The 144,179-nt window shown below is 38.6% G+C and overlaps 8 protein-coding genes and 1 non-coding gene across 11 annotated transcripts; 4 read left to right on the forward strand and 5 right to left on the reverse strand.

The window, feature by feature from the left end:
- kctd7 (potassium channel tetramerization domain containing 7) lies at positions 1-8,298 on the reverse strand. Its single transcript, XM_062433770.1, has 4 exons — positions 8,065-8,298; positions 5,816-5,985; positions 1,429-1,607; positions 1-377 (listed from the first exon to the last, which is right to left on the reverse strand). The coding sequence occupies exons 1-4, from the start codon at positions 8,257-8,259 to the stop codon at positions 1-3; spliced, it is 921 nt and encodes a 306-aa protein (XP_062289754.1). The 5' UTR covers positions 8,260-8,298.
- A 5,253-nt stretch (positions 8,299-13,551) lies between these two features.
- On the forward strand, positions 13,552-18,815 carry LOC133993536 (myosin regulatory light chain 2B, cardiac muscle isoform-like). The gene is made up of 6 exons (XM_062432527.1): positions 13,552-13,602; positions 14,969-15,044; positions 15,941-16,045; positions 17,437-17,515; positions 17,884-17,932; positions 18,708-18,815. The coding sequence occupies exons 1-6, from the start codon at positions 13,567-13,569 to the stop codon at positions 18,813-18,815; spliced, it is 453 nt and encodes a 150-aa protein (XP_062288511.1). The 5' UTR covers positions 13,552-13,566.
- Positions 18,816-21,018: 2,203 nt separating this feature from the next.
- Positions 21,019-33,068, forward strand: si:dkey-183i3.6 (LAT2 domain-containing protein). The gene is made up of 12 exons (XM_062433476.1): positions 21,019-21,030; positions 25,667-25,768; positions 26,884-26,926; positions 27,493-27,536; positions 27,702-27,735; positions 29,310-29,344; positions 29,503-29,535; positions 29,668-29,698; positions 31,487-31,539; positions 31,695-31,742; positions 31,956-32,000; positions 32,507-33,068. The coding sequence occupies exons 2-12, from the start codon at positions 25,669-25,671 to the stop codon at positions 32,551-32,553; spliced, it is 513 nt and encodes a 170-aa protein (XP_062289460.1). The 5' UTR covers positions 21,019-21,030; positions 25,667-25,668; the 3' UTR covers positions 32,554-33,068.
- Positions 33,069-33,807: 739 nt separating this feature from the next.
- pgk1 (phosphoglycerate kinase 1) lies at positions 33,808-46,868 on the reverse strand. Its single transcript, XM_062432927.1, has 11 exons — positions 46,723-46,868; positions 43,593-43,643; positions 43,299-43,454; positions 42,614-42,758; positions 39,490-39,593; positions 39,241-39,360; positions 37,506-37,620; positions 35,849-36,028; positions 35,500-35,677; positions 34,775-34,873; positions 33,808-34,673 (listed from the first exon to the last, which is right to left on the reverse strand). The coding sequence occupies exons 1-11, from the start codon at positions 46,785-46,787 to the stop codon at positions 34,633-34,635; spliced, it is 1,254 nt and encodes a 417-aa protein (XP_062288911.1). The 5' UTR covers positions 46,788-46,868; the 3' UTR covers positions 33,808-34,632.
- A 2,211-nt stretch (positions 46,869-49,079) lies between these two features.
- LOC133993506 (cytochrome c oxidase subunit 7B, mitochondrial) lies at positions 49,080-51,521 on the reverse strand. Its single transcript, XM_062432488.1, has 3 exons — positions 51,367-51,521; positions 50,107-50,222; positions 49,080-49,302 (listed from the first exon to the last, which is right to left on the reverse strand). The coding sequence occupies exons 1-3, from the start codon at positions 51,512-51,514 to the stop codon at positions 49,219-49,221; spliced, it is 348 nt and encodes a 115-aa protein (XP_062288472.1). The 5' UTR covers positions 51,515-51,521; the 3' UTR covers positions 49,080-49,218.
- A 184-nt stretch (positions 51,522-51,705) lies between these two features.
- trnal-caa (transfer RNA leucine (anticodon CAA)) lies at positions 51,706-51,816 on the forward strand. The gene is made up of 2 exons: positions 51,706-51,743; positions 51,771-51,816. It is a non-coding gene; the product is annotated as a tRNA-Leu (tRNA).
- A 720-nt stretch (positions 51,817-52,536) lies between these two features.
- pgrmc1 (progesterone receptor membrane component 1) lies at positions 52,537-58,814 on the reverse strand. The gene is made up of 3 exons (XM_062432487.1): positions 58,483-58,814; positions 55,188-55,343; positions 52,537-54,978 (listed from the first exon to the last, which is right to left on the reverse strand). The coding sequence occupies exons 1-3, from the start codon at positions 58,775-58,777 to the stop codon at positions 54,884-54,886; spliced, it is 546 nt and encodes a 181-aa protein (XP_062288471.1). The 5' UTR covers positions 58,778-58,814; the 3' UTR covers positions 52,537-54,883.
- A 1,432-nt stretch (positions 58,815-60,246) lies between these two features.
- Positions 60,247-75,843, forward strand: rab24 (RAB24, member RAS oncogene family). Its single transcript, XM_062432486.1, has 9 exons — positions 60,247-60,621; positions 62,385-62,609; positions 64,788-64,856; positions 66,648-66,726; positions 68,043-68,110; positions 68,645-68,744; positions 70,078-70,128; positions 71,590-71,649; positions 72,255-75,843. The coding sequence occupies exons 2-9, from the start codon at positions 62,493-62,495 to the stop codon at positions 72,320-72,322; spliced, it is 612 nt and encodes a 203-aa protein (XP_062288470.1). The 5' UTR covers positions 60,247-60,621; positions 62,385-62,492; the 3' UTR covers positions 72,323-75,843.
- A 1,170-nt stretch (positions 75,844-77,013) lies between these two features.
- On the reverse strand, positions 77,014-107,084 carry nsd1b (nuclear receptor binding SET domain protein 1b). Of its 3 annotated transcripts, none has more exons than XM_062432790.1 (25): positions 106,940-107,084; positions 105,063-105,979; positions 100,836-100,977; positions 99,849-100,021; positions 96,532-99,613; positions 94,720-94,832; positions 94,305-94,560; positions 92,425-92,525; positions 92,009-92,051; positions 90,757-91,019; positions 90,517-90,654; positions 89,950-90,073; positions 89,375-89,575; positions 89,103-89,282; positions 88,110-88,266; positions 87,756-87,961; positions 87,538-87,650; positions 86,266-86,412; positions 84,541-84,663; positions 84,300-84,416; positions 83,234-83,375; positions 82,678-82,784; positions 82,138-82,339; positions 80,004-80,500; positions 77,014-79,952 (listed from the first exon to the last, which is right to left on the reverse strand). In XM_062432790.1, exons 2-25 carry the CDS (start codon positions 105,960-105,962, stop codon positions 79,713-79,715), a joined length of 7,767 nt encoding a protein of 2,588 aa, XP_062288774.1. In that variant the 5' UTR covers positions 105,963-105,979; positions 106,940-107,084; the 3' UTR covers positions 77,014-79,712. The 3 variants fall into 3 exon arrangements, with proteins under 3 accessions (XP_062288774.1, XP_062288773.1, XP_062288772.1); XM_062432789.1 differs by having other exon boundaries at positions 77,014-79,961; XM_062432788.1 differs by having other exon boundaries at positions 77,014-80,500.
- Between the last annotated feature and the right edge of the window lie 37,095 nt (positions 107,085-144,179).

Genomic DNA, 144,179 nt, shown 5'->3' on the forward strand with positions numbered 1-144,179 from the left:
TCACCACCATGTGATCTTGAACTCATAGATGGGCCTCTTGCAGTAGTAATGGTTGATAAGGTGCTTGTCACAGACACCGATGCACTGCTGCTCGGCAGTGATGCCGCGCTCGGCCAGGTCACTGACAATGCAGTGTAGAAGATCATAAACGTCTGCCACCGCCTCCCAAGGTCCAAAAGAAACGTCCACCTCGCAGTGATGCTCAAAGAGCTTGGCCTCGCTGTCCGAGCGCTCGAAGCGCAGAGAGTTAAAAAGAGGACGCTCGTATGGCGTGATGGGCATCTCCTCCTTGTAGACGCAGATCTTTAGCTTGGCAAAGCGTGCCTTTTTCTGCATCGCCCTCAGTTTGGCAATCTCCACAATACGCTCCAGATTGTCTGAAATGAAAATAGGATGATTTATTAATGCCATTTAATAAAAAAGACTTAAAGTATTTGACTTGTTTATTTTGTTGTAAGTACATCAAACCTTAATTTAATGGTGAAATCTGTACGAAAAAAGATGCCAAATCTTATTGTTTTTCTTGCAACTTGAGATAAAACAGCATAAATGTGTAAAACAAAGTCTTTACGATGCTCTTTACTTACATAAACTGCACACAGTTCATCTGTTAACATCCTTTTATCTTTTGTATTTCATTTTGAATTAAAATTTAAATTTATATCACAAATATAAATATGAGGGCCACTGATATAGTTCATGGGGAAAAACAACAAACTTCAGAACTTGATTCACATACTGCTACAAAATGTTCTTGTCATCCTGTATTACCACACTGTGTTTCTGTAATTTTGTTATCTGGTCTATTCTGTTCATACAAGTAAGGATCTCTCCTCTGTTGCTCTTCCTGAGGTTCCTTACATTGATTTCACTCTAAAAAGGTTATTTTCGAGGAGTTATTCCTTATTTGAGTCAAGGGTCTAAGAATAGATGACGCTGCACAGATTGTAAAGCCCTCTGAGGCATATTTGTGATGCTGAAGCTATTAAATATTAAATAAAACCGACAACTCTTGACCAAACAAAACATAAGTCTGTTTCCTAAAGATGAAGCTGTAGACTTTAATTAGACTTTATTAGGCTAATGAGGCTTTAATTATTTGGTTCAGAGGGCTTTGTGAAATCTAAAAAGGTCATGCACTGGTATAAAAATCTCAAATATGATGAGATGATGATTATATGTACTTTTTTCAGATTTAAATTTACAACATGGTCTTGTAGCAACACTATATTCAGTAATAATGCCTGTAAATTATTGCCTTCAACAATCTTAAAATGTATGTTTGTACTGAGCTGATCTCAATAGTGCAGGTTGAGTGATGTGGAGAAGCCTTAATGCCCCTCTCAGATTCAGAGTTTTGATTATTTCCCACATGGACATACATATTAAAGCTCATGTCAGCATGTGAGGGAGACAGACTGCGGTTACCTCTGTAGTAGGGCAGCAAATCGAGGAAAGCTTGTCGGACTTTCTCTCCCGTGAGTGGCTGCGTGTCCTCCAGGCTGTCCAGCAGGGGGCCGATGGAGTAATACTGAGCCTCTCTGTGCACTGCTCTCACACGGTCCCTGTGAGGAAGTTCACCTTCTCGCAGGAAGTTCAGGATGTCCCTTTGAAATGGAAACAGAATAACTAGAACATGTCCACACAAGGATTCTGACTTTAAAGAAGACGCTGCTCTGATGTGTGACAGCCGGCAGTATGTAAAGGTTGAATGACACAAAACAGCTGAAGGCAGAATAATTTAAATCTGGAACGTACACTTATTCTTTTATAGCACTAAATCATTAGGATAATTAGGTGTATTTTAACTTTTTTCAACACTTGAAACATTTTTTTCACAGTTTTACACAGTTAAAAGGTGCATGAGAAGCTTAATGGAGATAGGCAGTGTCAGTCAGTACTGTGGTCACTGCAGCTATGTTTGCTGGCAGGTGTTCATTAATTTCTAGTATTCAGACTCCATCATCTCTGGTATGATGGGGAAATGAAACAGGTGAGCCAGTAATGTTATCAACACAGAATAAAAAAGGAATTCTAACTTCATTCTGATGTGTCACTCACTAATGGATTTCACACACATACACATGATTATGACTAACTGAGCTGCTTTGTCTTTAAACTGTCATACATTTTCCTGAAAACTGCAACATCCCGTGCAGATAAACATGTCAGTGTTTATTTATAGAGCACACAATTAGAAACAAATGTTGAACAAAGTGCTTTAAAGAGAATATGAATTACAATCTGATAAAAACACAAACATAATAAAAGTGTAAAATAAAGTGACACAATTTAGATAGAATATTAAAGACATGACGGCACTGCACATAGAACAAATGAATAACAGGAAATAAATAAATAAAAACAGTCATATCTTCATGATGGGTCATATTGCAGGTTTTAAATAAACTAGAGGAAGAGGAACATCTAGCAGCGAGTGCCAAATTGTTTCCCAGTTTAGGACCGGTGGTGGAAAATGTCTGATCACCCCTGTATTTAAACTGGGAAAGTGGAATAAAGTATGTAAGCCTGAACAATTAATACAAGTTAAAAATCCTTTCCTACAATCAGTCTTTACTGGTGACAATAATGAGATGTTTCTGTGTGAAACACTGCCTGAAGTGAGAGACAGAAGGTTTGTAACCCTGATATTTGATCTCATTATGAAAGTTAGACAGTTTAAACATGAAGTGCAGCGACTTTACACATCAAAGAGTACTTTACTGCATGTGTGAAGAAAGTTGTTTGAAACCTTTTGCGGCTCCAGAGGGAACTTTCTAAAGTCTGTTTTAAAAGACGTCACTGAGTCAGCGTGAAGACTGAAGACGAATTTAAAACTCTGAGGGTGTAAAGTGTTAAAAGTAGTGAAGCGATCAGACGTTTGTTGCTGCTCCTCAGCTCTGCTTCAGGCGAGCGGCTCGAGGCTACAAAACACCCCCTGAGTCTCTGAACCAAAATGTCGGTGGTTGAGTTGAATTGTGGGTAATGTAGGCTAGAGCTGTAATGATATAAATATATATACTGTATATAATTAAAATATATACATTTGAATGTTGTGTTAATGTTCATATTACTGTTATTGTGACTTTCAACATATTTGAACATATTTGCTACTTTGATAACATTGTTCTTGAAACCTTCGTGTCAATAAAGCCCTTTGTACTATATTAAATGTATTGGTCAATTAATCATTTAATTGAACGCCAGAATATTAATCACCAACTATTCTAAAAATGGATTACTCATTTTGAGGGGAATATAAAGATATATAAAGAAGATTCTCTGGTTTCAGTTTCTTAAATGTGAATATTTTCTTTATATAAATTGAATCTTTCATCTGTGTCAGGACAAAAAAAAGACATTTGAGGTCACACTTTGGGTTTTGGGAAACAGTGATTGACCTTTTTGCCATTTTATGGCCAAAACAATAAATGGATTAATGAAATAAATAATAAACAGATTAATCGATAATGACATTAGTTGCAGCCCTAATGTAGGTCTCAGGTTTTGACATGGAAGAACAATCTCTGATTCTGCAGCATTGAGTTCTCTTTTAAAGTCTGAACCCCTTTATATGTATTTATTATGCACAGTGAGGGAATTTAAATTGCATTTCTGTAATAAACGTTCATTTTTTAAAGTTATAACAAATCATTTTAAAGCCGTTTTGTGGAGGAAACAGTACTGAAGTATTTTTTTGTCTACGTTTATTCTCAACACTGTGTGTACTTTATCAAAAGCTTCTGACAACAGGGCAAAAGATCCTTAAATGTATAAATATACTTGGACAATAAAGTTGATTTTGATTATCTGCAGCAGAAACTAGACGGCTGGTGAACACAGAGGATGAAACTAATGCAGAAAACACTCCAGGACAGAAACTCTGCTGACAGCAGCAGCTTTGGGGAAGATTTATTTTCCAGCGAGACAATAGAACCAAAAACAGAGCCGCCGTTCACATTAAAGTCCCAAATGAAAAGGAGTGTGTGTCCACCTGCAGCCGGCGAGCAGCCTCCAGAGGTCTTTATTACATTACATTAGGGCTGAAAGATTAATAGACATTTTAATGAAATGGCAACCAGGTCTGGTGCAATTTTCAAATCGGAGGAGGCTCAAAATGTGTTTTAAAACATCATTTTAAATTAAATATCGTGCTGCAGAGACATCCTGACCTACACATCATATTCTACAGACAAACATAAAGATCCACACAAAATCAAAACATGATTATTTCAATATGTTTTTAAATGAAATTGTGAATATCATATCGCAATATCAGTCAAAATAATTACACTAAGATATTGTTTCATAATCATTCTACCAAACTTTATATAGTTACATACACTGTCTTCGCTCTCTGATTCTTAAATGTTTTATTCACACATACACACCTCTTACATTAGTCGTACACGTCGACTCTGCTTGTATAACATTCATATTTAAAGATATTTGCTTTTGCTTTTTTAGCAGCACGACTCCAGAGACACTAATGTTGGTTGGTCAGTTCACTTTGGTCCAGACTGAAATATTTCAACTACTAAAGCTTTCTGTAGATTCTCATTATGAGCAGTAAACTGTAACATGAAGAATTAATGTTTAGTTATTTATGTAGTTAATTTCAGTACTTATACTTGTACTTATAATGATGCTTAACTGAGTTTGTGGTTTTGAGTGAAATGTCTCTATGACTATTGGATGGTTTTCCATAAAAGTTTGACATTCATATTATTGGATCAATTTTAATCACCTTATTGATCAGTTGATCATGTAGTGACAATTTGTTCAATACTTCCCATCAGCCTCAGCTGCACTTTAGTTTGGATTAGCAAACATTTAACGTTACTAACATTTGCTGAAGTGGGATGGAGAACAAGATAAACAGTATACTTTCTAAACATCAGCATGTTAACATTGCCATTGTTAACTGTAAACTCTTAGTCTTATTAGATAGTAGAAGATATACTTTATCTCTTTTCTGAGGGGAAATTTGTGTCAGGCTCAATTACATTTTTTAAGAGGTAATTTAACTTTTATTGTGGAAAACCACATCCAAAACACAGTCAAAGCAGAGTATTCTTACATTTCTCAAGGGGTCTTTGAAGGTCTCAGTAAACTTCTGTTAAACTGTAACGAGGTTCATGATATCAGCAGCTGAGATCGGTAACGGAAAAACCCACACAGGTCATTATTTAGCTGCACCTTTTCAGTCATTTTCCGCTGGTTTTATTCGCTACCCCAAAATGCAGAACAACACCGCCATTTAACTGGGAGCAAGCGTGTAATTATCATCAAGACATGAGGACCAGATCTACAGGTAGATACGTCTACTGATTTCCTCTCATCACAGACGTAATTGTTACATGTGTGTATATCAACAATTAAGTAACAAGTAAGAAGAAATTGCAGCACGGAAATGTCAATGAAGGCATTACGAGAAGGATATAATAAAGATGTCAGCAAATACGTCAAAAAGTGTTTTATAAAAGCAACCACTTCAGATTGCAGAGTGAATATATTACAGATAATATTCTGTAAATGGAGAGTGACTATGATTTTCCTCCTCTTTCTTTCTCTCTGTTGTCGTTTTCTATCACAGTCTGGTAGCAGCAGGGTAGAAGCTGTTATTGAACGTAACAGTGCTGCTATGCAGGCTGCTGTACCTCCTGCCTGAAGGCACCTTCTTTTGTATCTACAATGAAACAACTGGATTTTCATGATAATCCACATTTTGCTGAGGCTCGCTGATCTAAAGATAGCTCACACACACACACACACACACACACACACACACACACACACACACAACGCCACTCACCCAAAATGCGCTCCGTCACGATCGATGAAGAAGCGTCCCTCTGCGTCGCGGGGGATGTAGTGACGCCCACTGAACATGGCGGCCAACATGGTGTCCTCGTACCGCCGCAGCGTAGACAGGCGTGTGGTGAAGTACGTGCCGCCCACGTTCAGAGAGATGACCTCTGGAAACTTTGAAATGAGAATGGAAATAAAGACACCATAAAACCAAACTGCTGAACTGATGATAAACAAGTTAATCGATCTAACATTTACCAAGTTAGTCAAGCTTTAAAATACATTACAAATACTGAATAAATCTACTGAACATGTTTAAGAAATATTGCTCAGAGCTTTTCTGTTTATTGTTCAGTGCGATTAATAAGTGAGAATCTCTATCACAAGTATCATTTCATTAATTGTTACTAAAGGAAAGGTGACAGTTAATTGTGATTTTTTTTAATATAGGGTGATTTGACCTGGCTTTATAACTAGTAGAGGAATCAAAATATATATTCAGACTGACTTGAATCCATCTTGAAATCTTTTTGTTGACTGTTTTTAACTTTAATCTCCTTTGACAATCACTAACTAACTAACTAACTAACTAACTAACTAACATCCTTGTATATTAAATAGTATTATTGGAAGTTGTGTCCCTACCGGGTTTATCTCTTAATGCTGTTGGATACTAGAGAGGTGCAGTTGACCTATATTTGTATGTATGTGTATGGTACTGCTGTTACAGTATATGTTTGTGTATTTTCTCAGGACTGAAACATTAAAAAACTGAGTACAAGTCAATTGGATTACTTTATTTCATCATAAATTACATAACTTAAAGGAGATGATATGATGCTTTTTTGAATCGTCTGTTATTCATATACTGTTATGATGTCAGATATCTTGGTGAAACATGGTCAAAGTTCAAAAACTTGAGGGAAAATGTTGTAAAAATGCCCCCTGAAAGTCAAAAGCCAGGACTTCATTTGCATAGACATCTGTTCTTATTCTTTGTGATGATTGCTTGTACATGCCAACAAACAGCAGTCCATTACGCAGCCTTTGTTGCTAAGCTTGTATTTCAGTTTTCATTTCGAGTAAAGACCATTAGCCAAAGCAGCCTGGCTGAACTGTGGGGCTGCATAAAGAGCCAGTATAAGATAAATAAGCTATTTTGTGAACTGTAAACCATTGCAAAGATATTCCAGTAGAGCCCCAGAATGTAAATATAGACCTGGGAAATGGGACTGATATGTCCCTTTTAAAGGAAATTAAATATATAAACACTAGGATGCACTGTCATATCCATTTGCCAAGAGTTATAGTAGTAGGTAATAATATTTCTAAACTCTCACAGTTATGCAGGGTTATTATTGAACAGCATCCTGAACAGAGTCCTGATTTATTTGTACATGTAAATGGTGTATTTTAACACAGTAGGTCACTAGAACAACCTGATTTTTAAAATCTAATACCTCTTTGGATGACTCAAACAGCAGAGGATGGGCTTGTGAGGGGAATCTACGTGTCCCTCTGTGTCTCAGTGCGGCCACGTCTTCACTATCAGACCGCAGAAATAAGAGGATTATTCTGCTAGAGCCATGTTTAGATCCATCAGCAGGGGTGGGCAGTCATGGCATATGACATGTGACACCACTGCTGGCCAATGAGGACGGGTCTCAGCTGCTCATGGCTGGCTTAAACCAATCACTGACTCATATATTAATAGCCATATAGAGCAGACATAGTGTAATAATGTAGTAGTAATAGTTTTAGGGGAAAACTGACTATTACAGTGTCTCATATTTACTGGATGTGTATTTTCACTTTCTCTACTAATTAAGTTATGCACCAACACAACACCAAAGCAAACACAGTGTAATGTTTTGGTAGTAATAAGTTGGATTGTATTATTTTTAAGAAGCTTGACTGTCTTACATTTACAGGAGGTTTTGACTATTTTTGACTCAACACTAAGGCAGCTATAGTGTAATAATGTGGCATTGTATTAGTTTTAAGAGATACTTGTTTCATATTTACAGGATATTTTGACTATTTTGTTTTTTACTCTTATGCATCACCACACCAAAGCAAACTCCTTATATGAGTAAACCTACTTGCCTATAAACACTTTTCTGGTGTTTTTAATGAGCAGCACAAACATACTTTCATGTGGATAATTAACCTCTAATGCTTTCTACGTTTGCGGACAAGCTGTTTTGCTCATTAATGACTGTGTTTTGTGCAGCCTGGACAGCAGCGGCCTACCTCCTGCTCCTGAGTGCCCAGCTCGGAGCGGAGCGGCTTGCTCAGGGTGAGGCTCGGAGTCGGGGAGGCTGGCTTACGGTAATCGTCCTCCGCAGAGTCCGAGCTGGACATAGCATCCCCCGGTTTGTCGGTGTCCCCCGCGGCCGAGAACACCACCATCACCCTGGGTAATGGCAGCGTCCGTCGCTCCTGCATGAACCTCCTCACCCGTGTCGTGGCTGCAGGCAGCGGGCTGAAGGAGCCGCTGGAGCCGCTCGAGCCATTCTGCTGCATGCGCGCGGCGGGCCAGCTCTGGCACGAGTCAGGTGGTGGGTGAAAGCACGAGCCACAGCGCGAAACTGCTAACATCAACAACAAACGACAAGAGATAAAAACAAACGCGGGGGGAACAAGAAGAGAGGGTGTGGCGCGAGGAGGAGGAGGAGCAGAGGAGGAGCACACTCTGCCTTTAACCCCAGAGGGACAGAGAGGGAGTAAAGAAAATCCTCCTTCAATCATAAACTATTGAAGAAAGATGTGCACGCTGAATATTTAATCAGGGTGTACAAACCAGGACCGGGTCCGTGCTGTTTTTGGTTGTACGTGCTGTGACGTCATCACGCCAAGCGTCCTCGAGAAGGATGACGGAATAAAATAAAAAAGTAAAATTAAATAAAAATTAAAAATAATGACGGAATAAAATCCTCTCTGAGAGTTTATGGATGCAACTAACATTATCTTCTAAAACTTTTTGAAATGTGTGTACCCATTGTTTTTAGGTTAAATAAACTAGTTAGTAGCCTGTATGTTCACGTGTATTTTTAAACAATATAACTTACACTGTAGGCATAGCCTACTAGTTAGCTTTAAAATAATTGAATAAAAAAAGAGATAAATACACTGGAGCTTAGTTGTCCCACAGACTAAAAAGTATGTCATGAGTTCGTCTAAAATTTAAAGAATCAATCCTACAACTGATGTTGAAGAAACCAATTATTAGGTGAATGATTAGATTCAAGGTTCAAGAGGTTTATTGTCACATGCATAGTAAAAACACGGAGTTTATTCAGACAATGCAATGGAATTCTTACTTTGCTGCTCTCCTTACACACAACAGTAACACATACTGTACACTCAACAAACACGTGACAACAACATGCACACAACAATAATATATTAGAATTTTAAATTTTAAAAAAAGACTAAGAAGAATAAAATTAACCTATACAAAAATAACAAATAATTAAATAGGCAGGAGAAGTGCCAAAAATCTGAGTTAATTTGTAAAGTGACTTTGTGCTTTTGTCCAAACAGATTGCATCAGTGGGGATGCATTGTTGGGGTTGTATTGTTCAGGAGCCTGATAGCCTGTGGTTAGAAACAGTTTGTGAGTCTTGTAATCCTGGATTTGACGCTCCTGTAGTGTCTCCCTGATGGCAGGAGTGTGAAAAGATTGTGTTGTGGGTGTGTGTTCTCCTTGATAATGCAATGAGCCCTCCTGATGACCCTGGTGGCATAACTTTCCTGTAGTGATGTGAAGGCTGTTCCAGAGATGGACTGGGCAGTCGTTATCACCCGATGGAGAGCAGGATCATTTTAGCAGGTTAACATTATGTTAGTCTGGATTAGTTAAACTAGGCTTGGTTCTTTCTGCAGTTGGGTAAATAGTAATTTACAATAATAAAACACTTTCTATGATTTTATATGTTCAGCTTTCCCTCTGCAAGTCATTGTAAAACAAGTTCAGGGCTGCAGCTAACATTATTTTCTGGTGTTGTTGTGCTGTCTATGATTAGTGTATAAAACATGATGAGTTGTTATACATGTATCTATCTAACAATTAATTATAAACTAATTAAAGTCAGCTTCTTCTCCACCATTAAAATGCTGCTCAGACATGAATGAAATCAAAGAAGGAAGAATAATTAATATAATTCACTTTAGTGAAAGTATTTAAAATTGAATTAAAAAAACATTCCATTACAAGTAAAAGTCCTGCATAAACCCTAGTAAGTAAATGCACAATTATTTGCAGCAAAATGTAGTAAAAAGTATTGCAGTAAAATCAATCAATCAATCAATCAATCAATCAATCAATCAATCAATCAATCAATCAATCAATCAATCAATCAATCTTTATTTATATAGCACCAAATCACAACAAAAGTCATCTCAAGGCACTTTTCACATAGAGCAAGTCTAAACCGTACTCTTTAATTTGATTTAAAGAGACCCAACATTTCTCTATGAGCATCACTTGGCGACAGCGGCAAGGGAAAACTCTTTAACGGGAAGAAATCTCAGGCAGAACTGTGCGACCATCTGCCTTGACTGGATGGGGTTGAATGAGAGACAGAGAAAGGGTGAAGAGGGAGAAATGAGAAATAAAGAGGATAGGGAGAAAGGGAGACGAGGGAGAGAGGAGAGAGGGCCACAGTGACAAACAATAAATCAACATTGAAACTGTTAACAGCTGCAGTAATAGGCTCCAAACATCCACAGATTCCAGGACACCATCCAGGGCATCCACAGGTTCCAGGACACCGTCCAGGACACCTGCAAATATTGGATGGCACCTCTGATATTATAATATTGGACCATTTGAACGTTATACACATCACGCATTGTACACATATTGAAAAGAAACCATGTGAGAAGTTTAGGGGGGGGAAAAAACAATTTGGTGGAGCTGTTAACAACTCATAAACATCTGAAATGTGACCCCGACTGCACACTGCTTTTTGTAAGATGTGATATTTCCCTCTGAAATGTAGAAAATAAGTAGTTTCAAATGGAAATACTCAAGTAAAGTACAAGTATCTCAAAACTGTACTTAAGTACAGCACTCAGGTAGATGTACTTAGTTAATTGCCACCACTGTTATTATTATTGATTATTACATTATAGAGTAAAATGTCTTTTTTTGTTTTAATGGTCCAATACCCAAAAATATTCAGTTTACTATCATATATGACTGAAAAAAGCATTAAATCATCACATTTGAGAAGATAAACCCAGGAGATATTTTTGCATATGATCAAAATAGCCAATTAATCTACCAAAATAGTTGCCACTTCATTTTCTGTTGATCAACTTATCGATTAATTAACAAATTATCATAATATATTAATTATATTAATTTAATTAATTATTAAATGACTTCAGGAGGCACACAAATCAAAATAAGAGAAAGACGTAAAGAAATAGAGTAAATACTATAAATATATCTAAATATTTTAAAGCTTAAGGTTGAAAAAGTGCAATTTAAAATCTTTAGTGAGTTGTATCCAGCAACTTAAACCTTAAAAAAAAGGTGTCAGTGTGAAGTTGCCCCGTTATACTTATTTATTTGTCTGTTAATTATAATAGCCTTGTTTGTTTGTTTGGATTTGTTTGTTATTAACAGGAACTCAAAACACACTGTGAAATTGAAAAAAAGCTATGACTGTATTGTCATGGTGATGTAATCGACGTCGCCATGGTAGCGATTTGTCAATCCCAATGTAGTCACGCCCTAATGCATACCTTATTTTTCCGAGAAGGAACTAACTGGAGACAAAATGGCGGACATAGAGGCAAACATCTTGACCTCTGCTTCTGCAATTGACAGGAAGTAATGTTGTTTAATAAGTTGTCATGAATTGATTTAAAACATTACATGACACATTTATAAGAATTGGCAAAATTTGCAAAGACTTGAAAGAGTGAATTAACTTTATATTGGATGTTTTAAATCCGACTGCTAGTTCACGGGGAAAAACACACAAAGAAGACCAACCTCTGCTCCAAAGTTGAAGTCATTTCCTGTCAACTGTAGACAAAAAAACAACAGGAAGAATGTCACATGACTTTCTGTCAACCTGCGGAGGCAGAGGTAAAGATGTCTGCATCTACGTCTGTCATTTTGTCTGAAGTTTGGGCCTCTTGAGTTTATTGTCAAATTTAAATTAAACAGGGCCCTAATTTACAAAGAGGACATCGTGCTCTATTGAAATACATTTTCTTCTACAGTTTGTTGGTCTCGCTCAGCCATAATGGGCTGACCATGTCTTATAAATGTACAACTATGCACATACACAACACACAAGGACACTTGAACATAGTGTACATAAGTTACACTATAAATGGATATTAAAACATACACCTGTTTTGGATGTCACATCCGTCATCCAGAACATGCGTCTCTCCGAAGTTTCAAGGTCACAGTCACAAGTTAGAAGTACAACTGTGCCTCAGAAGTAGACAGTGGCCTGTTTTTTTTTCTTTCCAACAGTCTCTTCTCCAGTTACTCAAACACACAAAAGCTTTTTCACAATAGAAAGTCAATTTTTCCTCAGCTTTTTTTGTCCTGAGCTGTTCTCTTTCACACTGAACTTTAGTTGAACTGAATTATAAACAAAAACACTAATAGCATTATCACAATACTAATCATTTATTTTCCTTCAAAGGTCACTTAATGTTGAAAGCCTCTTCTAGTCTTCAAGGGTGTTACTTCATTATGGAGGTAATGTGGGTGCTTTGTGAGCTATGATTAGCCCGAATGAAGCTTCAGTTATGAGCATTTGTCCGTCTGCCCCGTGATGACAGCTCACCCCCCATTCACAACAATGGGTAACAATAGAAATTTTATGGACGATAAAAGGAGGGGGGAGAAGGGTCCAGGCTCTATATGGAAGAAATACCTGAGATTTTGATCCACCCACAATTGTCTAAACATAGCCCAGGTGGTTGATGTGGCCAGGTCTATATAACTGCAAAGCACGACTTGGAGGTGTTCGCTCAGGAGATTCTGAACGTGAGACGTGTTGAAAGACTCCTCCACCATGGTAAGGCTTCTCTCTTTTGTTCTTCACATCCTTCTTTGATGCCTGCTCTCTGCACATCATCTGCTCAGGTCTCTTCTCTTGAGTCAGTGGGTTGAGGGAGACAGAATATCTATTTCATGTCTGAAAACAAGGATGGAAGTGCAAATTTATGATATCTTTGAGAAATTATGTTCATATGTATTTGTCTTAGCAAAATATGAACTCTAATAACTGACAGACTTCAATTTTGTTTAGATTATAAGAAAGATTTACAAAAACTGATTTTTCAAAATAACTATAAGCATGTGGCAGGAAAAGTATGGTTAAGGTAAGGCAACAAAAAGCTTGGTAAAGGGTCTTGGTTTTTGTCATGCTTAAATAAATGCAAACTTGTATTCTGAAAACCCTGAGGGAATATGTTCTTATGTTTTGTCCATTTCCATGTATTTCCTTAAAGTTACAGTCTGTCAAGTTCTTCCGATCACTGTAGGGATCAAAAGGAAAAAATACTAAATTTACAGTGTGTGCATATGACCCTTACATGTCACTGTCTTCTGAATTAAGTCAAATTGTAGATAAAAGAGAAATAAAGCAACATACTCAGTCATTTAAAGCAACAATGCTCCCGTTAATAAACAAAAAATGTCTCAAATTCTCCCAACAGGCACCAAAGAAAGCAAAGAAGAAGACCGCCGAGGCGAGCTCCAATGTCTTCAGCATGTTTGAGCAGTCACAGATCCAGGAGTTCAAGGAGGTGGGATGAATTGAAATTTTGTCTGAGCCAGCAGGCCATGATTGTTAAAACTTTTGTTTTGTTTTTACAACATCTATTAAATTATATTATAGACTCCTTTAGTAAGATATTGTGTGATCCAAGTTGCGAGTGATCGGTGGTTGCGTGAAGGTGTGTAGGTGAATGCTGGCATGTGTTGTAAAGCACTCTAAGTGGTCGGTAGACTAGAAAAGCGCTATAAATACAGTCCATTTACTTCCTTATCTGTCATTCATGTCTATGATGTGATGCACAAACATGTTTCCTGAAACCTGCTGAATTGAGATACTGCAGTTGTCATCATGTTAATTAATTGTCTGAATTTCTTTGTTTTACATTTATAAAAAACATAACAAACCTACTGGCTCACTCTAAAAAATGTTTTAATGGTAAAAAAGGATATATAATAGTTATTTCCTGAGGTGGAAAGTAACTAAGTAAATGTAATCAATTACTAAGAATAAGAATGTTTCTGAAGTATTTTGACTTGACTTTATTATCTCCAATTTAAACTATTTTATCTACCACAGTAATGTACGTTTAAAATGGTATTGTACTTTTTACTTCTTCTATTCAAAGAAGAAGCTCTTTGGAAATGATCACATTGTTTTTTTTTATGAGAGTGAGATAAGATATCATATATCTCATCTCTCACTCTCAAATATCAGTCTCATGACAATGCCTTAAATATGGATTTGCACAGTCAGAATGTGGTTAGCTTATCTTAGCATAAAATACACGCTACTAACGCCTCTAAAGCTTATAACACAATATTGCACCCCGTTAGTTTAATATATACAAAATTAGAAACATAAAAACAAAGGTTTTAGTGGGCGTTGTGCATTGTAACTGTTTATTTCCATCCGCCCAACACGTCAGTACAATGTTTCCAGCCATAGCGTGGGCTGCCAGATACAGTTACAGTGCTCAGGTTTACGATGAACCATCACTGTCGGCAAGAAATACCAATAGCAAGCAACTCCCTCTAAAATTAAAAAAACAGTTTTAGTTCCTTTTTTTAACATTTCTGTTTGTGTATGGAGACACAAACTATAGGTGTCTTCGGACAAAGCCAGTTTAGCTGTTTCTCACTGCTCTCAATCTTGATGCTCAACAAGACAAACCATGTCCTGAGTTATGATGCATTCTTACTTATTAAACAAGTTCAAATATAAATAAAAAATGAAACTTTTCTTCATCACAGCCAGTTAGGGCATTTAATGACTTAATATAAATCATTAAAAAAACACAACTTTTTGCTGATAATATCACTTCACTTTAGTTACTGTTAATAAAAAAATTGGATTGTAAAATGTGATAAATTGTAACGCATACTCTTTCACTCCAGGCTTTCACCATCATGGACCAGAACAGAGATGGTTTCATTGACAAGGGGGACCTGAGAGACACATTCGCTGCTCTGGGTGAGCTGCTTTTCCTGTAGCTTAGGTTACAATTCAAGATAAAGGAGGCTGGGTCTATGGGGTTGCAGGGAGGGGCACCGCCAACACACACACACACACACACACACACACACACACACACACACACACACACACACACACACACACACACACACACACACACATACTCACACACACACACACACACACACACACACACACACACACACACACACACACACACACACACACACACACACACACACACACACAGACAGACAGACAGAGAGACAGACACACTTTCATTTACTAACTGTAACCAGCTACTACACAGCTAACCTCAACCTTTAAGGTGTTTGCTTGATGTTTCAGTGGAAATGTTTGTAAGATGGTCGAACAACATTTAAAAAAAAATATTCCCCCACATCTTTCCGACTTCACAATAGAGGGTCTGTTTCGTCCTGTGACGGCTTGTTTCCATGTTGAAAAAGCAGAAAATAGACATAATATGCAGATTTCTGAATCTATTTTGGATGAACTCAGTATCTACAGCACTGAAATTCAGCTAAATGAAAACTGAATTCGCTACAGCTCTGATTCACACTTTCTCCTGTTCATACTGGCTATTAAAAGATGTCTTCAAATACGCTTTCAATGTAATCAAACCAAACCAAAATCCACATTGAAGGTAGATCTGATGACTCGATTACTACTTTAAGGGAATAGACATCATGGATTGTTGTACATTAGGCTCCAAACATATGCTAATGCTCATTCACTGACAAAAACACTAAAACACTCCACGAGGTTCAAACAGTGAAACAGAGCTTTTCTCAGTTAACTACTGTATGATTGTCAGCATAGAAACAAAGTTTTTGATCTGACTGTAGTGACCACTTTGTCTGCTTTGTCTGCAGGTCGTCTCAATGTTGGCAATGATGAGCTGGATGAGATGACGAAGGAGGCTCCCGGCCCCATCAACTTCACCATCTTCCTAGCTATGTTTGGCGAGAAGCTTAAAGGTTAGTCTGAATATCTGTGAATTACAGCTGCATCTTTGAATGGTATCAAGGACCATGCTGGCATAGTTGGGAGCCTTGATAATTATACGCCAATTGCACTAGCCAGTCTGGTATCCATGAAATTATTTAATTAAGTCGTTTATATCAATATATTACTACAACTGACAACCAGGTTGGCTTCGAGGATAAGCATGGTACTGATTTGAGTAGAAGGCAAAATTCCTCTGTTCCAATCAACTTTATGGATGTTTTTGATTGAATTAATCACCAAAAGTTGTTTATTAAATTGAGTCATAGGAGCATGCCTGACTGCATGATAAGAATCCAGACATACTGGTATGCTAAACAGAGTATGCAGGTCAAATAGGACAATAGAGTCTCTGCTCCCTTTGGCAGTGGTAATGGAGTACGACAGCGGCGGCTACTTTCACCAGCCCTCTTTAAAGTGTACATGAATGATTTATCTGACAGCTAAGAGGCTGTAAACTGGCTTTATGATTGGTAACACCCTAATAAACCATCTTATGTATGCCAACAGTTGGCTATTCTTTCTCCTAGCAGTGCTGGGTTTCAACAGCTGCTGAATTATGGGGTCAAACATGATGTGCAATACAATGCTAAAAAGAGTGCTGTCATGTAGAACAAATGGGGTTATTCCAGATTCTCCAGATTTTTATCTATCAGGAAGAAGTGCAATGTGTTTGTAATATAGCAAAATATCTGGAGCACTTCATTACAAATCAAATGTCTGATGACCATGAAGGCAATGCCGAATAATATATGATAAAGCTAATATCTTCGCAAAATAATTTTTACCTTCAGACCATGTTAAGTCATATTGCACTCCTCTCTATACTGCCCCTTGTGGGCCAAGTTTAAAAAGGCAAACATGGTTTAAAGTTGGCTGTAATGACGGTATACAAATATTACTTTAATCTATGTGGTGTAGTGCAAGTAACCTACTTTGTAACACTTTCCAGGCTCTATTGAGATATCTGATACAAATGTATTTGTCGACTGAAAGCTTCTCAGATCGCCATTATCATGCTGCTGGCAAATCCTCATTTTTTGTGTTGTACAGTACCACTCAACCCTGTGGAAAAACTGACATAACTGTCTTTTATAAAAAATTAAAATGTTTAACACCATACAAAGTGTATAGATTCTTCTGACCTTTGTAGACTGGTTTCATCTTGCTATGCCAGGCCGAATAATCTGAGCTAATTGTATTAATCAGTTAAAATATTCTGTATTCTTGTTTTTAATGATGCTCAATATCAAGAGGATGATATGTCACCCTCGTTTTTATTCACCACTACATATTTTCTCTTATTTACCACAATGAGGTTTTACTGTGGTAGTAATCTGTTCTTGTTTCTATTTGTGTTTAGGTACTGACCCTGAGGAAACAATTCTCAACGCATTCAAGATCTTTGACCCCGAAGGAACAGGAGCCCTGAAAGGAGACGAGTACGCATTTTGAAATATCTTTCTAATAGCTGCTCTGTAAGGCTGTACTTAAACACAGTGCTGAGATAAATGATAACATAGTAACATGCCCAAAACAACAATGTTAACATGTTTATATTATGAGTTTGTCCTCCTAAGAAAACAACACAATAGATCATAATGTCTCTGCAATGCACTGTTCAGATGATGTCTATATATAAATTGTCAAATTTCCTCAATCAGAAGTGGGGGGTTGGGTGGATGGTTTAAATTTAAAAAAACGTTATCACTGATCAATAAGAATTTACTCAAATCTTACGGGGCAAAGTTTGGTCAAGATTTACGCAGTTTTTAAAAAAAAAGACAAATTATATATTTTCCCTTCACAGAATCAAATACCACCTTATGTCTCAGGCAGACAAGTTCACCGAGGAAGAGGTAATGCATGTCCATCCATCACTTCTGTTATTTTGTCCAACAGAAAGATGCAGTGATCCTTGCATGGTGAAGAGGTTACTATACATAAAGATTGATACATAGCACACTCACCTTGAGATTGTCAGGTGTGCAATCATTGTAGAGCACATTAGACAATTAACTTTGTAAGAAACAGACCAAAGAGCCTGCATGGTGTGCTGTGTTGTGTTAAACCATAGATTAAATATGAAGTTGGTTTTTCAGAGCCTTAGAGCTCTCCATGCAAGTGCTGTGTTTTGATGAATTGGAGATATTCCAAATAATAAAGCAGTGCTGGTACAGTGTGGGTGGTTTTCCACATGACAGCATGGTTTGATAAAGAAAGTTGTTGATGATATGTTGGTGTGGTGCCACAGTAAGAGCCTGCTGCCTGCAGCTCTTCATCTAACATTTTACTGTGGTTGGTTTTTCTGCTTCATTTCACTCCTGCAATATATACAAGTGATCTGCTGTCCAAATAGCAACAAATGCATCCATTTCATGCTGTTTAGACCTTCTTTTTTTAAATTGAAGAATGGCACCACTAATGGAGTTCAACCAACTCAAAACACTTAAGCAGCAACATCAGAAAATGTTTCTGTCTGCAGCTTTGATGCTGCTGAGAGCAATCAATAAACTCTAAAATTAGGCTGTAGTTTCCACCCTGTCTTGCATCAACTACATGGTTCCTAGAAAGCTTAGGGTATTTGACGATCAATCTGAGTTTTGACTCTCATCCTTACTTCCCTTATTTTAGGTAAACCAGATGTTCACAAACTTTCCTCTGGACGTTGCTGGAAACCTGGATTACAAGAACCTGTGCTATGTCATTACCCACGGAGAGGAGAAGGAACAGGAGGAGTGAAACCACCAAATGCAACCCTCAAATCACCTGTCAATCACATGTCACGTCTTCTGAAATTCAACCGAACATCATCACACACCATCACCAACACATCCATCTTCATTCACCCACAGTTTTAATAAAACTTTCATAAAAGTCCGTTGTTCACTGGTACTGTCTCACATGGTTTGTAAGGCATTTCAAGGACCAGTGTGTAGGATAGTGGCATCTAGCACTGAGGTTGCAGATTGCAACCACATGAATACCCCTCCACCTTCAAACATGTAGGAGAATCTATGGGGACCTCAAAACTCACGAAAATGTGAAAGGCCCTCTCTAAAGCCAGTGTTTGGTTTCGCTGTTCTGGGCTAGTGTAGAAACATGGTGGTGCAACATGCCAGGCTCCATGGAAGAGGACCCGCTCCCTATGTAGATATAAAGGGCTCACTCTAATGTAACCAAAATACAACAATTCGTATTTTCAAGTGATTATACACTAATTAAAACATACTTATGAATATTATATTCCATTTCTGCCAAGGCTGTTCCACTAAATGCCACTAAGATCTACACACTGCATCCTCTGGTTGAATTAGAAGGGTTTTAGTCATCACACTAGACGTGGGTTTCAATCCTGAACCTGGGTTTTTGTAGTGTAACCTGTGACCCCACAAAATAACCTTACTAGAAGCAAATGACATGCTAAATGAAAATATCTTAGTGTTACTATTGTAGGTAATAATTTAGCTTGCTAACATTTACAGTTTTTGTTAGCAGATAAACACAAAGTTTAAACTATTCCTCACACTTTCACTGTTGTGTTTTTGGTTTATGAAGGACAGTAAAAAATAAGCATGACCCTCCAAACTCTTTATAGATTAAGGCTACAGCTAATTATTTTTTTCTTCATTGACTAAACATTTTTGAATATTTTGTCAATCCATCGATTAGTTGTCCATAAAATGTCAGAAAATGGTGAAAAATGTCAATCACTATTTCCCAAAGCCCAATCATCATTAAAAGTGTTGGTCCTGACCAACAGTCCACAATATTCAGTTTACTGTTATAGAGGACTTAAAGAAATGAGAAAATACTTAAATTGAGAGGATTTGGGCATTTTACTCTACTACAAAAGATTAACTGATTATCAAAATAGTTGGCAATTAATTTAATATTTGATCAATGAGTTCATTTGCTAGTGGATGCCGCTCTTTATGTAGAGTATCATCTTATCACCCTTGGAGAGCACCAAAGTTCGAAAGACCTGCTGGGCCTTAAGCAAGACCTTCAATTCCACAAGAGCAGGCAAATCAGAGATGCACATAAATCTCCAATAAAGCAAACCAAAGCGTGTACAGCTCTGAAAACTGTTTATGAAACAGCCAGCAGAACTAAAGTTGCAAAAACTACTCCGGCTGTGAGGAAACTCCAACAACTGGTGAAAGATCTTCTGTAACTGCTGCTGTAACTTCCCTCTGTTGTCCCCCTGATTGTCCCAAATGTTCTAGCTTTAATCCAGTTTTGTACTTCAATGTACACCTGTGAAGAAATTTTCTGTAATAACTGCTGTAATTTGCAGGTATTTTCTTAGAGAAAACAGGAGGTACAGCAGTCGCACCAGGATATGTTTACAAATGCCACATGCAGGGATCACTCACACCTTTTATGATCATGTCTAGTACATGTTTCAGTCTATAACAAACTTATTAGCAACTAATAACTAAAGATGTTAAACTTAAAGTAAAAAGACAGCAACATGGATGCACTTAACAACACTTAATGGCATTTATATAAGCTTATGGCACCAATTAACACGTATTGCTGTCTATATAAAAGGATTCAGACTGTGGACTTTTTAAAAATGTGAACTAAATTAATCATTTCAAAAATCTGGGTGAGTTAAGAGGAAACAGTGATACAGGAAACATTTAAAATGACAACAATACAGTTCTGTAGTATTTCATTTACAACAACAAACAACAAGAAATGAAAGCGTCACTTTAGGGGCATTTGTTAGAGAGCATTGTAAAAGAAATGACATCTGTATCTTAAAATGTCAAGCAGAACAGTGATGTGTCCACATCAAACCACATGCACACTGTAGATGTGTGCCTCCGAGGGTCTTTTCTGTCTCGGGTGTGACGGATGTGGTGAGGTGTTGAAAGAGGAAGCACAGCGCATACATGCTGCTGTTGTCTGAGACATGAGAAGAATGAAGGCACCCGGACCACTGAAGGTAATAACATGTCAGATAAGAAACCTTCTGTTTTGTGAGTTAAAGCGTATAGTCAGTGCTTTTAAAATATATATTAATAGTATTATTGTAAATGTGTATGTTAAATGTGTGTGTTTGTGTTAGACATGAAGTAGATCTGTTGGTTCTATTTTCAGCAGCAGCACTTCTGGTGGATGCAGGTGGAAAGATTTTTTTTTTTTTTTTAACAGACACTCACATCTTAAGAGGCCATATGAGATAATAGATTCATAGAGTTCTTTATTAATGTCAATGGAAAATTGTATAGTTGCAGCACATGGATCGTAAAGCATAAGCATAGATGAGTAACTATAGATAACTATAAGCTTATAAACTATATGCTATTTGTTTTACAATAACATTTATTCAGAATAGTGTGCAAATAGAGGAATACGGGCTCTATAGCACTCCAAGTATTATTCCTTTACATTACAGTCCACAAATTACAATGTAAATATTTTGTAAATATGATGTATCAATAAAATACTTAGTGGTAGATAAGGGAAGAAATATAGAGTGTACATTTTATAGATTATTTATTACATATTAAATTATAACAATGTACAAAATAGTTATAGTGTTGGCTCAGGCACACTTGTTTAAGACAACAAAGCTTTGAAGACGACAAAGAGAAAAATTACACTGTAACTGTAACTTACATACTTACAGTTATACATACAGAAGGACGGGAAAAATGAGAAGTATAGAAAAAAGATTTTAGAGTCAAAGGTTTATTTGTCACATACTTGTTCAATACGTGTAATGAAATGCAAGGTAGCATACTCTTGTGTGCGTTAAAGAATAATAATTAGATAAACAGCAAAAATGAGAATTAGAAAAAAATATATAAAGGATAAAAACAATCATCAAAATAAGTATTTCATTTCATGCATGGTTATTTTGTAGGTTAACCATGACTGTAAACTGTTGCTTTTTGTTGAATCAGCATTTTGTTGACACTGGAGATGAAGAGAGGCTAAACCGCCTACAACAGTACGTCCACCGTGATACTGCTCTCTACAAATAGCCTATTATGCAAAGTACATACAAAGGATTACAGAAAACCATTAAAGTAACGTAATATAATGCAGGTATATAAATTAATTTATGTATATATATATTTTATTTACATTAGGCTAATGTAGGCCTGTTTCTGTATAAGTATGGCCCATGCAGCTGTATTACGTAGAAGAAAAAGAGCAAAATATGACAAATAAATATCCAAAAATACTCAGTTTGGTCAGATTCTCAATCTTAAAGAACCTGGACACTGATCAGGGAAAAAAGAAACATGATCAGGAGATCATTTTGACAGAGTCTGTTCAGTGATCCATTAATGTTTGTGCAACAGGAGCAGTCCAGTGTCATAGACTTACATTCATATACAATACTGTATTTGCCATAACTGCGATATTCCCTTAATCTTAACTATACTGTATTTGCAATGTCCAGATACTGTAGAGAGGGAAATTTTAAATACCCTCGCACTGGGCGTAAAAAAAACCTTTATTGTCCAAAATTATTATTATCTGGGGATAAGAGATTTACATATAGTAGCTATAAATAAGGACGTTTGTAGCTAAGATGTGAGAGACAGTAGACACAGACATAGAAAGCAAAAGCCAACAATGAAAAAACACAAAGACTGAAAATAAAGTGGCGTCATGGGACTAAAATAAAGTGGCTTCATCGGACTAAAATAAAGTGGCATCATGAGACTAAAATAAAAGCCAAATGCTAAAAGAAACACATCACCCCGCCACAGAGCCATGTCTCTCTGTAGCAGAAGTGATATCAAAGGCTCGTGAGGCTACAGATTTACACGAGTACACTAAAAACTGAGCGTCAGAAAATTGGCTGCTGTCTCACCGAGAGTTGCTGACTGTAGAAAGATTTACTTTCCAGTGAGAGCATGACTTCAGACATAAAGCCAAAACCACACAGAGAGCTTCAGAACATTAATATTAATGACCTGTGGTGGCCAATTAGAGCCCAGACCTCAGTCTAATCCAGAATCTGGGGTGGGAACATGACAAATAGAAAAAAAGAACATTTGTGCACACAAATTAATAAATCATGCTTTTGAATTGATGATTAATGTGCATGAATGAATAACACAGCATTTAACTCCATTGTTCACATTTGAACATTTGTTAAAATACATTTTAACTGACAATTTTTCACTGTTTATGTGGCACTTCATAATAATATTCATATAATATATATATGTGCACATGATGATTTTGGACGCAGATGGAGGGGTTCTGACTTCATGCTTTCTTTAAAAATGATGTCAAAATGTTGATAACATAATTTAATGCTATTGTCTGTCAATTCACCTGCAAATAATTAAATTAAGAGGACAAATTAAGTAATTCAAGAGCACAAATTTGTCATTTGTACTCACAGTTTATTAATCCAAGAGTGCAATTTGCATGCAAAAATTAGTCGTGGTTCATATAACTTGACAAAATGAAAAGCTTTATGACGACGAATGTAGACAAAACGCGATGTTCAAACATCTGATCTTTCCACATACAACAATTTCAATTAGTAAGTCAGTACTTATTCAATCAGTTACTGTGTTTTTATATTTGCAGTTATTTTGTGGTAAGTTATTTTAATTTAGATTTTTCTTCTGTTAATCAGTCTCATAACTCCTGACGACGGTGGCTTTGATATCCCAAACTTTAAATAGACATCTGAGATAAACTGTACTGTGTAAATGTTTGAGGCACTAAAAGTAAAGAAAGAATGCTTTTAACAAATAATGCCATGAATGTTTTTTAGTTTATCAATTAACTTCATACCAAGTTCAGTAAACAGAAACGTCACTGAAATCAATATTTGATGTGATCAGCTTTGCCTTTAAAACAGCAGCAGTTCTCCTCGTTACACCTGCACACAGTTTTTAAGGTACTGGGCAGGTCGGTTCATCTTGGAGAACTAACCACAGCTGCTTCTGTCTCTTCATATAATCCCAGACTGACTCCATGATACTGAGATCAGGGTTCTGTGGGGGCCAAACCATCTGCTGCAGAACTCCTCTTTCTTCATGTTGATGATGATAGTCCCTTTTAACTCTGGCTGGATGTTTGGGCTTGGTTTCACAATACAGAATACATTTGGGGCATCCCTGATATCACATAATGGATAATAATCTAAACATATAAAGCAGTGGTAGGCAAATAGCAACCCGTGAGCCAAATCCTGCCCTCCAGATACATTTGGTCCCCCGATGAAAACTGAAGTTTTTATTTTAATAAATTGCATCGAAACTGATATTTCTTCACAAATCTACAGTAAGTAACAAAATGTAGACAGGGTTCGTGTAAATCCCATCATGTAAAGTACGCTACTTCTATTAAGTGCTGACAGGAGGAAGGCATTAAAACTGTGGTGCTATTTTAACAGTGCAGTACTGAAATTACATCTAATAAACCAGAAATTACATCTTAGTATGTCAATCTTTATTTATATAGCGCCAAATCACAACAAAAGCTATCTCAAGGCACACTCGTGTATGAATTGGAATACTGTTTGAATACCACAACTTTAGGGTTAGGGTAAGACATCCATAACAGATTTACTCTTCATACTTACTACATACTCATACTTTTCATGCACACAGACTGGTGACAGTTGAACAGAAATTGGTGAAAAAACAAGAGCAAAACATACGTACGTCTCTAGTCTCAAAGTGCAAAACAGAACACATTAGTGTATGAGTCATTTATAGCCAAATGACCATTAAAATAAGCCATTATTCTTTTAGGTGTCACTTATCAATGTAAAAATCAATGTAACAAAACATGTACGCATGTGTTTCTTCTGTGCCGCTAAATGGCCGCCTAATGAAATATCCTTGAAAAACTATGGTTGAGCCTAATTGTTGACCCCTGATCTTAAAGTGCCTGTAACTTTTGCACAGTACATCTCAGGTCATCTGTTGCACTAAGTGGTTTTCTGTTATAGGGCTAATTTCCTGTGTATTCTGCGTGAATTAAGCCTTTTTAAAAATGTGCTAAAGACAACACTGAAGGTGGCCTGTGGGTGAGAAAGTTGTTTTGGATGTGTCACTGTGGATTTCAGAAACACAGTTGTTACGTGTGTGATAACCTGGAGGTACAGTTTAGGCTTTGTCAAACTCTGTTAAAACTTGCTTAAGACTCAATCGTGAGAAAAGCTCTGCCTGACATACTGTAAATTATCGACCAGGCCAGCAGATGTGGAATAAAAGTTGATTCATTTTCTGAGCTCTCTGTTTTTACTGTATTCTTGCTTCTGGGAGTGTGATGAGTCGGTGCGTCGTAAGTGCCAGTAGGTAAACCCCATATTCAAAATGCGAGTCCAAATGAGTTTCAGTTTTGTACTGGCCAACCACATCCTGTGGTTCACTCCGTCTTGTTACCAGTAACACAGCAGATACCATGAGTATTGACCAGTAATCCCTGAATTAATATAATCTAAACAACCCCTCTTATTACTGATTAACACTTGAAGTAAAATAGGGAACTGTTGAGCTGTCTGTCAGTAATGTGATACGTGCAACATCTGTGTCAGTCTACTTTCAGGTCAAACCATAGTGGGTCATTTATATCTTCTGTGTCTCTTTCAGGTATGATAGGAAACTCGGGGCTGGCTGCAGCACTGACTGTTGCATCAGTGATGTCACTCACATTTCTGTCTCTTCTGTGTCTGCGATGCAGAAAGAAAGCTAGTAAGTATTCCTCAGAGGGTTGACTGGTGTGATCTTTGTATGCTGTGGTTGTGGTGGTAGATAAGGTCAACTGAATCTGACTCAAATACATATTGCAGCCGCATTTTGAGTGTTTAACAGCAAACAGTTTTATCAGTTTAGGCTCCAATTTCAAAGGGTTGGCACAATGTTTTCGATGCAGGGACGTGGTGGAAGATTCGCAATCAGAACCGTGGTTTATCATTAAAGGGAAAATCAAATGTAATGAATAATTAAGAACATTTACAGTTTTTACAACAAATGAAAAAAGGGCGAAACAAGAAGGTATTGTAATTAAAACAGCGATGCTTACTGTTGTATACTAAATTTGAACGACAAGTAGTGAGCACCACAACGATGCATTCACTTACTCTTTGCCTGTATTGAAGTGTATGCAAACGGTGATACGTTCACTTACCAATGTACATACTGAAATGCAATGCATTCTCTTGAATTACTTCACATAGTAAGCCTCACTTACTGTTTTACATACTGTAAAGGATTGGAACTGTGATCTTTTCACTTACTACTAAAGTCGATTTGAATGATGGTACTTTCACTTACTGTTTTACGTACTAAGCCCCACCATGATGTATTCACTAACTGTGGTACACACTACAGTGCATTTTAATGATGATACATTCATTAACTCCTATACATATTATAGTGGATTTGAACTGTGATGCGTTCACTTACTATAATACGTACTAAAGCACATTTGAAGGACAATACGTTCACTTAGTGTTTCCCATAATTATGTAAATTTAAGCAATGATGCCTTCACTTACTATTATACAAACTACATAACCTGTGACTTCAAGCATTTTAACTTAACTGAGCAAATGAATCAGTAAAGCGATCTGAATTAACATCTCTTGTAAAAAGTCATACACAGTACTGTGCTGAACAGCTACACATACTTTCTGGTTTTCTAGTTTTAGTTCTTTCAACTTGTATTAATACCACAGTCTTGTAAATATAGTAAGCAAACAAAGAAGTACATTTTTTTTATGAGCAGACCAATTCAAACTGTTTCAAAATATTACTGCAGGTTAAAAGTCACACATTACAAATTGACTGCTTTGTATTTCTTGCAGAGATCATACACCCAGAGACTCAAATATACAATCAACAGATATTGTGAGTATAAAGTATTTCTTATCAACACCCACAAGCCATGTGGCAGCTCTGACCATCCTCATGTCACAAAATGATTGTTAATGTATGCATACAGCTAGGGTGAGTGTGGTAGATCTGGTAGATTTGATCAATTAGGTCCAATAAAATTTGGAAGATCCCAAAGAGCCATATCAAATCTACAAAAATGTAACCCATGTTGTATTAAAATTAATACAACATTATTTAAACTTAGTTTTTATTCCAAAGGGGCATCTTCAGTTCACTTCAATCTGAGTTGTTGGTACACTGAGATCCAGGTTGAAATATTTGTAGAGAGAAAACAAGTCCAACTTTTTCAACATTGCATCAATTTCCCATAATTGTAGAGAATCTATAGATAAAAGCTTTTGTAGTTATTATGATTAGGTTATTAACAGTAAGAACATTAATATTTTGCTGCTTTGAAAAAGCAAAACAAATTCCTTATATACATGTACTAAAGTCTGATTCTCATTCTAATAATGAAATACATTAAAATGTATAAAAACGTTATAAATTAAACTAACATTAAAGTGTTATCTTGACAGCCAACGTGGGGGAAGTAGATTTGCTGTGACGCAATCAAAACCAGGTAAATCAACTACAGATGTTATTCACCAAAGCATCAGCTGCTGTATTTGATGAAGTGAGATTTTTTTAAATTGTCTGTCCACCTGCATTTCTGTTTATTGATCACCTTTAATTAGTATATTTGTAATTTAAACAAAACATATTTTTGCTGTGTTTTCTTTTTCAGTCACCGGAGCCAATCAGAGGCCTTCAACCAGAATGTATGTACAATATATTATCATGCAAATGTCATTACTATTTCATCTCATCACTGCAGTATCAATACTGACATTTCCTCTGCATATTTATCACATTTATATTGTAATTTCCGTGTACTGTGTGTGTTTGAAGGAGCAGCCAGCTTGTTTTGGGCTTTTTTTGCCATCATATCCAATCACATGAGAAGATTACCATCAGTGTAATCTCTATGCGTCCAGTACAGAGATCCAGCTTTGAAGATCTCTTTGGAGTCATCCTTTAAGACTGCTGCTAGGTTGAAGCTACACGTATCTGTCAAAAAAAAAAAAAAATGTCAGCTTTATATTGAGTGGAGCTGCAAACTGTATATTCAAATTCATTTATTCATTTCAATGAGATGACCGTAATACAGCATCAGGATCATCATAGACATCCTGACTGTAGAGTTCTTCTACCAGGCTCCACCTAGGTACCGCAACCACGTTTCAGACTGTCCTGTTGTGTAAAGCTTTGGGCACGAGTTGGAGGTCACTTGATTTTCAGATTTAAAATAATTAAGACATATTTCTCTTTTTCTCTAATACTGTGCCAATCTGTGGCATTCTGTGTGGAGTTTTCATGTTCTCACCTCGTCGGTTATTTCCGGGTTCATCGACTTCCTCCCACACACCAAAACCATGCAGGTTAGGTTAAGTGGTGACTCTAAGCCCGTAGATGTGAATTTGAGTCTAGATGCATGTGACAAAGAGGGCATACAAGTCAAGTTAAAGTGCTAATTGAGTGAGAAATGTGTATGCTACTGTTGAGTGTAGGAAAAAATCCCAAACCTGGAGAGATGTGGAGTCTAGGCTCAAACAGACAGACCAGAGACCACATTGGTAGTAAAAGCCTTGGTCGAGGTCTACCCAGGTGTCGCCACATGAACTTAACGACCCTCCTGCAGCAAGTGGCCAGTTGAATCACTGCAGGCAGAAAGTTAGCCCTGTGATTGATCGGCAGCCTGTCCAGGGTGTACCCCACCTCTCGCCCATTACCAGCTGAAACTGTCTCCATCTCCCCGTGACACTGTGTAGAGGACAAGCAGAAAAGAAAAAATGGATGTCAATCTGCATTTGTGTGTGTTGTGTGTTGCAATATCCAGTGAGAAGAGCAAGGGACAGAGTGAAGTGTGTGCATTAATCTATTGCATTAGCCGGAGAAGCTAAAGGTCCTTAATGGATAAATTAAAGCAGAAATATAGCCTGTCATTAGTCTCCGGTTGGGTTCAGCTGTCAAAGTCTAAAGTACAAGTCGGGCTCAGTTGGAGATCTTCTAATGGTCAGTATGAACAGGAAGAATGATTACAAGGAAAAAAGGGTTTTCATTTTCACTAGGGCACAAAATGTGAACACGTCCTTTAATCTTCTCATCTCACTCCCTCAAGAAAGCAAACAATCTTGTACAATTATTCCAACACAGTCCAGCTTTCAGTCTGAGTGCTTAATTGACCTTTAATTACCAGAAGATATCAGCTGTTTCTCTGATTCAGAATATGACACACACACAAAAAAAATCCTTAAACATTTGACTACAGAAAACTCATTTATCTGTTTTTAAGTGAACCTCTACGGGAATCTGACGAATGTTCTCCAGGTAAGCTCTTCATATTTTGAAAGATTTTCAGTTTAATTCAAAGCATTGAATCTTGTTTTAATGTCAAATATTTAAATACTTGATTAGTGACTCATTCAATCAGTTTAAGGTGATGAACCATCAAAATAATTTAATATTTAACCATCATATTCTTACAGATGATGACTCAGGCTATGAAAACATCACAGATGGTAAATTTACATACATAATACACAGTGAACACACCGATTAAACATCTTTTTCCAAATATTTTAAAAACATATTTATCATTGTGTAATTGCATTAATACTGTGAGTGACTTGTTACATTTTGTGTTGCTGCAGCTCAAACAGGAAATTCAGAACCTGCATACGTGTAAGTGTTTATGCTCTTCTCATACACATTCACATTGAAGCTAAGAGTGACAAACATGTGTGTGCTTCCTTTAATGGTCAATTGTGTTGTTTTTTACTTCATGCAAATAGCTCATTCATGCATTTAGAAGCGGAGATACTCCACTTAATACTTGTTTTAGTCCATGTAGGAGGGTTCAGCAAAAGCAGGACACATTTTGGTGAAGCACCAGCGCACTATTATAACAGATATTCAATTATATCAATTATTTTTTAAATTAAATGATACAAACCTTTTTAACATAGTGATGTCAAGTTTTAAAGGGAATTGATTATTATTCAAAAGTTATAGACTCTCAAATCCAACAAAGAACCCTTTTTTCCATCATTCAGTTTTATTCAGGTTAAGTGGGACAGCTTGTGTGCTGAAGTGGGACTCATGTCTCAGATTTGTTTTGTGTTAATTGAGCTCCCCTGAATAATTTTTCTCTTCTTGCTGTTTTACATTTCTTTCTCTCCATGCTCTTTTCCTGACCAAATGTGTGTGGGATTTTTCTTTTGTAAAGATGACCTATAATTATAATTATATGCTAATATGGATTCAACTTGAGCTCAACAATATGTTGTAGAAGGCAAAATAAATAGACAAAATACTCTAGTTGTATAAATGTTGCTGGTTTAAAAAAGTCTCTTGGATGATCAGATCACAGCGCTAAATATAATACAAATGTGAACAACCAACAAGTCACACTGTGATCTGATCACTCAAACCACTTGCTGAGCTGGTCTGGCATACAGTACATTTGACCACATATCTTCTGTAGTGTAAACGCTGATGTGTCCTGATGAGTCCCCAACAAGGATGTAACAAGAAAACCCTAGCCCAGTGCTTAAATATCTCACTTTCGCTGAAACCACCCAACACGTTTTAAAATATTTTCTCCTTAAATCACCAGAATTTGTCACAACTGACATATAAAACTTGAGCCTTTAAAAAAAAAAAAAAAAAGAGACAGGGAGAGAAAAAAAAAGTATATATGAAACAAATCTAATACTGTAAAGTGAAGGCTGCAAGAATGTTTGCAAGCAGAAACTCTGGAGGAAGTTTTGAATTTCATTCATGGTAGCTTAAAATAGTTTTGCCTTTCCTGTGCTGATGGAAATTAGTGATGTGAAAATTGACATTTTATTGAATTTATCATAACAAAAGGTCAACGTGGAGGAAGTTTTGAGTTTTGTATTAAATACCATAAAGGTCTGGTTCTCTCTGCTCACCACTGAGTGAGAGTACACACTTAAAATCACTGGGTTCAATTTTTTTTACACAGTTTGGGTCAATATAGCACCAAATATAACATTGTATTAACTTTACCCAGCAGCCATTTGTTAGTTTGGCCCAGTGTCAAACACAACAAGCTTGAGCTAAAAAAAACTGCCACAAATGTTTTGTTTCTTATACAAAATGATATGCATATGAAATTCAAAATACACACAAGCTATTAGCAGTCAGTGACAAATGCTGATATGCAAGTTAAAAAAGAGTACAGCAGATTTTAACAAGCTTTAAAATAAAACAACATCAAAGTATATAACCCCAACCCCACAAAAAACCCCAAATAGAACTGGGTCAAAAGAAACCCTTCAGAGGCTTTCTGGGTAACATTAACTCAGTGTTGTGTTGGTGCTATGTCGACTATGTCAATTTAGTGATTTTTAGTGTCTTTTTAGTATAAAATTATTTACATACAGAATAAAATCCAAAATGTCATTTTTAAAGACTGTAATGTCATATTTGTGTATTGTTTTGCAGAGCTCCAATCGCAGTCTCACTGTATGAAAATGATGACATTAAAAATATGAAAGGTGAGCATTACCTTGTCTGTTTAAACTTAAATGGTTGCATAAGATGAGTGAAAAAACTTTAGACAGAATTCAAAACATGTTTATCGCCAATCTATCCGATTTGAATGCTGTGTTACAAGTTTTAACATTCATCACACACACTTTTGTCCTTGTAGGTGCAGATCCAGCTGTCTACGGGAACATCCTAGACACGCCTGAGGAAGGTATTAATTGTCTAGTCAAGTGACCATTATTACTGTTTTTGTTCTGTATGACTGATGTCACCTGCTGCAAAAATTTAATTGGATGTCAGAGATGAGATATTTCTAGTACTGTTAGTGGATCATATGACAAGTCTCACTCGTAGGAATGTGAATGAGGATTGATCCTCATCACAGAACACCTCAACTCATTCAAACTGTTGTTTCACCAAACAGATGATGACTACGAGAACTCTGCATTCCTGGCACAACAAGAAGATGGTACGTGCAAAATTATTATTAGTTTGCTAATTATATGTCTAATAGCTTAAATATATACTATGGCATTATTTAGGTTTTAACAGTGTTTATACCAAAATATTCCACTCAAGCAGAATAGAGTTTGTAGCTTATCTGAGTAAAAGTGAACAAGCTGACTAAACCCAAGTGACAAGCAACAGCAATTCTTATTTCCATATGATTATACCCTAATTAAACATACTATTGTATTACATTTCTGCCAAGTCTGTTTTGCTATATGCCACTAAATTATACACTGGTCCTTTAAGTTGTCACTAGTTGTTAAAATGATGAGAGATAACTCATGTTACAGCACCCAGAGCTGCACGGCAAAATACAAACTTAATTTCTCCATTGCTGCTATGACTCATGTAGTAACAGTTGTGTTATCTGATCTGTGGAGTGGTGGGCGGTGGTACTGAGGGGGACAATTGTGCTGCTCAGGAAGTGAATAAAAAATATTAACCATCCGTCCACTCTTTGAACAGATGACCCAGATTATGTGAATGGACCAGAAAACACCAGTGGACAATAAACAGCTTGCACTCTGCTCTGTCTGTTGTGCAAAACTGGAAGTAAAACATATTTTTATTCCTGCCATGTGTGATGTGCAAATTATGTGGACAGCTGTGTTATCAATACTGAAGGACCTTGATTGTGCGTCATCTGTGAAAACTGAGGCTGCCATCTAGTGGTGAAAGATCTACTCCGACGTACAATATACACTTCATAGGAAATATAAAATATACATAAATATACATAGATATCATGTTGTATCTTCTTTTGTATTGTTGAATCTTTGCTTTTGGGGTCAGAGCAGAAAATGTTGCATTTGTTGTGAGCTCTGAGAAATCAATCCAATGACTCCCTCCACATTATGACTGACCAAATATGCCTTAATAAAAGTAAAGGCATTGTTCTGCAGCTGGGTTCTTATTTTGCTTTTCTGCTATTAGAGAGTCATTCAGAAAAACTAGTTATTGTTTATCTAACCAACAGTTTTTTGTAAGTGCCACTAAATGCTCCCACAGAAGCATTTTTTGTTCATGAAGAGCCGACAGCCTAAAAATCTGTTATACAAACATGTTACAGCAGCGGTGGAAGGAGTAATTAAATTATTTAGTAAAAATATATAAAATACATTACACTGCATATATACAGTTCTTCATGTCCTGCATTCAAAATGTTACTTGAGTAAAAGTACATAAATAAAAATTTACTTATTTTGTAGAATGACCCATTTCAGCCTGTTGTATTATTGTATATTCTTTATAACTGGATTATTTTTGATGTATTAATATTGAAGCAGCAGTTGAGGGGAAGGTGATTTTTAACTGATAATAAATCAACAGAGCAGCTTATTTAATAAGCTGTTCAAATGTTTTGTATGTAAAATCTTGATCTAATAATGAATTGGTAGCTAGCTAATAGAGCTGCAGCAATTAACAGGTCCTTTAATTAGTATTATTACAATCTGTCTGCTTATCATAAACTGACAAATAAGTGTTTTGTATAGGCAATGCATAGTTGTGCAAAAAACTTGGTTACCAGGGAAACATGAATAAGTGTGACACTGTAAGAGCGAGGGTATGCACAGGTGTGAAAGCGAGCAATGTGAGTAAGGTGACAAGTCACACCTAAATATGTAAACAAGAGGATGCACTCGTAGATCTTTACCCTGTCTCTAAGTGTGCATCAAAGTTAGAGAAGATTATGATGGAATGGTCTTTGTTATATTACAATTTATATTTATGATATTATATTATTGTGAAAAAGACAGTCACAGAAATGTTTTACACAGACTGTTTTATTAGCCTGAACAGATCAGCTGAGATCATCTCATCTCAGTCTGAAGCTGCTCAGAAACCAACGTCCAGAGAAGACAGATGACCAGAGCCGAGGTTAGTGTGAACAGAGCCGACAGAAAAATATAACATCTACAGTAGGTACGCACACACCACATAAACCGTTTTCATATATATATATATATATATATATATATATACTGTATGTGTACACGCTCGAGAGTGGTGGTGCTGTGATGTTTCCAGGGTGGAAAAAGTGATGCAGCGATACACGCACACACACATACGAGCCAGTGCTTAAGTATCTCATGGGTGAACGGCTGACAGCTCAACACAGCAGAAATCCTGACTTGTCTGAGGGACACCGGCCCAGAGAAGTGAAGCCATCTGCTGTTTTTAACCCAAATTCAGGTGACAGCAGTGAGACGGAGCGTCTGCCATGTTTCAGCCGTCCATTCAGCAGGTCAACAGGAAGAAAACTTCCACCATACATAACAAGCCATTTCATCTGTTTTCATCCATCTATCAAGAGGTCATGATTCTGTTATTTCCAGCAGTTTGACTTGAATTAATCAGCGTGTTGAAATAAGGCAGAAGGATCTACTTGTTACAGGCAGTGTCGATTTATCTCCCATGAATCACAACTGGGATTATTTCACAAAGACTGAGCTGGTAAAGCGGGTGTGGTTTTTTTTTTTTTGCAGGGTTTTAAGGAGTAAACAGAAGTCTGGCTTAGTCGCTACACACCTCTCATACATACACGTAAATGCACACACACTCTCACACACACAGTGGGGCTGATGGGAAGTTTAGACGTTGCTCAGGGCATCCACACCAGGCAGGACTTTACCTGTGGACACAAAGAGAGAGCAGGCACACAGTCAGGCATCAAGCTAAGCACCATGTTGATGTTTTTTATATTTGTTCCTCGTCATGTTTTCCGTCACTCACCCTCCAGCAGCTCCAAGCTGGCACCGCCTCCTGTGCTGACGTGGCTGACCTTGTCTTCTGTGTTCCACTTGGCGCAGCAGGTGGCAGTGTCACCCCCACCTGGACAGACGCAGACATACAACATGCATGCATGATTAAAGAGGTTTATCACAAAAATCTTAAAAAGACTATGGCAGATATGTGACACCCTTGAGTTTTATTTAATTCTGACAATGCAAAAAGACAGAATGTTCAACTCTGCCTTGAGCTGAAAATGAGCAAACATAATCTGATCACGAGAGAATCACTGAGAAATGGTTTGAAAAGCTGAATGAGTTGTTTTTGAATTAGGTTTTTCCAATAGTTATGTTAATTTTCACTCAGATTTCTGTGGATGCTTAATGATATAACTCAATAATCAATAGATAACTCAATTTCAATATCATATGCATTTTTACTATGTCGAGCAACATTTACAGAGTTTTTAAGTTACTGCTAATGGAAATCCAACATTTTCTTCTCCTGCTGCCACACATTAAACTGCAGGTAACAGAGTCCTGCTGATTCTGTTTTTGCAGCATGATGGTGAAAAAAAGCTGATTATTGACTTCTTAATTGAAGCAGAGTGAGGCTGCACTGTAGGATGAAACAGAAGCTTTTCATCTGTCTTTTCTCTGAATTTATCATTTCCAAGTGAACTTCCAAAGTGGACAAGCATAATTCAGCTTCCCTTTTGTCTTTCTTACCGATGATTGTGATGCAGCCTGTTTTGGTCACCTCGACCACTTTGTCCATCAGGTTCTTTGTCCCCTTGGCAAAGTTGTCCCACTCAAACACACCGACTGGGCCGTTCCACACAATCTGCTTGGCCCTGCCCACTGCATTGGCAAAGTGCTTTGAGCTCTCTGGTCCACAGTCCAAACCCTTCAGAGGAGACATTTATCAGAAAACATGAACAAAAATAGAAATAACTGTGAAAAGAAAACTTCCTATTTTGAATTTATACAATCAAGATATATGAAATTCAAAGTATGTCAATAACCATAATCATGGTGCATCTTTAAATATTTGAGCCAATGAAATTTCTTATCTCACCATCCAGCCGGCGGGGATGCCAGCAGCGACGGTTGCAACGCCGGTAGTAGCTTTCTCGTCAAACTTGTCAGCAGTGACGAAGTCGACAGGCAGTGTGATCTTGACCTTGTTCTTCTCGGCCTTGGCCATCAGGTCCTTGACGATGCCGGCGCCCTCTTCGTCGTACAGGGAGTTACCGATCTGAGAAGAGGAGAGGGGGAAAGGAAACGAGGAGACAAATAAATTTCACGAATGTCAAGCAGTCTAGCTGGTGTTTGATGTTTCAGACGACATGAAAGACAATTGGCAGTCAGCCTGATAATGAAGGTATATTATAAAACTCTTGAAACTTTTAAACCCTTCATGAGTGCAGCTTCATATTTTCTCATATTTATATTTAAATTGTACTTTACGGATATTGACATTAGAGTTGGAAGTTGATTAATCAATTTTAATAACTGGTGTTTTTCACCATTGTATGACGTTTTGTTGACTAAGTGATTAATCGTGAAAATAATCATCAGATTTTAATTATAATTTGTGGCGCTCACAATACTGAAAATGGCATTAAAATAAATCAACAGTAATGTGTTTATCTAGAAGCAATTTCCAGAAACTGAAGATGTTTTTATAAACTAATATCTTTGGGACTATTTCCTACTAAAGAAATTGTGAATTATCCAGATTGATGTGGTTCCACCTTTATAGAGAGAGAAGTTTTTTTTTTTTTTTATGTAATCTTTCAGTGCTGTGAGCAGCACAAACTTAACTCCATTCATCTACGTAGGTAGTAAGTATGGATATTTCAAAATCTAGGCAAATAAAACTTGGCTTGATACCACTTAAAGGAAAATATGTTCAATGTGGGTGAAATGAACTGAGCCTTTTGTTTTTTTCAGAGGTCAAACTCAGGTAATGAACTTCATTCCCAATCTCTGCTGTGACACAAACAAAGCAGTTTCACAAGCGTATTTGAACACCACCGATGTTCAACATTGAGTCCAACAGCTCGATTAAGAGAGCACGCTGACGTCTGGTCATACAGGTGTCATTCAAGATATCGTTTCATTTCGTCACAGAACAAGAAGAAAAAAAATCTAAGAGGAATCATTGCACTGTCAAAAACAATACCAAAAACACTCCAAGCTGCTATAATAAATGTTTTAATGATTACATGTAATGATCCTACAGGATGATGGTGATGAATCTACAGAGAATTATCATCCAACCCCTTAGATCCCCTTCAGCTCATTGCACTTCAACCCTGTTTTCTTTAAAATTCTCACTATTTTTATAGTGTCATTTTCAGTTGCAGCAGGCCCAATTCAAAATTTCACTACTCGCCACCATCATCCCAACAACTGGTCCGCCTTAAAGGTTAGTCCAACTTAGATCAAGTAGTGAAATTAAGCTAAATCGTCATCGCTAACTTTGGGGCTAACTGTTCGGGGGCTAACAAAAAAAGATGGTTAAAAATCAAGTCAGGGTTTTTTGGCCACTAGAGGGCGTGACTACACATTAAGAGGACACGGAGCAACATAATGATTAGTATTAAAAAGAGATCACATTAAAACTATGGATCGATCGTGAGTGTGCGTGTGTGTGTATGTATGTTTGAGATACTAGGGGATTCATTTCATGCTGGCTTAAACGATCTGCTCTGTGTCATTTTGCTCACCTCCATGTTGTTGAGGACTTTGAGGAAGGTGAAGGCCATGCCGCCGCCAATGATCATCTCATTGACCCTATCCAACATGTTGTTGATCAGCTGGATCTTATCTTTGACCTTTGCTCTGAAACAGACAGGCAGAACACATCAGAACAGATAAGATGCACAAAGATGGAAAGATGAGAAAAAAGTGAATAATAAGCAAGAGTTACACTGATATGCATCTATATATTAGTAATTGATTTATACTATCAATATCATTTCTGACTCAGGCTTAAATTTTTTATTAAAAGCAGATATTTACATCTCTAAATGCTGTTCCTAATTCTTGTAGTTTTATTTTATTATGACATGGTCATTGTGTGTTTGCCTGAGGTTATTTGGCATCTTCACAGCTCTGTTTATCATATAAAAACAAAGCTGTGGCCAGATTCTGTTGAAAGTCATTCAACCTATCATGACGTATTTCTATATTATACCAGTATTTGTAATAAGGGACATTTTTTTAGGGTTTTTATACACCATGCCCACATAAAATACCTCCAGCCAACAGTTTACTCAGTGTTTAAGGTATTTATTCAACTAAAGGTAACCATAGCAACAATATTTCTATTTTAATGCAGCCTGACTATATTTTACTGCTGACTGGAAAGAAACTGTGCAGGGCAGTATGGTTGAAATCAGTGTAATAAAGCAGCTGCTGTCCTCTGCAGCCTCTCACTGGCTGATCATTACACACTAATGGTCAATGTCCTCTATTTGTGAACTGGAAGAACTGGAAGGTGATTGGCTGCACTGCTTGACGCTGAGCGGGAGTGACAGTTGCACAATGCAGCCAGGCTAAAATGGACTCTGAGACGAGGCCGACTCCCACATGCGGCTCGGTTACACCATCACAGCAGCTTCACCCATTGTTTCGTGTTTTCATTCACACGTGGTGCCAGAACTTGGACCAAAAAGGGAAAAGATGACCTAATAAAGATAAAACCACCTGCAGCACCACAGAGACATTGTGAACTTGTTAACTGCTGAAAAAATACTCATCTCCAAAGTTACATTCAGTTGCTTTCAATGTAGTGATTATTATCTCTGAGCTCTTTATTGATTACAGATGTATTAATGATTGTGAGTTTCAATTTATTTAAGTTTCTGAAATGTGTAATATTAGATAAAACAGGATGGTTTTAGATACATTTCTTCAATGAATTCAGTAATTTTAGGGCAAACACACTGATTACCGAAGCCCTGCTTGATCTTACATCTGTGTATACATAATCTTTTCATTTTTACATTAAACAAATCTGTCCTTTATTGTCCACTAAACACAGATCTGGGGCACTGAAATGCACATACTGTAGGAAAACAAGTTAAAAATGAACAAAACGTTGAGGTGATCTGTGTATGACCTCTCATCTCTGCCTGCTCGCTCTCCTTTATCAATAAGTGCTGAGCAGTGATAATGTTTTGAAGGAAGCAGTGTACCGTGACACCAGGGATTATATAATGAGCTTATACTCGCTATTCCTGGATGGTCACCTGGGTATTTTAAAAAGACGCTGGCTCGCTGCAGTGTGGTGATACCTGAACCGCAGGTAAGGACAAAGCTGACAAGAAGTACTGTGAGTGCTGGTATTTCTCTAAAGTAACAACAAAATATGATAGTTGCAGATAAGTTAAGATAATTTTCCGTCAGTCGACTTATTGTTGCAGCTCTAATCAAACTCGGGTCTAATATTGTTCTCACCCTCCGAGGATGGCCAGGAAGGGCTTCTGAGGTTTCTCCAGAGCCATGGCGAAGTAGTCAAGCTCCTTCTTCATGAGGAAACCAGCTGCCTTCTGAGGCAGATTCACTCCAACCATGGAGCTGTGAGAGAGGAAGAGGAAGACAAAGAAAAGAGAGGGAAGATGGGACATTCAGGAGAAGTTAAGATATCATCATCACTTTATCACAGATTAATCACCACTGTGTCCAGACAACCTGCGTCCTGCTCACCTGTGGGCTCTGTGAGCGGTACCGAAGGCATCATTGACGTAAACGTCTCCCAGTTTGGACAGAGACGCCCTGAAGGTGTCGATCTGCTCCTGGGTGGCCTTGGTCTGTGAGGAAATACAAAAAAGAGGGACAGGAATGAATAACAGAAGAAGACAAACACAGAAAAGAAAGGAGTGACCTTTAGTAAAAACTACAATATGTGTTTCTATTCAGATATCTTTATTTCACCATCGTTCAGAGTTACTATTTGCTTGACGAACACTGATAACGAGAACCGGTGCCGGTTGAAAATGTAACTGGACGGACATTTGATTTAAGTGGAGGCCTGTTTATTTCCTTTTTAAAAGGCTTCAAAGTGTTCATCATTTATTCATAAAAAAACATATTTCCATTTCATTTCAATAACTAAATTCAAGCATTAATTCATGAATTCATTATTAAATGAATTAAAATGTGAGTAGCTGTTGCACCTGCTGTATTATCATCTTTAGGCAAGATTCAAAGAATGTTTTCAATGAACATTTATATTCACATAATAATCACTATATGTTGTGTGTAGTTCTGGTTCACATGTGAAAGAATGGAGAAAAAAAAGGTGCAAAAATAACAATATTAAAATTAATAAATTGTATTAATAGAGCCCTATTAAAGATGCACAATAGGTTAAAATGATCCTGACACTAAACAAAAACACTACATAGAGCAACATGCAATTTCTGTTCATGATCCCAATTTTCCAATGTTTCTAAGCCTCCTCATTTAGGCCTGTGGAGTTTAATATGTAAAAAGTTTTCCACAGCAAAACCAATAGATTTTATGATTTTAAGTAGCAACTACAACTGATCATAAGTCAAGATAAGATACATCAAGATCTGTCAGACTCTGTTTAGGAGATTAAAAATGATTGATTGTTTGTGTTAATTAATGCAGCAAATCAGGTAATCAGCAATGCGAGTAAAAAGAAAAAAGTTTATTCTGTTGGGAAAATTAGAAGCAGATATCTTGTGTAAGTCCACTAACTTATTTATAGTAGGAGAACCTGACTCAAACTGTAAAACCTTGGATGCAACTATTGAAGTATGTGTGTCTGTGTGATTAGAAACACCATATACTGTAAATGCAGTCCCTGATCAGTAAGACATTCAGTCCGTCATTATGGATCAGGTTCCTCCTGCACTTTAACAGATGAAGGTCGTGACAGTGTGACTGGAGGGCAGAAAAAGGTCAAATGAGCTCCTCGGTGTCGTCCAAATGTCAGACACGAGTGCTGCACGCTTCGTCAGGGCATGACTGTAACCGCTTCCTACGTTTCACCCTTTTTAATCCACAGAATATAAAAAAGGTAAAAACTAGAAACATGTTACCGCTGTGTTCTTTCTTCTTCCAACAAAGTTACTTTTTGTCAAAAATTGAGGTAATATTAGCTGCCACAAGCATAACACACCCGAATCTCTGACTGAACTGTTGGCAGTTAAGATGCATTGTGGGTAATGTTGGAGCCAGATTTTGACGAGGGCGAAGAAAACATGGAATAAAAAATGACTTACTTACTTCTATTAATGCAGCATCATCAGTCTATGTGATAGAATTACAATGATAAATCAGAAAAGTACTCTTTTCTAACTGTATCACAGCCACAAGCAGTGTTTTCTTCTGCTGGAGAACATGATATTTAAAGATGCAATGAGAGAAATCCCTATGTGAACGAACTAATAAGTTATATAACCACTATTATCTGAAAAGAGCATTGAGCAATAATAGTTTGGCAATAAATTCTTCTTTAGGAATCTATAATCTGCAGTACACTCACACAAAGAAAACTGCTAAATGAAGAATGCTTTTGTCCTACAATACAATGCAAAGTGGCGGAAATGAAGAAGCTACTAATAATGTGTTTAAGACCAGTGTAAGCTCTTTAAACAAAAACCTGATTAAGAAATCATTGGAGCTCAGAGTCTGACTTTTGATCGGCTTAAAATCAGTTCTAGATTTATTATTACCAGACTTGTATTTGCTGTATATATGTTGCCAAAACAACATTTGTCTCTCTTTTAAAGATTATAGTATTATCATATGGAGTAGGGTAAGACTTTATCTTGAGGTTTAACTCAGTGACTCTCTTTAATGAGCTAAAAATAAAGCTCCCTGTCTGATACAGTGAGGCAGTACAGTAGAAACCAATCCACAGCGGCTGCATACCAACCAGGCCTCTCAGGACAGGAAAAGCAACACGTTCAGCCAGCGCAGCTCGCTGACCTTCAAAATAAATGTCAACAGGTCAAGGCTGCTGCTGATCCTCCACCACCACAGGACCTAACATACATACAGTATCTGAAGGGGAGTCGTGAGCCCTGTTTTGTGCTTATATCATCTGCATTGCACCATGATTAAAGAGAAAAACTCATCGAGGTCAGCACTTAGATGTCAAAGTCACACCTCGTTGCCTCTGCATGAAAGCAGAGATGGCATATTAAGGAGAAGGAGGACTGGAATAGACAGAGCTCTGATCCAGCTCTTGTTGACAGTTCACAAACTCAGTCTGATTAAAAAATCTGTATTTCTGTGTTGTGTGTTTTATGTGTTTTTTCTTATGCTTACTGCAGCACAAATTGCCCATCATGTGGCAAATAATAAATTGAACTTTAACTTGACATCACTTTCTGTATAATAAACACTCCGTAGGTTCTTCAGCAGTGAGCAATAAACTGAGATTTTGGACACTAATGAATCACCACAGGGTCACATCACATTAATTTAAAAGGGTGAAGATTGTGGCATTTCTGTGCAAAAAGCAGCGCAAACACCATGGACACCACTTTTTTTTTTTTTCACGTTGAGAGAGAAAGCACTTTGTAATGTTTGAACTTACAAATAAAAATAGAAATATAATGTGCACTAGTGGCAATAGGAGGAGCTTTTGGATACAGCCACAGTCTGCACCACTCCCGATCATGACATCATCAGACAGTGACGCAGCTATTTCCAGGGGGACACTGCAGGGGCGCTGCAGCTGGAGATGACTGGGCGTTTTCCTCCAGTTGACCCAGCAATGAGAAATTATGTTCGACTCTTTTGCTGTCTGACGGACAGATGGAGCTCTTTAGCTACCTCATGTGAGACTCACCTTGTTTCCGGAGGCATCTTTGCCCTTTCCTTCCTCAGCGACGTGGAAGCGGAGGTTCTCCAGCAGGATGACGGATCCGCTAGCAGGGTTAGCGCAGGCAGCTTCCACCTCTGCACCCACACAGTCCTTCATGAATTTGACTTCCCTGTAAAGTCCCAGAGAGGATGATTTCTGATGGTTTATCTTCTTCAAACACTTTAATTTATGATCTCGACAGAACAAGCTCTATCTTCTCGTTTTGAGACCGTTAAATAATTATCTTGTGGTTACCAAAACAGAATACTTAAGCTGGCAGTAGTTTAGGTTGGATTGAACTTGAGAGTTAAACAGTAGCTACATTCAGACCTTAGCATGTGCCGTCTCAGTCTATGCATTCAATAAAAACCTCATTACTGATTACTTTAAATATGTATGGTTAGCAGTTGATTAGAATAAACCCCTTCATGTAAAAATATATTTCATAATCCTGTAGGAAAGAAACATTTTTACCGGAGGAAAATTAGTATAGAAAGGAGTTTACACACTGGGTACACTAGGTATATTTCACTTGTGAGCTGTTGGAAATTGAGCACTCATTTTTTGGAACATTCAAGATTGATTCAGGTTGTTTTATTCCTTAAATCGTCAATCAAAAAAAGTTAAAACTTTTAAAGAAGAAAAAGTGTCAGTCACTATATCGACTTACTTTCCCAGCAGGTTCTTGAGCTCGGCAGCGACGGGCTCCAGAGAGTATTTCTCAGGCACAAAGTTTCCGTCGGGACGGCCCAGATGGCTCATCAGGACCACAGACTTGGCGCCGTGATCCAGGCAATGCTTGATGGTGGGAACGGCTGCCTTGATCCTGAAAATCAACGAGCACAAGAGTGTGATTTAGTCCTTTTAAGAACCCATGTTTATTTAATCCACAAAGTTAATGGTTTGTTTATCGACTTTTACTGTGAGAGCAGAGAAGAAGCTTCAGAAGTGAGATGGACTTTACCTCTGGTTGTTTGTGATGTGCTTGTCCTTCATTGGAACATTGAAATCAACTCTGAAAGAGAAGAAAGAAACTAAATTAGCAAACAGAAATGGACTCATGAGTTTGTGATTTGCCATATTTCCCTGTTCTAAAACCAACATGTGTGATTATGTTCAGTCAAACATTATAAATGTAGGGCATCACAACAAAGTCAATTCAGTTTTAATTTTATAGCCCAAAATCCCAATTCTGCTTTAGGGGCTTTATGGTCTGTACAATAACACATCTTCTATCCTTAGACACTTTATCAGGGTTCCCAAAACTTGGTGCCGGTCCATGTGTCCAATGCCGCAGACAAATGGAAGACATTCTGTCAAATATTGTGTTTATTGAGGCATCCAACTAAATTTTGCATATTTGTTGTGCACTTTCATGTCAGTTTGCATTTAAGTGCAACTATCAAACCTTCTATTGAACTTTTAAAAAAAATTGCTATTGAAGGCTTGTCTACTGCCAATACATGATTCTATCTTTTTATCTTTTATCGTCCAGGTGTAAGCTCTCTTGACTGTCAACAGACACTTTCAGACATTTCCATTTACTGAAGTCTTTTATTCAAAATTGCTTTCAATGGCAGCATTACGCATCGCTGGTTGCATATCGACCGATGCAGCGATGCACACTAGCAGCTCATGAGAACATGCTGCATCCCTCGTACTCCAGGCTGTTACATAACTCCCTCCCAACTCCCCCCCTACTCCCTCCCTACTCCCTCCCTCCTCCCTCCCTCCTCCCTCTGTCGGAGAACCTGATGCACTGAGACACACGATAAGCCTTCATGAGCACAGCTGACACACACACACACATACCAAACCCAATGCCATTATAGCAGCGATCCATTGTCTTAAGCCTAAAACGCATCAGTCAGCAATTCAGCGGCTCAACATCAGGCTGCCGAACAAAGACAAGGTTCAACTGTGCAACAAGTGCAGTAGATTTCCACTCTTCCTCACTCCTTCTGCTCCTCCTGAGTGTGGAGCTGTACGTAATTGAAGGTTTTGCTCCTTCATTACAAACACACACATGACTCCGAAGTTTCTCGGAGGCAGAGCTGATCTGCAACCAGGAATGATTCATTGGACGAGATAAACCTTGATGGGTAAAGCTGAAGAACTGCAGTTGTACAAAGCAAAGGTACAAAGTTAGCTAATGGCTAACTTAGTCCGCAAACAATAATGAATGAGAAGTATAGCCCTCCTCATTTGCCTCAGCTGCAGTTTTACTCAGCTCCATCTAGAGCTGCAACTAACAAATATTTCCATTGTTGATCTATCAATTAATCATCTGGGTTTTAAATGTTTGAAAAGTGTGAATCACTATTTCCCAAATTTGGAGATGCAACGTTAAATGTCTTGTTTTGATGCAACCAATAGTCCACAAAATAAAGATAATGTTCTGTACTATCAAAGATAATTAAATAAACTAGAAAATATATTTAGCTGGAAGAGAACAATTTAGCATTTTCCATGACTCAAAATAGAGAATCAAAAACTGGCAAATTAATTATGTGTTGATCGACTAATCGGTGCACATGTAGCTTTACCTATTAAAATTAATTCAACCAATGAGATTATTGCTCTCTTAAAAAAATGTTTGAACATTTTTAACTCTGAAGTGCTTGAGAAACTCTGCATTTAATGATGCAAAAGTGAGAGTTAAGGTAAGAGGAGGGGTGAGTTTGTGTGTTGCCTCTCCAGGCAGTCAGGTCCTGGCCTCTGCTGGATTTGGCTGCTGAACAGATTTCTGTCAGGTACTGTTGGGTCTCTACAGCAACATCCTGGCCTGCTTTCCCTGTTTTTTTTTTGTTTTTGTTTTTTAATTCTGCACCAGCAACTTAGTCACAACGCCTCCTCTGTACTCTGTCTGCTGCTGAAACATCATAAAACATATACTCGGCATGCTAAGACAGGCCTTGGGTGTGATGTGAGGTAACTCTGTGTCTGATTGTCTCGGTGCAGCAAACTGTCGGTCCACGCTGAGACTCGCACAAACTGAAGTGAATTTGACCTTTTATTACTGAGCTGTGCGGGTTTGGGGCTGCTGCTGCTGGTGACCCTTGTCCTATGCCGTCTGTCGTTGCAACACCAAGCCGAGCAAATGCAAGATGGCCTTTTGACATTTTCACATAGGGTGTCAGTTTCAAGTGTGCTCCCATCACAATCTCTAGGAATATCAAGCAAGTAAATGGCATATACTACTTTTAACAGAACTGCATTTAAGATTACTGTAGAACCAACTTTTTATTATTACAACAATCAATTTATTGCATATTCTGTTCAGCCATGCATCAGGACATCCTTCCAACTACTGAGACTGTGTTTGGACCAGATAGGGAGAGATAATGTGGATTGCCTTTCCTCTATGCAAGGCATTGAACCAGCTGTAATGTTTAGGGCTGCAACGAATGATTATTTTCATTACCAATTAATCTATCAGTTATTTTGTTTGGTTTATAAAATGTCAGAAAGTGGTGAAACATGTTGATCCTCAAATATTTGTTGTTTTAAAAAACCCTTGAAAATCCTTAAGGGACTGATTAGTACTGAATTAGGAGAAATACTAGCTCACTACTACATGAATCCATTCCTCTTTTGATGAATAACCCATTCATACCTATTTCATCAGTCTATCAAGTAAAAAAAGCCCACATTTTGTAATTGCAAAATGTAATGCTTCCTGTTTCCTCTTCCTCAGCTAATAGAGGCCTTTGCCAACACTTGGGATGGTTTTCTAGTATCATAGCATAACATTTTATAACAAGACTAAATAATGGACTACAGTAATGTTTCTACGCTTCATTTTCAGGGACTACATCAGCTGTGAATATGCAGTTTCATCCATGCAGCATCTCCTCAGAGGCACGTAACATGGATGGGGAAAAAACGTGACAACTTCATTTCCTGCCGTCACGTATACAGATCTGACTCACTCACACATGGTTAACCATCACTTTTAAAGTCAAACTGCGAGGCTGCAAAGCATTTCATTACCGCAAAAAAGCATCAATATTGCGGACTTAAATGTCAGCTGGCTAACGTCAAATAATCCAAATAAGTCGCTTCAGTTCGTAAATTAGACTAAAAATGCTCACCTCATGATGACCCGCTTCCCCTTGACATCAACCTTGTCCAGGTTGAGTTTATTAGACAGAGACATGTTGCTGTTTTTTTTGTTTGCTGTTTGTTTCCTGTTCCTTCCTGTGCTGGATCTCCTCCGCCTCCGTCTGCTGGTTAGCTACCGAGTGAGTGCTGTGACCTTAGCACAGCGAGGAGGAACACAGGCGGGGCGGGGCGGAGGGCGCGTCCACACATCTGATTGGCTGGAGCCGGAGGAGAACGTCGCGTATGATTGGAGAAGGTTTCTGTCTGTCTGTGACGTCAACATCTTCCTTTCTTTGACGACTGCTTCAGCACGTTACTTCATTTAAGGTGTGCTGTGTTTTTATATAGATCTTTATCCCCACTGGCGTTAACCCTGTATAACCAAGTGTATCATATTTGATACATGAGTTTTAGAGACCTTCATCAGTGTGTTCATATTTAATTCCTATAAAAACCTGATATATATACAATCAGATACATGTAGTACACAGATAAACCAATGCAGTGTTGAATTACTAAATACTTCGTAAGCCTATTTCCTGGTAAATTCCTGTTGGAAATGTGTTTATCAAATGAGCAGGTATAGAAGGTCATTTATCTGTAAATCTGTCAATTTTTATTTTATTTCATTTCATGCATTATATATTATTATTATCATGCATAAAAAGTTTAAAGGTGTATGAAATGAGCTTTATGCCTGACTTTAAAAAAGTTGTATTCAGTATGCTTTTGTGTGTCTAAAAAAAATCATAGGTTACCTAATTGAAACTTCACTGAAAGTCACAAACCTACCTGATGATGACAGAATGGGATGGTTGTTTAATTTGATTGTTTATAAGTTGGTTAGTTTTGTCTCTAAAGCTTGGAAAAAACGTCAGGATGGTCTATTTGGTATCTGGTTTGTGCCCCTTTGGGTTGGGCACGTTATGCATGACATAATAATAAATTAAAATCAAGCAGTCAACATACTAATAAAGATACAGCAAAAGGAAAATTACTCCACATCAGATTGTGCATAATAAATCTCCCACCAATGAATTTGTCTCAAGATTGTGGGTATTGATAACAAATGTGATTTTTGTTTTAAAAAAATTTAAAAATGAAGACACAGCTAAACATCTATTTTATGAATGTCAGTCAATCAGAATTCTGAAGAAAAAAAAAGTCAAATCGACCATTCAATTAAGCTGGAATCCAAGGATGTTATACTTTGAGTTGTATTTTTAAGAAATTTGATTTTTATTGAATTGTATTTATTAATTTATTATTACTTATGCTGTTTGTCCTGTTACCATACTGACTGTATACATAAACTGATAGTGAAGTCATGTCCATTAAGTTATCTTTATTTAAATGTAAAGCCTCCAGTGCACAAACACTGAGAATGGACTTCAGTGAAGTAGGAGACATCTTGTGTTCAGCAGTTGAACTGCTGAAATGAAATATACTTCCTGATCATACATTTATTTTTATTTTTTACTTAAGAAAGGAGACATCATTTTAAGGACTTTAACAAAATAATTAAACTTTTTTTGTGAAAAGAACATATCAGACTAACATTATTATTTAACATATTTAAGTCTTCCTTTAAACAGTCAGGTGCCCAAATGAACAGTGAACCAGGTTTTACTTGCCGTAGTCTTTCCACATGTTCATACTAACCATCAGAAGATCCCTTAAATTTAAACTGTAGATGCATGACAAAAGCTACAGTCCTCATTCTGTGCAACAAGTATCAAAAGTTTATGTAAAGCTAATATGAAGCTTCAGCCATCCAAATTAGTCAAACCAAGAGGATATCTTTCGATGTTTGTGTTTTGTACTAAATTAAGATTTTACATACATATGATCGATCATTTAATAAAATGTGTTACTAAACTTAAATGGCCACTATGTAGTATAAAGCAGTACTGCTTGCATGTTCATGCACTTAAGAAATGATCAAATAATGTAATAACACTGAGGGACCATCTATCTACATAATCAGTATTTTCACTATGGACACTTAAGAGGAAATTGTGTAATAATTATACATTATCCAATACATCTGTACTCTTACTTTAGTCTTAAATGTAGAATAATCACTTAAACTTACCTTGTTGTATTGCCTCTTTAACCTCAGTAAATTATTTCAATACAACTTATATTTGCAAGTTTATGCTATCTGGTCACATGAAGTCCGTTTGTGCCTATGCAGTGACTTAATGTTTCCAAAGAATTTACCCACTTATAAAATAAAAGGAATGTGAATGGTACACTTATTCAAATGACAAATATTCTTCTGCACAGTTGTTTGCAAATATGAGCAAATGTCTACATGCAGCTTAAAAGAAAAAACAATGATCAGTAGAATCACACTTAATTTATTCTCAAGTAACATGTTGGAATAACACAGGCGTTGACTGTCTGAACACGCAGATATTCATTATTCATCTGTACAACCAGAAGGTTTGGTAGGTGGGATATAGGTCTGTCATGGCGGCTCCTTACTCCTCGCTCTCTCTCCACTCCTTGGGCATCAACTTCCCAACTGGTGACATATTCCAGGTGATGCCAGTCTGCGTCAGCACCTGCACAAAGACACGAAAATTATTTATCAAGATTTTTAGGCCTATTAATGTATATAGCTGTACATTCTTCAGTGGAGACATTATATTGAAAATGATTTAAGGCCCTGGTGGTAAAAATAATAAAACATTCTCAGATGTGTGTACTTATTGGTAGTCATACTATCAACCTCATGTTACAGTAAACCTGCTCAATTTGCCCCCCAGTGGTTATCATAAATATGTAAAAACATGTGAATGTGTGCAGGGACAATTGTGACAATTTGGTAAGTAATGTTTGGTGTGTCATGAAGAACAAAAAATATAATGACACACTCAACTCACAACATTTTGTCAATGTATGACAAATATAACTTAAGGTCAAAGAGCTGTGAGTTCAGTGACATTTAATCATCTTTCTGTGCTCGTACTGGCCTCAGTACATTATATACATGACAGAGCACTGTCTATGTTTTATGTATCTTGTTTAACTGGAACTTCACCACACTGGGATTTTATGTCTTGAGCTTAATTACTGTTCTCAGACAACTATCTGGCATGTCAGTTTTGCTCAGTGTACACTTCTGTTGATCTGTGTCCAAAAGGAAGCTATAATTATTATTTGCCCTCTTCCACTTTAGGTTTTCTGTATTGTGACCCCCCTCTTCCTCTTCTTCTTTCTGCCTCTATACTAAAAAGCCTAGGGGTGGGTGTTGCTCACTTGAAAATGAGACCATTTATAGCTCACACGTGTTGATCTACGTAACGCTTTGTGAGCAAGCTATCTATTCAGATTAACTATAAATGAATGTGGGTTGCACTACTCACATATGCCCAAACAGCTGTGGAGAAGCCAACTCCGCCGGCCAATAATGCGTTGCCGTACTTGGCGTGGAAGTCCTGGCGGACAGAGGAGCCGTGCCTCACCTGCCGTGTGGCCTGACCTATACAACGAGAAACAACAATACACTTAATATTTTGTGAACCCTTTTACACCAAGCCACCCAGTTTAAATCCAAACGAGGCATTTCCGGGCTAGACAAGAGCCTAAAATTGTTCAGATGTAAATGAATATCCATGAAAGTCATATTGAAGTATTCTATCATTTTTATGGGTCTTTATGGATCCTGCTTAGCGCCAATGCTGTTGATAAAAAAAACTCCTCTGCAGTATCAGATCAGCTGAGTCACTGCCTCAGGTTAAAATAATAAAAAAAGCTTTAAAATCCCACCTGTGCAGAAAATCATTTGTATATTTTTTTGTAACGTCTATACTGTTCTTGTTATATTTTGTTTTATCACTTTGTGTGTCAGCACTTCTTGAAATACCTGTTTTTACTGCATTTTCTGTCTAAATTGTTCTTTCAAATGGTCTTATTTTCTCTGTTTGCTACCAAAAATTGCATCTAAATGTCATGGCACTGCATTTGGTAAAACACTAACTCTGTCGTTGTAAGGCACTAAAATTACAGAAATAGTTTATTACTAATATTATTATTGTTATAAGTATTGTCTGAGCAACAAAAGGCATATCTTGTATCTTGTTATTATTGAGTCGTCTGTCAAAATCCTTTCATATTTGTTTGAAGAATGTGCCAGATGGAAAAGACTATTCTTATTTGCCTTTTCCTTATTAAGACATTTCAATTTTTAAGTTCATGCACTAGACATTTTAACGTGTTAGTTTCCATAACTAAAGCACATTGTTATTACTATTTAAAAAATAAACAAACATTAGCACATGAGCTGACTTAATCATTGACCTGACTTTAGCAGGTCAGTATGTCCGACAATAACATGTTAATGACAAAATCGAATATATTACAAATGCTACTTAAAACATGACGTTAAGTTTAACTCTCTGACAACCATTAAATAGATTTAACTGAACAAATAATCAAATTTTGAGACATAATACGACTCATTTGGAGTCTGCTAACATTTAGCAGGCTGCTCCTGTTAGCATGCTGGCCGCGGTCACCCATCACAGAGACGCCGGTCAAACTTGTAGTCAGCTAAATACAAGATTTAGGATGATCTTAAAAACAACAGACAACATTTATTCCTATTAAAAAAATAGTGTGCTTACTGGTGACGGTCGCTACAGCTTTGCCAAACCGGTACATGTTGCCTGCTCTGGTGTCTTCGGATACCCTTGAAGAACGGAAGTCTAATGGCCGCTGCACGTACGCCGATGACGTACATATAACGGAAATTACGATTCTCGACGCGAGCATGCGCAGACGGAACCAAACGCAGAAAGTGAGAAACGAGAGTGAAAAATAAACACTTAACATGATTGTAAACAAGTACAAAGCAACTGCTAGTTCGTTTATTAAAAGTACAACAACAAATATTACAACTTACTTGTCAGTAGATTGCGGTTGTTGTAGATAAAAACTAAGCTGATACCAACTTTTAATGCCGTGTCAGGATGGCCGAGTGGTCTAAGGCGCCAGACTCAAGGATAAGCTCCTTCCGCTATAACGGGACTTCTGGTCTCCGAATGGAGGCGTGGGTTCGAATCCCACTTCTGACACTAACTTTTTCTTGAGCTTCATTTAATCTCTGTTAATAAACAACAGCATTACAAGCAGTAGTATTTGAAAAACGTAGTAATTTACAGGCTAAACGCGATGATTAGGAAATTCTTCTAGGCTTCTACTTTGTAAAGTTTCCTTTTTTTTTTTTAATTGTGAAGAGCTGATTTCCCATAATTGTAACGATTTAATTCATGAATTCAACTTGGCAGATGTTTTAATCACACATTTTGTGAAAGTGTTAATTACTGTAACTAATGTGAATTATGTTCATTGATTAAAGGAGGGGTTTGCAATTGTTCAAGTCTGTCTTAAAACAATGGTCATGTCAGGTGCCCAAATGAACACTGAAATAGGTTTTTATTGCCATAATCATTCCTCCTGTTAAAACCGACAATTAAAAGATCTTTTCATAATGCATTTAAAATGTAAATAATAGGGCCTGAAGCATTCTCCTGGGCAAAAATGTATTCGAAAGTTTATTTGAAGCTAATATGAAACTTTAGCTGTCACAATGAGTCAAATCAAGTAGATATCTTTCAACATGCAGTCTTTAGTGCCAAAGTCCCTCCTTTTGTTATTTTATTTCCACTGCAAGCTCAACACTGAAACGGAAACACTGTCCAAGGAAACACAATGAGGGAAATTGATGCTAAAAAGACTGTGAACGTGGCAGATATCCACTTGATATGAAATAAAACAAGATTTACAGACTGACATGAAGTCTTCATATTTGTTGTTTTATTTATTAAATCAGAATATAATTTTCAGGATTATATAACTAACAGTATTATAACATTTAGTTCATGTATGTACATACATACTGAAAACATTCCCTCATTGAATCTGTTTTTTACTGAGAGAGGCTGATCTCTTCAGCTTTTACAGGACAACATATTTTTCCTGCAGTCAGAAAGAACAAACTTCTTCCATATAACACCTTCTACCATAAAACACAAATTAACTTGCAAACAATATTTCTGAAGGATTTCATGTATACATTTGTGGAAAAAATAAGCTCTCAATCTACCATTTGCAGCCTTGACACCTCCAACAACAGCAACTTTATTAACTCCCTTGATAATGATTCGTGGTGACAAATGACTGTAAAATATTTCTGAAAATGTTATAAACTCTGATTGTTAATCACAGCTTTTAATGATTATGATTTTGTGAAAAATGCCTTCAGATGCAGGATTTCATTTCCTTCCAGTTTCCTGTTCATTTTTCTGTGACAAATACAGAACACGTGTCCAGTTTACTCATCACAGCCTGGCAGGAGAAAAACAATTCATGCGATTTTGAGAACGTAAGAACTCTCACAAAAAAGGGGAATGTCGGGAAGTCATGAGGGAAAATAAGTTGAGACATCTACATAATTCAAAACAGCTGTTCACTAGCAGCAGTTTGGCCTTTCTACTGTTTTTTTTTCTTAACATATGGCCATTTGTCAACTTTTCTAACACTTTCCGTGTGCCAGCACAAACACTTAAAACACTACTGCATGTTAATCAGGGCAGAAGAAACCTTCATATTTGAGAAGCTGAAACATAACCATAAAATAAAAGACTTTCATGAATTTTGTTTTCAATTCCTTTTCTGACAATCGACTTTTAATGAAGTCACCGCACTACATCAGACTGTTGAGATAGAGATGAACTCTGCAGCTAGCAAAGCTGGATGTAGCAGCAGCCTGTGAACGCTGCAAAAATCTCAGGATCAGTTTCAGAGTAACAGAAACTAACACTGAAATTCAGACAAACATAGAAACCTTTACAAGGACATGAAAATTCAGAAAAGTCAGCAGATACATTTGACGGGCTGGAATGTTACAAAAAAAAAAGGGTATCCATCTCTCATTGTTTCATGGCAAAAAATATAAAGTATATCACCCACATTATGGTGAAAATTACATGTATATGATTCAGTAAATCAAGAAAAAGTGCTTAAAAAGAGATTTATTTAGCAGTGTTTATGCGATTACAGCTGTAATATCTAAAAGTGTTCGGTCCTGTTGGCTGCATCGGACATTTCTGATATTTTTCAGCTTAGGTTTTATTCTCATTATTATATCCTCTCTAACTACAAGTCATAACTTTGCACTTGCCACCCCTGCTGTAGACATTCTTACATATCACTTATCAGGACTTGTATCACAGCAAGCAGGGCGGGTCTCCTAAAGCTTTCTGATTAAACTGCAACTTTTGTTTTACACATTTATAGTCACATTTTCCTGAGTCCAACAGAAAACCTGCACAGAAATAAAATCGAATATCGAACATTTTCAGGGAACCAGTTTTCGAATGATTTTTGTCAAATTATTTGGAAAGCGCTCAGCTCTTACTGCATGCCCTAATATGAGTTTTTTGTTGTTTTTGAGTTTGTGTTTTGGATGGAGGTTGCGAGTGCAACGTTTGCATGACGCATAGTTAAACAGCCACTATTAAAAGGTGGTTTGTAGGAGTTAGTGGCACCAAAAGGACCTACTCTTTATGTAGATATAAAGGGCTCATTCGTAGGAAACAGGGATTCTACACTAATTAAAACATCATTCTTTCATTTCTGCAAAGTCCGTTCCACTAGATGCCACTAAATCCTACATAGAGCACCTTTAATAGACCCAAAATAAATCTGCCCTCTATCTCCAGACCCTCAGTATATATATATTTCTTAGTTTGAATAAAAACCGCTTCCTGAGATAATTATAATGGTATGTTGGAAGTGCGCCGTCAATAAGTCGCTGAAGTTCCTGATTCTCCTTTTTTTAAAGTTTACAGAAACTGATTTAAACTCTAACAACACTACACAGCTCTACATCATCAGAACGCAGTATAATTAACCGTTAATGCCGTCTAACCTTCAAATACGATCAATGGAGATCAAAGTTATTCAGCCATTGTTTAAAATCCTGGTGTGTGATGGTCCAAAAATATTACAGAAGATGGAAGTTTTTTTCTCTGAAGGATACTAACAGGAGGCAACAGGCATCATCTAATGGCAAACAAACAGTAAGGCATCAGTATAATTTTTTCCCACTTGAGCACTTTGAAGTTTCTTTTTTTTTTTTTAGTCCGTCTTTTTGTCTTTTCCTTCCTCATCATCCGTGTATTCTGCCGGCTCCTCTCCTGGTTTCAGGAGCTTGCCGATGTAGTCATACTTAACTGTAACGGGAGGAAAAAAGAAAAAAAAGAAGATGATGAGTAACAGCTTCAATGACACTGAACACTCGGACAGAGAGTCAAGGACAGAACAACCAAGGTCTCTTTGTTATCTCATCATCTTTAAACATCTTAAATAATTTTAATCTGGCTCAGAAGGTGGAACCAGAAGAGTGTTAGATTGTTTCTCGCTTATTAAATGAAGCACTCACCAGTGAACTGAGTCTCCCACTCAGAGAGGCTCTCCTGCTGCATGGCGTTCAGGTCGGACAGGTCATCGGGCTCGTCCTTCAGGGCCTCTTTCTCCAGACAGAACGTAGCCAGACCTCTGGATGCATCTCTGCCTGCAAACACTCCATACGGTCCATCTGAAACACAGCGGAGACACACAGAGCACACTGTGAGGTGAAAGCACGGATACAATTACAGTGACAATGGCAGCGGGTGCAAAATGCTACAAAACTATTGAAAACTGAACATCATAAGCTTTTTAAAAAAAAAAAAGTGAAATGGCATTTTCTCTCTAGTAAAGAGGATTGAAGTAGAGCCAAGCAATTAGTATCATAGGACCATATCATCACGGAGCAGCACAGTTGTTATAAACATTACATTCACCAAGCTCAGCATCCTCTTTTCTGAAAAATACAGAGCCAACAACTTTGTTGATGTTATATATTTTTCACATGAAAAGACAGAAGCCAACAATGAATTGATCCAAATAACAAGTATCACCTGCACACTTCCTCCTCTGCCCTACAGACCTCCTTTGTGGTCCAAAAAAAACATGAAATGGTTCTTAATTACAATAAACAAGACTGCTTTAATTTAATTTGGGTCAATCCAACAAACACCATCATGCTGCCAGAAACACTCATTAGAGCTCCAAATGTGTGTTAATTGGCAGCATAAAATTGTCTCTAACAAATGCATGGTTTACTTCTGTTTGAGTTACAACACAACACAGCTGTTTTAGGGAGTCATTGAGTCTTTTTTATAAACTAAAATAAAAGATTTACCATCTTCTGTAGGAACATATGGACTGTTCTAACTATCTAAATGAAAAAAAATTATATTACATCCACTTTTCAATAATTATATACAATTTTTTCTCAAGTTGCGATTTTGTCTCCTATCCAGATATCCTGAAATGAACAAGTACCAAAGCCTATCTGGTCAAATGTGTAGACTAGTTTATTTATTCTTTAATCATGTCGTTTCTGATTTAAACCAAAAATATTGCCAGTTTTAGACAATATTTTTTTAAACCAGCCTATCAAATTGCGGTTTTGTCTCCTGTCCAGATATCCAGAAATGAACGTGTCCTTGCTTGTTTTGTAACTGATAACAACACATGTTCAGACGGTTTTATGGTTCACATTGTAACTGTTACTGGGACGCAGTAAGTGTCAAACCACAATCACTTCTGGTACTTTTCTGTAGTATGTAGTTTGTGATTTAAACCAAAATGTTGCCAGGTTTAGACAGTATTTTCTTTAGGGGGAAATCCTTGTATAGTTGCTTCTGTTTTGAGACCTTTGGCTGTTTCTCTTAAATAAAAAAAAGGTTCATTTCTCAGAATCTCTTTTAGGCATGTATGATTGTATCATTATTATATCTGTACCTAAATTCACTAATCACATTGGCGCCATGTATCTATAAATTTCCAACAATATTCAGGGTTAAATGTTATGAGTTCATTAGTGTGCAGCCAACACAGGCTTTCAGTGGCTTCAGGGCTGAAAAAGTTTGCATGACAGTGAGTTATCATGTTGGTCAGAGGTTACAGGCAACAGAGGTTGCGATCTGAGATTAGATGAAAACAGGAGGTCTAACTCTGTGCATGTTTCCTGGTTACAGAAATATTATCTCCCCCCATCCTATCTTGATCCAAATGAGGCAAACATCTACTGTTATCCTTCTATGCAAAACATACTTGCTAAGTTCAGCTGAAGCTAATCATAGCTTCAGCTGAAGTTAGCAAGTGAAAATTCAGATATCTGAATGGGCATGTGAGAGTGTTTTTTCTAATACAGCTCATAAAAAAACAACTTAAAAATGGCACTCAAATTACTTACCCTAAAGAATACACCTGTACAAGCTCTGATCTTAAAGTTTTTAAGTATCTTTGCCATGTGTTGTTATTGTTTATTTGTTGTTACCACGGTAACAGCAACTCCTCCTGGGGTCAATGTTAACATAAACGTAGGGATGCACCCATCCAACTTTTTCCATTCCTGATACTGATACCTGGGCTAATGATATTCACTGATAACAAAACCAGCTATTTGAGTCATTATCGGGCCGATATCCAATATCAGTATTGATACATCTCTACAAGGGCCAGACTGATACTGGATTTTAGGGGCCGATGCACATACCGATATTAGGGAGCAAAAAAATACAGATATCATAGGTATATAATATTTACATAAACACTTTTTTTTTTTGCAATGATACCTCAAATGTGGTTATCAAACACTTGTGACAATGACATGTAATAGAGGTTGTGATATTTAACAGTTCAATAATATTTACACTTTATTGTATAAAATGACATCCAGGCACTGAAACAATAATCACCACTGGGGAATTTGATAATTCTAATCAGCTAAGACAAAAAACACACACAGAAAAAAAAACATGTATATATTAAACTTGAATTAAGAAAAGGGGTCATATATACATAAAATGCTGCCTATATAACTTTAAAAACAAACAAACATATCGGCACATATCTGACAACATGCTTGCTGATATCGATATAGCTGTGATAGGTCAATATCAGCCAATAATATCAGGTGACCGATATATCGGTTGGGGAACAAATCTCTACATAAATGTATGCTCATGCTTTCACATACATGCATTACACCTTTCACCCCCATTAAAATGCTATAAATATGACAAAAAAACCATGTAAAACTCTTTGTCTATATATGTCTATATATACAGTACCCGTCAAAAGTTTGAACACACTTTCTCATTGATGTGAATGGGAAAGTGTGTCCACACTTTGTAAATATGCATATTCACTAATAGGAGAAAAAAACCCACCTTATTATTATGACCTGCTATCTCATAATTATGGGTTACAACTCATAAATAGATCAATTAATTGAATAATGAAGTTCTAGCCTTTTCCAAACATGGCGGCCAGGTTACAGTTTTGACAATGGGAGTAATGCAACTTTTGCAATAGACGATCTCTGAGTTGAAGGCTACCTCTGCTCCTCTGTTGTGAGAGATGGGATATCAGCTATAGCTATAAACTATAGGGGGGGTGTGGCGTTACCTTTCTAGTTTCGACATTAATTTTAAAGTTATTCCAAACAGACGCCATAATAATTTTGGAAATAATAGTTAAATTAATTGCTAACATCAATATAATGTTAGAACACTGACGGCCACTTCATGCTAGCTTGCCGATTGTGACGTTATGTTCAAATAGAGACGGGGGGACCAAATATTTCATAACACCTAGTTGGCACCTAGTTGGCGTGACGTTACCTGGCCCGTAGAACTTCTTGCCCCGCGTCACGTCGAACACTTTCCCGTTGACAGCCATGAGGATCCTGGGATTCTGCAGACCGTCGTAGGGCTTCAACTCTGCCAGGGTGAAGTCTTTCTTTTTCATTTTGGGCAGCGGCGGCTCCATTTCAGGGAACTGCTGCGGTTTGTCTCCGCGGAAGATTTTGTACAAGAGGAACAAACACAGACTGAGCAGGGTGAGATTCAGCGGGGAGGTGAAAATCTCCTGAAAAATACCACCAGAAGTTAACTCGCTTCCTTCAGCTTCAGCCATGTTGGGCTCTGTCTCCCCCCGTGTGTGTTTGTGCGCAGGGTGGGACTGGCAGACTTCATGCATCCTGAACCAATCCCTGTTGCAACCTCAGAGGCGGTGGTTAACCCTTTGGACCAATCATGTTCCTGTAGCTGAGTGGCAAAAAAAAAGATCGATATAAGTTTGTCTTTTATCGATAATGTTGGACCTCATAATCATGATTTACTATCTGGAAATTACAAGAAAAACAGATAAAAAAATAAAACAAACGACACACTATTTCAAAATACAAGAAAGAATCTCATAATTACGACAACTATCTCAAACATATGAGAATAGATCTCATAATTACAAGATGCAGATTTAAATATCAGAAAAACAGATCTCATAATTACAAGATACAGCTTCAGCTTTCATAATTACTCAGAAAGATCTCAGGATTACGAATTTCAAAATTCAGACACATTTTTTCTCAAATTTACAAGACATTAAGCTACAGATCTCATGCTCACTATCTCAAAATATGAGAAAAGATCTCATAATTATAAGATACAGCTCTCATAATAATGGGATAAGATCTTATAATTACAAGATACAGTTCTCAAAATTATGACATAGTCTACTATCTCAAAAACATGAGAAAGTGCACAATTACAAGAATGGATCTAATATTTACACAGATCTCATAACTACGTTGAAAGATCTCAGGATTACGATATACAAATCACAAAATTCATACACACCTATTATCTCAAATTTACAAGAACATTTCTGGTAATTACAAGATATCTCAAAATGATGAAAATGATGACTTACTATCAAAAAAATTACCAGAAAGGATCTCATAATTAAGATACAGGTCTCATACTCACTATCTCAAAATTACAAGAACATTATGTTATGGATCTCAAAATAATGACAAATTTTGAGATCTTTTCTTGTATTCATGAGATATTTGCTCATAATTATGAGATCTGTATCTCCCTATTATCTTTTCTCGTAATTATGAAGTCGTAATTATAACATAATGAAGTCAAGTTGCATGATTTTTATTTTATTGGTGAATGTCAGAAAATAGAGAAAAATGAAAACGACTCATGATACGAATAGCAAAATTGCAGAACAAGACATTTGAGGATGTCACCCTGGCCTTTAGGAAACAGTATTTTCTTACAACTTATGGCCCAAACCACGAATCAGTTAATTAGGAAAATAAACCACCTTTATTATTACATTATTGGAAAAGTGTAGGCTGTTGGTGGAAGTTTTTATGTATGATTGTATTCCATTATTTTTTTCCCCACCCGTATTCTACGAAGTCTGCCTCTGATTGGCTGTGCGATTCATAATCTTACCCTCACCCAATCATCTCACGTGTCATGCTTAGCGCTAACCAATCTGATCAACGAATGCAGCTAGAACTAGCCAATCAGAGGCAGAGAGGGGCGGGGCTTAACTGAATGCGGGTGGACTAAAAAAAGGGCACACGCTCCTCTTTCAAACATCCGGTGATGTTTATTATGGGAACATCCTTCCCCCTGGAAACCGCCTCTGACACCAATTTGGTTCCCACCCAAACAAACAAAGCTCAGTTGGCGATTTTTCCCTCATCAGTTGACTGGACCTTGTTCCTAAAATTACTCTCCTATTAGCCAGAGACGATGTTGGCTGTTCATTTTCTCTTTCTGTAACGTTTTGATTGTATTTTTTTTTAGCCATTGCGCAACAGTGGCAGCAACATTATAACCTAAGCTAGCAGCAGCCCGGTTTGGTTGCTGCCTTTTTTACTTTAAAACGGATTTGGTAAGCACGGATGACAGCCCCGGATCTGATAGAGGTTTATTGAGTCAAGCTATAGCTATCTGGTAAGTTTTCAGTGTTTGTTTTGCTGCTGAAGTTAAGGTAAAAAAAAACCAAAAACCTCCATCACCAGTAACGTCAGGGCTTGTTTTGACTATGTCATGTTTGTCCCGGTGAGATAACTGGAAAGACTCACAGCTTCAATGGAGGAAGAGGAAATAGAAACAAATTTAACATGCATGTCACCTTGTTATAGTTGAAACACAGGGGGGTGCAACATGGTACAAGAAGTACGAGCGATGAAAGTACACGATGTTACCTTTTTTGTGTGTGCATTAAAATTAGCACGTCTGTATTAAAGCAACAGTCAGCTACCCCAAATGAAAACTGAAAGACGTTTTCTTGCTGTAATGTTTGTTTTTGTTTATACTGAGTAATATAAGATAGGGGTCAAAGTCCACAATGTGTCCACAGAGTCATTTAGTGTACAAAAAATGCATTTAAAAGTGAATTTGAAGCTTATATGAGACTTCAGCAGAATAGGTAGTCATATCAAGTGGATATCCTCTACATTTACATATTTTATATAATTAAATTCATTATTTGTGTTTCCCTGTTGAGCTGTGGTTGAAGTGTAGTAACAAAAATAAAGGGACAGCTGAAGCTTCAATTTACATTCAGAGAAACTTTTAAATACATTTGTGGACATCACTTAAATTGTAAGTGCATTATGAAAGGATATTTTAATGGCCAGTATGAACAGGAGGGTTTATTATGGTAAGAAACAACTTTAAATGTTCATTTGGACACCTGACTATTGTCTTAAGACAGAAATTGTGAACTGTCCTTGTATGTTGCTTTGAAGTTAAATCATTTTCCAGTAGTGTGAAAATGACGTGGTCAATTAAAACAAATCTATGTTCATTTTAACTACAATATTTAATATATCACTATCAGTGCATCATCAATTTTATTTAGTTATTTGTCAAATACAAATACATCTTTTATAACTTTAGTTTCATTCAACTAGTACTGTTACAAAGTGAAAGTGTAAGTGCTCATTTGTCCTGTGGTTGTCAGACAAAACTGTCAATTTAAGACATGGCTTTTAACTCTGTTGTAATAGACATGTAACATTACTCATTTATTTTTGTACATTAGTCATCTTTAGTGGTATTCCTTTTTTGGTATTCTTCCTATTTATTTGTTACAGTTCGGTTTCCCTCATATGATATTTTTATGAAGATTTTAAGACCGCAACTAATTTATTATTGTTATTATTGATTAATCTACCCATATTGTTTTTTAACCAGTCCTATAGTTTGTAAAACCTCAAACCCGTGAATAAAGAACCCCAAAGAAATTCAGTTTTCTGCAATGTAACTGTCAAATTTCAGAACCTAAAATCATCACATTTTTGGCTTTTTTGTTTAAAAAAAAAGAAGGAATAGTCAAATATCAAAATAGTTGCACAATTTAATTTATATACTCATCAAATTGACTTATGTAATAATAGTTGCAGCTCTGAAGATATTCTTCAAAAATGGAGTTAGTTTGACAGCTTAAGTGTAAAAATACAGAAGTTATCTGCAGCACAGCAGATGAGGAAGTAAAAAGATTTTGGAGGTAATCCCTGAAAAATTCAGAATTTGGTCATTAACGGAAAATACAAAGTTAAGTTTAACAATTATTCTCAAAAAACAAGCATCTGTTACTGTTTTCAGTCTTCTAAGGACAGTTTTCATTTTCTTAGAGGGAGGAAAAATCATGTTTCTGACTTCATCAGTATTGTCACTCATCTGTTTTGGGTCCTTTCTTGTCATCACAGAGCACACTGAGCCCAGCAGCTGCTTTGTAAATCAACCCCCACCCCCTTCCTGTCTGCTGCGCTGTGGTCTCGTCTTGGGCTTCCTGGACTTTTCCAAACTCTGTTACTATGAGTGCAATGCGCGTGGATGCCAAAGTGGTGATGCTGGGAAAGGAAAGTGTGGGGAAGACCAGCTTGGTGGAGAGATATGTTCATCATCGCTTCTTGGTCGGCCCGTACCAGAATGTGAGTGTCAGCTGCTCCGCTTTAATTTTCCATGTCGGCCCGTTGCTGATTCCCTCACTGCCTACTGCTTGAATGAAAGGCATTATTTTTATTTTTATCCCCGGGGATGGTTGTGGTATTAGAGGCTCAAGACTTTGATCAACTTAGTCCCAGTAACTGGGAATGCAGTAATGTTTCGGCGTGTTTCTTTCAGCAGATGCAGCATTAGACAAGCATTTTTATAAGAATCCTGCTTATTAACATGTAAAACAGGAAAGCTTTTCACACATACCTCCTCATGTTCTGTTTAGGTGATACAGTAGATTCGGAAAGTTATTGAAGATGGATTGAATTTACTTTTCTGTACACAAGAACCAAATAATAAAAAAAAGCCAAACACAGTGTGATTTCCAAAATCATCAAAAGTAAAAAAACTGGAGTTATTTACATAAGCACAGAAATATAAAGACGGCGGTCTTGTGGTTTTACGAGGAGTCATGTGCTTTTACTATTTCTTGGCCAGGTGCGCTGATTTCCTGGAGACTTGTTATCGCCGTCGTTTAACATGTACTCAAAGTAAGCAGGTTACTCAGAGAAACCAGGTCATGTGGGTAATTGGGGAACACGCTTACATTCACTGTAGTAACCTGGTTTCTGTAGATCTGCATATATACGTGCAGCAGATCAGGTTTGTCTTCTATCCTCATCCTTATATGGAGGTGTGGTTTACAGATTCTGCTTCCTGACTTTTTTGATGACAGACATGCAGACAGATCAGATCAGAGCTCATCCTCACAGCACTAACCTGTCAGACTTTAACAGAACCAAATATTTAGTGGAGGAAACTGACTAATTTAGACTTCTGCTTGCTACTTTGTTTTAGTTTCAGTCTTATACGAGGGCGCCGTGCTCCGTATAATGATCTCTCCTTTCATCCAGCCCCGCCATGCTGTCTGCTGTCTGCTTTTTCGCACATGCATACTTCTGAAAAGCTAATTAGAAACCTTTTTACATGCATACATGGCTGAGGATTTGGTATTTTCCAGAATAAATCTATCACCTTTCTGTAATCCCCGACCACATTTACGGAAACCAGGTTTTTTGTTCACATGACAGTGAAGAAATAAGCTTTCTGGAGAAAATCGACTGTAACCATCACTTAACGCTGGAGACTCCATTAAGTCACTTGAATTAGCCAAGATAACTCCAACCTGTAACCCGGGCTACCTGTTTTTTTACCCTGCCTCTAGTCTACGATTTCTCATCTAACTAAGACACAAAAGTGAATTAGCACATTTAAAAAGCAGAACAAGTTATTCCTTTAATTCATACTTTCCCACCACAAGCGGGACACTCTGGGTGAAGCAATCTTTCACTGAAACAGCTCCAGTGCGTTCAGGAGACTGTGTGAAGAAGTGATATTGCAGGTCCTTCCTTCCTGCAGCTGTCAGACTGCACAATCAGCACCGACTGCTCCCAGTAGACCACGCACACCCCCGAACTGACAGTCGACAAACTGCACTATTAATTGACACTACTGTGTGATAACAGTATTTCTGGTCTAATGTATTTTTCACTTTAAGTGTGCAATATCAGTATCTCACTCAGGTGTATTATCATTTTGATTGTGCAATATGAATGCTCCTCTTTTTTTTATGCTGTTGCTATTTTTATATTTCCTATTGTTTATACTGCTTGTTTACTTACTTATTAATTAATTTCCTGTCATGGGAGTAATAAAGGATTATCTTATTTTTCACCTTTAAAAAAGAAACCCCAATTTTATTTAATATCTTAAACTTTAAACAGTTAATTAGTAGGACATGAGGTCTGCATGCCGTAGAAGAAATCTGATGATCAGTTATATTAGCTTTGAGCTTAATACATTGGAGAAAAAAAACAAAACTATTTTCTTCTGTTGGCATTTATATGCAACATCTGCTGACTCACCAGTTCACTGTCATGAACATATAAATGAAAACAGACTTAATTGCAAGTTTTTAGCAGAAGCTCCATGAGTCTGATAAATGGATATCAGCACACAGATATCTGTCTAATGCTGCTCTGACCCATCTCTCATCTCCCATTAGTGGCCACTTAGACTGCGGTCTGTGAAAGGCCAGACTGAGAGGCTCAACATCACCATCCTTGAGAGTCTGACGCTTTACTGAACATGTTTCTTTCTTCTTCTCCTGACAGACTATCGGTGCTGCTTTTGTTGCCAAACCGATCCAGGTGGGAGACAAAGTGATCACCCTGGGAATATGGGTGAGTTGGAGGCTGATTTCACTTGATCTGAATTCTATGCGCTGAGTCAGTGTCAGCTCGCTTAGTTTAGGTGGTAACCGGGGCAAAATCTAATAAAAAACCTAATAGCCAATTACATCATATTAGCTCCTCCTGATAGTTTAATGATAGAAGTTTATTTTGGGAAAGATATGGAAAACTAAATGGAAAATTGGCACAAATATACAGATGAACATATTTGATGTTATGATATATTTTGTGTTCTATGTAATTCAGCTTCTGATCATTTGTGGTACATTTAACACACACAAATCTAAATAATCACACTCGGAAACCTGTTTTAATCAGTTTCTTGTTGAACTCGAGCAGTACGGCTTCTTAACTGAACATGTAAAAAACAAAAAAGCTACAAAGACTTTTGATATCTTAAAAAAACTATACTATACTACTATACTGAGCACTACAATGCCACCACTGTACATACTATTACTCTCCAGTCATTTACACAGTCTGAAAACAAACCTGCTGACACAACCAAGAATTTACTATTAATTATTATTCAGAGAAAATGGGGTTTTGAGATTTTCTGAAAAGCAAATAATCGATCCGCTGTTCAAATGATCTGATTGTACAAGTGTGGGAACTCTGTACAGAAGAACAGAAGGCCAATTAGCATTACACACAGCATCATGTCAGAAGACTTTTAATTTTTAATGAAAGCACCATTATCACTTCTACGGTGTTGAAAATGTTTGACTTGCAGTGATTTCTCTCTGTTCTGTGTTCCACTTTTCCTTATATTTATCTTGATTAGATGTGGAAAAAAAGAAAAATGTGAGAGAAAATTAGCAAATCATGTAATTTTGAAGTAAATGCCAGCCCAGGGAAACTGCTGAGCAGGGGAAATTGCTGCAGAGCTTTTCACACTGAGGATTACACCGAATGTAAAAGCTGCACAGGAGTGTAGGAATGTTGACTGCTTTCATATATCTCTTATCTGATGTTACACAACAGTGTCATTTAATGTTAAACACATGGCCACATTTAAGCTGTTTACAGTACAGTTAAATAGGAAGCAGTTAGTCTTGTGTCCTCTCCTTCATCGTTTCACCCTGACTGTGTTTGGAATCGCATACTAGCAAGCTATTCCTGCTAAGGATGATGTCAATTCATGCAATATGTGGGTTTTGTTTATGAGAGAAATGCCCGGATCTGTACTACATTAGCAGGAATATCTGAGTATGTGGCGTGAGCTTATTGGACGCACTCAACCGCCCCAAAATGCATTGCATCCCTTCAGATTGCACAGTGGCAAAGATTTTGAGCCAGTCTAAAAGCTGAATGTATCAATATGTCACTTTATTAAGTTGTAATACTTGCCTTTTAGTTTCTCAGTATGTGGTCATTGTATCCAAAAAATGCCTATTTGAAAATTTGCTACTGAGATGTGAGTTGAGACCCAGCCGCTCATCTCAGCCGCCCGACTGCTGAGATGTTCGGCCGGTCAACATGTTGTCATCCTGGGGAGAACATCATCTGATGAACTCATCTGTGCAGCTGTTTTATAATTTACTGCGGGCTCTAAAGTCTCTGCAGTTTTCCATTCTTCATTGAGTGGAAGAGGAGATGTTTTACATTTGTGATAAATGATTTTCATCCAACGGTAGCTCAGGGCCCATTAAATAGTCAGTATGCAGTTCATACTGATCGATTACGCAGTAGACAGTAAGTTAGTATGCCATTTTGAACACAGCCCCTGTCTTCATTTTGATGAATTTCAGCTTTTCTCCTCCTCTTCTCTCTCTCTCTCAGGACACAGCTGGATCAGAGCGCTACGAGGCGATGAGCAGAATCTACTACAGAGGAGCCCGGGCAGCCATAGTCTGCTACGGTACATGAATACTTATTCTTTCCATGTTACAAGGAGATCTTTCAGGTGTCATAACTCTGGTGGTCACACTGCAGGTGTTCAGTTTTTCTACATAAACAGCTTTACCACAAACAGAACTGAAAGCACAAGGTCAGTTTTTGTGCTTTTTTTAACAGAAAAGTGAACATCGTGCCACGAATACTTACTGAATACGGGATGAATTTTTTATAGATGCTGTCAGCTTATTAAATTGTTACCCTGGTATCTGGTCAACATTGGGTTTGACAAGTTGATACATTTAAGCTGACTTTGCTGAAGCTGAGTGTACAGAGACTCTAGATTTGGACTGCACAGTTTCAGCCAGTTAAACCTTTAATATGTCACTGAAAGAAAACTACTTTAGGGAATTTATAAAAAAAACACATTAAACCCTCATCACGCAGGACAGACCCGTTTAGTGCTGTGGAGGTCAAAAGATGAAGTTATATGCTGAACTAAAATATATGTTATTTCATCAAGTACAAGTTAAGTGAGGAGAGTCTCTGAAAATGAATGAGTGAAGATATGGATAAGTGCTGCAGAAGCATTAGGAGTGAAGATCAGATGAACACTTTGAAGATGAGATCAGAGCAAGGAGAAAAAAAGAGGAAGAAAAATCAGAGAATGATAAGACTTAGAGGGTCTAAATGAAGCTGATAAAATGTTAATTCATACATTTATACATTTAAAATTCATCTTCTCACAGGTTGCTGATCTTCACATCTATTTCCTTTTTTAAAATTTTCAATCTCTGCATCATTCTCATCACATTCCTGATCTGCCAGCAGGTTAAGGCTTGCTGCACATTTTCTGAATGGTTTACACGTCTCTGTTTGTTCCACTTTGGGGAACTTCATCTCTATAGAAAAAAATAGCTAATGGCATTTTCCAGTGTATTACTCACACTGCTGTCATGTTTTATTTTAGTTCTTCTTTGTGTCCCTTGGCCTTCTTCTTCTTTACCTTCTGTAGATTTTATGTTATAACTGGTTTCCATTCTGTTGTTTTATTGGGCATTTTGTTGTTTATTCTGTTTATTTCCTACTTCCTCTGCTCAGTGGTACATCCCTGACCTCACTCACCACTGCAAAAACATTTCTTAATTGTTGAAAATTGGTAGATTTGTTGTGTATTCTGGTGTCTGTATTGATATTATACTCTATACTCTACATGTGGTTATGTTTATATACATACTGTATTGGGAGGAGATCACTGAAAACACTGTGAGATACTTGAAGTCTATAATCAGTGTGTCACATCTGTTAATGGCTAAAAACACGGTTGTGTTTTATTTTCAGATCTGACTGACAGCAGCAGCTTCCAGAGAGCTCGGTTCTGGGTGAAAGAGCTGCAGAACTGTGAGGAGGTAAAGTTAAACGTAATACAGCTGCATGATTTTATGACAGGACATGGTCATAAAATACTGTAGCTTCTCATCAGTTCGTTGACTATAGTAAAAAAAATAAAAATTGGGAGCAGTATTTCCATTCAACACTTATTTAAATCTTGAGGAGTCATTGTGGTCATGCCCTTACTTTCAGTGATGCTGAGAGTACAATTAAAACAATAGATACACAGTTAAAAACAATTACATTCAAGAGCGGAGTAGTTTGCATTCATGGTTTTACACTGATATGTTGCATGTTATTGTGTGTTGTAAAATGTTCCAATTGTATGTAGCACTAAAACTAAAAGTAGTTTTCCTAAATTTAGTGTTTGCATGTGGAGCTTCGAGCATTAGCCAGTCACTTGGAAGTGATATATGATGGCCAGTTGCCATTTAGAGCTTTATAAATAAATAGAAACCGATGCCTGCCATGTCTTACTGTTAGAGATGCCAGTAAAAATGTGTGACTGGATTTCTTTGTGTTGTTTGTTTGTGTGTGTGTGTTGTCTTCAGCACTGTAAGATCTACCTGTGCGGCACTAAGAACGACATGATTGAAGCAGATCGGAGCCTGCGCCAGATCGACTACCACGATGCTCAGGACTTTGCTGAAGGTGGTCATAAATCTGTCTTTCTCACTGGTACTCTGGCCTGATTTGTCTGATGGGTTGAACTGCGGATGTGTAGAAAGGATTTGATGTGAATGTAATCTCTGTGCTGTAAAGCTGGTTGAAATAGCAGAGGTCAGAGGTCTTCATGTAAAGAGTTAGTTGTTACTAAAGTACAGTGCAGTGTGTAATTAATAGTCATGACATCCTCATTAAGACTGACTGTTTGATTACATGCACAACTTATCAAAATTGTTATTTTAGTATTATTTGTGCGTGTGCACCTTTTTTTATACTGTATATTATATAATAAATCAGTTTAGTAATATTATACTGCCATTTGAAGATTTTATTAAAACTTTTATTATGGCTGCAAATAATGAATATTTTTATATTTTGATTAATCTCTTATTTTCTTGATGATTTAATAAATCATGCAGTCTATAAGATGTCGGAAAATAGTACAAATAAATAAATCAAAACTGTACCAAGCAGTATTTTGTTTATAATCATAGAAGAAAGTTTTAAAAAGTTGCTGATTAAAATTTTCTTTCCATGGACTTATCAATTAATCTGTCCACTGTTTCAGCTCCAAGCTTTACTTAGTTGTACATTTTGTTATTTCTTTTATACTGTTGGATATATTGTATAGTTAGACATGGTTTATCAACTTGTCTTGTTTTTTTACTGAGGTGAGCGTGCTTGTTTGTTTAGTTTCGGCTGTGGTTGTGCATCCTCCATCAGCTGTGTCACAGGTTGTGGTGTGACGTGAGTCAGCAGATGGTCAAATACACTTCCACTGTTGCCTGTTGTGTCTGGTGCAGTTGGTTCGCCCCTTTATTCTGGTACACTATCTGACAGCGTGTGTCACACGACCATCTGTGAATGTGTCTGACGAAAGCAGCCAAACAGGTCATATTAAACAGTCTAGTCCTCGTATCTGTCAGTCGTAAATGACTCACCAAGCGCTACATCTGAAACCAGATTTATCTTCTTTATTTCTTACTATGCGCACATGTTTATGAATTTTACAAATACTGTTAGGCTATAGAACAAGATTAACAGTTGTGGTACAGAGGGGGGCAGTTTAGGGAAACAGGGTTTTCCATTTCCACGGACATTTCTGAAATCACAGTATTGCTCAAATTTGGGAATAATTTGACCAATACCTTGATTTTACTAAAATGCACGTAAATGACCTGAATGTTGTTAAGGGTAATTGGGAAATCTGTGACCTTTTCATAAGCCTCTCGATGTGATTAGTGTGAGCTGCACATGGTTAAAACTTATTTTGTGCTTCAGCGTGACTGACATTTAACCTTAATGTCTTATTTCACAGAGATTGGGGCGCAGCATTTTGAAACCTCGAGTAAATCAGGAAATAACGTGGGTGAGTCACATCTTCTGTCATCAGCATGCAGCTCTTTAACACAGATAGTTCACCTCAGATCACAGCTCTTTTTATTCACAGGCTCACAATTCAGGAAGTGGGATTCCCTCAGAGTTTTGATATTGAAAATTCTTGGCATGTTTTTAACATCAGCATCCCTGATTATAGTAAGAGAAGTAGGTTTATGAATGAGAGAGTGGAGAATGGCGTGGCAGATACACAGTCAGCTCCTCAGGAAAGACGCTCTCTGATGGTGGTGTAAAATATGCAGGAGAGAAAACAGTAATCATTGAAATATGTCTGGTTAGGCTAGTTTGGACCTCCATTAAGCAGGTTTACAGTCCAGTCATGTCTGAAAAAAGCTTCATGAATGAGTCCGAATGAGAAAAAGCTGTTAGAGAGGAGCTGCTACTACTGGCAAATCAGGCTGTGAGAACGTAGTCTTCACACCATTTCAAGTGCACTCTTAAACCTAAATACATTAATGTGCTATATAATTATCAGCAGTGTAGATGGAAATTAAGTCACAAGAACTGACTAAGCGGCAGGATTGAGAGCGGTTGTGCTTTGGCAGGATTCCTACGACCCTCGTGTGATTGTGAAAAATAAATTGCAAAGAAATGTAAGACATGAGTCAAAGTGAAACAAAGAAGAGATTGTCCTCTTCAAGAAAAAAAAAAAAGACCATTTGACAGGAAGGAGAGGGAAGATGTAAGAAGATGATTGCTTAAGAAGCATTTTCTTAAAGTAAATGAAGAGAACAAAGTGTTAGTCTAATCACTGAAAATAACCCCCAGCGTGTGCTCCTCAGCCAGTCAAATCATCAGAGTTTGACCTCGTTCACAGAAGCTAAAAAGAGGACAATCAACAGGACCCTATCCACATAATCACACTAAAAACATTGTCAAGGATAATCTGTTTTTTGACCAGTGTGTGTATTTACTCACTGAGAGCCTGCCTTTCATTTTTATTCACTTTGCAGAGCATCTGCTTTTGATAATGTCACACGTTGACAGCACTTACATCCTGTCATATTCTGAAAGGGGCTTTTCAAGCTTCACAGATCAGAAAAGAAGAAAAAAAAACATGCACACTCGTCTGCTTTTCACCAGTGACCGTGTTGTTTCCGTGTGGCTCTTTGTCAGGCTTTATCTTTAATTTGTACACTTTCCCCTCCAGAGCTCGAGGCACTTCAAATTGAAGGATGAATTGTGTATAAAATTGTGGAAAAGCCTTGAATCAGAATATTCTTTTTTTATTTTTCGAAATGCTTATTTCTAAAATGTTCTCATGTGCGTTTATACAACTTCACTCATGCTGTTATGTAGTTATTGTGTGCAGCACAAATCTACTGTAAAAGAGCTGTCAGGAATGTGAGTGAACCAGCTATTATCATGTCGCGATGTGAGAATAAACTGATTGAAGATGAAGCTGACACGCCTCATTCTGCCTTTTTCCCAGATGAGTTGTTTCACAAAGTTGCTGAGGATTACAACAACAATGCCTTCCAGTATATGACAGGTGAGTGTTTTCATTCACATACATATACATCCATGTAGCTGTCGTGTGTCACCTCAAAAATATATCTGCATGCTGGGACTAAATATAAAGCTTTAAACATTACACAATTTTAAGGGCTGTTTTACACCAACTAATGGTGCGTTGAAAGAGTTCAGCTTCCTCCCTAAATTAATGAAACGACTGTGGTGCTGTCACAAATTTTACATGCAGATTTTGAGATGTTTTGAACATTGGCAGGTAGTGGAAAAAATAGTACTAGTACAGGAAGGGTTCAAAAGAAAATGGTTTCTCCCTTAGATTGGTTGTTATGTACCAAGTTCCTTGCCTTCCAGCTGTCAAGATCTGAAAGACATGAAAGGATTCAGGTTGTATTAACAGAGTCAACACGTTTTTTTGAGGGGTCCTAGATGGTGGTAAAATAAGGTGGTTTTAAATGAAATATGTGTGTATATACAGAAAATAACAGGGGCCTAAAATTGAACCCAGGGGAACACTATGGGTGAGAGGGGGCAGATGTACATATTGTAGAAAATCGACCTCCAGATACTGATCCCAAACCAGCTAAATACAAAATTCTGATCTTAAAATGTCTTGTTGTGTTTCAGCCGAGGACACAGGCGTCGACTTGGGCCAGAAGAAAGACTCATATTTCTACTCCTGCTGCCATAACTGATGCTGAGCAGCAGGAAGGGAAACAGAAGTGGTCACCTTCCCCTGGCTGGAGTAAAACCTGGATATGATGGATGAGTGTCGGATAACTCGGCTTTGGATCTGGTATCCAAATCACAGAAAGAGATATCGAGCAGTACTGTTTATACCTTGTTAGATATGTTTATTTATTTTGTGCCATAAAGAACTGAAGGCTGCGGATTTTACCGAAGAGGATTTACGACTACTGCAACTGTTACCGGGTGGAGAGCGATTTTTAAAAAAAGCAAAAAAAAACAACAACACACACTCTTCACCCAGTCGTGTCCTGTGTTTTGTCCCCGTATCAACTACTCATCTTTCTTCTGTAGCTCTGAGCTGGACCATGGAATTAAACACATCACTAAAGCTGCGGTGATAAACAGTCAGAAGCCGCGCTGTAGTTAAAAGATGACTTTCGGCAGGGGAGAAGTTAAAGTGATGCTGACCAAGAAATACTGGCAGAGAAAACTTGAATGAAGCAGTTGATTGTTGTAGTGGGCACAGTGCTTCAGGATGGGGAATGTTTTGTTTACAGTAGTTCATTATTGTTCACCTCCAACCCCGGAGCAAACGGAGCAGCTGTGACTCAGCGTAACATCCTGATGTGAACTCATTTTGTAAGATAATGGTTGAACAGGCCCTCACTGGCCCTGCTTGACACACTGGTTTGGCTTGCACATGCTCATTGAAACCCACACAAATGAAGGGAAGCTAAGTCTGATATAATATGTCAAGGAACAAAACACTCCTCCCTTCCTCTAACTATCTTCCCAGCCAAATTTAATTGAAATTAAACCTAATCATACCCTTGCAAATTTGGTGCAACACAAATAATACCAGTAATCCTTTATGAAAGCCTTTAACCTGCAGTAGAAAAAGGCAGGACTGTGTGTTTGTGTGCGTCCAAAATCAACATTCAGAGCTTCAGCTCCTTATTGTTTACTACAGCATTTGCCATGTGACAGCATGTACAACATGTATCTAGTACATTATCTTTTTGCACCATAAGCTAAGAAAGCAAAGAAATACGATTTTAGGTGGCGGTTCCTAAAATGTCTACATCTACATCATCAAATTGCATGGCCCGAGTTGACTGAAAGAAAACTTTAAGGACAGTTACTTTTCTACCTTTAAACTCTAAATTTTCTATTTTGTAATTTCAAATGTTACACATATGGAAATACAACTGTCAAATTTTCTTTCAGTCTTTTCTAGCAGTGAAGGCGAGCTCAGAAAGGTTTTAGGACAAAACTAAATTCTGACGATTGAAGTTCCTCTTGTTGGAGGTGAGGAACTACAGATTTCATCAACAGGAAAAAGCTTTGTGGGTAAATGTTGTAATATGGCACAAACTGTCATCTTAATGTTCTCAGACCAGTATTTACAGCTATATTTAACTTATGTAAAATCTACTCAAGTCACTAATTTATTGCCTTTTAAGTTGCGCTGCCAGACTGACGTGGGGAAATAAATGGACACATGCTGCTTTAATGTTTCGACACTCTGCCTGTTGATAATTTGATGCACAATATTTTTTATTGAAAGTTACAGAGAGATGGGTGTAAAGTACACAAATGTTGTGGAAAAATTAAAATCTTCTTGAAAGAATGTTTCAGACTTTAAATAGACCTTAAAGTTTTGTATGTATTTATTTTATTTTTGGCCTTGTGTATAATATCTAAGCTTTTTATGCAAAAAGTGACAACATAATTGCAATATACGATATGTAAAATTGTAAAATCAGTTTAGTGTATCATAAATCATCCCAAATATTAGCATTAATGCATCAGGGCCTACAAAACTGAATTTGTGACACTGAAAACCTTTTTTTTCATATTCAGTTTGATATTTCTAGTTGCTTTTTTAACCTTTTTGCAGATAATTTTGCTGGTTTTCAAATTGTTCATCTCCATTATAGATCATTACATGCTATGCATCCCAACCCTGAAAGTAAAAAAAAATAAAAAATCTTGTGCCTCGGACCAGACTTTACCCTTAACCAAATTAAATCCATTGAAAACCAGCAAAACTGTCAGTAGAACAAAGCAAATCAGCTTTATATATCTCATCCTGTTCAGTGTGAAAACGAGGAAATCAAACTGTGAGCTTCTGTGTTTTAGAGTTCTCCTCCTTGCTGTGATTTTACATAGATTTAGTTAATCACCTGTACTTTACAATGCCAAACACTTTTAAAATGTTCCAAAATGTCTTTGTTGGTGCATTCAGGGACGCTAGGATATATCAGAACTGACTATCATCAGTCAAAAAGCAGTTTTCATAGAAAAGAAAAATAACTGTATTGAAAATGATGAAACACTGAATCTAGAAACTTAAAATATGCTTTGGAAAATTTGGTAGAAATATAAAATATAGGTCAAATTGTAGAGAAAAAAATCTGGAAACTTCTGACAATTCCCTCTTTTTGTTTTCAAGGACAAATTGAAAATATAAAATCACTTTCTAGCTGGGGCACGTTCATCTGTGTCGTCCTCGCTACCACTGCCTCACAGTGCTGCAAATAAATACATCTTAAACACATCGTTTACAGTAATTGAAAGTTTAAAGAAACTGGGAAAAAATGCTTTCGTGCGATTTGAAGCACTTCTTTGAATCTAGATCACTACTTCAGCTGATAAAACCTCGCTGACGGTATTTTGCTGTTATAAGGAAGGCAGGTGATGCATGATGAAATGACCAGTTTTCTCTGTATCTCTGTATGTAAAACCTTTCTGAGTCTGTGAATGTATCGCAACATGTTTATACTCATTTTGAAAGTCTGGCTCATTACTGTTTGATTTATTTTGTACTAGAGTTGAATGTGTTTGTGTGAACTTTATTTAAATCTTTCAATACAGTGACACTGAAAGTCTGGATGGGGATGTGCCAACGCTGCCTTTTCTTTTCCACCTTTGATTCATAAAGACTATTTATTTGACATGCCTTTAATCCTTCTGCACAGGTGTTTTTTTCACTTCTTTTGGCTCTCCTCGGGTCCCAGGACACCTCACTACAACATTGTCACGCTTATTAGAAATGCTCCAAAGCCCAGCAGGCAAAGTGCTGGCTTGATTTCAAATAGTGTTTTTCCTGCAGAATACATTTCGACATGTTACAGCAGGAAAAGCACAGGTGTAAATAATGAATCTAACGAGGACTGACTTCAATTTAGCTACTTCAGTTTCAGGGTCCTGGTCCTTGTGCATGCTGGCTCATTTTTACACTGTCATGACTTATTGGGACACTTGCCAATGTTATAGTAACACCTGTGACTTTCCTCCAAAGACAAGTAAAAAAAAACCCAACCTATTTGGCACACAAAACAACACATGCTGACCTGAATGGACTGCTCTATCCAGCAAGTAAACAAATCCTGTGTCCTCACAGCGTCATAAACTTAGAAATAACCACATTCTGTATCTCACATGGTTTTTATGGTTGAATCCAGGAGGTATTGTTCTGTCTATGGCAGTTTTTGAAAAAATAAAGTTTACCACAGCATCTCCACTACCTGTAGCTGTCTGATTATCAGCTGATAGACACCGTCTCATATTTCACTTGCACTTAAATGAACCGGTTTTCCGACCCTTGCTGCTACAAAACATGCAGCAGCACTAGTGGCGCTGCCAAATGGAGCACAGCCATCAGTTCAAGTCTGGTGAACTCACACACCAGACATCACATAATGTCTTGTTTATGGGTTGTAAACAACATTCATCTCAAGTCAAAATTCATGTAGGAAACTCTTGTCTGTATATGACTTGACACTAAAATATGGATATGCCATTTTTTATATTGGCAAGAGATTGCTGACTAAATTATGAACATGTGGTAAGGAAATTCATTCCTCTTTTGTTACATGTTACACCTGGGCAAAACCTCTCTCTAAAATCCCTTTGGCTGTTAGCAAGGGAGCTATTAGAACAACTGGAACACAACTGTCAAATAAATAATGTGGAGAAATAGACCTTCGTGGTCAATGATGTGTAAAAATGTACTTTACATGCTAAATGTGCCAATAACTGAACAACCATGTTCCTGTACAAGTCTTGTGTTGTCCATGTCAACTAGCTCATTTAGCTTGAACATAATGTAACGAATAATGAGGAAGAACCCGAGAGCCAACACTTTTTTGCCTAATATGAGCCAAAGTCTGTTGTTCAAGATAATTAAACCCAAATTTAATGTATTATATTGTCTATATATATTTTTTTAATTTCTAGGCCTTTTTGCCTTTATTGGATAGTGGAAACTGAAGTGGCAGAGAGGAAACAAGGGGCGAGAGAGATGGGTTTGACATGTAACAAGACTCCCTGGCTGGAATTGAACCAGTGGTCATATGACATGCTCAGTAACCATTGAGGCACCAAAACACTATGATGCACAGTATTTTTTAAACTTCACACAACCAACTCTGCAATCATACAACCTCGATCACACTCGTAAGTTGTAAACATGAGAATCATGATTTGAACACAGCATCATTTTCTCAGGAGTCTGCGGGGCCTTTAACAGACATTTGCAGGTATCTCAAGACTTGTTGCAAATTCACGACAAAGCTTTGGTGGCGTGTGATGTGCACTTGCCATTCATTTTGATTTGGCGTAAAATCAATTATTAAACCAAAATGCAAAATTCATAGGTGACTAAAAGTAATCAGTAACCCTAACCCATTAAAACCACAGCGCTCTACTGGTACTTTTTTTTTTTTTTTTGATAAAAACAAAGATTAAATCTCTTCTCAAGACAAACTTCACAGTTTTTCAGAGGCAGGACTTTATGATATCTAGCTTTCTCTTTAAAGTAGTTATTAATTAGCATTTGGCACATTGACAAAGGCTTATGGGAACTGCAGGTGTTAAAACTAACCATTGTTTTCAAACAAAACACCAAATCTTTATTTACACTTTCAAGCATTGGATAAAAATGATACATTTCTATTATCAATTAATCTTTCTTAAATTCGGATAATATGATTTCCATTGTGTAGGTTTTGTAAATGTCTGATTTACACCATCAGGATAATCTGAAAGATGCTGTAATCACATAAGAAGTAACAGTTTTAGTTTTTAGTAATTTAGCTCCCTCATAGATGTTCTGTATGTAGCTTCATGTTGGACCATTAAATGGAAAAAGAATGAGTCCAGTACAAAGTGCTTATTTCATAACTTCTTCTTCTTATATATTTATATAGCAGTTTTTTTTAACAGGACAATGGTTGAGATCTAACAGGTAATAATTATACTGGAATGAAACATTGCTTGTTGGGCAACTGTAAAAAGGCATTAGTAGGGAAACTTGGCTCTCACAGACGCCAAACCGTTCCTTAAAAACATGTCCAAAGAAATACACTCTAAGGCATTGGCATATAACACACAGACAATATTAAGCTTGAAGACAGAGCGAAACACGTGTGGCAAGAACACATACTGAAGTGCAAGCATCATGGCAGGAGTCCATCCTTTCAAGCGTCTCGCATCCAATCGAAGACTTTTGTTTCCCCCTCGATTGAGAGTCAAATTGAGTGAGCGGGCCGAAGGAGCGCTAGACACCCAGGCTCTTCATCATTTGTGCGTCACAGAACAGTATATAAATAATAACTACAGAGCACAGCACACACACTGGAGCAGGACTTAGTGCCATCTCTGCGTTCAGACCACCGGCCACCACGAGGGCGCGAGTGATTTGTCCTTTCGTGTTGCCCAGTGTTAAATGCTGAAGGATGTGATTCTACTAAAACCAGCTTCAGGAGTGTCAGTGAGTGAAACCTGCAGTCCAACCAGATTTATGAAGCTGGTAAATAACCTATGAGTTTCTTAATCTGACAGTTTTAGCACATGAAATGGTCAGACTTCGAGAAAATTACTTTCGATGCTAACTATTGGCAGCTTCAGTCGAAAACTATACGCCGTGATGCGTAGTTAGGATTTATTGGAGGTGCACATCAGGCTACGCCGTCGACGTGATGCAGAAGTATAAATCAAGCTTAAGTGTATAATTTCAGCCAAACATCTTTCTCTTGTCTCCAGGCTGATTGAAACTTTCTGGCATGTAGCTGTGCTGTAGAGTTGCAGGATTGGTTGACTGACAAGATGATACCCTGCAGCCAGACCAGCATTAGACTGCAAGATGTTTCAACAACAGCAAACTGGCACTGACAGTCGCTTGTTGTGTGCGATCGCATTTATAAGGCTACACCAGGCAGCCAATCATCTGGCACGTTCACATTTGATTGTAGACAGTCTGATCTTTGGAGCATGTTAACACAGCTCTGCTGTCAAAGCACCATCTAATAATCTGAGCCGCTGAGGGGAGAGACTGGAGTTCATGGAGGAGACGACTCCTGTGTGTCAGTTTCCTGGAAGGAAGTGGATCAGATTTCTTGTGTTTGGTCTTGTATCTGGTCCTTTTCTGATTTTTCCAGCAGTGTGTGTGTGTCCAGTAAAATCCCAATTATACATCACTCACTGACTTTCAAGAAGTAACCACCACAGTCCACTGACTGCATTTCAAATTTCAGTCCAATAAAAGCTGGATGTGTTTTCATTTCACATCATTGTTTGGAAGCACAACCAGACTGGATGTGATCGCAATGGAGGGGACTCAAACTAGTTTATTTGTGGATTAATGCCATGTTTTTTTTTCTGGATGTTAGCATGGTAACCATTTGATCCAGATGTTACTGATTAGATTTCTAATGTAATCTTTACCAGGCTGAGCACTAATTTGAGTCTGTCCCAGGAATAGTGAGCTGAAGATTGAAGAGTTCAATCCCTCCCTGACAGGAAGCTACAGCACAGTTGTTGTGTAAAACACCTAAAACACCGACTCTGAGATCCAGCAGATACAGTAACTGTCGTAAACTACACAAAGCTTTCGCAGGTCAACTTTCTGACATATATGACACCTGAAATCCTACTCAAAGAATACCAAAAACAAACCAGCTGTGTGGGAAAAAAAAACAGTATATCATAGTGAAATATGTTTTATGTAGCAGTTCCAGATAATTTTCTTTGTCAGACCTCCCATATCGAGTGTCAGTGAGCACCACTGTGTGCAAAGTCACCGTCTCCACAGAAGGTTTGCACCAAAGTCAGGGAATATGAATCGATTAATAGGACAGAACTAATTAAACAAATGTATAATAGTGAAACTGATGGATATTTGTCTATTTATATATGAATCTATTCAATATTTATGCTGTGTTTATTTTCTGATTTATGAATTTCAACATTTATTAATGTATTGACTTAGTTCTGTCCTAAAATTCCTCCATACACACACCTGCTCGCTGGATACAAACAGTGACAGACTGGGCTACTTGTGTAATTTGACTGTAGTGACTGTGAGTGTGCCACTGATAAATCCACTGTGCGTCACTCCTCCTCCTCCTCCTCTTCTTCCTCCTCCTCCTCTTCTTCTTCCTCCTCCTCTTCTTCTTCCTCCTCCTCCTCGTCTTCATCATCTTTGATCTCAAGGTATTCCTCCTCCTCCTCCTCCTCCTCCTCCTCCTCTTCTCCGTCCTCTTCATGAGAATCAGATTTCTGCTTCCCGTCTTCCACTAAGTCCTCCTCCACCTCCTCTAACAGCTCCTCCTCCTCCTCCTCCTCCTCCTCCTCCTCCTCCTCCTCCTCCTCCTCCTCCTCCTCCTCCTCCTCCTCTAAGACATCCCTCTCCTCCTCATACGAGGAAATGGGCGAGTAGTGTGGGAGGTCGAACACATGCGGGCTGCTGGGAGCATCCGTGCTGCTGGGGGGAGGTGAGGCAGGAGGCGCAGAGACAGGGATAGTGATGGGTACCGGGATGGAAAAAGCAGGAAATGACTCGGAAGCACACGTGCCAGCGCCGGCGCTGATCTCCTGGTCCCTCTTGGTGGTTGGGTTCGCACTTGTGGCGGTGTTAGAAGCAGCAGAGGGGATGACGGCCATTCCCAGCCCCGAGGTTAGGGGTCTGGGTTCAGGGGTGTACTCCCGGATCTCCCCTGGCTCCAGCGGTTCGGGGCCACAGGGGTCGTGCTCGCTGCAGGACAGTTTTCCATCCAGCTTGGAAATGAAAAGCAGGCCATCGCGGTGCTGGGCGCAGTAGGAGCTGGGGCACATCTCGCAGAAAGACGCCGCATCCTTAGTGCATATGTCGCACTGGTGCCATGGACATTCCCAACGTCCTACAACAAACATAGAGACACAGACAAGAATGTGAAAGATAGAAGGGGGCACCAAGATGGCTGAGACTTAAAAATGTTACTTTTTATTTGAATTTGAGAAAGTTAAGTTGAATATATTTAATAGATTGATTATTTATTATCCTTCAAGGAAAGTCTATGCAGAGTCTCACATGAATACAAATAACATAACTACATGAGAAACATCCATACTGGATACATCGTCATTCAAACATTGTACAGAGAACGTCAACACAAATTATGAAATGAAAAAACAAATGTTTCTTATTTTGTACTATTTTTAGGTACTTGTACTTTACTCATGTATTTTCTGCTACTTTACTTACCACACACACACACACACACACACACACACACACACACACACACACACACACACACACACACACACACACACACACACACACACACACACACACACACACACACAGTTCGTCCTTATATACTTGTAAGGACACTCAGCCCCTTACCTTAACCATAACCATCATAACTAAATGCCTAATCAAAAAATTACACGAAACAAAACCTAAACCCAATTCTAATCTGAACCTTGAAACTAAGTCTTCACCCTCAATATGCCCTTTGAAATTTTGAAGACCAGCAAAAATGTCGTCACAGCACATGGTTTTTGACTGAAATGGGTTCTCTCAAAGATAGAAAGACACACACGCTCAGTGAAAAGAGAAAATCTAATTACACAGGTTTACCCCAGTACGTTGACTTACTAAAAATAATCTCTTTTACACTCGTGCTTTCTGTTTTCTTTTTTCGTATTTTTTTAAAGATTTTTTTCAGGCACAGACACCTTTATTAACAGTAGTGAGACAGGAAATCATGGGAAAGAGAGGGGGGTGTGACATGCAGCAAAGGTCCTCCAGCCGGGATTCGAACCGGGGTTCACTCGACCACCTGCGTGCCCCAATATGTCATATTTAACAAAGTAAGACAGGCAAGAGTGTTCCACCTTTCTTTCTCTATGAATGCTAAACATCGTAAAAAAATGGAAAAATGTGTTTCTTGTAGGTTTCCAAAGAAAAGATGGCTGAATTCATCAATTCATCAGTCATCAGAACTTCATCAACAGAAAATATATATAATAAAGCAAAATATAAAGTAGAGAAAGCTCTGTCTACAGTGAGCTCTACTGATCTTGAATGATATATCCACATGTTTATTTTCTCCAGGCTAGACTACTGTACCTCCCTCTAAACGTGCCGCAGTCAGTCTGCTCTCAAATGTTTGCAGTTTCTCCAAAATGAAGCTGCCAGGTTTATAACCAGAACCAGCTGTAGGTCCCATATTTTCCCTGTTCTTGCTTCGCTCAAGGGCTTCCTGTAAAATTCAGAATCAGCCACAAGATCCTGCAGATCACGTATAAGGCACTCCTTGAAATGCCCCTAGCTACATTTCTGACCACATTCCTCGTCCACTTCTCGACAACTGTGATCCTCAAATCTCGGCTGTTTATCTTTCTTCGAATCATCTTCCACATATTAAATAAAGCTTTACTTACTTACTCTGGTATGTGCAGCACTAAAACATGACAATAATGTCAGTCCAGCATTTCAGACTTGACCAAAACAAATACAAACAAACTGCATCCATGCAGAGTCACTGACCTGCAGGCCTCTTGGTGAGGTTGAGGCAGTCGGCGTGATAAACTTTGGGACAGCCGGGTCTCTTACAGGAAACCATCTGTCCTCCGTCTCCGCAGCTGAAACACTCGTCCTCTCTTTCTTTGGTCACCACCACCTTCTTCTTCTTCTTGCCGTGGCCCCTCCGCTTCAGCTTACGACCTTTGTCTTCAGATGGAGGGTTGTTCTGGGTTGCAGGGGAGAAAGATTTTGATTGGTTATCTTTTCAAGAGTAAGGCAAAGTTTATTTGTACAGCACATTTCAAAACCAAGGCAAGAGCTTCACATAAAACATAATGTAGTGTAGTGTACAGTGTAGAAGCAGCACATGGCACTATAAAATACACATAAATACAATAAAAAATGTTAAATTAGAAATAAAAATAAGCTAAAAGAGTACATTAACTTCTTATGAGCGCTCTGATTGATAATGATTTGACAAGAACAATGGCTGCACTTTTGGTCTTGTGAAAAATGGTCCTAGGTCAAACTGCGTTGTTAATGTATGTGTGTAATTCCTCTCACCTTTGGCCTGACGCCCAGGAAGCCGCTGCAGTTTGGTGCTCCACATTTACAAACCGTCTTCCCGTTCCCCAAACACTCCAGGTTGTAGTTGAATGTGAGCTCTGTGCCTGAACAGATACACACAAACAGCTGGAAGAGGCTGCAACTGTGGGAGATATCTACTAAATCTGACCTCAGAGTACTGCAACCTCCTTTTAGCTTCAGTTAGAGGTTGGGTTAAACCGATACCAGTATGGTATAGACTAAAAAGCATGTCAATATAATAAGCCTTACAATAAACCAAAGAACGTCTTTTTAATATTTATAAATCCCTCAAAATATATAAAAATTTGAAGACCTCCTTGGAAGAATCCATCATTTAGTTGTTTTCTCCATTGAACTGGTCTTTCCTTGTTGACTAAAGTGGATTTAACATGTAAAATCAAGAAGGTTGCAGGGTTTTCTTCTGTATATCACATAATCAAGTGGATGCTCAAAATCAGATACTTCCTAAAGTAGTTATTGACATTGATTATTTAATAAAACATCTGAGTTTAGTAGTTATCTTTATTCTAACCTGCAGCGACGTCGACAAGTGCGAACAGTCCGACCCGCGTGTCTCCGCTCACTGTCCACTTCTGGGTCTCACAGTTTGGCTGACAGCAGTGGTTCATGAAGCGAGCCTCGTTCCCCTTCGGCCCAGCATCAATGATCCGATCCTAGCACACAAACACACAGATGCCGGTAAGAAAGACAGTTGGACATGTCGTGTCCAAACTTTAATCTACTTTCTGTTGTGTGATGATCATGTGACTTGGTCAGCTAACAACACTTTGAGGGTTCGATTTTTATAGCAGTGGTACAACCTGATGTGCAGATGCAAGTGGGAGAAGAGATTCACTCAATAAAATTCAAATGAGGCAGCACAAAGAAGTTGGTATTTTGGTGGAAACGGATTGTTAGAAGTTGTGGTGAGAATATAAATCTGAGAACCACATCTGTTTCTGGAGAAAAGTCACTCAGCTGGAAAACTGGTGATTTTGTCAACAAGGGCAAACTAAACATTTGGAGGAAATTAACCACAACTATGGAATAATGCAATTATAATGAACTGCATTGATATTGGCAGCAAGAAAGTGATTTGTTATTTTTAAACAGCATGTTGGCAAAGCAGTGTGTGTTGATCTATAAATTAAAATGATCAACAGGGAACCCGATAACGGAGGTTAATATTTGTAATCAACATAATTGCTTCTTCTCACAAATCATGGAGATGTCAGAGTTTTTCCTTTTTTATCCACAAAACAAGACATAAAAGGAACAGAAACTTGATTTCTTTTTTTTTAAGCCTATCCTAACCCTAACCCTAACCCTAACCGTAACCCACAGAAAACAAAAAAAAACTGTCATTTTCTGATTTTTTAAGCCCCCAAGAACTAAATATTGATGAGTTTTTTGGACTGAATGAAATAACTGAATGAATAAATGATACACTGACGACCGTTGGCTTCCACTTTGCATTATTTTTAACAGGACCCATAAGAGTACAATCATATCTTGTATCTTTACTGCTAAAATACCTCAACATGAGGTATCATCAGTAGAAAGCACACACACACATGCACACACACATAAACCCGTACCTTATCCAGAGTTAGCATGTAGAAGTTACAGATGTCAGTCTCTTGGGCGTGTCTGATCCTCGACCTGCACTCCTCCTCGTCAATCACCTCCCCGACGTACTCACTCACAAACTGACCCTGACAGAAAAACACAGGAAACATTGATTATTCCATCTCGATCTGGTCCCACTGACCCCCTCCTAGGTTCTGCAGACAGTGTCAATGGTATTGCCAGTATTAGTTATAATAGCAGTGTTGTTACCTTCTTGATGTCGTGGACACAGCGGAGCCCCCAGCCTCGAGACAGCGTCCTGAAAATCTCCACCTGGCTGTACTGACGCTTGGTGAAGGCCTGGTTCAGACACCGCTCACCCGCCGGGCAAACCTGCAAGTTCAGAGTATCATTTTCAAAATGTTGGACATATATCTTTTAAAGTCAGTGGTGTAGTCCAGGGTATACGCGGGTATACGGCGTATACCCACTTATTTTTCAGTCAGCATTGCGTATACCCACTTCTAAATCCCCCCTGATGCGCACCATTCAGTAGTATCTGCGAGCCAAATTGCCCATTTTTTTCCTAGGATGGTGAAGCCATGACCCACGCTACTCTGCCTCTAATTGGCTAGTACTCGCAGTCAATCTAATCAGTAAACTGATGAGCCAATCGGAGGCAGAGAAGGGTGGGCCATGCCGATGTAAATATTGCTAACCGACAAATTTACTTTTACAAGTTTACTTTTAATGATTTTCACTTTAGGATATGCAATGAACCGGTAAGTTTAGGTAGATTGCTAGTTTGGGTAACTTCTGAAACATTGGACACAGAGAACAGTGCAACACAAATAATAGAACATGTTGCCAGTGAGATGCAGAGCAAAATCGTCAGTAGCATTATAGCATCATCCTTAAATTAGCTGTCCTAATTGGCAAGGCATCTTCTTTAAGTCACAAAGCTGTCATGACAGTTTCTATTAAAGCATCAATTCAAGAAGAAAGCACTTTTGAGTTTATCTGATTGATTTTAATGTGTGGGTGGATGCATTGTCAAATTCAGATCTGAAGTATTTTATTTAAATAAATGTTCAAAAAATAACTGAAACACCATGTTTGCCTCATTTATATTTTACATTCATGCAGGCTGCCTGTGTGACCATTAATACCTACAAACTGCTCCTGATCAAGTCATGTTAATTTTATAATAGTGGCACACTCTGGCCCACACTATCTGTTGCAAATCAGCTGTTCAAAGAGACAGTTTACAAAAGAAACTCCTGACTTGCCAAGTGATAGAATAGGTGTCATTCCTTATTCCTTAGTCCATCCACAGTGTGGATGGACTAATAGTTCACTCAAAATGCATAGTTGTCTCTCATTAGTCTGTGGGCCAGTATTGGTTTAGTAATTTCATAATCCTTCCTCCCTGAGATCAAGCAGCAGAAATTATGTGACAATGAGAAAATATTGGTGAATGATTTTTGGATAAACTAAATAGAGTGGGCTTACATGTCACTGTTTCTAAAACAGGGCGTTTTCCTGGGCTGCGTTAAAAAAGGGCAAAAATTGAGAGTATACCCACTTTTCCAGGGACCACTACACCACTGTTTATAGTATATCGCATATTTGACAAGTGGACAACGTGAACAACCCACAGAACAACTTTATCATCAATCTTAGCTTTTTACATACCTTCCCCTCAAATTCTGTAACTTTGACCATGTTTAACACACTTCAAAATCACAAAAAGCCCATTAAGTCCCCTTCAAAAGAGCAGTGATAGTGAATCAAAATAGTTAAGCTGAGGGCAATAAAACAAAAACAATGAGCTACATGACATGGAACACTAGAGGGGAGCTGCAGGCCTTAAGTAAATGTGGTTTAATCGTGAAACATTTCAAATGTTTTGGGGCAGCAAAACAGAAACTACTTTCTATTATCATTAAACAAACCTAATGATGCGTTACGAGCATGTCGGAGGCGTTTCTGTACCTGCGGGTGGCATTCGTAAAGCAACATGCGGTTGATGCACTCCGAGTCAGTCCCACACGGGCTCTCGTCTGTCGCCTTACAGTTACAGCGAGGGATCTCTGATAGGTCGGCTGTGAAGATCTGAACCTTTCCTATTGGTCGATTCACCTGAAAGAGTCGGAGAAGTAGAGGTAAATATAAGCTAACTGCACATCATCAAGCTTTGTATGAACATGTCGAGCTTGTTGCTGAATATCTGAGTGAATCCAATGATGTGACAAATAGACTCTTAAAGCAATTATCTTTAAATCTATTCAGGTCAATATATCAAGTAATATCTCCAACCTATCAGGGCTTCAAATGATTTCAACTTCCTTTTCATGATTTTTGTTTGAAGTAGTGTATAAGTGTGAAAGTGTGATTTTGTCACCTGTTTTATTATTCTTTGCTCCTAATCTTACGTATTTTGATATGGGGGTTAATTATAATTCCCATAAGGCTTTGGTGTATAACATAGCTACAACTGTGGGCCTCGTCGTTTTAAGCCAAAGTATGCCAAATTATCTAATAGCAATTCCAGTTCGTAGAGTTTGTACAGACAACTATCACTGGATTACTTTGATATTGAAGAAAATTAGAAATGTGATGATTCTCAGGCAAGTTCTGCAGATATAGGAGTGTGTTTTTATGATTTCTAAGCAGATTTATGGATGTTCATTTGCAATGCAGATCAAAAATAATGATATCTTTGGGAAGTGTAAGTCACACTGAATTTAAAAATATGTGTATCACGAATTATGACTGTAAAAATGTGCTGTCAATTCTCAAATACTGGTCAGCAATGGCAGAGAGAAACAAACCTTTAGCGAGCATTTATTACAAATTTGCACCTCAAATTCAAAACTTCCTTCCTGTTTACCTCTGATCTTGCAAACTGTAAATTCAGTTTCTCTTTATAACACAAATACTTTATTGTTTACTGCTGTAAATCAAACTCAACATCTCCTGCAGACTTTTCACATGAAGTCTTTCAGCCTGTGCTTTACTGATAGGCTGCAAATGTAAAAAATCGGACACTCTACCATTAAAACCAGCTTTTATATGAGAATGTACAGTAGTTAAAAGGTAAAAGGAGAAATGAATAAATGAGTAGACTACTTCAAAGTGCCAGACTCTCACTGCCCTGATTAAATGGTTTTCAGTGATTCTTGATAAACGAGAAGCTTGAGGGATGCCACTGTTAGTTAGTGCTGTGCTTTACCTCAAAACATCTGTAAAAGTATTCTCCTGTACCTTAATATGTTTGTATGGAGGAGGTTTCCTGTCGTTCTTTCTGTCCTCTTGAAGCTGCCGAAGCTCCTTCTCTGCCTGCAGCTCACGAAATCGCACAGCTGCCTCCTCCAAAGCTGAGTAGAAAGTTCAGAAATGTAAAATTATCGTATAACAAATACAAACTGAAGACGCAACAAACATCATAACAAAACGCTACATTAAAAAAAATACCACAATACCTTTCTTGTAGGTGGCATCAACACCTTTCCCCATCTTCTCTTTGCTCTTGGCGTCCACATCCATATAAGGGAAGACCCTGGCCTGGTAGGTCCACAGGTAGTCGTTGGAGCCGAAGAAATGAACGGGGAACTCTCCGACATCGTGCCTCATTCGCTGGATGTTCTCTGGGATCGTTTTGGGATGGCTGACCTCTGCAGGCCACCACCTTTACAAAGCAGGAACAAACACAGAAGGAACAGAGCTGTTCACACATGGTAGATGAAGAATTTAATGAGAAGTGCTTGTTTATTTTACAGGACTACAGATGTGAGCTGAAGGTTTGAAAAGTCTAGTTTTTGGAGCTTGCCACTGACCTGTACCGCCCAACCTTCACCCACAGGATGTCCTTGTAGTGAGGTTTCTTCCCAGCCTTGCAGTCGTTACAGTACCAGCTGCCCTTAGGCATCTCGATGTTCAGACACTCCCGATGAAATGCAGCAGGACAGGACTCGCAGCACAGCAGACTGCCCCCTGGAGGGCAGAAGGAGGATCACGTTAACTGTGTGCACGTGAGGATTGGCTAGCAGTTTAGTCTGAACATCAAGGTTACCCCGTTTGCTTTTTGCCAGTTAGTTACAGGTAGTTAAAGCTGCTGTTAATCAGTCCGTCCATTACGTTTGTTCCTGATTGAAATACCAGCTTAAAGCAAGAAAACATGTCAGTGTTGTGTTCATGGTTTATTTACGCTGCCTCCAAGTGGCCAAAGGGTAAAGACAGAAATATCTAGTAGCTAAGGAGCCAGATATTTTTTCTCAGGAGCTCGTGGAGACCAAACTAGAACTAAAAAAGCGAACAAATGAATCCAAATGTTGCTCTGTGTCTGCAGCTTGATGTGGAGTTTAAAAAAGTAAATTAATGCAGCTTTAAAGGAGTTTGTTTGAGTTTTTAAATTACATGTCCAATTATTACACTATCACTTGATCCTGGCCCTAGCAACAGAAGTTATTTACATTTTTTCCCAAAAATATATCTGTGAAAGATATAACAAATCCTGCATTCTTTTGATCACTTGTACTCACTTTATTTACGAGGTTTTGGACTTTCAACAGGAAATATTTATATCGACAGTGTTCAGGATTGTTTGAAACTTTCTATCTGATGCATCAGTCAAGATGCATCAGATGGCTAGGCCAAAAACAGCAATAAACAGTGTACCAGCATGTGTGTGTACAACAGAGAAAGACAGTGAAAGGAAACAGGTAGAGTGAAAGAAAGAGAGAGATTTGAGCCAGTATGTTGTTTATTCAAATTTGGGCTTCAAAAAATCTGGCCAGGTCGGATTTCTCAACATCTTCCGAAAACTTTACCTTCAGTGCAGACGAAGCACCAGCTGACGTTGACATGTTCGTGGTTTTTGACACCGCGACGGGGGGTGAAGTGGTTGGGACAAACGATGCTGTTGTTGGAGAGTACAACGCTGCCCGCCGCCATGCAGAGATCCGTAGCGTGATAAGCCACCGGGCAGCGCACACACCGAACCAAACGACCTATAGACAAACACAAGAGAATAAGTGAGCACTTGAATCGCAGAAGGTGCAGAAAAACAACACAGGCAGCAGACAAACAAACAGCGATCTACCTTTGGAGATGGAGGAACTGTTGGGATTGGTGATGAAGCAGGTGAGACAGACGTGGATCGAGCAGCGGAAGCCTCGGTTCACAGGTGCGGTCGGGGCGAAGCTGGCGATACACTCCCCGTGATAAAACTTCCCACACACTGGAATCATACAGCGCCGCACATCCTCACTGCGCTTCTTACACACAAAGCAGGTGTGGATACCTGACAGAAAAAACATAAACCATTTTCTGTACATATTAACGCCTATAAGACAATTTAAAATGTATATTTATATTAAGAGATCAATTAAAACAGAAATACAAACATTAATATGAATATTTTTAACTTTTCAACCCATCCCATCAACCCCCATATCTCCATAAATAAATTAATAAATAACACAAACCATAAAAAATAAATAATCTAATTTATATATAACACAGTGAACTTACATAGCTTTAAAATAAGACTTGGAATTGAAAATAACAAGAGTTACACACACCATTAATATGCTTTATGTATCTATCTATTTAATTTAGTTGCACTACTACTACTACACTGCAGATTCTGGGAATGAAGCTTAACCACCAGCGTACCTGATTTGCACTCAGGACAGACAAACTTCCCTTTAGGGGCTTCGGCCAGCGAGATGCAGGGCAGGTGGAAAGCTCCACAGCACTGACCCTCACACAGCAGCAGCTCTCCCGTCTTCTCACACACCTACGACAAAAACACAACCTGCTTCAGAATACATAATATAAGAAGGGTGATTAAGAGTAGTAGTGGAACTGATCCTGTGTGCTGGGGTCTGAAGGGTAGAGTGAGGTATAATCACTGGATTTTTTACTGAGGGTTTACAGCCATGAAGAAAAGAAAATATTGCTTAATTTTCATCTTGCAGCAGGAGTCCCTTTACATCAAACCTTCTGAGTGGAACATGTTGTGTTTAACCAACTTTAATTTATTAACTTGAAAAACATTGCATTATATTGAGAAAAAGAGACACAAATGAAAGTAAAGTGCACTTGCATTGTTTACATAAGATAAAGTCCATCACTGCTACAAATAAATCTTGTCCTCCAGAAAATAAAGCTCTTGTAATAATAAAAGGAAACTGATTTTTTGTCTTTCCATCAGTAAATTGGGCTCTTGGGAAAACTCACCTGGCATATGTTTTCCTTCATGGAAGCTGGGCCTCCTCGGTCCCCTATGATCTTCCTCGAAGGTAAAAGTGGGTCCTCGCACAGCGACAAGTCGTCCTTCATGGAGGAGAAGCTGTGATCCAAGCTGGACGGGTCACCCTGAGGAGAAAAGGGAAAGATTCAGATTTATCAAGCACAAGAAATATAAGCAACAGTTCCACATACTGCATAAACAGAAGCACAATCCTGTGAAAAACAGACCTCTGACTCAACTGCATCCTTTTTGACCTCCTGAGACTTATTGTCATCTGGATGAGGAGCATCATCGTCATCTGCTGATGTCATCTCAACCTGGCTGGGTTCAGGCAGGTGCGGTGCTGGAGTGGAGGGATCAGGAGTGCTGGGAGCGGGATCAGTCTGAATAGAGGGAGTGGGCGCACAGGTGGAAACCTCTGGGGTGGTCGGTGGGGAACTGGATGCTGTAAGCTGCTTGCTCTTTGATTTTAAAGGCTGTGGCCCAGAATCTGGATGTAAGAAAAGCATGTTAGCAGCAGTTATCACAGGCAAGACTAAAGGAGGCTCATCACAGACGGTTATTAAAGGTATGATATGCAGGAACTGTCGGTTGGTGTTTGTAAACACACAGAATTCAGAGTTGGCCCCTCCTCCCCAACCCAATGAGCTAGAGAGTAAATGAAGTGCAGTGCTGGCAAAGCCATGAATCAGTCTAATAAATCGTTATAATCTCATTGTTTCACAGTGGTTACACTCTAAAGCGCAAATAAACACACTTTCTGCTCTGCATGTGTGTGTGTGTGTGTGTCGGTCAAACAGACACCCAGACAGCAGAGAAGAGAGATGGAGAAGCAGGGTCACTATGCTGAGAATCCTGACCTCACACCCTGCGAGTTGTTATTGGCTGGGGGCCACACACCCACTGCCCAAAGGCTGACACCCAGAAATGTCCTGAAAACAGCTAAATATGAAGAAAATAAGAAAATACAGGCAGTGGACAGAGTCTCCACAGAAAAATACACCACCACACTTCTAGTGGGTCATGAGAGATGATTGAGGTCGTTTTTAGTCAAATCCTGCATAGTACACCATTAAAGTCAATAACACTGCGGGAAAATCTCCATCTAAAACTATTTATTTTGGTTGTGGTTCATTTTAAATCACAATATTTCTATGAGAGCTGATTTATTAGGTGAAAGTGAAGTGAAGTTAACTGAAAGTGAAGTTGTGAAATCATTTTTGTTCTGTCTGGGAATTCAACAGGCCTTTTATTTAATTTTCTCAAGTTTGGATACATGTCAGTTTGCTTTATTTCTGATGAGTACAACTTACAAAATTCTGGAAACAAGGGAAATAACATTTAAGAAAAAAAAGACATTCAAGTATAAACATTTGCACAATGGAGAGGACAGAAACTGATGAGCTTATGATGAACTGCACTGTGCTGTGCTGTAACAAGATCTGTTAAATTGAAATATTAAATAATTGGTTGACTGACCTGATTGAGGAGCAGGATTTGAATTGTTCTTCAGTGTTTTGACCTGTGACAAAGAAAAATATTATCACAAATTATTTCAGCCTGACCGAGCTGCAAATTACAAAGCATTGTTAGGTCTATCCCTGTTCTTGATACTGTGTTTGTCTGCTGAAGAAAAAACACAAATAAACACATGTAAGATTTTTTCTTTTTTCTTTTTTTCTGATCTTCCTGAATAGATTTCTGGGTATCTTTGATCCTCAAAAACTAGACCCTATTCACTGAGGGTCTGAGTGGGATGAGGCTTGTTTATGTTAGATTAGCTTCTTAGATTTTAAGTCCTACATGCTGTTTCTGTCTGTTACTTCCCCTCCCTGATGTTTGGACAAACCATAAATGACCTAATGTACAAACTACAGAACACGCCCATGTTGTACCTTCTTCTTGGGGCCTGTTGCGGCCTCGGCCTCCAGACAGTACTGCAGGATCTTCTGAGTGGGTTTCCTCTTCCGCTTTCTCTCCAGCAGAGGAGCCTTTCCTGTGAATGATTAGCATGAAACATAGAGATGTTCAACAGCATATTAGAGTTTCAAGATAATTACAGTTCATATCCAATGAAATCATCTAGTAAAGAGGAAAGTTGTTTTTTAATCACTATTTTGCATGAATGCAGGAAGATGACGTCACTATTTCTAAACCCTCCACCTAAACTGTGATTAGTTGATTGTATCCCCCGACCAGTGAACATCTGTCCAACAGCTGTCAGTGGGAACAGATAAGAAACCTATTTCAATAGCTGACATTATCTCACTGACAAGAAAGCAAACTCTGGAAAAAGCGGTGAGTGGCTCTTGAGTTAAGATCAAACTCTCTGGGAAAAAGGTCAGACTGCACACGATAACAACACACTGTATCAAAAATACTACTTTATCCTTTTGTTTGGCTTTAAAACCAGGTTTGCATCTTGTAAATAAAATATCTGAGAATATTCTGTGTTTTTGCTCCAGTGTGCATACTTGAAACTCTAACAACTTGTTAGCTTAGCTATTATTTTTCAGGATCCCTGAACAGTGGATAGCTTCAACCAAACTGAGCAGTTTTGCTTTTTAACCTCTTTTTATACTTCTGTATCAAAGCCATACAGTATTAGTCACTGCAATTATTGGCACAATATTGACAACTTTGACTTGTGACACACCCAGGGCTAATCAAGTTTGGCTGAAACACCAGTTTGACCAGTGGACTTGAGTAGTCTTTTTTTTCTTTATCATTCACTTTTTATTGAATATTGATCAGTGTTCCACCAGAAATACTGAACAAGCAAAATCCTTTCATCTCCTTATTAAGGATGGCTTCCTTTAAACACATTGACATGCATCATTTGTACCCGAGGAAATTTTACAGGAGAAGAAGCAGTGTGAAACAAATACACTATCTCAGGAAAGACGTGCTGCACTCAGCTGTGCATTTCTGGCTTATTATACAAAATACAAATTTGACTCTAGTTCCAGTTATGTGTTTGATAGTTATGCTATTATGTGGAGTGGATGCAGCTGTAATCCATGTGCACAATAATGTGTTTATCTGTGTGTGAATACTACTGCGTCACCATAGGATACAAAAATGTAAGCCTTAAAATACACTAAACAGCCATAAGTATCTGGACAGTTCTGTCCAAAATTTTTGTGGGCTCTTGGTCTGGGGATATTTTTCATGAACTGGGCTCAGCCGCTCTGTACCAATTAAGGTAAATATTAATGCTACACCACACATTTATATTTTAGACAATAGGGAGCTTTAAACTTTGTTGCAACAGTTCCCCCGTGCATCAAGCAAAGTCCGTATACAAATGGTTTTCCCAGTTTGGTGTGGAAGAACTTCCTTGGACTGCACAGAGCTCTGAACTCAACTCCATCCAATACAAGTTGTTTAAACTGGAACACTGACTGCGAGCCAGACCTCATCGCTCAACATCAGTGGCTGATCTAACAAATAATCTTGTGGCTGAATGGATGTAAATCCCTACAGCCAAGGTGCAAAATGTTGTGGAAAGTCTCCACAGAGAAGTGGAAGCTCGTAGAATAATCACTGAATGCTCCTACTTTTGGAATGACATGTTCATCAGTCACATGGATGTAATGTTTGGGGGTTTACATACCAGTGCTTTGTTGAAGTGTCTACTGTACATACAGTACCAGTCGACAGTTTGGAGTTGTTTTGACAACAGATTGTATTAACATTGATCAACAACATTTTCCTTTGACTGTTTTCCCTAACAGTGTTTGTGACTTTTGCAAATAAAGAAATGCTGGCTCACCGGCGTCTTTGACAGGGCCCTCTGACAGCGAAGGTTCAGCTTCTGGTGGAGGGGTTAGCGTGTCGATGGAAAGCACCGGTGCATCTTGGGGAGATGTGTTTTCAGTGCTGGGAATCTGTAGTTCAGAGGGCGTCGTAACAGCGATTTCCTCAGGAGGTGGAGTTTGTATCTCAGGAAGTAAATTCAAAGATGGAGGGGGTTGTGCGTTCTTGTCTGATACCGGGGGTTCGGACATGGAGGTAATGGGTTGACTGGCCTGAGAAAACAAATGAACTGATGTCATTGCCAGTCAGTGATACAAGCTCCATGTCTAGCTGTAAAAGGTGAAATCGGTTGCTCAAAGCCACAGTATTATGCAAACATAACGACATATAATTATAAAGTTACAACAGATCTTACTTTGTATGATTTTTACCTTTCCAATCGACTGGAGAGGCTTTTTGGTTTTCTTCCTCGTGGAGAAAATCTGATCATACTCTTCAGTCCATTCAATGAGCCTCTTGCTTGGTTTTCTTATTCGTTTATGTCCTGAGAAAGACACACGAAGACACTACCTTTTGTAACTTTTTGTTGTTCATGGTGTATTACATACAGCTGGTCTCACCATATAGGCTACACTGATTATTCTGAACCACATAGTCCTTGACAAATAAAAATAATATAAATTGAAAAGGTCTCATCTCTACAGAAGTCGAGAAGAGCCATGCTCGCAATTATTTTTTAATGCCATTATCTCAAGAGCACAAGTTAAATTATCTAAATATATCAAGAAAACAAAAGGCCAATTTCTCAATGATAACAAGATAATTTATAATAAGATTTATCACGGTTCGAGCTCATTCTCATTTGGTTATTCCTGTCTACTCCTCTCCAAGTCTCTTTCACATGGGTAGCTCAACTATTTTGATCAAGCACAAGAAGTCTTCAAGTGGCTCTGAAGGACATGGGCTCAAATCTGTCATAATTATGCTGGTTCTTATTGCATCTCTCTCTTTTGTTTCTCTTATTTGAAAATCCTCGAAAGGTATTGTTTAGTACTTCTCCTACATGATAAACCCCCATATTATGACCAGGAGTTAATCAACTTGCCATTTGGCCGTGACAAGATATCATTGATAAATTTGCTGTGAATATAATGGGTACTCCTGTATCTGGCATTTTCAACTTAAATCTGTTGCTACAGTTGTCATGACAGCATCTATGAATGCTGGCATGGCACTCCTGATCTCTGATAAACATTATAAGTAAAAAGAGAAAACATACATTTGTTTTCTTGTGATAAAGGGTCGATTACCTCATTATCTTTAGACAACAAAGTTTGTTTTCTCAAGGTAACAAAATAATTAACTTGCAATCTCGAGATAACAGCATTCAAAATAAATAACTGCAAGCATGGCCATTCTCAGCTTCCGTATATCTCTCACCGCTCTCTTGGTAATTTTCGGCTGAAGCAGACAGTTGTTTTCAGAGAAATAACTCTAGTAACCCACTGTGTACTACCTGCTCAGCAGACAGCAAACAGACACAGTTAGCGACTAGCTGATGATCAAAGTGGAATGTTTAGCAGTTTAAAAGAGTTGATAGAGGCCAAAAAACGGAGCTAAACAAGAGTTTTGGATTTACATTCATCAGGTGACAGAAATACAACTGTAATATGAATGATTATGTTGCACCGTAAACAGTTTGCCATATCAAGTTAAAAAGTGAAGATATGTCAGTGTTGTGTTTACAACTTGTGCCTGCTGCCCCCAAGTGGTTAGGTTAATCTCTGAGACTTAGCTTTACTGCTATTAAGTAACAAGAGTAACAGCTTTGCCAAAATATGGCTGCATGCACGGATTCCATTGTTGTTACTTGTGTTTTGAGTTACTACCATTGGCTACAGTTCAAGAAAGTTTGAAACACACTTAGCAAATGGACATAAAGTATATGCTTAAAATTATTTTATGAAACATTATTATGTGGAACATCACTTTAGGCCCAGTAGCTACTTTTCTGCTGTATGGTGTCATAATACATTGGGCCCTTTGGATAAGCCTCCAAATATGTGATTGAACTGTCCAATTTGTGGAAGGGCACTCCTCAAACATATTATCCCACTAGGTGGCATCCAAGACGTATTGCAATGTGATCAACTTGAAAGTGCAGCTTTGTGTAGAAATGTGGGGAACTCGGGTCAGATTGTGCTTCACTATTTTGGTCAGAATGTAAAGTAGACTGTCCTTACCCGATGGAGCATCGTCGCCTCCTCCAGCGATGTGCATCAAGCTGGTATGTTCCTCAGTGCGGTCTGCAGCAAGACCATTCGGCTGCTCCAGAAATTGCTTAGTGTCGGACCCCCTTTGCTCCAAAGGAACCATATTCTGTAGATTCTCATTTAGTCTGCTCCACCTCTTCTCCTCTTGCTCCCTTATCACTCCTTCACCACTTTCAGCCTGCCTCTCCCAGCTGCTGGCCTGCTTACCCAACAAGGACTGGAGTCTTGATGAGCAATCCATTCCTGATGAAAACTCCATTCCTGGCAAGGACGCCATTTCTGGAGAGGACTCCAGCCCTGGGTAACCAGGTCCAGACCTGGTAGGACGGCAAGGCACTTTGCGGTTCGTTTTCTTTTTCATCCCAGTGGAGCTTCCCCTCCTGGTATAGGGCCTCTTGGAAACTTGACTTGTGCTATCTTCATTTTTGTCTGGATTTGAACTTGATTTGTGATTAACACATTCAATTTGTTGATCTTGACCTGTGGGTGTAGCTTCCCCAGGCATCACTAAGGGCTCCTTCTTAACATGTGCACTTGGTGGCCCAATCTCCAGTTCTAAGGGGGCCCCGTCTCGCTCTCTGGTGTCATGCAAGTCCTTCAGCATCATGAGAAAAGTGCTGAACTTGTAGTTTGTGTCGGGTTTGAAAGAGATGGGTTTACCATCATCTTCATTTGTCAAGGACTGGAAGGATACCTCCTCCACATTTTTAAAGGCATTCATAAAAGAAAACGGTGAGGAAGGTGCGGATGAGGAGCAAATGTCAGAGGAATGATCTTCCTTCTTTTCTTTTACTTTTACTTTAGAAGTGAGGGGCATAAAGTCCATTGGTGGAGTTGAGGATATTGAGAGGTCTTCATCTTCACTCTTGACTTCAGCTTCAAAGTCAGTTGAGTCAGAAAACATCAAAGGAGGAGTGCTACAGCTAGAAAAAGTGTCCTGATCACACTCACCATTGTCATTACAATGAGATTTAAGAGATTTTAATTTAGTGCAAAAGTCCAGTTTGGTATCTGGATTCATCGAAGAGTTGCGCTGAGCTTTTCTGAATGGATCAGCCCCTTTTCTGGCTTTGTCACGTTTCTTCTTTTGCACCTCCTGCATAGCCTTCAGAGCTCCGGTCATCAGTCGACTACTGGCTGGGAGATGGGCAGGCTGCTCATGTAGTAGGACTTTATTCACTTTACCTGGGACCTGCTTCGATTTGTGGACAATGGCCTTTGATTTCTCAGAGGACAGGCCTTCGGGCACATGAGCATTCCTAGATACTGAATTTCCATCCCGGTGAGAAGGCAGAGAAGTTGTCTTATGCGCTGGGCTAGTGACAGAAGTCGTTTTTTGCTCTGAGCTGCCTGATTTGTCAGAGGACATAGTTGTTACATTGGAGGCAGTAGTCTTCTTACCTTCTGACTGGTCTGATTGGTTTGAAGATGAATAAATCACATTGCTTGAGCTAATATTTAACACTGGTATCCTTTCTGCTTCTGGGCCACTTAACTCATCAGCAGACACACTTGCCACAGTAGGTTTCCCTTGTGATGATTCTGAGGAGAGACGAAGCATACCAGTCCCAGCACTTGCTTTTAACTTCTTAACTGAAACCTTTTTGGATTCTGAACTGACTGCCTGTTTTATGGAGACACTTGCCATGCCATCCACCAAGTCTGATTGTTTTGAGGACATTTCATTCTCATTCGTATCTGATGTTTTTTCACTCTTTGCACTTCTAGGTTGGTCTTTGGAACTAATGATTACACTGGAGTTTAAGATTTTCTTACCCTTTATGTCCTTGCGTATTAATTTGACAAAGGGCAACCTACACTTCGAGACCAGAGATGTTTTCTTCCCTAGCCTTGCTAATGGGTCAGTAGTGTCGACACTCAAATTGGACGCTGGAGGCTTGCTAACCTCTTTTTCTTCTATTTGGTCTGAAATTCTGTCGTGTACATAAACCTTTTTCCTAGCCATCGTATGAGAATGTTCAGTTTGACTGATGCTTATTACACTCTCTGAAAACCTGGATTGATCACTAAAACTGGCCTTTTTACTCGGATCATGGGTCTTTTTAACATCTGAGCTACCTAACTGGTCAGACAGCGTGCCACTAACTGCACTGGTTGAATTACAGACTGTCTGTCTACCCTTTGAATATCCACACTTGACGCCAGAGGGAATGCCAATCTCAACAGAGTCCAGCGACTTCTGCTTGTCTGACAATCCTGACTGGTCAGCAGGGTTGCCGTTTGTATCAGAAGACCTATTAGCAACCATGGTGTTTTTACACTTCAAATGTCCTGACTGTTCAGGTGGCAGATTTGTTTCAGCAGGTACCAGAGTCTTATGCTTGTCTGACAAACCTGACTGGTCACCATGGCCACCATTGTAGGTGGACGCACTGGGAACCAGCATCTTTTTACTAACAACAGATGAATTCTTTTTCTTACAGGGCACCTTACTAAAGAGAGTACGATCTGGCATTGGAGTAGTTGTTTTAGGTCGCCTGTCTTTGCCCGATTTGCTAAACCACAGACCGCTCTGAATCTCTGGCTGCTTCTTTACCTCTTTGACAACCGAAACGAACGGCTGGGTTGGAACCAGTTTCGGCTGACGTTCAAGTGCTTTAGGACACAAAATCTTAGGGACTGAGTCCAGGTCAGAATATGGACACTCTTCATTGTCTCTCTCTGATTGGTTTGGGCTATTATGCAACATGTTTTTAGAGTGTTTTCTACTCATGTTCTTTGATGATTTACTCAGTTTCTTCTTGCCAGAAGATTTCCTTAAAGTGCTTGGCTTTGTTGGAGCTGGTATTGGGGATGAAATAACAGGGGATGAAATAGATCCATTGGTCATGTGCAATGTCTCTGGAGGGGCGGAGACAGGTGAGGTGGAGGGAGGAGAGATTGGATGGGCCTTGTTCTCTGGTGTTGAACTGTTGTGGAAGGCATCATCTATGGACGAAGGAAGGGAGGATCCCATTTTGGGTCTCTGTGGGAGAACAGATTCAGCTTCTGCAATGCTGGATTTCCAAGAGTCCTGAAAACGTTTAGCAATCTGTAGAGACACAAAGGCAAACACTTGCTCAAGCTGTACACAACTAACATTTCACATCGGGAATGGTTCTCCGTTGCTAGTTATTTCTGAACAAATCTTTTTTACAAAGAGTTTTTGGTGTGCAAGCTTTCTTTTAATGTCTAAAATAACAATTACCCAGCAATGATTATTATATAGACCAACATTTTCTAAGGGGATGCAAGTAGTAGTTTATCATTCATAAAATAGTAATTACATTGTATTTGTAGTTCTGCTCCCTTTGTTTTCCCCTTTGACCCAGTAGGGAGAGCTGCTCAAATTCAAAGCCTCCATGGAAAGTGTGAGCTGATTTTTCTGCCACCCAGGCCAACTCCACAGGCTCCCCAAATGTCTTGACATGATAGAGCAGACAGGGCCGATCACTGGGCTCTAAGACAACAACAAAACATTAGCCTCAGTATCATGGGATTCCAAATAAAACGACATCATCCTGCACAGGGAGTAAAGGAATGCATCAACAAAGCAACAGCTTTAAAATGCAAGAACACTGACCAGGAGTGACTGACATCGCCAAAATATGAATTTTCAGCTGAACAAAAGTGGCAGTAGTATGCATTTGTTCTTAGATGAGGGTATGATTTATTTAAACTGCAAGAGTGAAACTTTAACCTACAATACCAGCAGTTTGTGGCATTCAAGACATCAGAACAACCCAATGAATGGTGTATGTGACTAGACTTTAAATATACATATGCACAGTTGCAGAAGAAAAACACCAAGCAGCACGAAAGCATAAAACATGTCAATGCTTTCAACATTAATGCAGGAGGACATCCAATGAGAAATTATAATCTATTTTTTTGTTGCCAATGAGAAAATTAGATATTTACACATACTATTTTGAAAACCTTTCAGGCATGATGGTTCTCTCCACTTAGTAACATGACCTAATGTCCAAAGAAGGCATGTTGAAAGAAAATGAAAAGTTTACAACAAAATGATTATACATTTCTGAATATGTTTTTCAGCCCTAATTTGCCCTAAATTACCTCTAACAGCATACTTGTTAGCTTTCTGGTGTAGTGTTTTCTTTGACAAAATACAGCTCTGTCATTACAAGCTGGGGATGGCAATTAAACGGCCAACAAAATAATCTATAGAGCATTTCACACAGCTGAAAGCCACCCATACATAATGCATTAGTCTACATAATCACAGCAAGTCAACAATGTTTCTGACCCACCTTTAACTCTGTGATAGGTTCCCTGTGCAGGGTCAACGATCACCTCACAGGGCCACCAGGGTCTTCGGCTGAACTTTGCCCAAACAACTTCACCCACTAAAAACTTCACAGGCGGCAAAGACTTTTTCTTGAGGCTGTTTGGCTGTCATCAAGATAAAGGTGAAAAAAACACGTTAATAGGACATTTGAAAATCAGCCAGGTTTTGTATTTTGTATTGTATTGTATTGTATTGTAGAGCTACAGGTGTGTTCTTGTTTATGTTCATTTTGACCATAATTAGCTTTACCTCAACTTTTAAAGACACTAAGACATGTTGCATGATCTGTAATGTGATAATTCATAAATGTTGATTTCTGCTGTTAATCACCTTCTGAGAATCAGATCCAAAAGTCTGAAGAATTCAAATTATAGTGGCTGTTTTATTATGTTCTCAGTTCCTAGGCTGCAAAATATCATAGCTTTGACTCATGCTACACAGAACTAAATAGAATTTTCTTGTGAAAACTATTAGGTCTGCAGGAGGCACGAAAAACATTGAATGAAAATGTATTTACTGTAAGTTACATTAAGTCTTCTCTGTTAGCGACTTGATGTTAAGTATTACATTTATGAACAACTAAGAAGTTTAATGATGATTTAATGATGCAAATCAATACAATCTATACGAAGCTAATATTTTACTGCTTTAAGTCAAAAAATGAGACTGCTGGCATTTGTTTACCTGTAAGATGTTTTTCTGACCTTGCTTGACTTGACCAAGTGCCTTGAGGGCTTTGCTTGAACAGTTGAGGTCAGATATATGAACCAACTGTGTGGCTGAGAACATCAAAGATGCTGGAGGAAGCAATACTGACGTGTACGGCAAAGTGAGTCTGAGCACAAAGATCCACTTGATAGCTTTTTGTGTTCACTCACAGAAGGGCTGTGAATGTGATTGGACGTTTGTGCTTAAATTCTCTTTACCGTGTACTGTTTCTAAAGGCTGAATGAACAACTTGCTCCAATATTGACATCTTTTTCATCTATTATTTCCAGCTGATTCAACTACAAAGAAACATTATGAGATGGGAAAGCAGGTAGATAGAAGGAAGATGAAGGACAGGCAAAGGCAAAAGATGACATTAATCTTTTATCATATTTATGGCTGTGCAATTCTTTCACACATATAAAACTGTATGAAAATACGGTCTACTACCTTTTCTGTTCTGTTTATAATTGGTCAAAGGTTTCGGTTTCTGGCAATGTCTTTTTCCATGGCCTAAATTCAACTCGTCTTCTCTTATTCTGCATTTAACTAGGTTTCCACTGAAACCACAGTAGCCCAATATTACAGCCTGTTAGCACTGGTAGCTAATAGATCGGTTGGTTTGTTGTCAGCACTCTAACATGTTAAAAATATATCAGACTTTGTCAAAGATAGAACAATGAAATCCTGCACTGCCTTACGAATTGCATCAACTTTTTACTTTGTACTGCAGCCGCCGTTACAAAGCACGTACTGTTGCATGCAGTATGCAAACAATTGGGACACACTACTTCATCTGTGATGCGGCCTCTGTTGTTGCACTAGCTTTTGTCATTGCACTTTCAATGTGCTGTCATTGGTCTGTGCTCTCTCTGCAGCTCAGTCGATTTGACGTATCTTCCAGGATGAGGATTGTGGGTCAGAATAGCCAGAAAAGCATGCTGGCTTAAATACTGCAAAATGCGACCAGATGCAGTAGGACATCCTGGTATTTTAGGCATACTGCATTTGACACAACATGTATCAGGACATACAAAATATTTTTCTGGCATACTAAATAGTATGATAGTATGGGTATTATCCCCTGTGTTGTCACAGTCCATCAATCGTTTAACAAGGTGGAGACCTGTTTGTTGTCTGACAGAAGGAATATGAAAAAATAATCACTAAATCATAGATAATTAAATCTTAAAACAGACAACCACCCTTTTCTGTGTAAATTAGACTAACAGCTCACAGCAGCAGGTTGAGTGGACTCCCAGGGCACATGAGCAGGCCAGAGTTATGACCGGCATGTAGCAGGATTGGCCAGCGAGGCGACACTGACTGCTACTATGATGTAACCCTGGCTGGGGCACTTTAAAGGAGTAGTTCAACATTTTGGGACATACACCTACATACTCTGTTGCCGAGAGATAAGAAGATCCACACCTCACATATCTGTCTGTTCAAAGAGAAGCTAGGGCCAGGTTGCAAGCAGCTTAGCTTAGCTTAGCTTAAAGGTGGGAAATAAGGTTTACTGCTGGCTTGGTGTTGTCCAAGGGTAACAAAATCTATAGAGCTGCAACAATTAGTCAATCAATCGCCATTAGTCAGCCACTATTCTGACTATTGAGTAATCATTTCAGTCATTTTCCAAGCAGAAAAATCAAACATTTAATGGTTCCATCACCTGAGTTAGTCAAAAAAAGTGGATATCTTTCACAGGTAAGAGTCTTTTTGGTAAAACATTACCTCTTTGTGTGTCAACCAAGAGTGCTTTCTTCTTCAGCTGCACCTCATGATTGTTTTAGGACTGACTTGAAAAATGATGAACCTATTCTTTAACATTTTAGTCCATTAGTCAGACAAAATAACGAAATCGAAACCATCACTTTGACATCTGAGTGATTGTGAATGCTTGAATGACATTGTTTGACTACTTTTAACATTTCATTCATTTCACACAATGATAAATAGACTCCAGGGACTTCCCCGTGAAACCACTATCTTTTACAGTGAAAGCCAGAGTATAGCCAAGCCATCAATCCGGTTGACAACAGGGTAGCCTCCTATCAGCCTCTTGAACCAATTTTCCTCAGGCAGCTGTTTTGGTCAGGAAGTGGTGTGAAAAATGTGTGAATTGTAAATAAACTGGTCTTCTTATGTTGCATCCTTGCTGTTCTATATCCACAGGTGGACTTGAGAATATTGGCTGCATTTGTTGGCTTTGAGTTACCTCTGTGGGCCTTTTCGACATGTCACAGTAGGAAAAGCACAGGTGTAAATAATTTTAGCAATTGCTGAATTCCATTTAGCTGCTTCAGTTTGAGGGTCCTGGTGTTGTTCATGCTGGCTCACTGTTACATTGTCATGGCTTATTGGGACTCTTGAATAAAACAGATCCACTGTTAATATTATTATTAGTAACACATGTGCTTTCCCAACAATAGAAAGTCAAATCGTTTGCTATGTTTACTATATTTACATTTGGAGCCGCAATGATCAGTCGATTAATTGATTGATAAAAAATTTGCCGCCAACTTTTTTGATGATTTATGAATCATTTTGAGTCATTTTGTAAGAGAAAAAAAAGCTAAAATTTTTCAGTTCCAGCTTCTTAATTGTGAATATTTTTTGGTTTCTTTAGTTCTCCATGATAGTAAACGAAATATCTTTGGATTGTGGACTGTTTCCAATATTTAAAAAATTGGAATAAAAACTAACCAAAAAAATAATCCACCGGTTGATCGCTAATGAAAATAATCATTGGTTGCAGCCCTATTTACACTGATTGCCCTGTGAAGATGAATCACTTGTCCTGTGGTGTCATTCAGGTAATTAATGGCTGTTGAAGAACAAAATACATCCTGAAACACTGATTAATTGAGGTGAAACTACAGAGTTATGATTGTGCTGCACTGTCTTTGGATTTAGTATCACCTCCTGAGCTGTGCCAAAATTTTTCTCCAGGAACGTATCCCTGGGAAACAGAAGGAGAACCTGTGACAGTGGATACACATTAATTTATGGGTCGCTAAGTTCATGTTTGGTGTCTATCTGTGAGCCAATCTCATACTAGGTGAATGTTTTACTTTAGTTTTTCAAAGGAGGACAACCATGTTTATCAATGACGGAGCTACAATTGTGGAGACACTGTGTGTGTGTCAAGCCATTATCCAAGACGAATAAGTATCTGTTGTGACAGGTCAAGGGCACAGGGCCTGTGTGTGAAAACATTAACCTAATCCAGCACCATGACACATATTTTCCACTTAAGTGAATGTCAGTCCTCATTTGCCTGGAGGCCATTTTAATATTTTACAATGATTTCTCTACCTACACCAGTAATAACCCTGTATCAGGACAATTAACAGCATGAAAAAGTAAAACATTGACCTCAGTCTGAAATGAAGTGACCAGGGTGCCACAAACAAACCCAAATTGCTAAAATAACCAGAAATGCTGTTATGTTATGTCTACTAATAAGGGTAAAACTTGCCAACAAATGCCTTGAAGGACTATCCTCAAACAGGAACAGATCGGTGTCGCTCTCCCACTCGTCATCAGAGCCGTCCCAGTATCTCCTGCGCTGACCTGAGGACTGGGACCGGGTGACAACCTTGGCTGACGACACAGTAGCATCCTTGGAGTCTGAATTTAAGTCTCCAGGAGTGGACTGAAGAAGATTCCCCACCCTCTCACGTTTGTCCCGTGAGTCTCCAACGGGCAACGCAACCTCTCGCTCTTCCTCGTTGTTGTTGTTGTCATCATCATCCTCGAACAAAGAGGACTCAAAGTGGAGGAAGCCATTAGCAAATGGGCTGTTGCTATCGAGAGAGAAGGCCGGGCTAGGCGGGCCTGAAAAACAACCTTCTGTCTTTTTCTCTGAGACAACAGGATCGCTCCGATTGGCTGCTGACGCATTTCTACTCCCAGTCTGGACGTCAGGTTGTTTTCGTCCAGCAGAGGAAGAGTTACCAAAGCTCTCCTCCCTACTCTGGGTGCCAGAATAATCCCTGCCAGTGCAATCAGTCCACGAGTCCCTTTCCATCTCCTTCCCCCTGTCCTTCTTACTTGTGCCCCACTCCCACTTCCTCTCTGGTGCCCTCCCCTCCCTCACTGGCAGCACCAGGTCAGGTTGGCTCACCATGCTGGTGAGATGCTGCAGCCTCATGAGGGGACTGTAGGAGGAAGATGAGGATGAAGAGGAGTGGTCCCTTTGTGTGAATCCATAGACGGATGCATGCTTGAGGGAGGAGGTGGCGGCAGACATGGTAAGACTGATCCTGCTGTCATGGTGTCTGGGGGAGCAGGAGTGGGCGGAGAGGTTACGACCAGGGGTCAAAGGGCAGCTGGACTGATGAGTCTCCCTGCCAGGGCCTGTGTAAGGCCCACTCATGCTGGCATGGTTCCTCCCTGAAACATGAACAGAAAATTGTCACTGTGCAGCCTATCATAAACATCAAAGTTTAAAACATAAACTTCACATTTATTTTGCATTAAAGTTTTAATATGCCTGTAATCATTGATTTTGGATTTCCACTTTTTCTTGTGGAACTCAATTGTGATTCAATAATATTTTGTATAACCCTTCAATAATATTCCTGTAAAAAATTACACTTTAGTCAAGATTGTTCTGTTTTTCATTCAATTAAATGTCACAGCATCCCTGCAGCTTATCTGAAGTTATCCCAGGCTGCTGGTAATGAGATATATCTAAAAAGGCACAGTGCATCAAATCTGTAAAGGCAACACAGACTGATATGAAAACAAAACGTAAACAGACTCACGACGACGATCGGATCGACCTAATGTGACATTTGTTGGAGAAATCTGCGCAAACACCGCAGCCCAGCTGTTAAAGCCTTTCAGGAATATTATCGCGATATGATGAAAATGACATCAAGTCCGATAAGGTCAGCAGCTTGTAAACTCATCGCTGGCGACCAAACACACACATGCATACACACAATAAAGCCTGTGAGATTATTAAAGCGCGTCATGTTAAAATCAATCCAACACTGCCTGCGCTTTAACCACAAACTGGGATTAAAATGGACCCGTTCGTGCGCGTGCGTGTATGTAACGCGCGTGTGCATAGGGGTGTGTGTGTGTGCGTGTGTGTATGTGTATGTGTGCAAAGGTGTGTGCAACTGCATGTGTGTCGCTCGTGGCTTGCAGTGGCTCCATGATTGAACGAGACAGCAACACAAACGCCACACAACATGCAAAGCGGACGATACACAACAAGTTCACCTACACACACAGACACACACTTCCACAGGCTTCCCTTCGTCAGATGCGGGCTATGTGCATCAAACAACAAAATCACGCAGAAAACGCCAAATGACACGGGATCTGTCGCGAGAATCTTACCATTCCGGTGTCGGCCACCGCAAAAATGACCCTCGACCCGCTCATTTTGGCGTTTAAATGTGCCAATTTCCAATTTTTTGAAAGCGGATGAGGAGAGTCCCAGCGGCAATACTACTAGGCCTGGATCCTGTGAAACGTACTCACTCACCCCCCCTCCTCCTCTACCACCTCCCTCCCTCCTCCCTCCTCCTCCTCTCCTCTACATGCGCTAAAGCCTGGTCCAGCGGCCCCTGGATTGGAATAGAAATTCAGGCGTGTTGTGCTCCTCCAGCGACCCCCACTCCTCTTTTTTGTTTTGTGATAACTACAACTTTATAACACCCCCCCTCCCCTCTCTCCGTCTTTTTGATTTCTGCTCTGTTGAATGGCTATTTCCTGCCTGCAGACTCTGCCTGCCCCTTGAAAGTCAGTCTCTCTCTGCTGTGCGCACTGCCAGTCGTCACCACTGCCTCCCTCCCCAGCCGGTCCACAGCATGGAGCACAGAAGGGGCCGTAAATCTCTCTTCAAGAAAAAAAAGAAAAAATCTTAGATGTCAGCCACAAAAAATAAAATCCCCCGGACCACCACACGACACCTCAAAAAAATTCGCCCCGCCCCTCTCCTTAATTACAAGCATCAATTATTAACCTTAAACCGGGCTGCCATCCCCAATGACATGACACATGCCAAACTTGTGCCAACAACTGGCATCATCTTCCTCACCACCACCACCTCGACACGCACTTGGGCAGCACACATGCGCCTGGAGATGAGACGAGAAATAAACACATGATCAGATTGATTTTTTTTTTTTTTTTTAAATGTCCCCCACTATCACCACCACGTCTGAGGAGCAGTGAAATAGTGCAAGCAGGCTACCCGGAAAAACAGATGGGTTTCCTTTCCTGAGACGAGTTGTTGTATGTAGACTCTGGCTGCACACCGGTCCCTTCAAAATGGAGTCCTCCAGCCTTTGAGGAGAAAAAAAAAACAGGCCACAAAGTGTTAATATATGCTCGATATAAAGTTCACCCAGCCACGGAGAAACTGAGCCACAAAGCGCACCTCTCCTGTGCTCTGGAGGTGTTTCTGTAGGCTGTTTGAGTCTTGAATCAGTCATGCCACGACAGGAACATTTTCTTTTACATGTTGTGCCTCCCAAAGTCACTGTCTTATGAGCGTTTTTCTGCCACGACTGGGGGGGACTGAAGCACATTATCCTCTTGCTTGTGTGTGCCAAACGCACGCCTGACAAGCCAAATCCACAACATTTAATGCCACTTTAAGCGACGACTGTGCTGCTTTTGGTGACTGTTTTTTTTGTGTATGTACATATTAAAAAAGGGGAGGAGGAGGAGGGGGGGGGGGGGAAACACACGGTCAGCTTTTCTTTTTTCAGAAACGAGGGGTTGAAAGCTGGAAAACAACTGCAGCTCTCGGCCGCTGAAACTGAGCTGAGCTGCAAGGGAGACATGCGAGATTTCTGCTTTGGTGTATTTGATTTTTATGGGTGAAGAAATGTGTAGAATTTGAGACTTTGGAGACGATATGTCAGAGAGGGCGGACATGGGGGGTGTTTCAGGTGTAAAAATACCCCCCAACACATACACACACTCACTCTTCTTGTCACCGGGAGGCGATGTGGGAAATAGCGTTTATGATCGACATGGCTGCAAAACGCCAAACCCTCCTCTGCTCTCAAGTCTTTGGGGAGTATAATAATTAGAAAACAGCATGAAGCTCGATGAGGTCACTGTTGAGCCCCCAGAAAAAGACGAGTATCTAGTGGATATTATTCGTTTTCTGCATGTACACACACACACTCATTTTCTCGGTCACTTTCTCCGGTGTTTCCTGATTTATTTATTTATTTATTTATTTTTACTCAGCCGAGAGTGAGAGACGGAGGATCTTGCTTTTCAGCCTCGATTATCACAGGAAGGGTTTGGTGAGAAAGAGAGAAAGAAACACTTCGCAAAAGGCAGACAGGAGGGAGAGACAGAGAGCAAGGCCTGCTGCGGGTTTTTCGCAGCGCAGAACAGCGCCACGGCTCGGTGGCACCGCGCACCGTCAATACACGATAACGTGGTTTAAGTCTTATTTACACAACCCACATGCTGGTTAGTCAGCGAACTTTCCACTGCTGCATCAAACCAGGTTTCGATCTGACAACACATGAAAGGCTCTTTATGAGTCTCATTAAGAGCAAGAAATACTGAGATACCATTAATTAATGTTTACCACACTTTCACTTATAAAAAGGTAATATATAAGATGCAATTTTCTCCAAGGTGAGTTTAAAAGTCACACAAACCTCACAGGAATATGTGCATATGTATAAAAAAAAATACACATAATGGATCATATTAATTAGAGCAATATAATTAAGAATACATATTTAGTTAACTAGAACTGTCTGAATACATCCATGTTTACTCAATTTATCCCCACCTTTCTGTCATTTAACCTCAATATCTTTTCTCAGGGGTGTGTCAGAGGGTGGCCAGTGGTGGCCTGCATGAAAACTGCAGGCCAGCCCAATGTTGTCCTCAAAAAGAGAGTTTGTATTGGCTGATGGAGAGGGTGAAAGGCAGGCCATTGAGCCAGAGCATCAACACTGAGTAAATACACTCACAGAGCAATTTATTAGGAACACATGTGTAATTTGACGCAATCCAATACAACAGATCTGCCATAAATTCTACTATTGGAGTGGATTGTATTGAAAAGTGTTTCTAATATTAGGAACCTCATTCAATACACTCCAGTGCACCACCACCACCACCCACTATGACCTCAATAATAAACATAAAGTAGTTGACAATGTCGACAATGCCAACAAAAACTTGAAATGTGTAAGCTTCATAAAAGTAGAATTTATGGTGGAGCTGTTGTACTGGATTGCATTAGATTGCACAGATGTTCCTAATAAAATGTTCAGTAAATGTGTATACACTGTATGATATATACTGTGAAGACAACAGCAGCTATTATCTGATGTTAATAAAACAAACACCAAAAAAGTGATAGTTTTTTCCATCTCTACATGTTGCTTCCATGACATGATGATGTATTATGGACCAGCTGCCCATCATCTCAACAGGCAAACCTGCCATTAATTTTAATTTTATGCTCATTGGCTTTTAAAACACCACATTTAGTGTGTGCATCACTCTGTGACTACATTTTGATCCAGATGTGCCAATTTCCAAAAAGTCAACACAAATGAATTCCAAATGCAAATTAGTGTGCATTTGTATTAACTGGTGTTATGTAAATATACACATGTGGGGAAAGTACTTGTAAATCTGGTAGCTACATGGTGTTTCAGTCGAATTTCTTACCTTCAAAGGCATGAATCATTTAAACTCTTAATACAATGTGTGTTGCTGCACACTGCTGGAATGACCTTTCCTCAAATTTCTAATATTTCTTCTCAGGTTTTTATGTGCACATTGAAAAGTGTATTAAAACTGATGAATGAAAACTTAGTTGTGTTCTATCCTGTCTGACTTTTTCAAAATGGGCTCAAAATGCTACAAGAACAAACTGCAGCCTGAATCTGATTTGGCCTTTAACCTGATAAATGTTATAGATTTAAAGAGAGTTGAAGCCAGTGTTAACATCGCTGAACAAAGTAGCAATGACGACATGACATGAAAAAGCTTCACTCACAATAACAAACCCTCTGTAATCTGTAATTCACCTCAAGTCTACAGAGCATTTTAGCCTCTGTTAGCTCATTGTTTTGTTTTTTTTGGCAGATTGACTGTTTGGGTCAGTGTCACTGCCAAAGGGCCACACACAAAAATGACCTGTTGGCCTCTTAATGAACCTCTGTTTTTCCCACTCTAAGTATTCTGTATGCATTTGTAACTAGTAGCCTACTTAGTTTCTGGTAATTTGATTATGAACAAATTCATGTAGTAAAATATACAATAAAAGCACAATACATACTGGCATAAAGAAGGTCTTAAAAGGAGATTTTAACCCTCAACAAGATGAGGCCTCCAACCCTTCATCTTTTTACGTCATATTGTGTAAAGGTGTAGGAGTTAATTAAATTACACAAAACTAGCCCGTACCGGATGAACCTCAAGCTTTTGGGCTGTAAAATTTTATGTAAAAATCCAAGTGCATTCAAATACAAGAAACAAAGTCTGGAAAGTCCCACCTCTGCTGCTATTAGTTTCTGTGCAACATACATAAATTATCCCCATGCACAATAATGACGATTGTGTGAGTGATTATGTTACTAAACCTCCACAAGTCATTCACGACCAGTTGTCTATCTGTGTCAGTTCTTTCTCACACCTTCACATGACTCAGCTGAGAGGAGAAGGGCTTTGTAAGGGTTCTGTTCTGGTAATATGAGACAGAGATAGCTCACATGTCATCTCATTTTCACAGATTGGCTTCACTTGTACAGGCCCAGAAATTACAGTTTGATTAGATGGATTTAGATTTCTAGACCTACTTCTACTTCTTTATCACTGTGAAGCTTTGTGTGAAGTTTTCTAAATAGTGAAATAAAAATGACTGTGTGTGATGTAAATGTAAATAGTTTGCTTACTTTATGGCTTCAAAGATGGATATATCAAAAGTCCTATGAGGATTACTACATTCCTGAACACTGTTGGAAACTAGAAACAGTATCTAATGCCAGTATCTTTTGAAGCCATCCTTGTTGGAAAAATGTCTTTGGATCAGTGGCGGCCGGTCAATGCGGGGCGCTGGGGCGCCGCCCCCATCAAATATCTGGCCAAAATCTACTTAAACATATTAAACATAAATGAATTAGAAAATGCTAAATAATTATGAAATAAATAGTATTTGTTTGCAAGATGGTCCTGTTAGCCTCTAAGCACCTGTCATCATTCATTATAAATCGATTCCAAATGGTATTTTATTAATTTCTATATGTACTTCCTGTACGTGGGGCGCCGGACTAATGGAAGTCAATGCAAGCCCTCAAACTTTTGACAAGCATGTGACCTGAATCTGCTCTCTCATTGGCCTGCGTCACGTTTCCCACGGGGCGCAGCTCAGTGCGCCCCGGACACGCCCACTTTTATTGGCAGCGAATTGTTGTTGTTTCATGTTTTTTAATCTACTGTGATTGGACAGTTCCGGCTGTCATTCACGCCCTCCCGTCAGCTGCTGTCACCCAAACTCCTGCTGACGGTAGGTTCAGGAGATGACGTTAAAGTGGAGCCGCGGAAATTAAAGAAGATTATTTTGTAATTTCTCTACAAAAAAATAATTTCACAAGACTTTAACTAGAAGAGAGAAAGAGGATAAAGCAGCAGCAGGTGATGGAGGAGCTGAGAGTTTCTCCTGCTGCTGTTATGATAAACGGAGCTGGCTAGCTGGATGCAGTGTGAGTTATTCCTTTTATTGCTTTATCTGTTTGCTGTTTCAAAGTGTCAGCACCGAAGCGTTGTGGACAACGACAGGGGAACGAGACCTAAAACATCTCTCTGAAAAAAATCAAACAGAAAGCTGCAGCCATCGAGACAATAGCATGGAGCTAAGTTGTTTTTAGCAGACTTAGCATTGCTGAGCTCTTTCTGCAGCTGTTTCACCACATCTGGCCACATGTGGACCTCCGCTATGCCAAGCTCCAGAAGAGGAACATAGATTCAGTCAGTGGCTGCATCCAGCAGCTCCAACAGGACATATAAAAGATCAGGTAGTAGCTGCATTGCTGTTATTAATATTGTAAAGTGTTAAAAAATACTTTATAAAAGACATAACTATGAAGTGTAAAAAACTAAAATGCATAAATGCAGGATAAGAAGTGATGGAAGTAATTTTGACTATTACAGTTGATTTGGGTACATTTCATTATTAAAGTTAAATAAATTATGCCTAATCACAGCAGTGTATAGTGCTTAATGCGCCATCTATTGTCATGTTTAGGTATTGCAACAACTAACAGATTACTGTGAAATCAGGACTGAAGACACAATAACTAAAATATAGGTGGTGTCTCTTTTTAAGCATATTACCTTATTGGTAACTCTGCTTTAACTGCTGGTATCTTTAAGTGATGTGAGTGAAATGTGCATTTTATCATATCTGGTTATAATTTTTTATTCCTCTCTCTGTGGGTCAGAGATACTATACTGGGACAAACCAGGGGACATTATAGTGTGTTGTGTTGTTTTTAGATTCGTTTTTCTTTCTTATTTTTATTTTTTTGCTGCGGTATGAAGTGGTGCTACGGCTTATTTGACACTAACCCTAGGACCACCAACCATCAAACTGCGCCCCCCCAAACATTTTTGTCACCAGCCGCCACTGCTTTGGATGTATAATAATCCCAAAGAAAGATGTGTCTTACTTTTAATTTAACATTATAGGAAAATCAACTTAAATGCCCTTTACTTTGAATTCTGAACAAACCAAACCTGTTTTGTTTTTCATATCAGATTTGGGTCACTTGTGTGTGATCCTGGATATGATTCATATCTGATCTCTGTCTCACATTTCAGTTAAATATGTGCATGTGTGGCAGTATAGGATCTCAGCATTGTTCACACTGGAGCCGGATACATGTCTCTTACTAACTATCAGGCACAAATTGTAGATGGACCCACAAAGCAGACGTCAGGCAATGAAGAGTTCAAAGATGTTAATCGGAATCAGGTCGGTACACGGGTAATCAGTCCAACAGGCAAAGGAATCAAAATTGGCAGGCAAAGAGGGTGAGTAATAGGCAAAAGCAAAGGTCCAAACACACTAAGTACAGAAAAGGCTGGAACTCTCACAAAGGTGAAGAAGATCTGGCACAGAAGGAGGGGAAGGCACAGACTAAACACACTAGGAGAGGGATGACACAGGTGAGACACAGGTGCAACACATTAGGGCGTGGCAGACAATCACACAGGCGGGAAACTTGACAGGAAGTGGATCTGAAACGAGACAAGAGGTAAGTGACCAAAATAAAACAGGAAACACAAATTATGAAAATAAAACATGAGCTATAGTGGCAGGACAGACTGTGACACAAACATGAATGTGAACAATCAACAAAAACATCAGATCTGACTTTAAAAAAGACATTAAATTTAGCATTACGGCCTGTATTAAGAATGTATTCTTAATTAATTTGTTGCCAGGAGTTAGAAGACAGTATCATGTAGACCCCAGTATGCAGACCCCAGGAAGACTAGCTGTGGTTTCGGACACAGCTAACTGGAATCTAACGAATAAACAAACATTCATGTTTCATGTAACACAAAAACTAAAGCCTGGAGACTGTTAGCAGACAGCTAGCCTGGCTCAGTCCACAAGGGGGACAAAAGCCTAAAAACAACTCTCAAATTTGTAATCAACATTTTATCGTTTAAATGAAACCACACATTTTTTTGAAATACTTCATTTAAAACTGAAATATAACATTATTTCAGCAAGCTTCAGAGGTGCTGATAGAGAAAAGTTTGAACATCTTTGAAGAAAGCCAGGCAGGCTTGTCCCATGCTTCCACTCTTTATGCTAAACTAAGCTAACAGTCTCCTGGCTGTCATTTCATATCTAATGGTATTAATCTCTTCATCTAACTCTCAGCAAGAAGACTAACTTATGCCATTTATTCAGAAAAAAACAGTGATGGAAAACATTAGAAATGTTGTACAAAACCTGCCGTTCACCTGCCAGCTGTCCATCCTGGTAAATGCAGGAGAGACAGAGTTGTGAATGTGTGTCAAACAGGCAACAGGACTGACAATACAAACTGAGACACTGAGGCAGTACAGGTAGATAAAAAGGGACTTTACTTGATCAGTGATCCAGTCAACATGCTTAAAATCAGGATGGAAGCCCAACCCAAACAAATTCAGAGGGGCAAGGCAGGAAGCCACGTTAAAACACAGATACCAGGAAGAGGAAAAGGAAACTGTCAAATTTCCATGTTTGGAGGTGGTCAATCAAAGGCGTCTAAGTGTATGTCTAAGTTTATTCTTCCTGTGGAGGCCAGAGAAGAACAAAGGTCCTCTGACCTGATGAAGATGGGTGGGAGAAATGTCTGCAGTTTTTTTGGTAGAAAACAGGCTCTTCCAGGCGCCTGCAGCCTCCCTCCTGCCCTCTCTGACATCATACATTATGTACTTAGGCTGACTGCTCATTGGCTGTCTGTAATAGTGGGGACTATCAGCTGCTCTTTTAGTTTTTAAGATTTTGCGTTTATATAAAATCATTATAGTCAGTTCCTGTTTAACGACAAAACATTTTTAAGACATATCCAATAAAATGTGAACTGAATAATTAGGATAACAAAGCTAAATAAAATAAAAATAAAGTCTTAGATGGCTTATATTTGTATTTTACATATTATGTCACCAATTAGTTACCATTGGCTGCTTTCCAACATCTTTATTTCAGTTTTATTAAAGGGAGGTTATTGTGCTTTTTACTACACAACATTTATCTGACAGATGAGGTTACTTGCTACTTTACAGAATAATATTTCACATCAAAAACATATGATATGCAAATAAAATGCAACATACAGTTAAAGATTAAACCAGTAGTTGCAGCATTATACGCTGTCTGTCATGTTTCAGATGCCTATGAGTTGCTCGCACAAGCAGTTTACACCAAAGAGTGATATTCCACAAATTTATTCAAACACAAACAAAAAGGTAATTCAAAATGTCCCAATATAAAGATAAAAGTCCACAAAAGTAATTTGTAGTACATCATAACTTTGTTCTTTCATTTTTCAGACTGAATAAATCATCTCCTGACCCATCCAATCCCTCTAAAGGGAACCACTACACGAAACCACTCAACTATCAGGATATTACAATCTCTTACTGGTATCAACCAGTTATGTGGTGTCAGCAATGATGTCATACTTGCCTCAAACAGGCTTCAAGTCCCATGTGGACTTGACACGTCCACTAGACGGCAGCAGAGCACATGATGGAGGTTTGTGATGTGAGCAGGTTGCTGAGTGTCAGTGTGCAATTAAGTGTGACAACCTGAGTTATCTGGCTGTCAGTGAGAGCTAGGACATCATCTTTTTACTGCCCAAAATACTGTGTTCATTCAGGATTATAAATGTGAAGGAAGAGATTTATGGTTTATAAACTGTATGTTGAATATAAAATGCACTAATAACAGACTGTTTTAATTCTGTTGAATAAAAATGGAAAAAAGAGTATGGTTTCTAAAACCATTATTTAACATATATTGCAGTTTTATATTACCTATACTGCTCTTACCATCAATTTAGATAATTACACTTATATCAGCTTTAAAAATGGGTTCAATCCCACCATCTGTGCCTATGTACAGCCGCAGTTTGACAGTGTAGTGACAGACAAGAATCAACGGGGGAAAGAAAGGGTGATGATGACATTCTGACAGATGTTGTCCCCTGTTCACATCGGGAAGTTGAGGCCATCAACTCTGCTTTGTGGGTGGTGGAGGGGGAGACAAGGGAATGGGTTGGAGAGGCTGGTAAAAAAAAAAAGAAAAAAGAAAAGCCTCAAGGCCCGTGTAGACTTGTCATGTCCACTAGAGGGCAGCACAGCATATGATATGAGCTGGAGGTTTCTGATCTGAGCAGGTTGCTGAATATCAGTGTGGAATACAGTATCCACAACCTGAGTGTTATCTGGCTGTCAGTGAAAGCTAGGACATCATCTTTTTACTGTGCTCATACAGGATTATAAATGCATGGATGAGGATTTAAGTGATTAATCGGCTCAGCTTGTTTTGCAAACAATAATAATAATAATTAAATCCGCAAGCGGCGATGGCGGGCCCTCGCTCACCCATGCCACCGCGGGGCCTGAGGCATGGCGGGGCTGTGGCGTGAAGCAGAAAGTGAGAAAAAACCTGGAAGGAGGCCAAAAATGCCCTGGACCTGTGTACCAATTTTCATGATGATACGAGTTCAATAAAGCCATCAAAAAGCCAAACGTATTTTCATGGCGAGGAATTGATGGTCGCCGCGTCGCCACACGGACGCCATTACTCGTAGCTTCACAGTCTTCATAATGTAGCTTCACCAACTGGTTCTGAATGAAGTTGATGGGGCAAAGTATGTCATTTTAATGAATCTTAGTTAACTTCCTGTTACCACCGGGGGGCGCTATGAGTTACGTGGGAAGTTAATATATCGGGACGTTCAGGACGGAGCCATCATCATGTCCAGCAAGTTTGAAGCTGATTGGATGAAGTATGTGGGCGTGAGAGCCACTCGTATGTACATGGCGAGCACGCCAAAGTTAGTTTAGCCCTGGCAGACACGCCTTTTGACCTACGGATGCGCAGAGCACAACTTAAGCTCAGCTAGGTCTGGAGATGTTGCATACCTAATTTGAACTTGATCGGGCGAACGCTGTGGGAGGAGTTAATTTTAGGCGGGAAAAATCAAAACCAAAATGGCCGACTTCCTGTTGGGTTGAGGTCATGAGGTCAAGAGGCTTTTTTGCATATGTGGGTATAATACATATGTGTACCGAATTTTGTGAGCATAGGACAAAGTTAGCAAAATTCCCTATGGGCATTTTTGGACTTTGTAGGGGGCGCTATTCCGCCATCCTGCGTCGACCATGTGCGACCACCCAAAAATATCGAATTTCGGATGAGGCCGGACGTCCGTGCAAAAGTATAAGCATTTTCGCATTTGGGAAAGGGGCGAAATTGGGGCACGAAATGTCGGAAAAATAATAATAATAATAATAAGAAACATTACAATTTCAATATAGCATTTTTCCCCGGGGGTCTTCCATACCACATGATTACTTGATTACTTGATTACTTTGGGGTCACTTGCACGTTGGGGCATGAACGAATTTCAATAGGGCTTTCGCCAGGCGACTTGCAGTCGCCGCTCGGGCCCTAATAATAAACATTACAATTTCAATATAGCATTTTTCCCCGGGGGTCTTCCATACCACATGATTACTTGATTACTTGATTACTTTGGGGTCACTTGCACTTTGGGGTCACTTGCACGTTGGGGCATGAACGAATTTCAATAGGGCTTTCGCCAGGCGACTTGCAGTCGCCGCTCGGGCCCTAATAAACATTACAATTTCAATAGGGCTTTCGCCAGGCGACTTGCAGTCGCCGCTCGGGCCCTAATAATAATGTGAACCTGTCCATGGCTACCAAATACCAGTATCAAATCTAAATTATTTTCCTTACTCACCTTAACCTTAAGTCTTAACCATCAAACCACTTTGTGAATGTCTGTCTAGAGTGGGGACTGGGCTTCACCTGAACATTTAAGGAATATGGTGGGTGAATTTCAATATAATATAAAGGGTAATTTTCTAAATGTTTGGCATCTGAAGCTTAAGTGAGGCTTTGGCAGTCTAAGCTAGTTAGTTATGTTAGGTAAGTTTACAGTGTTTTTAGCATCAAATTCTCTTTTTGTGTTTACTTTTTGAGCTGTGGTGGAAGTAACAAAAGGAGGGAATTTAGCACTACAAAGACTAACGTTGAAAGATATCTACTTGATTGGACTAATTTGGGTGGCTAAAGCTTCATATTAGCTTCAGATAAACTTTGAAATGCGTTTTTGAACTGAAAGTGGACTGCTGTTTCACCTGTCCCCCACCATGAAATGTAAATGCCTTATGAAGGGATCTTTTAATGGTTAGTACAAACAGGAGGAATTATTACTGCAAGAAAAAACTATATTAATGTGAATTTGAGCCCCTGACTGTAAAAAAAAAGAAAATTGTGAATTCGTTCTTTAATGATTTACCTAATGGATACTTGCTCTCAGGACTTCACACACACACACACACACACACACACACACACACACACACACACACACACACACACACACACACACACACACACACACACACACACACACACACACACACACACACACACACAGAGAAAGTGAAAGCTCCTGGATTCAATAAGAGGGAGGAAGCATTGACAACACTCACTGATGAAGTTTTAGTCAAGCGTTTGTCACCCCTCACAAGAGAGAGAGACTTCCGGAGGCCCATGCTTGTCTCTTCTCTGTGTGTGTGTGTGTGTGTGTGTGTCTTCGTCTTCCTGTTGTTTTAGATTCCACTTCACTCCCCCACTGCTGCCAATCCATGACCTCTGACCCCTGCTGAACCCAGCTGTCAGCTGTCCTGGCCTGCATGCATGGGACGGCTCTCTGACTCTCTCACATTGGAGCTGTTGAAACTTGTGACCCAACATTCATTATTCCAGCCGGACTTCTTCTACTACTCAAGTCTTTCCCAGTATTAAAGCTATTGTTCATGATCTGTGTCTTCTGTCTATAAGCTCTACTGAGGACTGTCCTGACTCTGATATTCAATAACTTTGCAGCATTACATTGTCTAATGTACTGAACACATTTTACTTTATTTTTAGGGTATTCCTGAATCCCATCTATAATAATGTCGCTTACACATACAACGCTTCCCAAATAAAATGACAAGATATGCAGCAGTATTGGCCTCTGAAACAACACACAGGCATTTTCTCATTTCCTATTAGCAGGATGTTGAATGTCAGTGCCTTGCAAAAACATCACAAATTATTCATATCACTTTATTCTAAATTTAACAGGACTCCTTGTTATATGTTAATAAAGATGTTCAAAAAACACATCTTATCTGTTTATTCAAGTCACTTTTGACTTTTTCAATATTTGAGTAACATTGAAGTAAATTCCTGGAGCCCAGGAGAACAGCAGATGAGCCAACTGTCAATCACAGCTGTCAATCAACGCCCACACAGCAGACATCAAAGATACGGTTTGTCTTTCAATCTTATTAACAGAGGAATACTTTCCAAAATGACCACCAGCACACTTTTTAGAGGGCCTGAATTTAAACCACAAATACACAAAGACTTCAAAGACTTGAAAAAAAATGATTGATTTTGTATAACTATAGAGAAGTTGATGCTTTTTGAATGGGAGTCACTTGGAAGCTTTTTTGGAACTATCATTTCGCTAACCTGACGCATCAGATGGTTTGTTATACAGAAATATCTGATAATTCATCCTTGGAAACTGTTTGGAAAAGGGCAAGCATTTGGATGAACCATTGTCCATCAACGTCTTACCTTGTGTGTCAGCTGGATTCATGAAATCCCTATAGGATGCTAATTGGTGGTTCAGATATGACTGTATAACGTGAAGCCTGACAAGCTGGACTCTTATGTGATCTTATGTCATGCTCTCACAAGTTCAGCTGCCTCACAAGGTCAGCATCTAGTGGCCATTAGTGGTATTGCACTTGAGGTACTTCCATATTGACTTCAGCCTCAAGCTGTGGTATTTGCTACGTGGTTTTAGCCATTTCCCTACATTTCTTAAATAACAGAACTTGCATAAGGGAAGGGCTGACAAGACTGATACAGGACAGGTGGAAAGGCTGGAGGAAAGACACTGAGGGCAAAGCAGGGCTAATGAACCTCATGCAGGGCAGGTGTGGAGGGAAAAAAAGGGCTGGAGAGGAGTACAGGAACACAGAAGGGAAACACAGAGCAAACTGAAAATCAAAGCCCAGAAAACACACAACCCAAATATAAATAAGCAAAACCAAATGACTGAACAACAGAACACTGGAAACCAAGAGAACAGAGAGTCCAAAAACCACAAGTCTGTGACAGATCCATGTTTATTTTCTGCAACTTCTGACTTCTGATGTCTTCACCAGGAGATTTTTCATTGAAGTGGGGCAGGTTAAATAAAGTTATGCCAATTTTTAACAAAACACCGACCAACATCAACAAATCAATTATATCTTTGAGATGCCAGAATATAAATAAGTCTTCTTCTACTGTTATTATTATACTTGTATTATAATTTCCTCGTGCAGGGCCAGAAAAGCAACACACAGGGAGGACAAAACCAGGACACCATGGTGGAAAGACATTTTTCATGGGGTACAAACAGCCAGAAAACTCAGCACCTGGAGCTGAGTCACTGTTGACCGACAACCCCAGATACTGAATCATCTCATCACCATGGTGACAGATACCCAGCAAACACTGTTCGGACATTGATGTCATGTCCGGTCAGACGCCAAAAACAGCAAAATACACGTGGAACACAAATCATGGGGCTTCACGTTACATTCAGACAAACTAACGTGGCAGTTACAACTGTTAGATTTAATTTGTGAGACCAACATTTATCTTCCAAAAGGAATTATATCATATATCGAAATGCTGCAGAGACATTAGAGCCAGCGGTAAATCACCAAAGAGCTGCACAGATCAGTCCATCAGATCATATTGTCCCCCAGATGACGGTGAAGAACTTTGGCTGCTGCTGCGAGATGACCGTAAACGTTGCAGCAGATTTACAAACAGGCCTCATTTGGATAAAATGACCACATATTGGGAATCTCCATGGCTACTTCCTCACCTGAAAAAATATTAAATCTTAATAAAATGACATATTAACAGTCCTAGAGTGAAAATTACAACAGTCTGGCCCAAAATCTCTGCCATTATGACATCACCCTCAGATGTCCAGTCTTTGTTGCACCACAAGGCACACTGAGTGACGGATGCCCAGTAAGGGCCCTTCTCTCAACACCAAAACAAAAAAAAAAGACATGAGGAAAAAAATCAACTTGACATAAATTTAAAAAAAATTATTTAAAGAAAATTAGATGTAATTTTTTCGATGTGTTGCATTTTTATCGGAGCCAATATAACTTTTTCCAATTGAACATTTCCAATTTGAATGCCAATGTTTTGTTTTCAATGCTGCAGTGCTGCCACTAATATTAAGGGCAGAGGATGGTATTTGGGCATTGGAAACTTTTACAGAAATGTTGCAAAAAAGCTTTTCCTCAGGCTGGAGAACTTCCACAAAAAGTGATATTCATTAACAAAAAAGTATAACAAAGTTCAGGCAAAAATGAACCTTTGGGAAATTCAACAAAAACTTAAGCCACAGCGACAAACAACAAAAAATCTGCAGCCTCACAGCAAACTACCACTTACTGTCTTCCCTATTCCTCTCACTAGGATAGTGACTAGCCTTTTACCTTCTCAGATGTACAATCTCAGTTTAGATAGATAGATAGATAAATAGATATACTTTATTGATCCCAAGCTGGGAAATTACAGTGTAGCAGCAGCATTACATGGACACATAGTGGCGATACATATACTACAATATACTAAATACGGTAACTATACATACTAAAATAGCAAAATATAAAGAATAGGCTATACTAAATTCGGTAACTATACATACTAAGATAGCAAAATATAAATATATATATAAAGAATAAACTATACATAGTGAAATAGCAATGGTAAATGATATAAAATGTAATGTGTAATGTACAAAAGTATATACAACAGATTATATATATATATACACAGTATATATATATATATATATATATATATATATATATATATATATATATATATATATATATGTATGTATATACCACCAACCACAACTTGACAGAGCCCAGTGACACTACTCAGTGCAGCTAATGATGCACACCTGTTGCTACTAACACTGATTAAACAGACAATCTTACCAACCATCACATCTCTCATAAACAGGACCGAAGTCCTTCAACAAAATATAACATTGTAAAACACAACATACTCAACTGAAAACCATATTACATTTGTGCAACATGACTGAAATTAACAGAAACATTAGACTGAAATGATTAATTTACCTTTATTTTACCTTGAAAGACCATTGAGGAGGAATCCTCATTTACAGTGTGTTGAGAAACCACATCAACAATGCAAAACAATATTAGGTAGGTAAATAGAAGAAAATAAAGCAATGAATGAATACAAGTAAACAGATAAGTTTATGATGAAGTTAAAAACATGTGCAATCGGTTAAACCAAGGTCTGTAGTGGCAGTAAAGGATCTAATTTTAAGGTATATTTGCATATTATTCCAAGTGTAAGGTGCATTGTAAGATATTTTTTTCCTATTTCAGTTCTGATTAATGTGTAGAGCAACAACCTATTCTGTGAGCAAGTACCAATATCGTGTGACTTCAGAGTTAAAAGAGATGAAATATAGGGTGGTAGTATCTGTAGTAAGGCTTTATAGATTAATAAAAAACAGTGCCAGGGATGGCCAGCCAATATTTTGGTAAAGAGTGGGTACTGTAGGGATAGTTAATTATAAACCTTAAGGCTGAGTGATACACAGCATCCAGTGATTTCAATGTAGAAACAGCAGCTTATCCAAAATACTGATTCAACATTTATTTTTCTCTGGTGAATAGGGAAGCAATGTTTTATTTCTATACAGGAAATCAAGTATTGTTCTCAATTTACCAATAAGTGTATTGACACAAGAACACAAGTAATATTGGGAACCAGGGCCTAGTGGAAAGGGAGAGGAGAAACCCCCTCACAAATGCCAGATTTTATTTTTGATGCTAGTATTTGACTGTCGCTGTTCTGGCCCCATAGGTATCAGCCCCTTACAGGTCACCATGCACGTCCATCATCTCAGTGACGGTTCACAGGCTCTATGTGACTGAGGGAACCATATGGAGCCGCTCTCCTGTTGGACATGTTGACAGAGTCGTGGTAATGAGCCTTGACCGATCGTTCCAACACTTCCCCACGGACGGGCCAGCACGCACAGCTGATAGATGAACTGCAGTGACCAGAGGAGCTGCTCTCTGCTCTTTGCTGTCCCACTACAACACAGCAGCAGTTTAGTCAGATTTGGCATGTTCACACGGGCAAAATGGCGGGTTTATGACCAAAAGGAAGCACCGCATTTGGCTCGGATCATTACAGTGTGTCCGGGTCTGACAGCTGAACTGTTACGAGATTCTCACACAGCCTTGTTCAACCTGCAGTTCAACATTTGAGTGATTCATCCCTGATTTATTTGTTTCCCGCATCTGGCACTGATGCACTGAATATGTCACTGAAAAAGACTTACAGCAGGTTGCAAACACACCAAATTGGATTTAGTTTGATGTATTCCCAGGGTTTATTCAGAATATAAATGAGTTCCTTTTTTTTAAACCAATGTCACAAAATGCCTCACAACAAGCAACAAGAATGAAGAATAAATACACATTTTAAAAGCAAACAAGTAAATAAACCATAAAATACAAATAAAGTATATGAAATGAACTATACATTTTAATCATACCATTCCAATATGTTTTATCTCAATATATTGTGTATTGCCAATCTGTTTGCTGTTGTATTTGTATTGTTTATAATACTATTAGAAGCAACACTTTCACTTTTCAGTTAAATAATTGCAAATCATTCAAATAAAAAAAAAGACTATAAAGAGAACTGTACAAAATGGTGCATTGTATAAATGATTTGTATAAAGGATTCAATTAAAAATGATCAATTAAACTTTGTAGAACAGGTAATCAGTAGGTGATATCATTTTTCTAAATGCACAAGTGTTTTGTTATGAAACTAGCTTCTCTTCCCCACACAGCATAAAATCTCTGTCATATCTTTTGTCCTTTTTCTTTGTCTTGTGTCCATATGTTCTCAGAGAAATTCGAGGATAAAGCCAAGTACTCCAAAACAAAAACAAGAAAAGTCACGAGCAACTGATGCTGCCAAATCCTGACTCGCTGCAATGTTTTGAAATCTTGAAATCTAAATATCCTCTCTACTCTCATCAAAACTCATTACCTCTCCTCATATACATAATCCTCATTAATCCTACTTGTACTCATGGACAACGTGTGAAAAAAGTTTTTTATAAAAATTCTTTGAAATGAGTCCGCTTCATTCCAGCGTTGGCGCTTTTGGACAAAAATATCTCAGGAGACCATTAAAAAATGTCAAATTCAATTATGCCTTTCTCTCTTTTGGGCCTTATAAGACATCTCACTCACTCACACACAGACACAGACACACACAGACACACACACACACTTATGTAAAAACTGAATGAAAGGAAGAGGAAGTCCTGAGGGCTTTGAAAGCATGATTGGGAGAAAGCTCTTGTGCTGGTGAGAAAGGGAAAAGGTGAATAACAGGCCCTGGTAGCCGGCAGCCAGCACAAAGTGGAGTGGAGAGCTCCATTCTCCCTGCCAGAGAGGGAGACCCCTCACGGGGGGTGGGTGAGGACCCAGAGGGCCCTCGGCAGCCGGAGACCTATGCTTAATGAGAAATTCCTGGGGATTTAGAGGGGCGCAGAGGTCTTCATTTTCTCACTGCGCCCAAGGGCCCCCGGTAGCCGGGTGGTGAGGGTTCTCTTTCAGCCCTGAAACGTCCCCAGAGGAAGGGAGAGTCCCCCCATTCAATAAGAGCGGGGGCCCGCCTGCCTGCTGGATTATGTATATGAGATGTGGGTTGTAGGATCACAACCTGCCACCTTCTGCACACTGCAAAAAATGTCAACAAGTCATTTTAAAGCTGCACCTGCCCTCACAAAGTGGGGCTTCAGCAGGGAGGAGCGTCCCATCCCCTCTAATTAAGATCTGTACATTCACACTGATGAGTGTTGGGCAGGAACATCAGTGGAAAAATGTCCCCACACAGGATCTCAAGGGAAGAAAACATGAAAGTGTGTGCCAACATCTAAATGAAATTCTTTCAGCCAAAATGAACGTGAATGGTTTAATAACTAAAATAAGATGCCTTGGTATGTTGATGCATAAAAGGTCTTTGACTCTTTCGTCCTCAATATATGCAGTATTAAGCAAGAACTAATGTGCAGGAAGATAGACACACAGCTTAACAATGAATACAAAGCTGATGGACAGATGAAATAAAAAAGAAAATTAACACATTAAACAACACAGCTTTTCTTAAAAATAACTGGTAGGTTACCAGTTAATGGTCTATTAAAGCAAAATTAAGAGAAACTGACATCACTAAATGATATAAATCTACTAAAACAAAAATAAACTTAAACTGCTTGTATTTGCAACCTTCTAAGCATGGCAGGTAAAATGTTGGTTTTGTACAATTCTGCAAAACACCCAGATTATGCACAATGAAGAGGTTTTTCAATGTTAAAAATGTTTCATATAATATCTGTGCATGTCAGCGATTACGGTGAGGTCAAGGTTCGGGTTCTCTGCTGTCTGTTTTATGCACTGTGAGAGGTGGATCAGATTTCCAGTTCTCTAATTTTAAGCATCACAGACACACCACTGGTTAATGAATGTGATATACTGCTGAGGCAGAGTGTTCAGTGGTTAAAGTTATGAGTCACAAGTTTCAAGTATAAGGATGGCAACAAGCTCATCCTCTTTCAAGTATTTTTATTTTTCCTCTTGCAATCTGTATTTCTAGATGTTAACTTCCTGGTTTAGCAAACAGTTTTGAAGGTAGTTAATCACTTAATCAAACTGACAGACCTTTTAGTGAAATATACAGTTTAAATCTGAACACAGAATAACTTCTACTCCTCTCTCCTCTGGCTCAGAGGGAGTGGAGGCAGCTCTCGCCATGCGGGAGTTAATTCTCTGAGTGTCTCATTAGAAGAATGAGTGGGGTGTTGAGGGGCCGCTGGGATTCAGCTGACCCTGTCAGAGCCTCCCAGCACCAGGCCTTTGGACCTGCCCGGGCCCCGGGTCCCCGGCTGAGACGCTCTTACAGCTGCCCCCCTCGGCTGAGCCTCAGAGCCAGCATGCCGGGGCGTCGGACATTGTGTTGAGAGAGCTCTTGCTGAGGATCGACTCGGCTGCCGACACAAACGAACCCCAGTTGGTTGTTTGATGGCTTCACAGGTACAGAGACGGCGTTCTCTCTCCGGGACTCAACTCCTCAGGAAACCAGTATTCAGGACGGAGCATTGGGGGAGCACTGCAGCTCTGAGGAACGCTTATCCATTTATCTGGCATCACATCTTTGGTGTTTCACTGACAATCATGTTCATTGCACTTACAGTGGGTCTCAGCCTCTGCTCAGATAATAGAAAAAGAGCGTTATCTATAATGTACTTTCTCACTTTTTAAAATTAATCAAATTAAATAAGCCACAAAATAATTTATTTAATAATATAAATAAATAAACGATGAAAACATCAGATGAAAACAGAAAATAGACAAACAATGGGTCAAGAAACTTGAGCAGGAGGTCAGATGGGCAGTAAATAAGAGACATTTGAAGATGAATGGTAGTTATCGTAGGTTATTACCCAAACTGTCTGTTGTTAAAAGACTGACTTCCTGCTTCAATATCGGACTTAATGTAGATGTATGCTCACAGTTTTCGAGTGCTATGGTGGATTATTAACAACCTGTCTGATTGCCTGACAGCTCCTGTAGCTCACCTTGTAAGACTTTGTTGTAGAGATGTTCCCAGATCTCAGTACTTGCCTAATCCTTTAATCACTCGTGAATAAGCCACCAAGTGTGCAGTTATATATGTAAAAAAGTTGTTTACTCTCCATCACGGCAGTCTCTGTGATGAATAAAGTGATTATCTTGGAGGAGGATATTCACCAGCAGATTTGTCTTTATTGGTGATCTATAAACCATTAATAGATGATTAATGAATAAAGTCATTAATTATAATTGTAGACTACTTTAGAAATTACACACTTTTGAATGTGGCCCCTAAATGTCAACATGACAGCACTGCCATGTAAACTTATGAGTGATGATGTCTTGTCAGCTTTACTTTTACACACACGCACACACACACACACACACACACACACACACACACACACACACACACACACACACACACACACACACACACACACACACACACACACACACACACACACACACACACACACACACACACACACACACACTCGGCTTTGAGTTTGGACTGTGTTGGTCAGTGCCATTTTGGAGCCAAACAACCCTCCTTTTTCAAACTCAAAGCACAGCTGGAGGCTTTGGCAGAAAAAAACAATCTCCACTCTGGGCACTCAGCATGAGCAGCGGGCTCTCTGTGGACACGACCACAGAAAAGCCTGAAATCATTATGCATCTATTCTGGTGGAAGAAAACAAGACTTTCACTTAACTGTTAAGTATAGATGTAGCTGCATTGCACATCTTGCCTCTGTTTGGATTAAACTTTATGAGTGTCTTTGGATTTTAGAAATGAATTCTTACTTTCCAAGAGAATTAGAAAATGTGTTTTGAGTGGTGTTAATGGATGATAGAGTCATTTTACTCTGCTCTACAAAGATTAACAGTAATTTCTTTTTTTCCCTATTTAAAAAGGTCCAATGTCATACCTAAAGTGTGTCATTGCAAAACTGTATTTGATTTGATTTTCCTCCTTCAATGAGGATTTCTTCTGTCAGGAGAGAAAATGAAGACAAGTTAATATTGAGCTTCACTAATCCTTGCCACTGAAAGCTGTTAACCTCTGAATGAGGTTCAACTTGAGCAGAAAAAGTAATAAAAAGTGTTGCAAAATATAAACATATGATATAATCTTCTCTCAAAACAAAAACACTTCAGTTTAATCTCATTATAATTCATCATCATCTGGATTTCTAAATATATGAAGGTGAACAACAGCCACCAGCTTCATTTCTGCTCTGAGGAAACAGTAGTATCAAACAGGCATGAAACCTGCATCCTTCTGAACACACTACTTAGTGATCCTCAAGGCCCAAATCCAGAACAAACAAGCTAAGAGGATGGAGACGTACTAATTTCTCCCTCCGGCTAAAAATTAACCATTCCAGCCGCTTGTTCTCTATTTAGCACAAGCGCAAAGAAGTTTGTCTTTACAGGAGAAATGTCCAGCTAATTGGTTTGTTAAGAAGAGAGAGGGTGTGAGGGGAGAGACAGGGAGAGAAATTTCCACTTTCTTTCTGTCCAGACAGGTTAAATGTGCAGTTAGGTCCGGACAATGGCGTCGTCCTTTCACATGCAAAGATGAGGTATATGGAGCGAGCCACGTTTTGTGGCCGGTGTTCAGACTTCAATTGAGAGGCACCAAAGCGTGACGGTATCCCCTCCCCTCCTTGCCTCCCACTTTCCCTCCTTTACTCCTTCCCTCCCTTCCTTGCATCCTTCCTCCACCTTACATGTTTCCCTCCATCCTTCCTCCTCTTCTTTAATTTCGGCCGAGTATCCCGTCCATATTTGAGGATTCTGCACCTCGTTATTTACATGTGGTGCCAACATTTGTTTTATAGATCATAACCACAATGTTTTTCTAACCAAAACTACACTATAGCTGCCATGTGCAGATACTGAACATATTTTAAAATTGGTTGTATTTGGATATAAAATATGGTTGGTTATTGAACAGTATCCAGAATTTCGGAGAATTGCCCAAAACTGATGTTCTTGAGTGGTAATTGGGGTGTACATATGCAGCCTGGGCATGTAGTAGAGGCTAAATTAAATGGAAAACAGATTGGACTGGTTCACAATTTTCAAACCATTCCTCCAACAAGAGTCAGGTGCTTCAATATGCATTTGGGCACCTGACTTTAAGACAGCTTTCTTCTTTCCTCTTGTTAATAATGAAGAAGAAGTCAACAAATATCCAAATGAGGTACGCATCAGTAGCTGGAGCTCTCAAACCAGCAAAACAGACATTTGAAAAACAGGGAGTGGTTGTGGAAAGAAAGACAAAGAGTTAGAGCGAAAGAAAAACAAAGTTTGGGGGTGGTGGTGGTGGAGGGGATATTGGGTGGTGTTAGGGGTTTGTCATACAAAGACTGAAGCCGTGAAATGGTGCTAGTAAAAGCCCAGCGCTGGTCGACTCATTGAGTTGTCAATCTGCCCGGCAGGTCCCCAGTATGATGAGACCTGTCAGAGAGCCACAGAGGGAGCAGGAGGGGTGGGGATGACCTAATGTTAAATCAGCTGCCTCTCTTTTCTGCTCAGAGAGGTTTGAGTGACACCCCCACTGGTCCATAATATGACCCCCTGTGGCGCCAAGGCAGCAGATGCATCGGACCAATCAGGAGGCTGGCTCACTGGTCAGTGGAGAGGACTAAACTGGAAGATACTCAAGAGATACAGGTGGTAGATGAATTAAAATAAAAGAGAAGTAACAATATGAGAAGTGACAATCACAAAGGTGCTAAAATGAGAGTTTTACAAGGCTGATTAGCAACTCTGATATGTGACCAAAAATGATTTACCATGTTGAGGAGAATCTGTCACAACCTGTATTTAAGTCTATAGCAGTTTGCAGCAGCATGCTTCAGTTGTATGCATCTTGTTTGTGTTATATGTTGGTTTAATGTTTTTTATGCAGTATCTTTTTTTTTTTTTTTTTTACACGTGTGTTTTATGTTTGTTGTTTAAAAACAATATAAATCAAACATCCAGGACATTCATGACAAAGATATTTGAACAATAATTTGCAAAACAATGTGACGACAGTCCAGCAACACAGTGCATTGGTCAATTAGTTGCTGTTTGTGTGTATATATATGAAGATTATCTCTGTGATATTGAGTTGTAATATCCTGTCTCATAAATGAAGCAATTTAATAAAACTTTAGGTGCGCAGGTGGTCGAGTGGTTAGAGCGCATGCCATATACGCAGCCGACCCCGGTTCAAATCCTGATCGGGGGTCCGTTGCTGCATTTCACAACCCCACCCTCTCATGTTTCCTGACGGTCTACTGCTAAATAAAGGCATCTATGCCAACAAAATCTTAATAAAGAAAACCCTGCAACTTTATTTCAGAATGTGCACAACATACACTAAAATAATAATTACATAAAAACTAAACTTTATCACAGGGCCCCATCTTGAAACCAGGACCAGAAGAGGAAATTAAGTCTTTTATACCTGTACACAATCAAAATGGATCATTTCAAATTCTAATTTTGACTGTTTTAAAGAGGGATCAGTCATGTTGTCATAAATGATCTAATGCTTGTTGTTTTATGAGCCTTCTGTTTCATCACTGTTTGTACATTTTGTTTTGTGCATTAAACATTAAATAAAGAAAATAAAATTCTACTAAATAAATTCGAAAACGTAGAACCGATTGATACAGAGTTGTCTTGGGGCTTTTTACAGGTCACTGATGATTGGTGGTTGGGTAAATTAAGACCATCACCTGATCTGGTCCCGTTCAGTTTTACTTCTTACTAAAAAGACCGTTAGATACTTCAAGTCCTTCACTTGAAGCAGTAACTTGCTCCCAAGAGGAAGAAGCCAAACCCCTGATTTATGACAAAGTACCATGATTTCTGCTTCCAAGAAAACATGTGAAAACATTAAAAATATTTTTCTTTATTACATTCAGAAAAAGTATATTTCAAGCCCAAATTGGCTCTTCATCAGGTACAGAGGCGGTCATTTCCCTCATTTTCAGTTTTTCCGACAGCGAGGGGGCAGGTGGAGACACACAGCTTCTCCCACTGGCCTTTAGTTCTCTGTCACCTCCTTCCACCTATCACACCATCCCTTTGTCTGTCTCCGTCTCCCAGAGTTCAGCACTGGACCAGACGCATTGTCCTCTTTGATGACTTGATGTCTCTGTCTGTCACATAGATGCAGACACAAAGACACACATAGTAACACACACACAGCGCTGCCCTGCAGTCGCAGTCTGGCGTCCTGACAGACTCTCTTTCAAAGGTTACGTGTCAATCTGATGTGACAACCATGATAAAGACTTTTAGATTCAGTCACACTCACAATCAAAAATGGGAATTCCACTCCAGATTAATGTTGCGTCTGTTTCTATACAAGACATCTGGATTTTTATGTTTTTAAAAGGGGCATGTTTAACATTTTTTTGGGGGGTAAGACAAATTTCATGAACACCAAATATGAAACAATTTTTCAGAAAATAACTTGACAAACTACATCAATGGTGGTGTGGTGTGTGTTGCACAATTAAACACAGGACTGTTCAAAGACTTTATTCATGCTGCAATCAATCAGGAATGATTGAATAAATGGATGTATTTTTCTTACAATATTACAAAGTTAATCAAGATGTCATTACTCTCACTTACATCCATTATTTCATCCACAATCTTGGTATTTAGAAACATCTTCAGGCCTTACTAAAAATAAGATCTAATAAAAAGTTCATATTAACCATTAAACACTTGAAGGAATCCATTACATATTTACCAAATCAATTATAAAGTCCTCATTTCAACTATGACATGTTCTCTCTTTGTTCAGCTCTCATCGTATGGAGGTAAAAAGACTTTCAAGGCTGAAGGGAAGGTTTTCATAATTGTCTTGTTGTTTCTTGGAGCACAGTGGAAGTCCATCTACTATAAAATGTGTTTTGCTTATTGTTGTTTCAGTTGTGTGCTTAAGCTTCGTTGTGCCAAGTTTGATACCAAAAGCCTGTTTTCCTATATTTATTTGTGGAATGTTTCTCTGAGCTCACTGGAAATCAAAGTTTTAGACATGATTTGTGGCATCACAACTGGGAAGACAATCATAGGTCAACATGCAACTTACACAAATGAGATGTGGAAACTTGAAGCCTCCTATAAACAGAGAGTGGACTTTACACTGAAATAAGATACATCTTGTGTCTAGCAGTTAATGAAAAGTATTTGCACGTTAATGGATTCTGCATGAACTTTTAACTATGTAATTGAAGTTTTATTAGACACAAATGATGATTTGAAGCAGAGTATTTCTTTAAAACATGCCCAGAGAGGATCTTTAACTAATTACACAACTATGAACTCTCTCTTCTCTAACAGGCTCTACAAAATGCAGCATGCCACAAAAGAGGCTTCTGTCCTAAAACCAGAAGAAGTCACTAAAAAGTAGAGCATTTAATCAGAATATAAAATGAGTAAAACATAAAATTGACTTTTTTGCATATATTTTCCATGACTTATTAAACAGTTGAGAGTAAAAACAGACTGTAAATATCAGGTGAGCGGGGTGGAGGATTTATATGCAATAAAAGGTAGAGGAGGGTTTCTAATGAGCTTCAAATGTTCTGTTTGATTTTCTGTTTACTGAACCGCCTGTCTGGTGTCTGCTTGTGTCTGGTTTCATGTAAATACTATTATTTGTTTAAAATGTAAAATTCAGACGTAAAATTTGAGATTCAAAGTTGGCTCCTGGACAGAGAGAGGGAGAGAGAGAGACAGAGAGACGGAGGGAGGGAGGATTTGCATGGTGCAGGTACAGTTTGTGCTCTTCAACAAACAGGTGGCATCCACAGACTTCACTGTGGATAGGGTTAGGGTTTTCATTATATTTCAGGCTCAGCAGCAGATATCCCAAAACCTCCAAGTAAATAGAAATGCATGTTAGACACTCACCCCTTTAATATCACACACAGCCAACACACTACTACAATCTCAATCAGAACATGGGAGGACATTTCAGAACAACTTGTGAAAAAATGTCTTGTAAAAGTTTATGGTGAATCAAAATCCTGTGGTCAGTGTTGTTGTTTTTTTAAGAGCGGTGCCCTGCCTCCGTTAGACCTTTGTGTCGCACACAAATCGCTCTCATCCTCCCTCCTCTGTCTCCCACACACATATAAACCTGCATGGAAAAACACAAGCTGTTTTCATGCAATTGTGAGATATATTCGAAGCAAACATCTGAAACATCACAGACAGAAAATATGTTCTACATGTTTTAGATCAGTTATGATTTAATTCATCTGTTGGGATTCATAAAGTTTAAATGGTTTAATATGAAGGTAATAACAGTGTCTTACTTGAGAATATAAGTATTCTACTTTATTAAATACCAAAATCCAATAAAGAGCAGATAAAGCTGATGATGATACCCTAACTGTGGATGTGGTTGTCATGAATGTGGCTTTTATCGTTACCTGTAATGACAAAAACTTAAAGTAGTTAGCTAGCTAATGATATAATCCCTTATTTGGCCTTGGATGTAACACTCAGTTACCACTGGATGTAGTTAGCTAGTGGATATCAGCGGTTAAAGTTAGTGAAAGATCACAGTCTTGGTTTAATACAGACAATAATAATTAAAATAACATTTAAACAAAATGATCTTCCACTCCCTTTAGGACTCGGAATGCAAAACCTGATCTCTGGTGTCAGAGTCCTACAACTTGTACGCTCAACTTCAACCCCAACCTCCTCCCTCAGGCTTGAGAGCGATATATAAACGATACAGTGCTTCATTCATTCGAAAACACGTTACCTGTGAACATAATCCAGGCAGTTAGCATGTTTGCCAATGCAACATAATTGGATAAACTATTTAGTTGTATATGCTCGTTATTTAACCAGACAGTGTTGATTTTGGAAAGACGGTAAGAAAGACACCACCCTTACAACTCTTTAAATACCAAGTATCACTCTGATTAAAACCACTTACACCACTTTGGAACATGGAGAAATCCAAAGCAACGTCAATCCTGCCATGTAAAATTATGGCTGCTTACCTACAATTGGATTCAAAAGGGTTTTGGAGAACGCTCAATTTAGCGTAATTTCTTCAATGAAAAAACAAACAATTAAGACTCCAAGGCAAGTCTGGTGACGTCTTTCGTGAACACACACAGTGGCACTGTACATCAGCAGCAACGACAACAGCTTGTGCCACAACATGTGGAACGACTTTGTTTGTGACACATTGAAAAAGCTTCTTGTTCCTGGAGTTAAAAATGGAGAGTCTATATTTTAGGACAGTCAGAGGTGGGTGGTTTGTCCTGGCTTGGCTTGGCACGGCTCGGCACGGCTCAGGAGGCCCTTTGGGACTGGCCTTATTTATTTGAACAGCAGGCAGTAATGTGGCGAGCTGCAGCCCAGGAGACTGACCAGGAATGTGGCTGAAGGTCTCATCTGGCCTCATCAAAAGACGACTGTGAGCCTCTCTGCTGTCTCCTCTCTTGAAAAAAACCAACTACACTGAGATTACTGCTGGACCTGTCAGACCTCCCAGGACCACACTGATTCAAGTCCAAAAACTGCCACAAGAAACGGCTAAAGAGATCTGGTCCAAATCCAAATAAAACTGATTAGTGGCAATGACTTAGTTTTCACTTTGCTCTCTTTATTCACCGTGATATTGATGGTCTTCAACAAACATTCAGAAAAAAATGTCTCAAACCACCCCTGCCACATAATCCACCCCATCCTCAATTTGTGTGCTCAATTTTGTAGTTTTCTCCAGGTTTTAATCCCATTCAAGATATTATGGAAGCTGGATATTAATGTCATTGCATGTTTCCAACAATATCCAGGTTTCTAATCGTCTATGAGTGTCACTGACTTCTCAACATCCCAGAAAAGCTCTGTCATTTCTGTACTGAGGTGCAGATCTTTTCAGTCACTTAATTGCTTGTGCCCCACCTGGAGACTTTTCATAACTCTTGTTTTTCACCTCATGTCACACTATCTGTCATGTCTCCATTATATTTTTTCGATAACCACAAAAATGTTTAGAATAAGCCGCTGTGGCCACGGTGACCCATTTAAACATCAAGCAAAGCATGTTTTCTACCTCAAGGTATTTAAAGACCTGGGGGTGGGTTTGATCTATCTTGTCAGACGGTCTAAATAAAAAAAAGTAAAACATCACATTTACAAGGCAATAAATAACACTTTCCACACTTAACAAACACACATCAAATGTGGCTAGTTTGTCAGAAAACCACCATCTTTTGATGAGGTTTTTCATTTTTTTAATCACCACTCCTTTCTGCCTCTCCTCCACTTCTGCTGATCTTCAGATGTCTTGCAAAAGATTATCATTTCTGTTCTGGACAATCAACAAAAGCAGTTTAAAAAAAACCTTTTGTGTATTTGGAGATATATTGATGAATCTCTTTTCTATACTTCTGTTGTAACTAGTTAATTCTGAACTAAATTCAACAGCAACAATACGACTGCAGTGGATTGTATTGTGATGGAGATAGTTTTGTCTTTCACATTTAATTATTGATTTTTAGTTCTAGTTCTCAAACCTCAAAGAGCTACAAAAAACTTTTCTCATGTAACTTTGACGAGACAACATGGAAAATGCATCATCCTGTGGCAGCAGTGCAGGGCAATGAAATACCAAATTAATGTTAGAAACAAAAATAACAAGAAACCACAAATACTACAAACATAAAAGTTCACAGCCACACTTGTGGCTTTGTGATGCTGTACTTATCGGCACTGCAGCCAATGCTTACAGTCAGCCGGTTTACTTGCAATAACGTTTGCATGTATTCACATACATACATAACATACTCATGTTTAGTATGTGAGCATTAGCTAATTAGCACTAAACACAGAGTACAGCTGAGACTGATGGGAATGTCATTAGTTTGGCAGGTATTTAGTTATAAACAAGGAGATGACGCTTTCTTAATGGCATTTTTTAGAGCAAGCGTCCCATTGCCGTCGGTGGCATTGCACTTTAAGGTACGTCCATATCAGCTTCAGCCTCGAGCCGTGGTAGTTTCACCTTGGTTGAGACATTTCAGTCAGAGGAAGGGGACAAGTCAAGGAATCACCAAAGACATTCAGATACATTGTCTGGGAACCATGACTGTCTGTGCAACATTTTGTGGCAATCGATCTTGTAGATATTTAAATATTTCACAGGTTATGTGAAAACTTTGAACTGCTTGTCATGCTAGAGGGAAAGTCAGTCTGTTGCTATCAAAGAATCCTTCATCATCTCTCCATGTGTTTTAATTTCCTGACAATCAGCTAACCTTTTCACATAATGAAGCTGCAGGGATTTCATGTTAAGTGACGCACTACATTAAGTTTAAAATGAGCTCCGGTGGAATTGTGTATAAATAAAACAGTGAGTTTGAGGGTACAGTGAGCCCAGTGTTTTGGGGAGTCCAGGCAGCCCTCCGCTCAGCTCCTGACATCCTGCTCTTCCTCTCCTCTCACCTTTTAATTGGTCCGAGCGGTCGCCGGCTTGTCAGGACGTCCCGGCACTGCATGACGCCTGTGTTTCCTCCCTTACAGCTCAGACAGAAAGGCCTCTGTCTGCTTCAGTTTCCATGCTGCGCAACAGTGAGACATAATTTACCTCCTCTGTTAATTTCCATTGTCAGTTATGAGTTTATAAATGTCTGCACCAGCAAGAAGTGTCCAATTTTAGCTACAGTAAGCAATAAAGTCAGACAGTGTGAAAAAAAGGTTTTGCTTCTTTTTCTGCTATTTTTGGTCTTGCTTTCCTGTGTGTAGGCTGTTAAACTCTTTTTGGCAGCCAGTATCTAGTAAATCCACGTCGTCCAATCAGGACACAGTCATTGATCTGTCGACACTGTCAGCTATGAGTTCATGTTGAAGCCTGTGTATAAAAATAGTTAAGCTTTAGTACTTACTCTTGACTCAAAAATTGAAAAAGTTGTTTTTTTTAAAACAGTGTTTCTGGATTACACTTTTTTACCTCACACCCAAACAGCTGAAACAAGTCTAGGTGTAGTAAAGGACTGAGTATATAGCTCAATGCAGGGGAGAATTAACAAGATTTTATTCCACTAATAATAATAAAATCATGTCATGATTAGCCTACACTTCAAATGTGGATTCCTTTTACAGAAATGTGTTGAAAATGGCTGGTAGTCTGATCAGGGCAAAAATTACCTATGTAATCATTGTTTCCGGTTTCTTTATATTTTATTATATCTAAAATAATTTATATTCAGTCAAAGTCATTCCTCTTGGACACCCCCATACACGCAAACTTCAGTATGAAACATTTACTGAAAAAAAGAAAAGCAAAAGACAGTCTCAGTTTTTCAAGGTCTGTCCACATTTTGATCCATGATGAACCTTAAACAGTTTTGCCTTCAGTATATTACTGCGGACTACCCCTCTGAGCTTCACTAATGTCAAAGAAATAATCTTTTTTTTTTTTTTTTTTACATAAAATACGAACCTTCGGGGAGTAGAGGCACTACAGTATATAACACAGGAAAGACTACAGCTTTTAATAGAGATGCTTTTTTAAAAGTTACTGATGATGTCTCATCAGCGGCTGACAATGACTGATTGATCACACATACGCTCGCTTCATAGTAATTAATCAAAGTAGTATGTTGCAATATCAAGAAAAATAAACAGACAGCGGCTGAAAGTTCGATGACCACCAGCTGACCACGAGTCCACGAGGCCGCATGAAGCCTCACATTCACTGTTTTTGTTCCTATGACCTTTGGGGCCATTTGGAGAAGAAGTTGGATGATCTTCTACTTAATGTTTTCTTTACAGTATTTTCACAAACTTCTCCGTGCTTTATTATCGATGTAGTACCAAAGCAGTTACGTAGCTCTCCCAAATGCTGTCAGAAAACACATCACTTCCTCTTCTTTTGTTTTCACTATAAACGTTCTCTACCAGTTTTCTATGTGCATATTTCCCAGGGGAACCATCTTTTAAGACTTTTTTTTTAGTTTTGGGGCCGTAAAGAAATAGAGATTGAAAGTTTGTTCTTGACCTCGGATACAGCAGTTGACAAAACAACCTCACCACACGGTCTATTAGTAGCTATTCTGGAGTTTTCGATCATATCAAACCATCTTTGTAGGAAGAAAAAACAGAACTGTAGATTCAAATTTCCATTTTCCATTTTTTTCAAAACACTTGAAGGACTTCTTGTTCATGTTGGCTTAAATTATGAGATGAAAGGTAATTTTTGACCTTAGAAACAGCAGCTGACAAAACATGATAAAATACTTCTGTTCAATACTTTCACTGGTACAATGCTCTGATAAAAAAACTGTTGCTTCAGTGCTAATCTTTGGTAAAAGATAAATTCAGCATATTTTACTGTTTAGAGCCATTTTTCTTTTTAATTATTTACTGCATCAAATCATTTTATCCACTTTTTTGGTACTTTTCTTGGAGCTGTATCAGATGGATAACATTTAGAAGGAATAATAGTACCTCTAACAGCAGCCAGTGAATGTTTCCCTGTGTTTGTCTTTGCCTCATTTCTTTGTCTCTGGATCATTAGCGTCTTCTGGAGGAGACCCTCGGTCGTCGTCTCCCTGTCTGTCTCTGTGTAGACTGACCCGTAGCTGTGTGGGCAGACGTTGGTCACAGCTTCAGCCTCCCGGTCACCGGGGCTCTCGCCAGACTGTCTCACCCCCACGGCGTTCGCCACAGCTCGGAGACAGACAGGTGCCTGCAGCTGAGGGCTTGTTTCAGAGATGTGAACTGAAACTCATGTTTGAATATAGATTTGAGTCTGAATATTCACATTGCTCACATTTTTATGTCTGTGAAGATTTTTACTCAGCCAAGGCATAATAAATCTAGGAGTCAAAGGCAACTAAATAAGATTATTGAGGACATTTTGTCTCTTATTCACAAAGCTTCTTCACTTCTGACTGGTTGGAGGGGATTTCCAAGCGTTTAACCTCTGTAGGGTTGTGTCTTGACTTCTGGGGATTTATTATATATCAACTACTGAAGTCCTGCTCACTGTGGCTAAGAGTTTCATCATAAGGCCTATTCATAAAGCTGCTGTGAGCAAGTTTTACCGCGGGACTGAGACAACTCTTAATGTGCCAGTATACCCCAGTATACCAGCACTGCTTGTCAGATGGTCAAATAGTTTCAGAAACCTCCTCCTAACACTTTTCTGATGTCAGGACTAGAGGGGCAGTGTCTGAAAATTCTGTAACTTTCCAAAACTGACAATCTCACATTCACATTACACTACTTCCTCAACCCGTGATTGTGCAGGTGAGGAAGGAGCGAGAGTTTGAATTTTTCCACTCAGGTTTTCTTTTTTCAGTCTTTACACAACTGTTTTTTGGTCACTTGTACTACAATGGTATGAATGCCTTCCAGGACAGCATGACAATGTGTGCAGTTATGCCAGTGTTTTTCCGCTCTTTGTAATGGCCCGCTTTTCATCCTGTCTTCAAGTGCTTTCAGAACAACTATTAACACTTCTGCCTGACGTACAAACTAGTTATTTCCTAACATAATTTGGCTGACCCCATCGCTATTGATGACATCATGCATACATGAATGAACTTACTTGGTATGTCCATTACGATTGGTTGACTGGTGAATGTGAAACACAGTCACATTTTCTGCTCCTAATCAGTAGAATATAATCATTTTTAGTAGACAGGGTTTACATAGAAAACAATGGGAAGGGTATTCTGATTGGTTAAGGTTTAGGGTTAGTATGTAACGTAAGTAACTTGGATAAACCTTGTTTCAATCAATCAATCAATCAATCTTTATTTGTATAGCGTTTGAAAATAGTTTGATTTCATCTTTGAATTTTACACTTTTAAAGATTTGTTTTTAGTTTAAGCTGACCTCTGACCGCTGGGTGAGAGTAGAGGGTCACTTTCTCTGCCCCCCTCCTCCTCTTCCTACTCCTCCTCTGATCAGAACAGCTGGTCCTTGTCTTGTTGGTTTGTAGATAAAAGCAAAACAAAGCCAAGCAAACAGAGGGATGGACACAGATTTGTCGTCACTCGAACAAACACAACAATCTTTGACATACCAGAGAGGTCCGAGTCACAAACGTTTATCTGATGTTATCAGAATCTCTCCATGTCTACACTAATATTGATCAATTTAATTCACATTTTTTAATATTTATTTCATACTCCTTTTCTCACTTAGGTGGTGTTTTTCAACTTATTACGTGGATGTTTGATAATTGCATTTTTGTCTGAAACTTTGCATACAGAGCTTTGTATGACCACAGGTATCTCATTGTCATTTGATAATCTTGGCTGTGATCCAATCTCTCTCTGGAAGTACACAATGTGCTTTGAAAATGCTGAAAAGATATTTGAGGATGTGAAGACCTGTTCAACATTTTGGGTGAGAATTAGATGAGAAGATTGATACTCTCACATTTTATTAAGTATAAAGTTAGAGACAGGAGGTGATTAGCTTAGCTTAGCATAAAGACTGGAAGCAGGGGGACACTGCTAGCCTGGCTTTGTCCAAAGTTAAGAAATATGACTACCAGCATTGTTGAGAAAAAAAAATCAATTCCAGCAACCCCAAATTGTTGTTTTTACATTTCTATTTTTGCATAAATTAAAAAGGGTATCTGTTAATTAACAAACTTTAGACCTTTCTACTGTAGAGCAGATTGCTATATTTCCAACTATTCCTTCAATAAACACGTATGACCCTCATAAACAGTATTTTTAAATGTATTCACATTAGTCTGGACATGGCCTTATTAGTGGCAGCAGTTGTTTTTGTTTGAGAGAGACTTGGAGGCTCCAGTTGTTTCGCCTACATCTGCGTGTACGACAGCACTGCCAGTTTGTTTTAATTAACCTCCTACTGGGATCCTCTCTGGTCTCAAATGTAGAGGCTGCTGCCCACTTCTCCTCAGGAGGAGGAGGGAGGGGAACGTTCACAGTCAGGATCTCCTCAGTATCAACAGGGAAACAATGATCCGTACGTGTTCCCTCACAAACACAGACATATAAAACCACAGTGTTAGTCCAGACACTTCATCTGACAAAAACATGATTTTATTTGTGAATGTGTCTCAGTAAAATTTGTTTAAAGAGCAAAAATCTAAACAAAAGGCAAGTGTTCTTCAGGGATCAGTCAAAGTCAACTTTCCTCACTGGTTCTCGGCAGGATGGGACTCCCGCGGACATCCTTATCTCCTGGACACACACGACTCTGCTCCAACATGTTTTACTGACTGAGGGCGTGTAAACAAAGTGTTGATTGAAGTATTTACATTCAAGAATGTTAAACGTGTTTGTTTGCTAAAGAGTTTCCCATCAGGATAGTAGAATTGGATTGATCACTGATGCTGTTTGTTTCTGGCTTCATCTATCTGTTAATCTATCTTTTTGTCATTCAGAGATAGGTTGCTGTTCATTATGGCTCAATTCAGACATTGAGCCACATTTTTGTGAAAGAATGTGTTGGATTCAAAGTGACAAAACATGTACCAAGAATTTGCAGCCACAGTGCTAACAGGCTGATGTTTGGCAGGTATAATTTACCAAGTTGACCAAATCTTTCATGCTAAATATTGCTTAAACATAAAAAACAGCTGAGACTGCATTTTCAATTCATCTAGAAGTGAACATGAATGTCTGTACCAAATTTAATGGCAATTAATCCAACAGTTTGAAGAAAGTCAAAGCTCCAGCAACACTTGTAGTTTAGGAGAACTTTATTAATAGACCAACGCGGTTGACAGGATATTTCACTGAAGACCATGAATGTGAATCTTTCGGTGGCAATAGAGGAAAAGTCAGGTGATCACAAAGATCAGTACAATTCATGCTTTGGGATCCATGAATGGTTGAATCAAGTTTCATGGTAGTTCATCCAATAAAGAGCTGAGGTCATGATGTCATGTGCAGGCTGTAAATGTAATATACTATAATATACTACAGCTGTTGTTTTAAGAAATCATCATCTTTACTTGATTTTGTACATATCCTCAAAACTTAGCGCTTTCTTCAAAAGTATTTTTTTTCCCTTCCCACTTTCTTGTTGATATCTCTGCTGCCGTCTACAGCGTTTGCTTCTCTCTGTCGCTCATGATCTCGCTTTTTCTGTTTACCCCACAAACATCTAGGGCTTAAGGGAAACAGTGTTTGTTAAAGGCAGCTAAAAATATAAATATTGACTAAACAATGATATGAGATCATCCTTAATTAGACATATGAAATGAGCTGTGCAACACGCTGTTGAGAAAGGCTGTGTTCCAAGGCTGGACTTTTAGTTTTGAATGAATTTTGAATGAGATTTTCTCACTTCTAGAAGAAAACCCAGACGTTTTTCACTTCTTCTTTCTAGAGTTGTTGATCCAAAGTGGTGGACAGACCAACATTGCCACCCTTTAAGTTGCTAGCTTGGCTAAAATTAGTTATGTGTCCTACAGTTCCTTGTCTGTCTCCTCCATTAAAGCAGATTGCTGTTAAATGTGAGAAATAAAAAGTGAATTTTGATGGTTGTGGGAGACGGACAGATTGAGGTGGTTATGGTTGTGAGATTTCTCTATGCCGCTGTTGTTTTATATGTACCACAAAAGACAATGCACTGAAGCTCAGCAGAGGATCAGAAGTTTCTGTTTATGAACTTACAGTATGTGTGGGTGTGTGTGTGTGAGAGAGAGATTTTAAGGCGGCTGAGAAAACAAACACACACACATTCACAGAGGAAAGAGGAGAACATAAACAGGAGGAGGATGGCTGCTCTTCCGGACTGATAATTACATATTTCACTGATGAAGGATGAATAGTTGGCGATGACAGCTTTCTTTTTCTTCTTCTTTGTTTTCCATTTACATTCTTCCACATTTTTTCCATGTGCTCCACATTCCCACAAAGACTCTCAGGGACTTAAAGGGGCATTTCACTCAATAACTCTACTAACTGTCACATAATTCAGTGCAACTAATACAAAACATTTGCTATACAGTCTTTAGTTCATTAGACATTTTAATGTTACAGTATTATTTACTTTAACTTTTAACTGGGTGTTTGATTACTCAAAACTATAATGACACACTAAAAATGTAATCTAAATATCAGTTCATAATCACTTATTTACTATTTGAAGCTGACACATTTTGCATTTAATAATAGTTGCAAATCATAGAAAAATCTTTTAAAGAAAATATATTTTAAGGACACAGCTGTTGATATTTTGAAGCACTGACTGACTGAATTTTTCATGTTGAGTTAGTGAACTTTGATTTGTGGATTCTTGCAGTTGAGCGATAGCAAGCTGCCTTAACAAAGCTGATTTTTGAGGGAACGGCGGGCTGGAGAGTTCAAGATGGCGGCAGCTATTGTGGCTCATTCACTGTGTTGCACCATCCATTTTATTTAACCACCTCCTATGTCTAACAGACAACAGTCCATGGCGCAAATTTAGTAAATTGTCGGATTAGCAGTTGAGAAAGATCTTGCTAACTGACAGGACTAGCTGGTACAATACTGATAACTAAATTGGTAATCTGCAGCCTAAAATATTAATGGTAAATTACAGTTTGTCTGGTCTAGAAAATGACTATAATATCTGTAAAACTATCCCTATTCCCTATACAGCCATTAAATATGGTGCAGACATCATGAATTGTAGTAAGGTTTCATCATCATGTTTAACATTTTCAGTGTCTCCAATACTTTGAGTAAACACTAAACTGAGATGTTAAACCATGTAAACATTATATACATTTACTATATCAGCATTTTAGCATTGTCAACTGTAAGCATGTTAGCATGTGGACACTAGTCTGTACGTCTTGTTGTTGTCTTGTTGATAAGATAACAGCTGGATGATCCTGCAGTCCATATGGAGCATATTCAGAGAGCGGTACAACTCACAGACTCAAAGGAATTGTTGCATTTGGTTTGTTCATATAGAGCAACACTCTCAGCACTTTGTTGTGTTCTGTTCATGCTGTAAAGTTCATCCATAAAACCGTCTCATGCAATCACAGCATTGTAAAA

The sequence above is a fragment of the Scomber scombrus genome, chromosome 14 (assembly GCF_963691925.1).
Source record: "Scomber scombrus chromosome 14, fScoSco1.1, whole genome shotgun sequence".
Classification (NCBI taxonomy): Eukaryota; Metazoa; Chordata; class Actinopteri; order Scombriformes; family Scombridae; genus Scomber; species Scomber scombrus.

What these genes read in the sequence shown, in the direction of transcription:
- kctd7 (XM_062433770.1), bottom strand. Translation starts at nt 8,259, where the DNA reads ATGCAGGAGCGACGGACGCTGCCATTACCCAGGGTGATGGTGGTGTTC. An exon ending in TGGGCACTCAGGAGCAGGAG is followed by an intron (nt 5,986 to 8,064) that starts GTAGGCCGCTGC and finishes CTCATTTCAAAG; the next exon opens with TTTCCAGAGGTCATCTCTCT. An exon ending in CGTGACGGAGCGCATTTTGG is followed by an intron (nt 1,608 to 5,815) that starts GTGAGTGGCGTT and finishes TCCATTTCAAAG; the next exon opens with GGACATCCTGAACTTCCTGC.
- LOC133993536 (XM_062432527.1), top strand. Translation starts at nt 13,567, where the DNA reads ATGTTTGAGCAGTCACAGATCCAGGAGTTCAAGGAG. An exon ending in AGACACATTCGCTGCTCTGG is followed by an intron (nt 15,045 to 15,940) that starts GTGAGCTGCTTT and finishes CTTTGTCTGCAG; the next exon opens with GTCGTCTCAATGTTGGCAAT. An exon ending in GGAGCCCTGAAAGGAGACGA is followed by an intron (nt 17,516 to 17,883) that starts GTACGCATTTTG and finishes TTCCCTTCACAG; the next exon opens with AATCAAATACCACCTTATGT.
- si:dkey-183i3.6 (XM_062433476.1), top strand. Translation starts at nt 25,669, where the DNA reads ATGATAGGAAACTCGGGGCTGGCTGCAGCACTGACTGTTGCATCAGTG. An exon ending in TGTGACGCAATCAAAACCAG is followed by an intron (nt 27,537 to 27,701) that starts GTAAATCAACTA and finishes TTTCTTTTTCAG; the next exon opens with TCACCGGAGCCAATCAGAGG. An exon ending in ATCTGACGAATGTTCTCCAG is followed by an intron (nt 29,345 to 29,502) that starts GTAAGCTCTTCA and finishes ATATTCTTACAG; the next exon opens with ATGATGACTCAGGCTATGAA.
- pgk1 (XM_062432927.1), bottom strand. Translation starts at nt 46,787, where the DNA reads ATGTCTCTGTCTAATAAACTCAACCTGGACAAGGTTGATGTCAAGGGG. An exon ending in AAGTCCTCAACAACATGGAG is followed by an intron (nt 36,029 to 37,505) that starts GTGAGCAAAATG and finishes TCCTCTTCTCAG; the next exon opens with ATCGGTAACTCCCTGTACGA. An exon ending in CAGCTTGGAGCTGCTGGAGG is followed by an intron (nt 34,674 to 34,774) that starts GTGAGTGACGGA and finishes TTGTGTCCACAG; the next exon opens with GTAAAGTCCTGCCTGGTGTG.
- LOC133993506 (XM_062432488.1), bottom strand. Translation starts at nt 51,514, where the DNA reads ATGCTCGCGTCGAGAATCGTAATTTCCGTTATATGTACGTCATCGGCG. An exon ending in AGCTGTAGCGACCGTCACCA is followed by an intron (nt 50,223 to 51,366) that starts GTAAGCACACTA and finishes CTCGTTGTATAG; the next exon opens with GTCAGGCCACACGGCAGGTG. An exon ending in CCACAGCTGTTTGGGCATAT is followed by an intron (nt 49,303 to 50,106) that starts GTGAGTAGTGCA and finishes GTCTTTGTGCAG; the next exon opens with GTGCTGACGCAGACTGGCAT.
- pgrmc1 (XM_062432487.1), bottom strand. Translation starts at nt 58,777, where the DNA reads ATGGCTGAAGCTGAAGGAAGCGAGTTAACTTCTGGTGGTATTTTTCAG. An exon ending in CAAGAAGTTCTACGGGCCAG is followed by an intron (nt 55,344 to 58,482) that starts GTAACGTCACGC and finishes GCTGTGTTTCAG; the next exon opens with ATGGACCGTATGGAGTGTTT. An exon ending in GTGGGAGACTCAGTTCACTG is followed by an intron (nt 54,979 to 55,187) that starts GTGAGTGCTTCA and finishes CTCCCGTTACAG; the next exon opens with TTAAGTATGACTACATCGGC.
- rab24 (XM_062432486.1), top strand. Translation starts at nt 62,493, where the DNA reads ATGAGTGCAATGCGCGTGGATGCCAAAGTGGTGATGCTGGGAAAGGAA. An exon ending in TGATCACCCTGGGAATATGG is followed by an intron (nt 64,857 to 66,647) that starts GTGAGTTGGAGG and finishes TCTCTCTCTCAG; the next exon opens with GACACAGCTGGATCAGAGCG. An exon ending in TGCCTTCCAGTATATGACAG is followed by an intron (nt 71,650 to 72,254) that starts GTGAGTGTTTTC and finishes GTTGTGTTTCAG; the next exon opens with CCGAGGACACAGGCGTCGAC.
- nsd1b (XM_062432788.1), bottom strand. Translation starts at nt 105,962, where the DNA reads ATGAGTGGGCCTTACACAGGCCCTGGCAGGGAGACTCATCAGTCCAGC. An exon ending in CTCTCCAGTCGATTGGAAAG is followed by an intron (nt 94,561 to 94,719) that starts GTAAAAATCATA and finishes TTGTTTTCTCAG; the next exon opens with GCCAGTCAACCCATTACCTC. An exon ending in AAATCCTGCTCCTCAATCAG is followed by an intron (nt 91,020 to 92,008) that starts GTCAGTCAACCA and finishes TCTTACATCCAG; the next exon opens with ATTCTGGGCCACAGCCTTTA.